This window comes from Rhinopithecus roxellana, chromosome 14 (assembly GCF_007565055.1).
Source record: "Rhinopithecus roxellana isolate Shanxi Qingling chromosome 14, ASM756505v1, whole genome shotgun sequence".
Lineage (NCBI taxonomy): Eukaryota > Metazoa > Chordata > Mammalia > Primates > Cercopithecidae > Rhinopithecus > Rhinopithecus roxellana.
In genome coordinates this window covers 76,464,572-76,608,750 of record NC_044562.1, presented here as the reverse complement: position 1 = coordinate 76,608,750, position 144,179 = coordinate 76,464,572, and the positions used below count along the sequence as shown (strand labels likewise).

Here is a 144,179-nt window from a genome sequence, read left to right as displayed (position 1 = left end):
AATTACCTTTACTGCCATGTTAGGCAAAAACATCTGATGAGACGTGTTATTCTGTGTAAAAACTGAGAGTGGTCCCAAACATGGACCAATAGTTAAATCATTTATTTCTTAATAAAATACCCTTTGCCTGGTCCACAAAGTAATTAACTTGTAAATCTGATGAGTACATGAAAATCTCAGCAAGCTCATCTGTGATCCACTCTCCATCCATCTTCCAGCCAGTCCCTCAGTTGCCTGAGGAGAGTCTCAGCCCCAGCTCAGACCCCTCAGGTCCCTTCTCACCTCTTCTTCTCTAATTGACCTGCCCTCCTCTCCTCCTTCCTCCTACTTCCTCCTCATTCTCAGATTTGAGAGGCGGGAGGTGATGGGAGACATATTAAGGCTTGTTAGAGGGTGACGGGTCCTGGTCTTTTTCCTTTGTTTGTTCCTGGATCAGGAGACGGTGATCTGCTACAAAGGGCAGGGGACTGTTCATGGATTACATGAGCACAATCATTTCCTATTATTTTCTTTACCATCTCACTTTCACATCTAACGTACTCATATGCACAACTATTTTAAAATAATAACCATTTACTTATTGACTTTGTAAATAATACCTGCTTGTTGAAATAAAATAAACCCAAGTACAGAAAATTATAAAGACAAAAAACACCTGAAATCCTGTCATCCAGAGACAGCTACGTTCATATTTTGGCAGCCATCTTTCCTGATATTTCTATACACAATCCATGTGCTTTAACATTCTTCAAATCAACCTTGGCTAGAGAAAACAAAGGGTAGGGGTTACTGATTTAGGACCCATATGTCCATGTGTCTTGCCTTATTGCTAACAAGCCACTTAGAACTTTTCCAGAAATTTGAATTGCCCCTTTTAGATTCCCCACAATTAATTTTGTTCCTGTTTTCCCCTCTTTCCTGAGACACGTCCTCCAGAGGCACCTGGGTCACGGTCAGAAAACACATCAGAGCTGGTTTCTTTCTCTTGTTTCTTTCACGTTGTGCTTCAGGGACTCCAAGGCCACCTTCTCTTTCTCCTTTAGAGCAGTGTTTTTGTTTTTCAGCCAAGACATTTTCCAACTTGGAGGTCATTTGTGGGAAGCTTAAAGGGAAAAAAGGGTCAGTTTCGTGTTTGTGGAAGCATTTGAACACCTGATATTTTTCTTGGGAGCCTTTAGCATATTGTGGAAATTCTGGATACCTGTGGTATGCAAGAGAATGCTGTGTCTTCACCTCTATAAATATGTAAAATAAAGATTTGAAAGCCAGGAAGTGACTTTGACTGAATTGTCTTCCCCTGTTTTTGTTTGTTTGTTTGTTTGTTTGTTTGTTTGGTTTGGTTTGGTTTTTTAGATGGAGTCTCACTCTATCGCCCAGGCTGGAATGCAGTGGCATGATCTTGGCTCACTGCAAGCTCCACCTCCTGGGTTCACACTATTCTCCTACCTCAGCCTCCCGAGTAGCTGGGACTACAGGCGACCGCCACCATGCCTGGCTAATTTTTTGTATTTTCAGTAGAGACAGGTTTCACCACGTTAGCCAGGATGGTCTCGATCTCCTGACCTCGTGATCCACCCCTCTCGGCCTCCCAAAGTGCTGGGATTACAGGCATGAGCCATGGTGCCCAGCCTGCTGTCTTCCCCTATTTTTAAACTATGAAAACCAAAATCATTAAAAATATCAATGGTTCTTAAATGTTAGGATAAGTGATATTCATGAGAGGGTAGAGGGTGGTTTTTTGCTTTTTGTTTTTTGTTTTTTTGAGATAGTCTCACTCTGTCACCCAGGCTGGAGTGCAGTGATGTGATCTCAACTCACTGCAACCTCCACCTCCCAGGTTCAAGGGATTCTCCTGCCTCAGCCTCCTGAGTAGCCAGGACTACAGGTTTGTGCCACCACGCCTGGCTAATTCTTGTATTTTTAGTAGAGATGGAGTTTCACTGTGTTGTCCAGGCTGGTCTCCAACTCCTGACCTCAGGTTAGCTGCCCACCTCAACTTCCCAAAGTGCTGGGATTGCAATCTTGAGCCACTGTGCCCAGCCAGAGGGGATTATTCAATAAGCACATTCTTAGACCTGAACCCTAGAAACCCAATCAAGTAGTCTGTGGTGGGCCCCAGAATCTGCATCTTTAACAAGCACACCAGGGAATTTTGAGGAAGTGGCCATCTTTTGTGGCCTTGAATTATGTCCCCTAGTAAGATATGCTGAAGTCCTAAGCCCCAGTACCACTGAATGAGACCTTATTTGGAAAAAGGGTCTTTGCAGATGCAATCTAGTTAAAATTAGGTTATATTGGATTGGGGGGGGCTCTAAATTAAATGACTGGTATTCATATAAAAAGAAAGAGATTTGAAGACAAACACACATATAAAAAGGCCATGTGAAGATGTACTTATAGATTGGAGTTATGCTGCCACAAGCCAAGGAACATCAAAGACTGCCAGCAACCTCTAGGTGCTAACAGAGGTAAGGAGGGATTCTTCTCTAGAACCTTCAGAGGGAGCCTGTCCCTCCTGACACCTTGACTTCAGACTTCTAGCCTCTAGAACTGTGAGAGAATAAATTTCTGTTATTTTATTATTTTATTTTATTTATTTTTGAGATGGAGTCTCACTCTGTTGCCTAGGCTAGAGTGCAGTGGCACGATCTCAGCTCACTGCAACCTCCGCCTCCCGGATTCAAGTGATTCTCCTGCCTCAACTTCCCGAATAGCTGGGATTACAGGCGTGTGCCACCATGCCTGGCTAATTTTGTATTTTTAGTGGAGATGGGGTTTCACCATGTTGGCCAGGCCAGTCTTGAACTCCTGATCTCAGGTGATCCGCCTGCCTCAACTTCCCAAAGTGTTGGGATTACAGGCATGAGCCACCACACATGGCCAAATTTCTATTATTTTAAACGATGCCAGTTTGTTATGGCAGCCCTAGGGGACTAATACGCCCTCAGTCCTCACTTTCAGAAACACTGCTATCCATAGCAAAAACATGTGAAATGGATTTCAATAGAATGTGCTTGATGGCTGATACTGAGATGGGAGAGTTCCTGTCACCCCTTCGTAGGACTTGTGACAGGGGTGTGGTTTGTTTACTTGGCTGCTCAAACCCCTTGCAGAAATGGGAGCACACAGGTGAGAGACTGCAGGAGCTGGGGCGAGTGCCTTGGGCAGCGGCAGGAACAAACCCTGTACCGGCCTGTGGCAGTGTCTAGGGGTTGCTCGTGACCTGTGGAGCCCCAGAGGGCATGTTTTAGATTTTGCCGTCTGTGGACAGCTTAAGTGTTAAAGAGCTCAGTGAAGAGTCAGTGTGACTGCCTTTTTGGGTTCCTGTACCCAGTTCATCCCGAATTCTTGTTGGTGTCCAGGAAGAATCAGGTCACACAAACAGATTGAAGGGTGGTGTATGCAGAGGATTTTATTGAGTGATGGAAGTGGATCTCAGTGGGATGGGAGCTGGAAAGGGGATGGAGAGGGAAGATAATCTTCCCCTGAAGTTTAGCCATCCCCAGCTGAACCCCTCTCCAACCGTCCCTGGCCAAACTCCTTTCTGACCATAGTCTCTGGTGTTCAACTGCTTCTTCTCTTGACATTCAAATGCTTCTTCTCTTCACTCTTTCTATGCTGCTCTGCTTCTCTGCCATTGGAGCTCAGGGTTTTTATGGCTACAGGGTGGGGGGCGTGGTGGGCCACAGTGGTTTTGGAAAAGGCAACATTTGGACAGGAAAACAGGAATGCATGGTTTCATTTAGGGATGTTCTTCTATTCAGTATTTCCCTGCCTCCTGTCCATATCAATACTATGGTATTTTTTTTTCTTTTTCTTTTTTTGAGAGTCTGTCTATCACCCAGGCTGGAGTGCAGTGGTGCAATCTTGGTTCACTGCAACCTCTACCTCCCAGATTCAAACAATTCTCCCGCCTCAGCTTCCCAAGTGGGATTACAGGTGTGCACCACCATGTCTGGCTAATTTTTTGTATTTTCAGTAGAGACAGGGTTTCACTATGTTGGCCAGGCTGGCCTCGAACTCCTGACCTCAAGTGATCTGTCTGCCTTGGCCTCCCAAAATGCTGAGATTACAGGTGTGAGCCACCACACCTGGCCAATATTAGGGTATATTCAATTAATTGGGATGCAGAACCTTACCCATGGGGGACTTAGTTTTCATGACAAACGCCTGATTATGGTAATGATTGAGAAAGGCCCACTCCTGTTCTAAAACATTTGAAAAGTACTTGTATTAGTTTTCCCGTTGTTGCTGTACCAGATCACTGCAAATTTAGTGACTTGAAACAACCCAAATTTATTTTCTGACAGTTTTGGAAGGAGTCCAAAATGGGTCTCTCTTGGCTAAAATCAAAGTGCTTGTAGGGCTGTGTTCCCACTGCAGGCTGTAAAGGAAACTCTTTTCTGGTCTTTTTCAGGTTCTGGAGCCCACTAGCATTCCTTGGCTTGGGGTCTCCTTCCATCTTTAAAGCCAGATTGATGGCTTTAAATGGCTGGTTGAGTCTTTCTCGTATCACATTCCTCTGACACTGACACTTCTGCCTCCCTCTTCCACATATAAAGACCCTATGACTACATTGGGCTCACCTGGATAATCCAGGGTACTCTCTCTATTTCAAGGTCAGCTGATTAGCAACCTTAATTCCATTTGCAATTTTACCTCTTTTTTCTATAATCTGGGGATAGGGGCATAGGGCATATTCTATCTACCATAGTAACCAATCTTTGCACTCATTCAAAATTGTCATTTTCCACTTTAAAAAATCTTTACAGTAATTATTCTCCAGGAGAGGTAGAACAATGGTATAATGACCATTTCTGTTTTCCAAGTGAGGCAAGAGAGGTAGTAAGAGGTGATAATAAACCCACATCACTGAAGTAATTTGTATATTTATTCAACAAATATCTATAAATAACAGCAATGTTACAATGAGGACCCAGATGCATGACTCTGCCAAGTCCCCTCTCCACCATCTGACTTGGGTCTGCTCTTCTCAAGAAATGAATAAAAGTCATGTCCAGGGCAATTGATAGAGCTATTTAAGTATGTATTGTCCCACAGTTGTAGGAGATTCTAAAGAATAAAAACCTAATTCTCCTCTCTTCCAGCCTCCTGCAAGAGCCAAACTCTTAAATTCTTGGATCCAGGATTTTTTTGCCCAGCCCTTACACACCATCACTCTCACTCCCCAACCCTCCATCACTCTCTTCTTTAGGGAGGGAGGTTAAGAGCTTCCCTATTGTAGAGGCTACTCCAGTTTTTGCCCTTGAAGGGGGTAAACTAAAGCTGCTTCCTGGAAGCGATGGTGAGAGTGGCCCAAATGTGAGTTAAAGACATACAGATAGTAACTGAACACATGAAAGGACATTCAAAATTGCTAGCCAGCACCAAGCATAGTGGCTTATGTCTGTAATCCCAGCATTTTGAGAGGCTGAGGCAGGAGGATTGCTTGAGTCCAGGAGTTCAAGACCAGCCTGGGCAACATAGAGAGACCCCATTTCTTTAAAAAAAAAGCTGAGCATAGTAGCATACACCTGTAGTCCAAGTTACTTGGGAGGTTGAGGTGAGAGGAGCACTTGAGCCTGGGAGCTCAAGGCTGCAGTGAGCTGTAATCATGCCACTGCACTCCAGCCTGGGCAACAGAGTGAGACCCTGTTTCAAAATTAAAAATTGCTGGCCATTTGGGAAACTCAAATTAAAACCATAACGACATACCATTATACACGTAGTAGAATGACCAAAATAAAAACATCAGCAGTACCGAATGCTCAGCAGTACTAAATGCTAGCAAGGATGCAAAGAAACTGGATTGCTCGTACATTGCTGGCGGGAATGTTAAATGATACAGCCACTGTGGAACTATGTGTGGCAATTTCTTAAAAAGTTCTATATATATTTACCAAATGATCCAGCAGTTACATTCCTGAGCATTTATCCCAGAGAAATGAAAACATATTCACACAAAAACTTGCATACACATATTTATTTGTAATAACCTCAAACTGGAAACAACCTAAATGTCCTTCAACAGGTGAATGGTTAAACTGTGGTACATCCATACAATGGAGTACTACTCAGAAAGAAAAAGGAATGAACTGTTGTTACATACGACAGCTTAAATGACTCTCAAAGGCATTCTGTGGAGTGAAAAAAGCCAATTTTGGCTGGGTGTGGTGGCTCATGCCTGTAATCCCAGTGCTTTGGGAGGCCAAGGTGGGAGGATCAGATCACTTCAGGCCAGGAGTTTGAAACCAGCCTGGGCAACATACAATACCTTGTCTCATCTTTGTTTTTTTTTTTTTTTTTTTGAGATGGAGGCTTGCTCTGTCACCCAGGCTGAAGTGCAGTGGTGAGATCTCGGCTCACTGCAAGCTCTGCCTCCAGGGTTCACACTAGTCTCCTGCCTCAGCCTCCCGGGTAGCTGGCACAAGAGGCGCCTGCCACCACACCCGGCTAATTTTTTGTATTTTTAGTAGAGACAGGGTTTCACTGTATTAGCCAGGGTGGTCTCGATCTCCTGACCTTGGGATCCACTGCCTCGGCCTCCCAAAGTGCTAGGATTACAGGCATGAGCCACCGTGCCCAGCACAAATAAATTTTCTTTAGAAAGAAAGAAAAAAGCCAATTTCAAAATGCTGCATGCTCTATGATCCCATTTATATAACCTACTTGAAATGGCCACATTATAGAGATGAAGAGCAGATCAGTGATTGTCAAACACTAGGGAAGGAGGAGGGGAGTGTGTGAGTATAATAGGGTAGAGGAAGTGACAGAACAGTTCTTTGTCTTAATTGTGATGTGGGCTACATAATTCTATAGCTATGATAAAATATAGAATTATATACAAAGACATAAAAACAGAGTGAAAAACTGGTGAAATCTGCGTAAGGCCTGTGATCGAGTTAATTGTATTGTGCCAGTGTCACATGGTGCTGAGGATGTACTACTGTACAGTTACATAAGATGCTATCACTGGGTGAAGCTAGGTGGTGGGGATGGAGAACTCCCTACTTTAATATTTCAAAAAACAAAAGCAAAACAGACAGTGGGCTGAATTTGGCCCAGGCATAGTTGATGACCCATTCTTTGGAGAAAAGAACTTTGTTCTCTCATTTCTATTTCAAAAACATCCCCAAAGACTCTGATTGTCCTGGCTTGGGTCATGTGCTTCTCCTCTGTGTATGTCACCATAGACAAAAAAGCAAGGCCATGTCATTACATATTAGAACTCATCAAGGGTGGAGGAGGAGTTGCTCTCCCAAATAAAGAAAGGGGGCCGGGCATGGTGGCTCACACCTGTAATCCCAGCATTTTGGGAGGCCAAGGTGGGTGGATCACAAGGTCAGGAGTTTGAGACCAGCCTGGCCAACATGGTGAAACCCCGTCTCTACTAAAAAAATACAAAAATTAGCCAGGCATGGTGGCGTGCACCTGTAATCCCAGCTACTCAGGAGGCTGAGGCAGGAGAATTGCTTGAACCCGGGAGGCAGAGGTTGCAATGAGCCAAGATCGTGCCACTGCACTCCACCTGGGTGACAGAGCAGGACTCCATCTCAAAAAAAAAAGGGGGTGCAGTGCAGACAAAACCATATCTGTCCACTATAGTAGTGGGTGTCTTAAAACTCTCAAAGTTAGGAAGCACAAATGGGCCTCATGCAGAACTAGAACCAGGAACTCAAAAACTAGCAGGAGCTCCTTTCCTGATGGAGTCATTTTGTCTCTTTTGACTCTACCCTTCTCTGTGTACCTGCTTCATTCTTTGCTCATTCTGCAGTATAGCTTTCTAGGCCTTTCTGTGGGGGCTCAATTTTGTGGGGTGGTTGCTCTGCAGCTTCTGTGCTTATGTTTTCCCTACTAAAATGCTTACAATATCATTATGCTCACATTTTATATTGTGCTGAAGAATATTAAGATAGTAGTCTTTTGACTTACTATTAAAATTTTGTATTACGAATTACAGGCAATTTTTGTCTTTATGATGCTATATTCCTTTCCTAGCCTAATAAGCTATGTGTATTATTTTAAAAGGCCCAGAGATGAGGGATCAAAATGGCTGCCTAGATACAGGTAGTGTGTGCCTCCTCCTCAGGGAGGAACCTAAATAGTAAGTAGATAGATTTCAAACAGATCATCCAGCAAAGAGTGCTGGGATTCACCAGAGAAGAGATGGGAAACACCAGAAGTAAGGAGAGGGTTCAAGGCAGCTTGCCTGGCCAGGGACTGCCTGTGAGCCAGGAATCTTCTATACATTGGTAAACAGACTAAGAGTGAAACCCCAGGGCTCAGCTTTTACAAGCTTGGCTATAAGAGAAACCCTCAACTCATTAGCTAGTGCCTTGGGTCTGACATACGGAGCTGCCTGAAGATTGCACAGAGATATTGCTCCAGAATGGGAACCCACACAGAATCTCACAGGCACCCAAGCTTAGAGCAGCCTCAGCCAGGCACCATACTGAGAGCCTACATACTGAGGATCTACAGACATGGCTGTTGCCACTGCTCCAGGGAGCAAGACAGGAGACTGGGCACTCACACACACCCCTAGGAGGGTCCCTACCACCCTGCAGTGGGCTGCTGTTGAGACTGAGACATGAGCGGACCACACTTCCCACAGCTGCCTGCCCAAGCTGCTTGCCTGGGAGGGACCCCACCCTCTCTGGTCCCAGGCTCAAGGTGCCATTTTGAGTTTAATGCTGGGTTGCACCCGGCCCTCAGGCTGAGTTTGAGTTCACTCAGCTGCTGCCATGATAGACTTTGGATGTTTGTCCTCTAACTATCATGTTGAAATGTGATTTCCAATGTTGAAGGTGGATCCTGGTGGGAGGTTTTAGAGTCATGGGGGTGGATCCCTCATAAATGGCTTGGTGTCATCCTCTTGGTGATGAGTGAGTTCTTAATCTGTGAGTTCAATCGAGAACTAGTTGTTTAAAGAACCTGGCACCTTTCCCCTCCTTCCCTTGCTCCCTGTCTTGCCATGTGACACCCTGGCTCCCCTTCACCTTCCGCATGATTGTAAGCTTCCTGAGGCTCTTATCAGATGTAGATGCTGGCACTACGCTTCGTGTATAGCCTGCAGAACCGTGGGCCAAATGAACCCCTCCCCTCCCCTCCCCTCCCCTCCCCTCCCCTCCCCTCCCCTTCCCTTCCCTTCCCTTCCCTTCCCTTCCCTTCCCTTCCCTTCTTTTCCCTTCTCTTCTCTTTTCTCTTGTTTTGAGACAGAATCTCCCTCTGTTGCCCAAACTGGAGTGCAGTGGCATGTGATCTCAGTTCAATGCAACCTCTGCCTCCCAGGTTCAAGCTATTCTCATGTCTCAGCCTCCCAAATAGCTGGGATTACAGGCACACACCACCACACATGGCTAATTTTTGTATTTTTAGTAGAGACAGGGTTTCACCATGTTGGCCAGGCTGATCTCAAGCTCCTGACTTCAAGTGATCCACCCACCTCAGCCTCCCAAAGTGCCGGGATTACAGGTGTGAACTACCATGCCTGGCCAAACCTCTTTTCTTTATACATTACCCAGCCTCAGGTACTTCCTTATGGCAACACAAAATGGGTTAACACAAGCCACCACCCAGGCAAGGAAAGCCAGAGAAACCAAGCCCTCCTATGTACATCTAAGATAACACCTACTACCCTGCAATGAGCTGCTGTGGAACTGAGATAGCACTCCCTACAGTGTCCTGCCCATGCTGTTTGCCTGGGAGATACTCTACCCTTTCTGGTCACAGGCCCAACGTACCATTTGGAGGGTTTAATGCTGGTCTGCATCCCCCTCTCAGGCCAAATTCAAGTTTACATGGCTGCAGTTGCTGCCTGGCCAAGGAAGGACGAGGAAACCAGGCTGTCCTACATACACCTAGGACAAAATCCACTGCCCTGCTGCTGTGAGACTAACACTCAAGCAGACCACATTCCCCACAGCTTCTTGCTCATGCTGCTCACCTGAGAAGGTCCTTGCTCTCTCTGATCACAAGCCCACAGCTAGCACCATTTTCAGAGCTTCCCCACTGGGTTGTGCCCCATCCTCGGGTCAAGTTTGAGGTGACACAGCTGTAGCCACCACTAAGCCAGGGGAGGGGCAGAGGAGACTATGCTCTCCCAAGCACACTTAGGACAATACCTACCACACTGGTATGGGTGGCTGTAGGGCTGAGACTAGCCTGCTCAACACATTAAGCTACCAGGAACACCAGCACAGACAACCCACAGGGTGGTGAAACCACAGGTGGGACCTTGTGGGTTACAGTACTACCATCACCCACACCACACCAGCTGCCTGAGAATCCACCCACTACCCAGCCCACCTCTCCTACTACTAGCTTCTAAGCAAGCCAACTAGAGGTTGGCCCAAAAATCAGCCCTCCAGGGCTAACATCAGAGCCAGTGTAAGCTGCTCTAGTGTCTAAAAACAGCCACATTCACCCCATTGCTGCTAATACCAGGGCCTGAAGACTGGTTCAGTTGGTGTCCAAGTTCCCAGCAAAACTATCACAACTTCAACTAGTAAGTGTGCCCTAAGCCACTGAGGGAATCACGTATACCAGTGGCCCTTTGCACTGCTGAAGAAGTTGTACAAAGATTATACTATTTCAGGCGCCCAAAATAAAAGTCAAAGTATCCTACTCAGCCAACAACAAACATACTACTCAGGAAAAAATTTCCCTACAAAAGTAATGTCAAGAAATTGAAACAAGCAATTGCTACACCCATATAGACAGATATCAATGGTGGTAGAGCTCTATAAAGAGAACTATAAAACACTGATGAAAGAAATAGTAGATGACACCCAACAAGTGGAAAGACATCTCATGCTCATGGATTGGAAGAACAAATATTGTTAAAATGACCATACTGCCCAAAGCAGTCTGCAGATTTAATGTAATCCCTATCAAACTACCAATGTCATTTTTCACAGAATGAGAAAAAACACTTCCAAAATTCATATGGAACTAAAAAGGAGCCCAGATAGCTAAAGCAATCCTAGGCAAACAGAACAAAGCTGGAGGCCTCACATTACCTGACTTCAAATTATACTATGAGGCGGCCGGGCACGGTGGCTCACGCCTGTAATCCCTGCACTTTGGGAGGCTGAGGCGGCGGATCATGAGGTCAAGAAATCGAGACCATCCTGGCCAACATGGTGAAACTCCGTCTCTACTAAAAATACAAAAGTTAGCTGGATGTGGTGGCACGCGTCTGTAGTCCCAGCTACTCAGGAGGCTGAGGCAGGAGAATAGCTTGAACGCGGGAGGCAGAGGTTGCAGTGAGCCAAGATTGTGCCGCTGCACTCCAGCCTGGTGACAGAGCGAGACTTCATCTCAAAAAAAAAAAAAAAAAAAAAAAAACAAGAAAACAAAAAAATGCTATAGTAACCAAAACAGCATGGTACTGTTATAAAAATAGACATATAGCTCAATAGAACAGAATAGAGAACCCATAAATAAAGCCACATGCCTATAACCAATTGATCTTTGACAAAAATGACAAAAATAGACAATAGGGAAGGGAAACTCTATTCAGTAAATGGTGCTGGAAAATTTGGATAGCTGTATGCAGAAGAATGAAACCTACACATCTCGTCACGGACAAAAATTGAATCAAGATGGATTAAAGTCCTAAACATAAGACCGGAAGCTATAAAAATCCTAGAAGAAAACCTGGGAAAAACTCTTCTGGACGTTGGCCTAGGCAAGGAATTTATGACCAAGTTCTCAAAAGCAATTGTAACAAAAACAAAAATAGGCAAATGGGACTTAAACTAAAAAACTTTTGCACAGCAAAAGAAACAATCCACAGAGTAAACAAGCAACCTACAAAATGGGAAAAAACTATTTGCAAACTGTGCATCTGACAAAGGGTTAATATCCGGAATCTACAAGGAAGTCAAATAGCTCAACAAGCAAAAAATAACCCCACTGAAACGTGGGCAGACTGGGCGCGGTGGCTCACGCCTGTAATCCTAGCACTTTGGGAGGCTGAGGCAGGCAGATCACCTGAGGTCAGGAGTTCGAGACCAGCCTGGCCAACATGGTGAAACCCCACCTCTACTAAAAATATGAAAATTAGCCGTGTGTGGTGGTGTGTGCCTATAATCCCAGCTACCCGGGAGGCTGAGGCAGGAGAATCGCTGGAAACCAGGGTTGGATGTTGCAGTGAGTTGAGATTGTGCTACTGTACTACAGCCTGGATGACAGAGTGAGACTCCGACTCAAAAATAAATTAATTAAATTAAAAAAAAAAAAAAGAAAGAAACATGGGCAAACAACCTGAGCAACTTGGTGAGACCTCATCTCTACAAATAGTAAAAAATTATCCGGGTGTGGTAGCATGCACCTGTGGTCCCACCTACTCGGGAGGCTGAGGTGAGAGAGGTTGAGGCTACAGTGAGCCATGTTCATGCCACTGTACTCCAGCCTGGGTGACAGAGTGAGACCCTGTCTCAAAAAAAAAAAAAAAAAAAAAAAAGTGGGCAAAGAACATGAACAGACATTTTTCAAAAGAAGACATACGGGCAGCCAAAAATCTTGTGAAAAAATGCTCAACGTCACTAATCATCAGAAAAATGCAAACTGAAACCACAATGAGATACCATCTTACACTAGTCACAACAGCTGTCACTAAAAAGTCAAAAAACAACAGATGTTGGCAAGAATGTGGAGAAAAAGGAACACTTTTATACTGCTGGTGGGAATGTAAATTAGTAAAACCTTAATGGAAAATAGTGTGGAGATTTCTCCAAGAATTAAAAATAGAACTACCATTCAATCCAGCAATCCCACTACTGGGTATTTACCCAAAAGGAAAGAAATCTTTATATTAATATCAAAAAGATACCTGCACTTGTATGTTTATCACAGCACTATTCACAATAGCAAAGACATGTGATATATTTGGAATGTTTGTTCCCACCCAAATCTCATGTTGAATTGTAGTCCCCAGTACTGGAGGTGTGGCCTGGTAGGAGGTGTTTGGCTCATGGGGGTGGATTTCTGATGGCTTGCCACTGTCTTTGCAATAATGAGTGAGTTCTCATGAGATCTGGTCATTTAAAAATGTGTGGCACCTCCCCCTGCACTCGCTTCTGCTCCTGCTCTTGCCAAGTGATATGCCTGCTCCTGCTTCACCTTCTGCCATGAGTAAAAGCTTCCCGAGGCCTCCCTTGAAGCAGATGCCCGAACTATGCTTCATGTACAGCCTGCAGAACTGTGAGCTAATTAAATGTATTTTCTTATAAATTACTCAGTCTCAGGTATTTCTTTATAACAATGCAAGAATGGAAATACAATGTGGAATCGACCTAAGCGTCCATCAATGGAGAATTGGATAAAGAAAATGTATTGTATTTGCAGACACACACACACACACACACACACACACACACACACACACACAGACACCATGGAATACTACCCAGCCATAAAAAAGAATGAAGCTCGACCACCAAATGATGGTAAAATATAAAATAATTTTTAAGAAATGAAATCATGTCTTTTGCAGCAATATGGAAGGGACTGAGGCTATTATCCTAAGTGAAATAACTCAGAAAGTCAAATGCTGCATGTTCTCACTTATAAATGGGAGCTGAACAATGAGTACACATGGACATACAGAGTGGAATAATTGATATTGGAGACTCCAAAAGGTGGGAGATTGGGAGGGGATAAGAGTTGAAAAATCACCTGTTGGGTGCAATCTTCTCTATCTGGGTAATGGGTACATTGAAAGCCAACACTTCACCATGACACAATAGATGCATGTGAGACATCTGCACTTGTACTCCCTAAATACTTGAAGATAAACACACACATGCACACACACAAAACAGCCCAAGGGATCGGTGTAGTAGCTTTCTTTAAATGAAGAGGGATTGGAGGAAGGGCATAACATAGAGGTCAGAATGTAAAACATCAGTCTGTTTTAAGTCTTTAGGGCTTAAAAAACTATTTCTAGGAAAAAAGGCCCAGTAACATATAAAATTTTGGAATAGATTAAAAACAAAACATTGTCTCTAGTGAGAGTGTACATATATCATTTTAGTTAAAATGCTTAGTAAATGAAGAACATTTGTTTTTAAAACCCAGAGACTGACAAGTATCTCTTAGTATCTGACCAAAATCTCTGGAAGGATCCTTTGAGCTAGTTATTGCTCTTTAATTCAGTAATGATCTGTGACAACTGGTGGGGTCAGATAATAAAGACACCGCCACAGGGCCCCATCCTGTGAGATTCTGCAGTTCTTGGAGATGGGGGCCATGTGCTGAGCAGATACCTACCAAATGTGTCTATTATGCTACAAGAGACTAACGGTACTGACCAACTGTGCTCCAGAAAACTGACTACCTATCAGAAGCCATGCCTCCACTTCCATGGAGTAGAATTGCACTGGGAATCAGTTACTTTGGACTGTGTCTCAAAGGACTATATTTCCCAGCCCTTGCAACTAAGTGAAGCCATATGATTCATGTTCATCAATGGAACATGGGCGGAAATGATGTGCCCCACTCCAGGTCTGGCTGTCCCTACCACCTCCCCAGTCCCTGCTTCATGTATACGTCTCCATGCCTGTTCCCTTTCTTCTAGCTGGAGGCAGAGGACTCCGGAGGCCTAGAGAGGGGTGGGCAACCTGTTTATTTAAAGAGCTGGATAGTAAATATTTTAGGCTTTGTGGGCAACTCTCGCAACTACTCAATTCTCTAATTGTAGTACAAATGCAGTCATAGGCAATGCAACAAATGGGTGCAGCTGTGTGGCAATAAAACTTTATTTCCATAAACAGGCAGTGGGGGGCTGGATTTGGTTCATGGAGGGCCCAAGTTTAGTGTCACCTGTGTTGTGTGATCTTGACTATAGCATGTAATCTCTCTGAGCCTCAGTTTCCTTACCTGTGAAAGGAATAAATCTGACTTAATCTCAAAATTCTCTAATAACTCCATGACTCTGCAATTTCAGCTCATCAACTGTTATTTATACTCAACTTCTAGCTCGAGTGTAAGCTATTTACTTGAGTGTAAATAATAGCTGATGAGCTGAAATTGTAGAATCAGCTACAGGATGGTGTGTGTGTGCATTTTAAAATACTGATGACTTCCAAGCATCTCGTGAAAGAGAAAATTAGCTCAAAAATATATAGCAATTAACCTTTATTTCCAAATTTGAGGAAAAGTAGAGGAGAAAATTATTGAGGGAAGAAAAAGAGCATGAGGTATTTCTACAGTTTATAGAACTTAACAGATTAAATACAGAAAGCAAGTTAGTGAATGAGTTCCAAGTATACATTCCATTGACGCAGACCACAGGGTGCTGCAGCTTGATCACAGCCATCACACAAGAGGGAAATTGAAAGTCTTTCTTTGGGAACTTCACAGCATCATTTATTAAATAAGCACCCTGGGAGCTAAAGAATTGTTTAGCTCAACAGCAGCAAGACACATTGAGAAAAGAGGGACGATGACATGAGTCCTTCCAACAACTGAGCGGTTTGCTCAGTGAAGGGAAGTTAATGTGTTAAAAAAGAAATATCAGCTATGAAAGTAGCAATAATAATCAAAATCTATATTTGTTTTTAGCTACTTTCAAGAAGCCCTAAGGACATTAACTCTCTCAACCCCACATTGATGGGAGAGTCGCAAATTCTATGATTATTCTTGTTTGACAGATGAAAAACCTGTAAAAGTACATATTAATGTCACATTTATAAATATTCAAGTTTCAATATACCCAGGATAACTTCAAGAAACAATATTTTACTGAATGGCAGCTATTTCACACCAAAACCACTAGTGGTAACTATTGCTGTATGAGTAATAATATTGGAACAATAAAATTCATGTTCCAAACAATTTTTAGTGTAAAAATGTACCATACAATATTTGGTACATACTTACACCAAAAAATTACTCATTGTTTACCTGAAATTCAAACTTAACTGGGTGTCCTGTATTTTTCTTTGCTAAATCTAAATGTTGAAGCCAGAAGGAACCTTGCAAATCATAGTTCAATTCCTTAATTCTAAAGACAAAGTAGGACCTGGAGACATAATCTCAAGGGAAATTTTCCTTAATGGTGACTGGAAATACCTTAGACTCTCTAAACTGTGGGTTTCTTTTCTAGTTCATCTAAGTCCTTCAGAGGAAGGCAGTCTAAAGATAGAAAGACAGGTATGACATTAAGCCTCTGGATCCAGCAGTGCCTGAAGCAATTCTCAAACTTTTCAGTAACATGAGCCAATAAATGTCCTTAATCACTTGAGATGGTTTGAATGGTATTTCTATCCTTTTAAACTAACCTTGAGAGTCCACACTAATATTGCAAGGACTTCCACATTTCACATTTTCTTTTTTTTTCACTTAGAGATAGGATCTCACTCTGTTGCTCAGGCTGGAGTATAGTGGTGTGATTATGGTTCACTGCAGCCTCAACGACCTGGGCTCAAGCAATGCTCCCACTTGAGCCTCCAAAGAAGCTGGGACTACATGTGCATGCCACTATGCCTGGCTAATTTTTAAAGTTTTTGTAGAGATGGCATCTCATCATTTTGTCCATTCTGGTCTCAAACCTGGCCTAAAGCAATCCTCCTGCCTTGGCCTGCCAAAGTGCTAGGATTACAGGTGTGGGCTACTGTGCTCTGCCTACTACCACATTTTCTTATTAATCATCATAGTGCCATTCACACAGAAGTTCAACAAATACTTTTCAAATAAATCATAACCTTGGTTTAGGTTATTGCTTTCATTTTACCATCCAAACATTTTCCTTAAGCATACAGTGTTGTTGTTGTGGGGTTTTTGTTTGTTGTTTGTTTGTTTGAGAAAAGGTCACACTCCATCATCCAGATTGGAGTGCAGTGTTGTAATTATAGCTCACTACAACCTCGAACTCCCAGGCTTAAGCAATTCTCCTCCTGCTTCAGCCTCCTGAGTAGCTGGGATTACGGGCATGCACTACTGTGCCCAGCTAATTTTTTTTTATTTTTTTGTAGCGAGGTGGGGGTCTCACTGTCTTGTCCAGGCTAGTCTTGAACTACTGGTCTCAAGTGATCCTCCCACCTTGGCTTTCCAAAGTGTTAGGATTACAGGCATGAGCCTCTGCACCCAGCCTTGTTGCTGCTTTTTAAAAAGAAAGTCTGAATTTCTTTGCCTGGGCACACACACAAAAAAGATATTATTAAAAGAAATATAAACATGTAGAATAATGAAAACCAGAGGTCAAATTGTATATCTGTATTGCTTTCTGGAGAATAGCTTTGTTGACTTACAGGAAAAACATTGAGGCCAAATTAACATAAGTAGAGGGTGTATTTGGGTCAAGTTTGAGGACTGCAACCAAGGAACACAGATTCAAGTTGCCTGAATATATGCTCCAATTAGCAGAAGTTACAAGTGGGTTTTAAAGGAAAAGAGAAGAGGCAAGTTTGTAAGTTGTTTATCAAGAATTTACACTAAAGTAACCTAAGGTATTGATTGGCTAAACATTGTTCTTTCTTTTCTCATTTCCCCCTTTTGATCAAAATTTTTCTCTTCTGAAAGCATTGATGATCAAAATTTTAGATGTTTGTCTCATGTCATTGGGAAGGCTCATTCCCAGGTAATCTCATTCCATGTCTGAGGGAAAGAGGACAGGTACTATGGCTTAAGAAATTTAGTGATGGCCAGGCACTGTGGCTCATACCTATAATCCCAGCACTTTGGGAGGCCGAGGTGGGATGATCACTTGAGCTCAGGAGTTCAAGATTAGCTTGGGCAACATAGCAAGACCCCCATCTCTACATAAAAATATAAAATAAAAAAAATTTAAAACTTTAAACTTAAGAATTTAGAGAGGTCTCAAGGCTGAATTGACTGGCAACGCAAAGGGACAGAGTAACAAGATCTAGGCCATCCACCTTCAGGGGAGCCACAGCATGTTGGATCACTTCTTTCTTGATGTTACACATCTAGGAATACAAAGCATAATCAATTTAAGGACCAAAAATATTGAGATGGGATTCTCCCCCTGACCTTGACCCTCTTCATGAACAGAAACTGGAGTGGCTCATTTCACTCAGCCTGCAGTCCATGGATGGCTAAGTGTAACACCTCAGTGAAGGGTCAGGGTGACATCCTCCTGCACCTGCCCTTTTTGACACCTGAGTTCTCATTCGGTGTCCAGGAAGATGATGGTCACATGAACTATTTGAAGGATAGTGTATCTGGAAGATTTATTGGACAATAAAGTGGCTCTCAGTGGGATGGGGAATTTGAAAGGGGATGGCGTGGGAAGAAGGTGATCTTTCCCTGAAGCTGCACTGTCTGAAGTTAGTGGCATCTATTTGTAGTTTCTGACACTCAGCTGCATGGGTCCCTGAAGCTCAGTCACATGTATCTCCAACTTTCAGCAGCTTTTGTCCCCAACCACTTGTATCAGCCACTTGTGTTGCTCTGCCGGCTGAAGTCTTTTTACGGGCACTGGATAGGGGAATAGCAGGCCAAAAATGCAATCACTCGGGCAGAAAAATGGGGTCAGCTGTTTTTACTTAGGGCTGAGGGTTCAGGCTTGAGGGTGGTGGTTAGCTGGGAGCCCAGCTGTTCTGTATCAATATGATGCAAATAAGGACAATTTTTTTTTTTTTTTTTGAGAAGGAGTCTCACTCTGTCACCCAGGCTGGAGTGCAGTGGCCAGATCTCAGCTCACTGCAAACTCCGCCTCCCGGGTTTACGCCATTCTCCTGCCTCAGCCTCCCGAGTAGCTGGGACTACAGGCGCCCGCCACCTCGCCCGGCTAGTTTTTTGTATTTTTTTAGTAGAGACGGGGTTTCACCGTGTTAGCCAGGATAGTCTCGATCTCCTGACCTCGTGATCCGCCCGCCTCGGCCTCCCAAAGTGCTGGGATTACAGGCTTGAGCCACCGCGCCCGGCCAGGACAATTATTAACAAAACAAGTTGAAATCCAGATCTGAAAGGTGTTTTTATTTCTTAAGGTAACCAATCAAGTAAATCATGTAAGGGGTTTGTCTTTCTAATGTCTTGTAGCCATTTAGTCTTTTGGGTAATTCTTTCTAACTGAATTTCTACTTTTCATCCTGGTCTGTAGAACAAGGTGACTAGCTGCAGGTCAGCTCCAGTTGGAGATCTTCTCCAGTGATGGACTGATGTCTGCTCAGGTGGGGCTAACTTTTTAAAATGAGAAACGTGAATTCATGAGTAGATGGCCTTGAGTTTGGCTGCACAAGGATTGGTTAACAATACTTGATATAGTCCCTTTATTTGATGTCATTTCCAGTAAACAAAATCTCCAGGTTGTAGGCCAGGATCTTTGATGTCTTCCTCTCCCAGGAGCTCAATGTTAAAAGAATCCTTAACTAATTTAGAAACTTTAACCAGAAGCTTATAAGGCCTTGGCAAAAATGAGGAACATCACATTTAAGGAGAGCTGGTTTATAGGCTCCTTCATCCAGGTGCATGGGTCTTGCAATTATTATTTCAAATGGAGAAAGTTGCTGTTTTCCAAACAGGGTAGAGTGTAAGTTAAGAAAACGGAAGAGGCTGGGCATGATGACTCATGCCTGTAATTCTAGCACTTTGGGAGGCCTAGGCAGGTAGATTGCTTGAGCTCTGCTGTTCAAGACCAGCCTGGGCAATGTGGTGAAATCCTGTCTCTACAAAAAATTAGCTGGGTGTGATGATGTGTGCCTGTATTCCTGGCTACTTGGAGGGCTGAGGTGGGAGGATCGCTTGAGCCCAGGAGGTTGAGGCTGCAGTGAGCTGAGATTGCACCTCTGCAATCTAGCCTGGGTGATGGGTGACGAGGTGAGATCCTGTCTCAAAATAAATAAATAAATAAAATAAAATAAAAAAGAAAAGAAAATGCAAGAGCCTTAGGCCAGGGAAGGGTAAATGTTTCTTTAAACTTTTCCAACTGATTTTTTATTATCTCATTTGTGCATTACACCATTCTGGAAGACTGAGGGTGGTTTGCACAATGGAAACGATGATCCATCCAATCTCAATCAACTTTGACCATACAAGATAATCATCAGCAGCAGCAGTGGCAGCAGCAGCAGCAGCAGCACTTTGGTAGGCTGAGGCAGGCAGATCATTTGAGTTCAGGAGTTCCAGACCAGCCAGGCCCACATGGCGAAATGCTGTCTCTACTAAAAATCCAAAAATTGGCCAGGCGTGGTGGCACGTGCCTGTAATCCCAGCTATTTAGGAGGCTGAGGCACAAGAATTGCTTGAACCTGGGAGGTAGAGGTTGCAGTGAGCTGAGATAGTGCCACTGTACTCCAGCCTGGGCAATAGAGTGAGATTCCATCTCAAAAAAAAAAAAAAAAGTTTCAGAGCAGGAACAAAAGGAAGTAAAATATACTTGGAAGAGGGCCAAGTGGGAGATGAGAGATCCAAGTGCCCCATCTGGCCCTTGACTTGGGGTTTTATACATTGGCATGGTTGGAGGGTTTTCATTTCTTCTCCCTCAATTCTTCCCTTGGAGCAGGCTGTCCACATGCAGGGTGGCCGGCCAGCACTTGGGAGGGGCTGCTTGTGCAATGTGTTTGTTAAAGTTGTGTGCATGCTCATTTGAGACATTTTTCCCTTAACTGTCAAGTGTTCTAGAAGAAGATCATATACCAGTTAAACTCCACCATTTGCCTCTTAATGCCCATGCTTGAGCCCACCCAACTCCTGAGATCTTATTGGGAAGCCGCTAATCACCAGCTTCAGGTGTTTTCTATTTATTGGGAGGCTGGCCTTCCATGGTGCCAGCTGCAAACAATTATTATTTTTTGAGAAACAGTTTAACAACCCCCTGACCATCACCTGATGGTTGCTTGATGTTCCTGGGCTTGGGGAGAAGCTTTTCTGCCCTGCTCATGTCTGCCTAACTGCCTGCTCTACTACTCTACTCTAACCAGTTTTCAAAAGCTGTTCTCCCTGCTGTAGACTATCAATCTTGTGATTACCCGTTCCATTGCCCTAAACAATTGTCAGTTAGGCAACCCTAAGTTTGCATTGGCAAAGACACAACTCAGCTGAAACAAGGTAGAAAATTTATATCTCAAAGGCACAGAATTTAGATATGAACACCATTATTTGCTGAGACAAAGAAGAGAATAGATAGATGCCCAGTTTAAGATTGCTAGGAAAATTATCTTAAATAGGTAAGGTATGTTACATAAACTTTAAGCCAATGTATTCCCTATGATAAAAGTGTCCAATGGTTTAGGTACAAACAGATACCTTTACAAACGGAAATTTCCTTAATAGATATAAATTTCTTTTACAAAGAGTTTCAAAATAGCTAAATATCAGAAAGTTATATTTTGGAGACTGATTTAGTTAGAATGGTGGCCTTATTCATTTAGCATCTTTCTTAATTCCATTACTGACTTCAGGGTGGAGCCCTTTAGTGTAAAGCGTAAAGGAAGTATTTGCAGTTTTCAGGGCCTAATATGTAAATATGTGAAAAGCGGGCACAACCAGAAGGCAGAACATCTAGATCTTTCAGAATCAAGGATCCCATTTTTATACCAAATTCCGGGTCACCCAAAAGAGGGAAACACCATGCAACAGGGCTGCAAATATTCCGCAGTGCTCCTCACTATAAAAACATTCCCCCAAGGCCAGTGGTGACAAACACCAATCAGCCCACTCTGTGATCACCCATTCCCCATGGGATTCTCATCCCTTGGCGGCAAGTGTTTCCACAGTCTCCATGTATTCAGATCACACCTTTACTATCTGATCGTGCAAAGAAACAAGGAGTTCCCTACCAGTGACTTGCCAGCCATCACACCCATCAAAGTTAAGTTCTCTCTCACTGTACAAAGTAATCTTTTGTACCCCCAAAGCCAAAGAGATTAGGAAATTCAATACAATTAAGAGCAGAGCTTTACATATGAGAGGCACCTGCCCATGCCCTCTTGCGACTACATAAAGGAGAGAGAGGACCCCAAGAGGAGGCGTGTGTGTGGGTGGGTGGGACACCTTTTTCTGTATTCCTCAAGGGGTATCCAGGGTGCTAGAAGTCTCCCCTAGATTTATTTTTTATGTTATTTATTTATTTATTTTTTAAGACAGAGTCTCACTCTGTTGCCCCAGGCTGGAGTGCAGTGGCATGAACTTGGCTCACTGCAACCTCCACCTCCTGGGTTCAAGCAATTCTCCTGCCTTAGCATCCTGAGTAGCTGGGATTAGAGGCACGTGCCACACCCCCAGCTAATTTTTTTTTCTTTTTTAGTAGAGAGGGGTTTTACCATGTTGGTCAGGCTGGTCCCCTAGATTTTTTCATGTAGCTTTAAAAGTGGCAAAAGTGAAGAGGAGCAGAAGTAGAAGGAAATAGAAGAGTAAGTCTAGAGTAGCCAATTTGGGAGGTTTTAAGCTTTCTAAAAGGCTGATGCAGTTTTACATTTGTCTCAGTAGAATCGTGTCAACTAGGAAAGCAAGAAACAGAGGGACCAAACTTATTTTACGAAGGGTTTCAGTTGACTGAGAAAACTTCTCAGAAACAGGACCTCAAAGAGAAAAAGCAGAGAGACATTTTTTCCAAAAAAAAATTATAGCCTAAATATCAGCTTTTAATTAAATTGACTTCTGACCATATAACTTAAAAAGAAAAAAAAAATTCAAACCTTTTATCAGATTTCAGCCAGCACAAACAGAGTAGTTCTCCTTCAATTTGTCTGGTTCTAAAACCAGCCTTTTCCAATTGTGCACATACATGACTTATTCTAGGCGTTTCAAAGGACCCTCATTTCAGCCATTGCTGCTTATGACCATCCTGGGTCATGTGGGTCCGTTTTCCTAGATATTACAAGAGGACACCCTGTAAGTGTTGTACATAAAAACCAGCTGGTGTTTCTAAAGGAGGCTGTCCCTTAAAAGAGCACTACAATTTTGAACCTTGAATTCCCATAATTTAGGAACTTTTCAAAAGTGACCAAGGCCAGAAATGTATTTTGCTTTGAGAAATGTGCTTCTTATGAGTGTCACTCCTCAGGGTGTCACCCAAAAGTCAGGAATTTCTCTGTTATGTGTCCCAGACTGCCTCTAACTGCCAGGTGGCAGTAGGGTGCTCAAGGTATTGGGGTAACCAATTCCTTAATTTTTACCTTTCCTGATGAGTTAGATTCCCTAAAATGTTCTTCTGGTGAAAAATGCCCGATGAGGCTGCTTCTCATCCTAGACGATAGTCCTGACACCTCTATAAAATCTCTAGTCACATAGAATACCTGAATGGGCCAGAGGGAGCAGCTGCCTCTTCTCTTGGAGGCGAGAAAACTCATGCTATGCACCTTTCAGATTGAAACTAACAGGAATTGGTCACAAGTGAAAATCAAGTCTAAATTACAAGGAATGGATAGCAGCTGCAATTTTATTTTATTTTTCTTTATTTATTAATTGATTGAGATGGGCTTCCACTCTGGACCCTAGGCTAGAGTGTAGAATTACCATCATAGCTCACTGTTGCCTTGAATTCCAGGGCTTAGGCAGTCCTCTTGCCTCAGCATCCCAAGGAGCTGGGACTGCAGCTACACGCTATTGCATCTGGCTAATTTTTAAATTTTTCGCAGAGATGCCACTGCACCCAGCCAATAGCTGCAATTTTTAAAGCATGCTATGTAATTTTAGGCCAAAACAAGTGTAACTATTGGTACCAGACTGCCCATACCATAACCTGAACTTCTTGCCCTGAGGCAGAGGCAGAGAAGGCAGTTCTCTGCAGAGCTCTTTACCCAAATCTCCCATCCAGACACAGAGACCAAAGCTCTCTTAGAGGAAAGAGAGGGTTTGACTTTTTCTTATTTTTTAGACAGTGATGGCAGTGGCAGCCTGTCTGGAGCAGCTGCTGTGAAGATGCTGGCTGTAGTGGGGGAAGTACGGCCAGGGCCATGTGCTCCATGGAGCCAGCAGGAGCTAGGAACAGGCAGGAGCCCTGCCTGCTTCCAAGTTGGCAGGGCGGGAACCCTGTGCTCCCTGAGTATAGCTGCAGCTGCCCAGCTACAGCTCCAGACCCAGGCATCCCTGAGCTCTTGGGTGCCCAGGAAGTGCCCCCTGACCCCACAGGCTCAGAAGTGCCTGCTGTCACTCCCTGGCCTCTCCCTGTACTCAGTGCCCACTCTGTTGCAGAAGCAAAGTTGTGGCCAAAGCCAGATGCTGTTGTGACCCAGCCAGGTGTGTGTGCACTTGGGGTGGTGCTGACATGCTGCCCTGGCCCCCTTTGGACTTTGGGCACTGACGAGTGCAGGAGGCAGGTGGCGGGGAGTGCTGAGGGCATCTCAGTGTGGGCCTGCAGATGCCCCTTAGCATGAACAGCCTGGGTGCCATGGATGGAATGTTGATGGTGGGAGGTAGACAGGTTCCTGGGTGGAAAAGAGCAGGTCCCTACCCACCTTCAAGCCAGGGATGGCCTGAAACCTGGGGGCTGGGCTACTGTTTCCAGGTGGAGTCCACACCTGGAAAAAGAACTCGGTGCTTTTTCCGAGCCCATCCATGACCACCCATGGGCCAATTAGCATGCATTTCCTCCCTTCTAAGCCCATAAAAACCCTGGACTCAGACAGATGTAAGGACGACCTGCCTGTGAATAGGAGCTACCCACTCTGGGTCTTCTCTCTCCTGACAGCTGGACACTTATTGGGACAACCTGCCTGCAGAAAGGAGCTACTCACTTTGGGTCCCCTGAGAGCTGTTCTGTTGCTCAATGAAACTCCTCTCTGCTTTGCTTGCCCTGCAGTGGTCTGTGTATCTCATTCTTCCTGTATGTGGGACAAGGATTCAGGAACTGCCGAATGGCAGGACTGAAAGAGCTGTAACACAAACAGGGCTGAAACACGTGCCCCACCTCCCTGCTTGCCACACTGTGGGTAACGAGAAGGGGAAAAGAGCTGTGGCCCTTCAGGGAGCCCAGACCTAGGGGATCCCCAAGCCAGAGCTGTGACACCCTCTTTGGGGCTCAATGGTTCCTGGCATCTCCGAGCTTCCAGGTACCACCACATTCCACTCATCCAGATGTGGATGCCTGCAGCAGAAGCTGTGTGTGGTACATCTTGACCAGTCACAGCCTCACATGGAGCCGGCACCTGTGCCAGAGCCTGGAGCTGCCTGCCCTGTTGCAGCAGCCAGCGTCTCTGGCTGTGCACAGTGATCTCACCTCGTGTTCGCTCACCTACACACCCCTTGCCACTCTGCCTGGCTTGCCTTTGGCAGGTGTGGGATCCAGGCCGGTAGTGCAAGCCGAGCACAGCCTGCCAGGCTGAGTGGGCAGAATGAGCCCAGTGGGTGCAAGCAACACTCAGGCAGAACATACTGCCAGCCACAGAGGTTTCTGGCTCGTGAAGCAACACCCCAGGGATTCCATGACAACAGGAATCTCACTCACTTGCCCAGGCTAGAGTGCGATGATGTGATCATAGCTCACGGTAGCCTCAAACGCCTGGGCTCAAGCAATCCTCTGGCCTCAGCCTCCTGAGTAGCTGGGATTACAGGTACATGCCACCATGCCTGGCTAATTTTTGTATTTTTAGTAGAAACAGAGTTTCACCATGTTGCCCAGGCTGGTCTGGAACTCCTGACCTCCAGTGACCCACCCGCCTTGGCCTCCCAAATTCCTTGGATTACAGACCTGAGCCACTGCACCTGGCCACAAGTTGGTTTTTAAAGGAAAAAAAGAAGAGGCAGTTTCTAAGTTGTTTACCAAGAATTTACATTAAGATAACATAAGCTGTTGATTGGCTTGTTCCTTGCATTACATTGTTCCTTGTATCCCGAATTCTAAAAACATGAAGATAATGAGTGAGGCAGCTAGTGAGGAAACTACAGAGAAGAAAAGAAAGAATAAAATTCAAAGAATTGCCCCTGGGCATGTTGGGCAGCAGGACTATTACTGAAGTTCTATCGTCGTGTCTCTCTGGTCCTGTTAAATGTTGCATTCCACCGATAGCTCAAAGTGTCCTGACCTATTTTTCTTTTCTCAGTTTAAACATAGATGTAGCCAAATTGAATAATTCTATACTTCCAGACTACATCCATTCTTCTTCTTCTCCATTTAGTCTCAGTCTCTCAGAATAAGAAATGAAGAAGGGCTGGTGTGGTGGCTCATGCCTATAATCCCAGCACTTTGGGGGACCAAGGCAGGAGGATCACTTGAGGCCATGAGTTCAAGGGCAGTCTGGGCAACACAGTGAGACCCAATCTCTACAAAATTAAAAATTAGCTGGCTGTGGTAGTTCACGAGGCTGAAGTGGGAGAATTGCTTGAGCCCAGGAGTTCCAGGCTGCAGTGAGCTATGATTGCATCACTGCATGGCAGCCTCTGTGAAAGAGTAAGACTGTGTCTTTAAAAAAAAAAATGGCGGCTGGGAGGGAATACAGGGATGTAGACATCCATAGTAACTTTAGAAATCAAAAAGATATTTTAGCATGAATATATTTCTAAATAATACATTTCTAAAACTAAAATCCCCCTTTTTAAATATAATTTATTGTTTCATTCTCGGGACAAAACCCTCAACTTTACAGATGTGTTGTTTTAGCATATTTACTTATTCACACCCAGATGTGAGAATTTAGCCCCTATACATCAAAAGCCATTTGAATAGCTGGATTGGTGTCTTCCTCTTTCTCTTTCTCTTAATTCTCCAAGACAGTTACATTTCTGAATGCAGATTCTGCAGGCCTCATTCTGGTAGCAGCCCTTCTGGAGCTGAGCTTCTTGAACATTTGAGAGTCAGTCTCCAAGACAGTTTATATTCAGCTTCATATGAATATTGAGGAGTACCAGAATATGCCAACCTAAAATATGCCTATTTGGTATTTGGCTTATTTTGAGCTAAAGGCCACTGAGAACCAGAAGACTAGGAAATTACATTTAGAAAGTCAATTTACATTTAGAAATGGTGCTTCCCTCTGTACCAGGAGGAAGAGGATCCTTAACAATGCCTGTCAATGGAGAAGGCACTTCCATCTGCATAACACACCAACAACCCCTGTTTACCATACTTTTCCTGGTCACGTACCCCTAACTTGCCTCCCCCATGCAGAAGCCTAAAACTCTTCTTTCCTTGTTTAAGCCTAAGATGATAGAAAGTCAACTTCTAACCACATAATGGAGTTGATCAATTCTGAGTATGCCCATATGTAAGCACCAGTCATATGCTAATAAACGTCTGTTTATTTTTTTCTTGTTAATCTGTCTTTGGCCAGCCTAATTTATATGGCACCAGCTGGAGAACTTAAGATGAGTGAAACAGGAGTTTTTTTCCTCCTCTACAATATCTATTTCTGAATTGGAAATGGACCCACATATACACTTAAACACAGTCTTCTAAACCATCTGACATTCAAAGGTGATATTGTCACCTACCAACCCCCACATCCAGTAAACTCATTGCTTTAGATTGACTTCCAGATCATTTCACTGTGAAAGAAAAATAAAAACTAGGGACTCCCAATTCATTATGCCAAAAGGGAAAAGTTAAGCTTGAAAGGTGAGTCACAAAAAACAGCAACAAAAAAACTGCCTTTCCTTTTGCTCCTAAACTGAAAGGTACAGATAAAAGGCCACATGTCTCCACAGGGGACCTCCCATCCCAACCCTGACAATGAAAATTAACAGCTTATCTCCATGGGTGCAGGACAAGAGTAAAGCAGGCGATGTAGAAGAAAAAACACATTTTCTTCCTTTCCTTAAGTATGAGCAGCTTCCCCCTTGAATCCCTCCTCACTTGTGCAATTGTACCCTGCTCTGCAAGTTTTTATGAGTTTATAGGTTCCTGTTTTCTGTAACTAGTGTCTGTAAGTCTCTGTTTTTCATCTGAGTAGCACCATGGAGGTCATGAGACATGCTTGAGCAATCTTAGATTGCAGCCATCTGGGCGCCATAGCTGAGGACATGAGATAAGATTGTGCAGGCAACTTGAGCAAGCCTAGATAACAGCCACCTGGCCCACATAGCAAGAGTCACATGAAAGCCTGAGTTATGAGCCTGTCCCTGTTTGATAAACTGCCTTTGTTCTGCTTCTGTAAACCTGCTTTTGCGCCACTGCATTTCGCACCACAGATGCATGTATAAAAGTCAAGCCCTGTCTTTGTTCAGGGCTCAGACTTTTGGATGTGAATCTGCTGAGCCAGTGCACCTAAATAAAATCCTCCTATTCCACCTATTGGTCTCTCCAGTTTCTTGGTTCCCACAACAAGAGGATATTAGAAATCGTCTCCCCCTACCTCAGACAAATGCATATTTCACTGCTTTGTGTACTCTATGTTTACTTTTTCTTTTTTTTTTTTTTTTCTGAGACAAAGTCTCACTCTGTTGCCAAGGCCAGAGTGATTTTTGTATGTCGATTTTGTGACCTGCAATTTTACTGAATTTGTTTATCAGTTTTAATGTTTTTTTTTTTTTGGTGAAACCTTTAGGTTTTTCCAAATATAAGCTTATATCATCTGCAAACAAGGATAATTTGACTTCTTCCTTTTCAGTTGGATGTTCTTTTCTTTCTCTTGTCTGATTGCTGTAGCGAGGACTTCCATTACTATGTTGAATAACAGTGGTGACAGTGGGCATCTTTGTTGTGTCCCAGATCTTACAGGAAAGACTTTCAGCTTTTCCCCATTCAGTATGATACTAGCTGTGGACCTATCATATATGGCTTTTTTGTGTTGTGATGTGTTCCTTCTATACTGAATTTTTTGAGGGTTTTTATCATGAAGAAATGTTGAATTTGATCAAATGCTTTTTCAGCATCAAATGAAATGATTATATGGTTTTTGTCCTTCTTTCTGGAGACATGATTTATCACATTGATTGATTATATACGTTAACATCCTTGCATCCCTGGGCTAAATCCCACTTGGTCATGATGAATGATGTTTTTAATATGCTGTTGAATTTGGTTTGCTGGTATTTTGTTGAGGATTTTTGAATCAATATTCATGAGGGATATTGGCTTGCAGTTTTTTTTTTTTTTTTTTTTTTAAGGTGTCTTTGTCTGGTTTTGGTGTCAGAATAATGCTGGCCTCATAGAATGAGTCTGGAAATGTTTTCTCCTCTTCCTCTATTTTTTGGAGTAGTTTGAGTAGGACTCAATTCTCTAAATTTCTCACAATAATCAGCAGTGAAAACATGGGGTCCTGGACTTTATTATGACTTCATTATCATTACTCATTACTGGTCTGTTCAGGCGTTGAATTTCTTCATGGTTCAATCTTGGTAGGTTGCATGTGTCTACAAGTTTATCCAGTTCTTCTAGGTTTTCCAATTTACTGGCATACAGTTACTCTAAGTAGCCTCCGTTGATCCTTTGAATTTCTGCAGTATCAGTTGTAATGTCTCCTTTTCATTTCCGATTTTATTTATTTCTGTCTTCCCTCTTTTTTTTTTTAGTTAATCTGGCTAAAGATTTGTCAAATTTATCTTTTCAAAAAAAAAACAACTTTTCATTTCACTGATCTTCTGTATTATTTATTGTTTCAATTTCATTTATTTCTGCTCTGCTCTTTATTATTTCTTTCCTTCTACCCATTTTGGGTTTTGTTACTCTTGCATTTTGAGCTCTTTAAGATGCATCATTAGGGTGTTTATTTGAAGTTTTTGTATTGTTTTGATGTTGCCACTTGCTACTATAAGCTTTGCTCTCAGTACTGCTTTTGCTGTATCCCATAGGTTTTGGTGTGTTGTGTTTCCATTATCATTTGCTTCAAGAAATTTTAAAATTTTCTTAATTTCTTCATTGACTCACTGGTCATTCAAGAGTATAGCGTTTATTTTTCATGTGTTTGAATACTTGCCATAATTTCTTTTGTTATTGATTTCCAGTTTTATTCCATTGTGGTCAGAGAAGATGCTTGATATTATTTCAATTATTTGAATGTTTTAAGACTTGTTTTGTAGTCTAAGATATGATCTATTCTTGAGAATGATCTATGTACTGAGGAAAAGAGTGTACATTCTGCAGCTACTGGATGAAATATTCTGTAATATCTGTTAGGTCCATTTGCTCTGTAGTGCAGATTAAGTCCAATGTTTCTTTGTTGATCTTCTGTCTGGCAGATTTGTCCAGTGCTGAAAGTGGGATGTTGTGGTCTCCAGCTCTTAGTGTTTGGGGTCTCCCTCTCTCTCTTTTGCTCTAAAAATATTTGTTTTCTATATCTCGGTACTCCAGTGTTGGGTACATATATACGCACAGTTGTTATATCCTCTTGCAGAATCAATCCCTTTATCATTATATAAAGGCTTTCTTTGCCTGTTTTTATAGTTTCTGTCTTGAAGTCTATTTTGTCTGACACAAATATAGCTACTCCTGCTCTTTTTTGGTTTCCATTGGCATGGAGTATCTTTTCCATTCCTTTATTTTCAGTCTATACCTGGCTTTGTTGCTGTTGTTGTTGTTTGTTTATTTATTTTTGAGATAGGATCTTGCTCTGCCGAAGCTAGAGTACAGTGTCATGATCTCAGCTCACTGCAGCCTCCACCTCCTGGGTTCAAACAATCCTTCCACTTCAGCCTCCTGAATAACTGAAACTACAGGCACGCATCACTATGCCTGGCTAATTTTTGTATTTTTAGTGGAGATGGGGTTTCACCATGTTGCCCAGGCTGGTCATAAACTTACATCCAATGTTATTGGTAGGTAAGAACTTACTCCTGTCATTTTGTTATTTGTTTCTGGTTATTTTGTGGATTTCTCTTCCTCCTTTCCTACCTTCTCTGGTGATATGTTTTAATTTTTTGGTTTTTATTTTTTGTGTGTCTGTTGTATATTTTTTTTATTTGAGGGTACCATGAAACTTACAAATAATGTCTAATAACCTGTTATTTAAACTGATGACAACTTAACACTGATTGCATAAACAAATTAACAAACAAGTAAAGAGAAAACTAATTAAAACTCTACACTTTAACTTCATCCCTCTGCTTTTTAAGTTTTGGTTGTTTCTATTTATGTCTTATTATTCTATGTCTAGAAAAGTTATTGTAGTTATTATATCTGATAATTCCATTTTTTAGTCTTGCTATTCAAAATATGAGTCGTTTACCCCTACAATTACAGTGTTATAATAGTCTGTGTTTTTCTGTGTGCTTACTATTATCAGTGAGTTTTGTATCTTCAGATGATTTCTTATTGCTCATTAACATCCTTTTCTTTCAGATTAAAGAACTCCCTTTAGCATTTTTTGTAGGATAGGTCTGGTGTTGATGAAATCCCTCAGCTTTTGTTTGTCTGAGAATGTCTTTATTGTTGATGATATAAAGAATAGTGTATCCTTCAAGCATGATTTTGAGGGATATTTTTGCTGAATATACTATTCTAGGACAAAAACTTTTTCATTCAGCACTTTAAATACGTCATGCCACTCTCTCCTGGCTTGTAAAGTTTCCACTGTGAAGTCTGCTGCCAGATGTATTACAGCTCCTTTGTATGGGTTTTGTTTTGTTTTGTTGTTGTTTTTGAGACAGGGTCTCGCTCTATCACCCAGGCTGCAGTGTAGTAGTGCAATCTCGGCTCATTGCAACCTCCACCTTCTGGGTTCAAGTGAGTTTCCTGCCTCCACCTCTCAAGTAGCTGGAATTACAGGCATGTGCCACCACGGCTAGCTAACTTTTGTATTTTTAGTAGACACCGGGTTTTATCATGTTGGCCAGGCTGATCTCAAACTCCTGACCTCAAATGATCTGCCTGCCACAGCCTCCCAAAGTGCTGGGATTACAGGTGTGAGCCACCATGCCCAGCCACCTTTGTACGTTATTTGTTTGTTTCTTTTCTATTGCTACTTTTAGGATCCTTTCTTTATCCTTGACCTTTGGGAGTTTCATTATTAAATGTCTTGAGGTAGCCTTATTTGGGTTAAATCTGCTTGATGTTCTATAACTTTCTTGTACTTGAATATTGATATGTTTCTCTAAGTTTGGGAAGGTCTCTGTTATCGTTCCTTTGGATAAACTTTCTACCCTGATCTCTCTTTCTCTCTCTGCCTCCTCTTTAAGGCCAAATAACTCTTAGGTTTGCCCATTTCAGGCTATTTTCTCTATCTTGTAGGTGTGCTTCGTTCTTTTTTTTTATTCCTTTTTCCTTTTTCTCCTCTGATTCTGTATTTTCAAATAGCCTGTCTTCAAGTTCACTAATTCTTTCTTCTGCATGATCAGTTCTGCTGTTAAGAGATTCTGATCCTTTCTTTAAAATGTCAGTTATACTTTTCAGCTCCAGAATTTCTGCTCAATTCTTTTAAATTATTTAGATCTCTTTGTAAAATTTATCTGATAGGATTCTGAATTTCTTCTCTGTGTTATCTTGAATTTTGTTGAGCTTCCTCAAAATAGCTATTTTGAATTCTCTGTCTGAAAGGTCACAAATTTCTGTTCCTCTGGGACTGGTCACTGGTGCCTTATTTAGTTTGCTTGGTGAGGTCATGTTTTCCCATATGGTCTTGATGCTTGTGTATATTTGTCAGTGTCTGGGCATTAAAAAGTTAGGTATTTATTGTAGTCTTTGCAGTCTGGGTTTGTTTGTACCTGTCCTTATTGGGAAGGCTTCCAAGTATTCTAAGGGACCTGTGTATTGTGATCTAACTCTTTGGTCACTGTAGGCGTATCTCCATTAGGAAGCACCCCAAGCCCAGTAATATTGTGGCTCTTGCAGATCCATAGAGGTACTACCTTGGTGGTCATGGATAAGATCCAGAAGAATTTTCTAAAATCCCAGGCAGAGACTCTTGTTCTCTTCTCTTACTTTCCCCCAAACAGAGTCTCTCTCTGTTTGCTGAGCTGTCTGGAGCCAGGGCAGGGATGACATAAGCACCCCTGGGGGCCACCACCACTGGGACTGTGCTGAGTCAGACCTGAAATCAGCACAACCCCGAGTCTCACCCAAGGCCCTCAGAGACTACTGCCTGACTACCACTGCTGATTATTCAGGCTCTTTAGTCAGCATGTGATGAATCTTGCCAGGATGGGGTCCTTCCCTTAAAGGCAGCAGGTTCCCTTCTGGCCCATGGTGTGTATAAATGTCGTCTGGAAACTAGGGCCTGGAATAGGGACCTCAGGACTCTTCCTGATGTCCTGTCCTACTGTGGCTAAGCTGGTATCCATGTTGCAAGACAAAGTCCTCTTTACCCTCCCCTTCCTCTCCTCAAGCAGAACAAAAGATGTCTCCTGGAGCTGAGAGCTTTCCTATCTGGGGTTGGTGAAGGGGTGGCACAAACACTCCCTTGGTTGCCCCAGCTGGTGTCTCACCAGGTCACATGCATCCCAAGTCCACTAGCTCTGAATCCAGGACTTGCCCAGGAATTGCAGTCCTCATGCCTAGACTGCCTTTCAAGTTTATTTAGAACCCCAGAGCTCTTTAGCCCACAGTGGCGAGGCTTGCTGTAATCCCAGCACTGTGGGATGCCAAGGCGGGCAGATTACCTGTCAGGAATTTGAGACTAACCTGGCCAACGTGGTAAAACCCAGACTTTACTAAAAATACAAAATTAGCTGGGCATAGTGGTGCACACCTGTATCACAGCTACTCGGGAGGCTGAGGCAGGAATATTGCTTGAACTCAGGAGGCGGAGGTTGCAGTGAGTCTAGATCGCGCCATTTTGCAGCAATAAGGAATGCTAGCCAAGATCAAAGCTAACATGATTGAGTCCACACTGAAAGTGGGAAGGAAGCTGTGTTTTTTTATGTCATTGTAGTATATCCCTGCTTCCTTGGTGTCATTATGTAACTACTCTGCCCCTGAGTATCTTGTTATATGAGGTAGTAATTGCCCTTAGTGTTTAAAACAGTGGACTTGAGGTTTTCTGTTACTTGTGGCCCAGAGTATCCTAATTGATACTCAAGGAGAGAGAATTGGATTGACTCGGCTTGATTTAATTTTCATTCATCATCAGTGGAAGGGAGACATGGTTATATGTTGCAGACAAATTCCCTTGGGGCCTACTTCTACACGTTGGGAATATTCTTAGAAAAGAAGGAATTTGGAGGAGTCAAGCTACTTCCTAAGAAGTGACTACTTAGGAAGTGTAGAAATTCATTGTAGAAATTCAACCATGAGAACCTGAGAAATAAATAATAAAGGAAGAGTGAGACAGCCTTAAAATTCCTCAGACACAACCAACGTATAGCACTATTAATACTTTGTGCACATCCCACCATAATTCTTTACTATATACAATATAGACACATGTAAAGTTATTTAGCAAGTTTGAAGAAACTTTTCAGATCATTGAAATCTGACACATATGTCTATGGAACTCCGGTAGTAATGCACTATGGCACAAGGCTTTGTCTTTGGGTCCTCTCAAGTCCTTTGGGTGGTCTCCCAGGCTTTCTTTGCCATTACCTACCTCCCTGATGCTACGACCTTGCTTGCATTCTGGCATCACGTAGACCACTCCTCCTGGACTTTACTCTGCACTTCAAAGTTGATTCCTTTCTTTTCCATGACCCCAATTACATTTCTATTCCTTCTATGCCCTGCTCATCTCTGGGTTTCAAAAAGGAAGGAATATAACCAACTCATTCTCACCAAGACGTCAGTAGCATATTTTTTCTTACCATGTTAATCCTTCAATAGATGTCGCTTAGGTTTGCTGGGCTGGGTGCGGTGGCTCACGTCTGTAATCCCAGCACTTTGGGAGGCTGAGGCAGGTGGATCACCTGAGATCGGGAGTTCCAGACCAGCCTGACCAACATGGAGAAACCCTGTCTCTACTAAAATTACAAAATTAGCTGGGCGTGGTGGAGCATACCTGTAATCCCAGCTACTCAGGAGGCTGAGGCAGGAGAATCGCTTGAAACCAGGAGGCGGAGGTTGTGGTGAGCCAAGATCGGGCCATTGTGCTCCAACCTGGGCAACAAGAGTGAAACTCTGTCTTAAAAAAAAAAAAAAAAAAAAGGTTTGCTGGATGAGGCAAAGCCTTAAACTGACAAACTAAATATCTAATGGGTTTTGTCTGCCAAGAGGCCTGAGGCAGAACAGATCAGAGAGAGCAGGAGGGTGTGGTGGCAAGGAGCCAGCTGGTATCCACCTGAGGGTTTCCATTTGTGCTGGCTTTTCCTGGGACGAGAGGGTCTGCAGATTGAAAAGTTGCCCTGCATCCTTTTCACTTAAGATTGATGGCCCTTTAAGTTAGCTCCTAAAATTTTATGTCAGGCTCAGCTTCTAGGCTAAACTCAGCAGGTCAGCCCATAAAACTTTCTGCCTTCAAAGTAAAAGCACTTCTAGAAAGAAGCATTTGCCATTTTCCTTGGCAGAGGGAAGAGAAGTCATGAAGACCTTCCCTAAGAGAATTTCAGACACCTAATGGGGACTGTGGACATACTTTAAGCTAAGATTTGGGACCATCTCCAACATCCCCAAATCATACCACATGTCAGCCTCTTATAATGGATCATGTAATCCCACCTTAGGTAATATTAGATTTTTAAAGTTTCCTATCACCAGTTTATAACAAAACTTCATGAATGGAAACACACACAAAGTTAATGGAGTTGACATGATGATGGTCTGTTCTCCCTTTTCTTTACTTCTTTTTTCAGGCTAGGACTGATCTTGGACAAAACTATCCCTTCCCTTTTCTAGGGCCAGATTTCTAGGCACCCAAATTTCTGTTTTCTCATCCTCCCTGTGTATTCTCCAGTCTGGGATTACTGTGCCCAACCTCCTGGGCTCCCTTCTTTCCCTGCCACACCATTCCTCCAGTTTAGCTGGCTCCAACTTTCATCTTCTCTAGGTCCAAGGCTTCAACTAATATGGTTAACTAACCAGTGTTACAGCGTGACAGTGGAAGAAGACTATGGGTTCTCCCAGGTAATCAGTGTTCTGTATCTAGAGACATTTAGAGGCAAGATACCAGGGAAATGTTTACTCTGCATTAGAGAATATAGACTGGTGATGTTACTAAGTGCATTATTTTTAGCAGAGAAGTTAAGCAGGTGGTAACTGGATTTTAAAAACACCAAAATGTATTCCTAAATTAGCTCTGTCCGGACATCTCTTCTTTCTCTTCTCTGTCTCTCTGTCCATCACTCTACTTCCTCTTTTCTAACTTCCTCTTTCTCCTGGCATTTTGTTCCTTTTTTCTCAGGTTATTAAGATTTAACATCAATACTTCCCAGATTTAGAGTAATGTGATAAATACAACCAAAAGCCTCAGTTGCCCCATTTATAAAATCAGAATTATTTTAGTTCTAAGAGTATAGCTAAGATAGTCTTAGTTTCCTCCATCTGAAATATTTTATAAACTACATGTACTATAACATGTACATATTAGTGAATTAAATTTAAAAAATAAAATGAACTCCATGTGCCCATGTTTGCCCCTTGTTTGCCTCTCCCTAGTCCCAACCTTACTCTCAGATAACCATTATCCTGAAATTGCTTATGATTCTCTTGTTTTCATGTTATTGTTTTTACCATATATTATTATAACCCTAAATAATAAATGGTTCATTTGTGCATGTTTTTAGACTTTATATGATATCCTTTGTTTTTAGACTTTATTTAATATACTTTGTAAATACCTTGGCAACTGGCTTTTCTTCTCAATACTATGTTTATAAGATTCAGCTCTTGGCCAGGCATATAATCCAAGCATTTTGGGAGGCCTACGCATGAGGATCACTTGAGGCCAAGAGTTCGAGACCATCCTGGGCAATATAGTGAGACCCTATCTCTACAAAAAATAATTTTTAAGTATTAGCCAGGCATACTGGTGCATGCCTGTAGTTCTAGCTACTCTGGAGGCTGAGGTGGGAGGATTCCTTGAGCCTGGGAGGTCAAAGCTGCAGTAAGCCATCATTGCACCACTATACGGCAGCCTGGGCAACAGAGCAAGCCTCTATCTCAAACCCCAGTCAAAATGGTTTATATAAAAAAGACAGGCAATAACCAATGCTGTCAAGGATGTGGAGAAAAGAAAACTCTCTTGCACTGTTGCTGGGAATGTAAATTAGTACAACTATTATGGAGAACAGTTTGAAGGTTCCTAAAAAAATTAAAAATTGAACTACCATATGATCCAGCAGTTCCACTGCTGGGTATATACCCAAAAGAAAGGAAATGAGTATATCAAAGAGATATCTGCACTCCAATGTTTGTTGCAGTACTGTTTACAATAGCTAAGATTTGGAATCAACCTAAGTGTCCATCAACAGATGAATGGATAAAGAAAATGTGGTACATATACACAAAGGAGTAGTAGTCAGTAATTAAAAAAAGAAAAAAAGATCCTGTCATTTGCAACAACGTGGATGGAATTGGAGATCATTATGTTGAATGGAATAAGCCAGGCAGGGAAAGACAAACTTCACATGTTCTTACTTATTTGTGGGATCTAAAAATCAAAACAATTGAACTCATGGACATAGATATTAGAAGAATGGCTACGAAAATAATTAGAAAGAATGAATCAGGTTGGGTACAGTGGCTCATGCCTGTAATCCTAGCACTTTAGGAGGCCAAGGAAGGCAGATCACTTGAAGTCAGGAGTTTGAGACCAGCCTGGCCAGCATGGTGGAACTGCATCTCTACTAAAAATATAAAAATTAACCAGGCATGTTGGTGAATGCCTGTAATCCCAGCTACTTGGGTGGCTGAGGCAGGAGAATCTCTTGAACCTGGGAAGTAGAGATTGCAGCGAGCTGAGATTGTGTCACTGCACTCCAACCTGGGTGACAGAGCAAGACAGGAAAGAAAGAGAGAAAGAGAGAGTGAGAGAGAGAAAGAGAGAGTGAGAGACAGAAAGAGAGAGGGAGAGAGAGAAAGAGAGAGTGAGAGACAGAAAGAGAGAGGGAGAGAGAGAAGGAAGGAAGGGAAGGGAAGGAAGGAAGGAAGGAAGGAAGGAAGGAAGGAAGGAAGGAAGGAAGGAAGGAAGGAAGAAAGGAAGAAAAAATAAAAAGAGTAAGACCTGCTATTTGATAGCACATTAATTTAATAGCATATTTTAAAATAACTGTAAAGAGTGTAATTGGATTGTTTGTAGCTCAAAGGATTAATGCTTGAGGAGATGGACACCGCATTCTCCATAATGTGCTTATTTCACATTGCATGCCTGTGTCAAACATCTCATGTACCCTATAAATATATACACCTACTATGTGCCCACAATAATTAAAAATTTAAAAAAGACTGCATTTAAAAAAATTCATCTCTATCTGAGTAGCTGTAGTTCATTTATATTGTTCCATGGGAATCTACAGCATAAACACCATTTCGTATCCATCCTTTTGTTGGGGGACATTTGGGTTGGAAACTCAATACATTCATTATATATGTTATGAATATATATGTTTTTGTGAAGATATAAATGGATTTCTATTGGTTATACATACGGGGAGTAGAGTCACAGAGTATGCCCACATTTACCTTTATTACATAATGGCAAACTGTTTTCCAAAGTAGCTGTATCCATTTATATTCCCATCAGTGTTATATGAACATTCCAGTTGCTTCACTGTCTTGCTAGCATTTGATATTTTCCAACTTTTAAGTATGTGCCAATATGGTGGATGTAAATGGCATCTCCTCATTATCTTAATTTGTATTTCCCTGATTACTAATAAGGTTAAGCATCTTTTCATGTTTATTGGTCATTCCTATTTCCTGTCTGTGAAATGTTTGTTCATGCTTTCTGCTCATTTTTCTATCAGACTGTTTTTCCTTTTTGTATTGATTTGTAAAATTTTCATAAATTCTAGATGCCAGTGATTTGTTGGTTATGTGTGTTGCAAATATCTTCTTCCAGATTATGACTTGTCTTTTCATTTTCTCAATGGTGGTCTTTTGATGATCAGTTCTTAATTTTAATGTAGTAAAATTCATCATACTTTCTCAGTTAGAGCTTTGTGTATCTTATTTAAGAAAACTAAGGTCATAAAATATTTTCTCATAACTTATTCTAAAAATTTAGCTTTTCACGTTTGCATCTTTAATTTTAACTGGAATTGAAATTTGGCGTGCAGTAAAAAAGAATGAGATCACGTCTTTTGCAGGAACAAGGATGGAGCTGGAGGCCATTATTCTTAGCAAACTAATGCAGGAACAGAAAACCAAATACCGCATGTTTCCATTTATAAGTGAGAGCTAAATGATGAGAACTCATGAACACAAAGAAGGGAACAATAGACACGGGGGCCTACTTGAGGGTGGAGGGTGGGAGAAGGGAGAGCAGCAGAAAAAAATAACTGTTGGGTACTGGGCTTAATACCTGGGTGATGAAATAATCTGTACAACAAACCCCCATAACACAAGCTTCCCCATAAAACAAACCTTCACATGTGCCCCCAACTTACAATAAAAGTTAAAAAAAAAAAAAAAAAGAAAGAAATTTGGGGTATGGTGTGAGGTAGGAGTCCAATTTCACTTTTTTTTTTTTCCTATATGGATATCCACTTTTCCAGTAGTATTGCTTGTTTAGACCCTTCTTTCCTAAATGATCTGCAATACCAGATGTGTGACAGAGCAAGCTTTCACATATGTGTGTCTATTTCTGGGCTCTCCATTCTGTCTACCTCTATGCCAGTGATTACTGTGGCTTTCTATTGAGTTTTGATATTTGGGTAGAGCAGGTCTCCTATTCTTCAAGAGTGTCTTGGCTATTCTTGACCTTTGCTGTTGTATATGTAATTTTAAAGTCAGTTTACCAGTTCTGTGACAAGCTCTGTTAAGATTTTAATTGAAGTTACATGGACTCTTTAGATCAATTTGGAGAATATTCACACTCTTATACTGATTCTCTCTTCCTATGATTATCATACTTCTTTTATTTAGGTCTTAATATCTTTCTATTGAGTTTTATAATTTTGTCTATAATGATCTTACATGCATATTGTTAGGTTAATTCTTAGGTACATTACGTTTTTTGTTCTTCTTACTTTTTTTTTTTTTTTTTTTTTTTTGCCTTGTCGCCCAGGCTGGAGTGCAATGGTGCGATCTTGGCTCACTGCAACCTCCGCCTCCTGGGTTAGAGTGATTCTCCTGCCTCAGCCTCCCAAGTAGCTGGGATTACAGGTGCATGCCACCACACCTGGCTAATTTTTGTATTTTTAGCAGAGTCGGGGTTTCACCATGTTGGCCAGGTTGGTCTCTATATCCTGACCTCATGATCTACCCATCTTGGCCTCCCAAAGCCCTGGGATTATAGGCATGAGCCACCACGCCTGGCCCTAAATTATATTTTAAAATCTTTGCTACTGGTATTTAGAAATAAAATTTAGTATTTATATATATCTTGTATAAAACAACCTTGATAACCTCTTATTAATTCTGATAATTTGACTGTAACTTACTACTTTTCCTAATCTTATTGTACAACCTAGATCCTCCAATAAAATGTTCAACCAAAATAACACCATTTATTTGTCCTTAGTTTACAGAAAATGCTAGTATTCCAATATTGAATATATTGTTTGCTATGTATTAAGGAAGTTTCCTCCTATGCCTAGTTTGCTAAGAGGGTTGTTTAAATTATAAACAAATACGCTGAATTTTATAGAATATTTTTCCCATCTTTCAATATGATATGATTTTTCCTTTACTTTGTTAATCTAATTTTTGTAAACATTTTATAAATTTGAATATTCTGACCTATGAACATAATGTATTTCTGCATCTATTTAAGTCATTTTTAAAATTTGTGCCAATTTATGGGGTACATAAGAAATTTTTTATATGTATATAATGCGTAGTGACCAAGTCGGAATATTAGGGTGTCCATCACATGAGTACAATACTTTTTTGTAAGTATAGTCATCCTACTCTGCTATCAAACATTGCATGCATTTATGCCTTCTATTTTACTGTATGTTTGTACCCGTTAGCCCACTTCTCTTCATCCTCCTCACCTACCCCACTCACTCTTCCTAGTCTCTGTTATCTATTTATACACTCTCTGCCTCCATGTGTTCAAATATTTTAGCTTCTACATAAAAGTCAGAACATGTGACACTTGTCTTAAAGAGAATTATTTTAGCATTTTACATTTAATGTTTATATAATTGCTAGGTATCTTTTATAAGGTTAAAAAGTTCCTGTCTATTCCTGGTTTGCTAAGGTTTAAAATCATGAAACCTTAATGGATACCAAACCCTTTTTCTACATTGATCAAAATAGTCATATGTATTTTCTCCTTTATTTTGTTAATATGATAACCATAAAAAGATTTTCTGATGTTAAACTAACTGCTTTCCTGAAATAAAACTAACCTTATCATGGCTTATTATATTTTTAATACATTGCTGGGTTCAGGCTGCCAAATTTTTGTTTGTTTAGATGGGGTCTCATTCTGTTGCCCAGGCTGTAGTGCAGTGGCATCATTATAGCTCACTGCAGCCTCGAACTCCTGGGCTCAAGAGATCCTCCCACCTTGGTCTCCCACTACAGCCTGCACCACTACACCCGGATTGGGTTGCCTATACTTTATCTGTGATTTGTACACCTATATTCATGAGAAAAACTGCTCTGTAAATTTTCCTTCTGCTACTGCCCTTGTTTGCTTTTGGTATTAAGGCCATGCTAGCTTCATAAAATGAGTTAAGTCATTTTCTTAATCTGTTTATTCTCTAGAAGAGTTTAAGACGGAAAATCTCTGCTCCTTGAATGTTCGTCTGTCTGTGGTTTTCATTCGATTCCCCTCCTCCCCTCTCCCCAGTCTTCCTTTCTCCCATCTCTTCCTCTCCCTGTTGCTCTCTTTGTTCCTTCCTGCTATATTCACTTTCTTTTTCCTTTCCTATACCACCAGTAAGACGACCTTTGATTTAAAAGCATTACAAAATTGACCTGAAGCCCAGGCATCAGGATTTTTATTTTAATCAATGTTTTTAACATTCCCAGATATAACATTTGTGTGTGTGTTTGATGCAACCAATTTCTACTGCCTGGCTGTGAAAAAAGAAATCTGGCAGTCGTCTGAAATAATAGTGATTGCTAAATGAGAATTTCAATTATCTGTTTGTAATTACCTATTTTGAAATATTTTTGAAATGAATTCAGTCCCATTCATGATGTGGTACTTCCAGATTTCTCTGCCTTGTGACACTCAACAACGAAGGGAAACAATTCCGGGATGTAAAGAATACATCAAAAATTTAAGAGAACAAGAGCCTTTTCACAAATAAGCTATGCTGATTTTCCAGGTTTTTCTATAAACCTTCAATTCTATGCTTTATGTTTCATAGATATCCTCCCTCTCCTTTCAAATAGCACAAATGCGATTTTCTTGATGGGGCATTATTTCTGGATGGTAAAGATTACTTTAATTCTCTGTAAGAAAAACCTGGGATGCTTCCCCCCTTTACTTAGTTGAAATGTAAATATTTTAAAACCTTCCATATCAATATGGAAGTTTTCTCCCAGTGACTTAGTGGCTAAATACCAAATGCTCTTTACAAAATGCAAATCGCTTATTCAAAATACAATTAAATTATAGCATACATAGTTTTAAGTAATTATAGTCATATAATGTGTGTAATTTGGATTTCTTTGGGTAAAAATCTATAAATGCTGCTACATTCAAACCAAGAAATAGTTCTTTTTGGAAATACACTATAGCAAAAATACCATTTTCAGGTAAGATGTAAAGTAAGTAGGGTAGATCTTTCTGAAGGAATACCAGTTAAGCCTTCCTCTTCAGGAATTCTGTGGGGGTCCTGTCAGTTAATTCGGTCATTTTACAATGAGAACAGATACCAACCTCGGAGTCTAGATTAATTCTATGGGTGTGAATAATGATTGTTAAGATTACTAGTGTCCATTTTTTTATCACTTCTTTTGAGCAGTACCCCCTCACCAAAAACAAAAACAAAAACAAAAAAACAAAAAACTTAATTGACTTGAAATATCCTAAAAGAATGGTTTCTGAGTTTTCATAGGTCTAACCAGAAATCCCATTAAACTCAATCTTTCGTGGACACTGTGATAAGTTACCTAGATGTCTGTCAGGAATAAGGACTTTGTGTTAGTTTCCTAGGGCTGTCACAAAAATTACCACAAACTGAATGGCCTGAAACAACATGGGCTTATTTTTTCAAAGCCATGAAGGCCAAAAGTGTGACATCAATGTGTAGGCAGGGCCATGCTCTCTCTGAAGGCTTTAGAGGAGAATCCTCTATGTTTCTTCTAGCTTCTCATGGCTCCAGGCATTTCTTGGCTTGTGGTTGTCTCTGCCTCTGTCTTCACATGGCTTTTTCCTCTGTGTCTCTGGGTTGTCTCCTCTTCTATCTCTTAAAGGGACACTTGTCATTGGATTTAGGGACCCCCCCAGGTAATCCAGGATGATCTCATCTCGGGGTCCTTATTTACATCTACAAAGATCCTTTTTCGAAAATGAAGTCACATTCACAGGTTTTGGGGGTTACGATGGGGACATATATTTTGGGGGGCCACCATTCAATCCATTGCAGACTTATTCCCTGGGCTCCTGGGAGAGCTGCCCAAAGGAAGTCTCAGCTGTTAGCCTTCTTTGGGGATTGCCTCAGCTGAAAGAAGCTGCCTTGTCCACTGGTCAGGGTTCCTTCTAGGGGGAGCTCATAGCCAACACTGGTCAAAATGGGTACAAAGGCCAGCTTGGAGCTATACTTCAGAACTACTCCAGTTCCAGAGCTCACACTATGGTGAGCTGAGGCCTTCATTAGGACTGCACCAGGCTCAACTTCTCCTTGGCCTTCGTCCTCCCCTTCTTTGTCTCCCTGGTCCTCCTGGTCAGTGTCTTCTGACTCAGCTTCACAGGGAACCCAGCTTGAAACACTTAGATGAAAAGCATTCATTCATTCATTCATTCATTCATTCACTCCTTTATTCATTCACTCATTCATTTTATTTCATTCAATAAACATTTGTTGAGTACCTACTGTGTGCCATGTGCTTTCTTTCACAAGTATGGCACAGTGATCATATTTGAATCTTTTGTAAATCAGGATCTTCTAGTGCCTCAAACTAACCATCCTGAGCCTCATTTGTTAGTTGTAGATCTTAAAGGTTTAAGACAGGAACTCACAATTTATCCTAGAAGTTATCTTTTGTTTTGAAAAAATCCCAACCTAACATAAGCTTTTTTCTGCAGTGATATGCAGTTTTTCCCCCAATAAAGGTGCCTACAAAATATATCACTTGAGTGGTCTGATCTGTCAGGATCTGCCTAGGTTCTGGATTTTCTGTGTTGTTTAAGGTCTATCTTTTAACCTTATTAAAATGGGTAAGTGGAGAAGAAATGATAGACTTCCAGTGTTAGAAGCACCACAGGATTTCAGAAGGTTAAAGCACTGCCAGAACCAAGGAATTATCCAGCCAGCCCAAATTCCTTGTACGACAAATGGGAAAACTGGGAGTTCATCCCATAGCTGCCTTCATCATGTAGAGTATGGGACTTCTATCTGGTTGTTGTATATATGGGGCTGGGGGGTGTCTTTCCATTTCATTTGTAAATTCCTTTTGAGCAAGATCTGAATCTCATATTTTTCTGCCCTGCTCAGTGTGTAGAAAAATAAGAAGTAAGATTTTGAATAAATAATTGATTGATTGAGCTCTCTTCATCTAGCGAAACTGCTCCAATCATGTAGGTAGTCAAGGGTCTTAATTTTTTATATGTAGACCTCCAGAGGAAATAATGTCCCTCATCACTTGAATCCTAGGCTTAACAATAATCACTGTCAAGGAGATCCTCCTAAAAAATAACCCAGCTTTACAGAATAGCCCCAAAATGTCATAAATATGCACATAATTTGTACTAGCCCTTTTCTTTGTAAGTAGTTCGCAGATAATAAACCAGGTTAGAAATAAAATCAGTACTTTTTTTAATTCGAAATGTTTAAATAGCTACTTAACCATTATTTTTGCTCCACCTCATTCCATAAAGGATTCAAGGTCACTTACAATAAGACACACATTTCAATATTTTAAAAAATAAACATGATGTGAGAAAACTGAAGTAGAAAATAAGATAAAGCACAGCGTAATGTTAATATCCAAAGTTCATAAACTGCTAGTGGGAGGCCTGGAATCTGGCTCTGAGCATTCCAATTAATTGATAATAACTACTTTTATAGAAGGCAATAGAGTGGTCCAAGTTCCTAGTCATCAGAGTCTACTTCATCCGAGATAACAAATCTAAGTCAAACACAGTAATCCTACCTCTTGTTAGTAAGTGTTTTAAGAATCTATACATGACTGAATTCTGATAAAACAGACACAGGAGAAAGTCTGTGGGGGAGGAGAGATTTCCAGGAAGTCTCCTTATTCTTAAATGAAAGAGAAGAAAGGTTTGGTTCCTTTCTTTCGCTGGATGGTGTTGTGGTTGGATATCATGCTTGGAACTGACAAGTGTTTTGCTATCAGCCTGAGAATGAAGCCAAGACATAGAGGAGGGAAAAGCCAATAGAATCCCTGCCAAGAGAAACTGATGCCCTGACAAGGTGCCCTGGAGCCACATGACCTCCGCATCTCTGGTTTTGTGAGTTATAACATTTTCTTTAAGACAATGTGAGTTGAGATTTTCTGTTACGTGCAGCCAAATGCATCCAAAATGATATAAAAGTAGCATTTAAGAACAAGGGTTTGAAATAGACCTGCTTCTGCCATCTAACTTGTACTATGTAAACTTGAGAAATAATTGAAATCTTTAAACATGAGTCCTTTTGTCCATAAATCAGGGTAGATAATGGCTACTGTACAGGGTGGATATAAACATGTAATGGAGAAAAAAGCATGTAAAGTGTTTAGAGAAACTAATGCATAGTAAGTGCTTGATAAAGAGATGATTTTAACACTGAGGGGAAATACAGATAATCAATACACAATTGTCTGGCTCTTTGAAATGACAATGGAGCTTTCTGAGGCTGTAATTCAGGCTCTTAACCTGTCTTTAGTGACCATGGAAGACAACAGACCACTTCTTGCTGTAAAATAAGCCATTACACTGGGTGCGGTGGCTCACACCTGTAATTCCAGCACTTTGGGAGGCCAAGGAAGGTTGATCACCTGAGGTCAGGAGTTTGAGACTGGCCTGGCCAATATGGTGAAACCCTGTCTCTACTAAAAATACAAAAATTAGCCGGGCATGGTGGTAAGCGCCTGTAGTCCCAGCTACTTGGGAGGCTGAGGCAAGAGAATTGCTTGCATCCGGGAGGCAGAGGTTGCAGTGAGCCAAGATTGTACTATTGTACTCTAGCCTGGGTGACAAAGCAAGACTCCATCTCAAAAAAAAAAAAACAAAAAAAAAGAATAATATACTGTATTTAATTCTACTTAGAATAATATACTGTATAACATTTCTGGCACTATGGAACAATTTATTCCTTTTGTACTTGTAATTTTTAAAAAATTATGCAAATCAAAAATACAGAAGCAAAACGAAAATAAAAATCAGAAATAAACCACCCCTCAGAGATAACCACTCAGTATTTTGGTGAGTACTTTTCCTGAACACACACACACACACACACACACGTATATTCATATATATAGGATCATTATCTATAAACACTTATGTAAACCGGGGTGTTTTTTTTTTTACATAGCATAACATTGCAAGTACCTTTCCATATCAACAAATACATTTCTGCAATTATATTTTTGCAACATCATTTATAATCTCTACATAGTACTCTATTATATAGAATCTGTATGTTCTATATTATAAGTAATATGCACAACCAAATCATTAGTGTGGGATCCTAAGGCTTTTCTAAGTTTTTGTTGTTATAATTAAAAGCACTATGATAATTGTAGCCAAATTCCTTTTAAACCTTCTTATTAAACTCTTAAATTCCTTAGTGTAATTTCTGAAACATGGACTTGCTGGTTAAAAGTATTTGTACAAAAGGCATATAGCGTGGTATAATAGACACTGGAGACTCAGAAGGAAGGTCCATGGGAGGTGGGTGAGGGATAAAAAAAACTACATATTAGATACAATGCACACTAAAATCTCAGCCTTCACCATTATACAATTCATTCATGTAACCAAAAATCACTTGTAACCCCAAAGCTACTGAAATAAATATATATATATAATTTTAAAAATAAATACTTAAAAAACAAACTATTTGTCCAATGTTCTTTTAAATATATATTGCAAATTTCAAAAGGTACATTTAAATATTTTTATAAATAATGTTTCTACTTACAGAAAATTATATTGGCCTTTTAAATAATTATACCAAAATTTCCAGTTTATTTCTCTATACCTAACAGCATCATAACAAGGTTATTACATTATGATGGTGATGAACTTACTATTCTGAAATTGTAGGTTTTATTTTTACTCAAAGTTAAAATTCTTCCATTATTTACTAGCTTCACGCTTTCTTGAATTTCTTCCATACTTGGAATACCAATAATTGGGTTTTATAGTCCAACCTTTTGGTCTCTTAATACAGGTAAATCTCTTTTGTAGTGCTATTCATCTTTTGATTAACTTGATCATATTGCATAGAACAGTAAGCTGCCACTATTTAAGTGAATTCAATGAAGGCAATGCTAGGCCTTTTTGATTTGCAAATTTACTTGAAAAGCCATGTCCATATAGCAGTTAAATGCTCAGTCTTTTGATATTAGCACAGCATGAAAAGCAACAGATTTTATATTTTGGTGGCATACATTTACTTTAGAAACACACATACACATATATATGCATTTCCTACCATGATATGCTTTGCTTATAGACATGAAATAAAAAATTTAACTACCAAGCCAAATATTTGAAAATGTGTTTTGTTATTGCTTCTTATCTGTATAAACGACCGTAGTTGCTTCCTTTTCTGCTGTCTCAACCTTAGCAAACAAGAGTACAATTTAGCACTTTTCCTTGATGATTAACTGTCTAAAGGCCAAGAAAATGTTGATGGTTAGGCAAGGGAGAGAGTATTTCTACTTTGTATTTTAGCCTATATTCACAGCATAAACTACTTCATTCACACGAAACTGAGAAAAAGCTAGAAAAATATTACCATTTTAGGGACAACTGTTATGACATGCATGAGTCTCCCTAAGTAAATCTAATGTAAATAAACAAGATGCATTAAAAGATAATACACTAATTCAATCTACTTGATGCACTGTGAACATGAGATTTGGCAGTTCATTTTTATGGGAAAATCTGATATTTAGAAATATAACAGATTGCACACTGGTATTATGACTCTAATCATCTGAATGAAACAATGAGCTAATTATCTACAATGACTCACTGTTATACTTTCAACACCTTTAGGGATCAATTTCACCCAAAAGTGAACCAAGCCAGTACCACATGGTCTGCTCTCAAGCAGTGACCTCTCTGATTCAAATGCAAAATGCTATTGCAGATGAAATTCACTGGTACAAAATGTTCAATAGAAAGATTACATTTCCAGTGGGGCAGAAAGATATTTGCCAGCATCTCATTAAGGCTTCGATACGAAGTCTTGGATTTCAATCAGCATTGAGACAGAATGACAATAATCCAGTAGCAAGAATGTAGCTAGGGCTTTGTTTCTGTAAGCATTATGCATTTTTCCCATCTACAATAAAATCTTGAAAAAAATTCCAAGAGAATAGATATGGAAAGAAATAACCTTGTAGTCATTTTAGTGTCAGCCACAGAAAGCGTTCTGTGAAGCCTCTACGGCCTGATAACTTTGCCTCTCACTCAGGGAGGAGAAGGTGACATCATTTACATTTAGCCCAACACGTGAAAAAGGCTGAAATTCTCTGCACTGTAAATGTGGCATCAATTCTTCCACCTCTGCAGCCCCACCTCCCATCATTAATATAGTCCAGCCATTTTATCACCAGCATTTTCTTTTTCCCCTAGAAGTAATTTACTGACTTAATGGAAATGTGAGAGATTTGCTTTAACAGATTTTACGAATTTAAGCAAAAGGTCCTGCTGAAGATTTCTCTGTGGAGAGAGGTTATTCTTTGGCCAGGAGACATTTGTAATAGTTCAGTAATCAAAAAAGATTTGCCTTGGACTTGCTAATTTGCTCAATCTCTTAAGTAACAAAAGGGTCTAAACTCTGCCTCTCAATTTAAAGTGAGCCCCATAAAAGCTTCCAGCTTAGCAAGAAATCTAAGAATCCACAATGTGAGCTTTTAACCCCATTTCAATTTGTGCAAGTGTAATATCATTAGGGACCGATTTCTACTACAAGGTAGTTGTGGCTTTTCAGGGAATTTAGTTCTTCATCTGAGAGGTGGCGAGGTAGTGGAACACACAGAAGAGGACAAAGTACTGCAGAAATAAAGTTTGTTTTTCCTGAAGGATCAGAATCCGGGAATATTGCAAATTCATGAGAAAGCCTCATTCCTATGAAACTTTTGGTTAAATACTGCCAAGTAAGAATTGGCAAAATCTGGATTGGACTTTGATTAGGGGCTGAAAAATTCAACTATACTCTTCTTAATTTTCATGGTTGAATCTGAAAAGGATACAATTAGGCAGAACTGTGTCACTGTCTCCACAGCTGTGTCCCCAGTATCTAGAACAGTGCCAGGCACTAGGATACTCAATAAATATTGTCTGAATGAATAAACTGCAATAGAACAGAGTCATCCTCATTGTTTAGTCATGGAAAGAAACAGTTGCTTTGCCTTGGGTTGTATCAGTAGCCAGCCATTCTTTGACTGACTTTTTGGGGCTGGTTGCTGCGGCTCCTTCTGCATCCAGACACCTTTTTCTGGAATCAGCTAATCCAACTGTGCAACTTAATGGGAAAATGTATAATGAGTAATGGGGCCTCTTCACTGGGAAAACAAATAGAAGAAAAATAACCTGTGAATTTATCATCTTGCCCCAAACCTTGGTACATTAAAAGAAATCTACACAATTGAGAGTCATATTTGCTGGAATTCCTGAAACAGTTTTGATTTTAAGTATCTTGCCTCCCTGTCCCTTAAGTCATTGGCTGACCATGTGCTCATCACAGACTGGAAGGTAGGGAGAGCAAAAAACTAAGAGAGCAGGAAGGAGGTAAAGGCTCTACCCAAGCTTAATTTGAACTAAATTATCTCCTTTAGATATGTCATTCTGTTAATTATTAAAAACTCCATCACGTATGGAAAGCCTCCTACAGATAAGCTAAAAAGGTAATACCAGGAGCGGCAGGACTAAATATGGTTGCCTCATAAAGTATATATGAAAAATCGGTAGCTAAGAAAATACAACACATTTTGTAAACTTGGAATAGTTCAGTCTGACAGAAATATAAGCAAGAATGTTCCCTTTTCAGTATTATCTTTGCCTCTGGTAATATTCTTCCTAAACACTTTGCCACTTCTAGTACAGTTTTTCCTGATCATTTTGTACAGGCACTGTCTGAGGACTTTACCTGGCCTGTCTCATTACGGCTAGTCATGTTTATTAATTGGCTAAGTCATACTGAAGTCTTTCAACTTCTGGAACCAAAGAACAACAGCAATAAAATCACTTTGGTTAGAATAAAAGTTTCTGGAAACTGCTACTTGCCAGAGGCAGAAAAAAGAAAGAAAGAAAAGAAACAACACTTGCAAAAACACTTGCAGGGATTTTGCCCTTGTAAATAATCCCTGCTTTTTTATTTTCAAAATAAATACAGGTAAATTTTTGTCTTAATTGTAATTTTTGCCAAAATAACATACATATGTCATTCACACAGTCAAATAGTAATAGAAGGGTCCCGTCCTGAACCTCCCCAGTAATAATATCTGTACTTTTAGTTGTTTCTTCCAATATTTTGATTTTTTTTTTCTGACTTCTTACTATGGTAGATGAGAATTTGATTATTACCCTCATATAGCCTCACCTTCCTCACCCCCGGTATATCTTCTTTCTCTTTTCATCCTCTTATGTAGTTTTGACATAATTTTCATTCAGCCAATATTCAATGTTTATATTATTATCATTTTGTTAATATTATTCAGAGCTAAACTACATAGTATACTATAAATACAGTTTCTTGATGGTATAATTTCCTCGTTTTTTATTTGATTAATTCACTATGAGTCATCATTAAACTCTCTAAAAGACATATAAATATCCTTCTAATACATTTGGACATTTCAAGTAATCTAGGAGTTTCATTATAATCATTTTAGCCATGTCTCTACTGCATTCTCAGGCTCATATCTGGCCTGTATCCAGGCCTGCTGTATGCTAAGAACTCCATTCCCCCCGGCCTAGATAATTCTTTCCAGGTCCCATGTCTTCTTCCTTGGCATACTCTCTTATTTTGTTGAGCAGTGTTGTTAAATTTTCTTTATATATATATTCATATATATATTACAAATTTGTTGTAATATTAAAAAATGTTCTTTTGGGTTTTTTAAGCTACATATTTTTCTGTGTTGAATTTTAATGCAACTTGCATACTACCTGAAGTCAAAGATCACCAGAGCTTTTCAGACTGTCCTTTAAGAACTCTTATTCTATTAGCTTAAGAAATAACCAAAAACACATAGTTAGAACTATTCTTGTTGCTATGAGAAATACAGATAAAAATATGAGACATATATGAAGCTTACAGCATGTAAGATGCTGCTGCTGATGATGACTAGTGGGGTCAATGAAATCACCAGGGTCCCTAAATATGGGAGGGGGAGGCAGAAGTCAGAGTGTCAGAGCGATGCAATGTGAAAAAGACGCTGGCAATTGCTGACTTTGAAGACGGAAGAAACGCGGACCTTCTCTAAAATATGGGAAAGGTAAGAAAACAGACTTTCTCTGGCAGCCTCCAGGAAGAAATACAGCCCTGTCAGTACCTTGATTTTGGCCTAGTAAGGCTCATTTTAGACATCTGAACTACAAAACTGTAAGATAATGTTTGTATTGTTTAAAGCAACCAAGTGTGTGGTGATCTGTTACAGCAACAATAAGAAACTAATACATGGAGATAAGATGAATACATACACAATATTAGCAGTTTCAATGAATAAGATTATGTAATTATTATATGCTTAAACTGTGTTGTTTGGATCAAAAATTTAAAAGGCAATAGCGGAGAAAGGAAAAGGTAGTAGCTAACATGCATTGAACATGTGCAACATACCAGGCACTACAAGACACCTTAAATTTGACATTTCATTGGGTCAATTCCAGTGCTCCAGTAATTGAATAGGAAAGATGGAAAATAGAGAAAGTTATTTGCCTTTGCATAAGAGGCTTATATACTCATCAGGTATGAATTTAAATGAAATTTGGGTTGTGATGCTCTATGTTTCTATTGTTTTGTCAAAGATTCCATTTAAAATAGCAATCATTTTAAAGAGTACAACTTAAGTCCTTCCTTCCTTCCTTCCTTCCTTCCTTCCTTCCTTCCTTCCTTCCTTCCTTCCTTCCTTCCTTCCTTCCTTCCTTCCTTCGACAGACTGTAGCCTTAATCTCCCGGGCTGATCCTCCTACCTCGAACTCCAGAGTGGCTAGGACTACATGCGTGTGCCTCCATGCCCGGCTAATTTTTGTATTTTTTTGTGGAGCCATGTTGCCCAGGCTGATCTTGAACTTCTGGGTTGAAGCAATCTGCCTTGCCTTGGCCTCCCAAAGTGCTGGGAGTGAACCACCATGCCCAACCAGCCTATGTATTTTTTCTTAAGCAATGGACTTCCAACTTTTGAGTTGAATACAAATGACTTAACTCTACCCATTGCTAGTAACCATCAAACACACAGAGATGCATAGACACACACACCTGCACTGAATCAGCCAACCTACTGAAGCGCTAGGGAGAAGTTTGTGTTCTGAGAGAATCTGGCACAAGGTATATTAACCTGGTTGAGTTTTAAGTGTGTGAAAAAATATTTGTTCAAATTTCTTGATACTGGCTTGTCCTTTAAAGCCACTGATATATGCCACCTAAAACCTATAGCTAAACAAGAACAGAATAATTGTTCAAGCATCATAAATTAATCTGTTTGTTAACAGTTTTATTTCCTCTCATCAACTGGAGCTTGGTCTTGGAAATCTGGAAATCAGTGATCTATTTGGGCACAAAACCTACAACAAAAGAGCAGGATTGTTCTTCGATTCCTCCCAACTTGACAAAAGGAATCCTTCCTACGAAGACCAGATGCTTTCAAAGTCAACTTGGTTAAATCCTCCTAAAACAACCTCAGGGCCAATACAAAAAGAACACCAATGCTCACCTGCATATCCTTTTTACATGCAACAAATATATCTTTCTGTATGTGTGCTTTTCTTGGCAATAAGTGTTTCCATTTGTTTGCCTGAGGTCTTTGCAAGTCTTTTCTCTGAGAATCTGAACTGTTATTTTTAGTGATTTAGAATTCCAAGGCAAACATGCCAAGAATTGATGACAAGGGCCTGATTATTTATTTTTCGGCGGTTAATTATTTGTCGCATTTGTATTTAGAAATAACAGAAGGTTCTTCCCTTCCCTCTGCAGAAAGTTGCAATAATGTTTTCACCTCAGGCTTCAATCGCCAGGGCTATGGGGGTATTTTCAGTGTTGGGAACGTCACTAATGTCGAGAATATTTATTTATTTATTTACTTGTTCATTTATTTTTGAGACAGCATCTTACTCTGTCATCCAGGATGGAGTGCAGTGGCATGATCACAGCTCATGGTAGCCTTAGCTTCCCGGGCTCAAGCCATCTTCCCACCTCAGCCTCCTGAGTAGCTGGGACTACAGGCACACACCACCATGCCCAGCTAATTTTTAAATATATTTTGGTAAAGATGGAATTTCGCCATCCCAGGTTGGTCTGGAACTCCTGTGCTCAAGCAATCCACCCACCTCTGCCTCCTAATGTGCTAGGATCATAAGTATGAGCCACTGTGCCCAGCCTGAGAATATGGGAATTTTTAAAGAGAGGGTTACATGTTTTTAAAAATATCATTAAACAACAACCTTATGTAATCAAGCTTTTCCTTGACTGGTCCCTCACTGGTTGTAAGTTATTGTGGTTTATAGAAAGTAACTAGAGATAAAAAGGTGGATGAATCTTCTGTCCAATCTGCCTTGTCTCATTTGCGATTTGAAGTGAAACACCATGCATTTACAATGCAAACTTTTATTCTTTACCTATTCCCAGATGTGAAAAAAGAAACTGCACCAAAATCCTAGGAGACAGAAGAAAGAAATCAGAAGATGGAGATCAGGAAATGTATGTTGAAGGATCAGGGCAAGGAGGAAAGAAAAGCGTTCTGAAAGACCTCTATTCATTCCATTAGGTAAGTTGCTTAAGCAAGTCAGGAAGCAAGGGGCTTGACAGACTCTAAGATTTTTGTCTTATAATGTTTTAAAATTTTTAACTTAACAGCCGAGTTACATATTCGATCAGTTAATGACAATCATATAGAGCATATATGATTTCAAGTTCTTAAAATGGAAAAGAGGGAATTTTGCATAAGGAAGTGTTTTTGGTTAAGATAATCAGGACTTGAGTAATATCCTCCTGCATTCTCAAGATAATAAAATCTGCCTTCTGGTTTTGGACTCAGTGTTTTGTTTATACCCTAGATCATGTCTCCAGAGATGTCTGAAGAAAATAAATTGTTGATTTTTAAAAATCACTACACTTTCTGAAGTGAACTGAGTGAATGGCAATAACTTTTTTTTTTTTTTTAAGACAGGGTCTCACTCTATTGCCCAGGCTGGAGTGCAGTGATGTGATCCCAGCTCACTGCAATCTCTGCCTCCTGGGTTCAAGAGATTCTCCTGCCTCAGCCTCTTGAGTAGCTGGGACTACAGGCGCCCTCGACCATGCCCAGGTAATTTTTGTATTTTTAGTAGAGACAGGGTTTCACCATGTTGGCCAAGCTGGTCTCGAACTCCTGAACTCTGGTGATCTGCCTGCCTTGGCCTCCTAAAGTGCTGGGATTACAGGCGTGAGTCACCACACCCAGCCGATAATGCTTTAAAATAGTTTTTAAGAAAAAGGAAATTTTTAAGAAAAAGAAATTTTTCCTGATCAAATTCTGAACTGAGAAAGCAGTGTAACTACATTATTTTAAATTAGCATTTCACAATGAGGTAAGCACAAAAAGCAAGGATTTTATTTTGTTTTCCTAAATCCAGCAGATTTTATTCTGTTCAATGGAATACTACAGAAGACACAAAGGAACTAACATTTACAGAGCACCTTTTGTGTGATTTAGAGTGCCTCCTATGTTGGGGGCATTGTGTGGTGATTTGCAGTAAAAATAACCCTCGATATATTCCTAAAAAGTAGATACTAGTATGCTTATTTTTCAGATAAGAAAACTGAAGTTCAGAGAGGTGAACCAATTTGTCTGCGATCATATAATGTGTAATTGAAAGGACCAAAAAATTTTTTAATTCCAGATGTATTTTTGCCAAAGCATGTGATCATTCCACCTCCCCACTCTGTTCTCAGGGAGTTAACTATCTAGTAAGGTATATGACAAATTCTCAAAAACATATAACAAAAGCTGAATGTTATAAATGTCTTTAGAGATACATAAACATATCTTGGTCTTCAAAGGAGAGAGATTTCATTGGGTTGGAAGTGGAAAGCCCAAGGCTTACCCTTCTGTGTAGGACGTGGTTTGGAATTTCTTGGCACAGCAGAGTAGATACCACCACACTAGAACGGCCCTGGAGTCCTGCTGACCAGTGGAGACCCATCTGATCAGGACACACGAGACAGTTGAGTCTGGCTGAGAAAAGAATAGGCCCAGCACATTTCCTGCTTCTATCATGGGTACCTGCTAGCTTGGACTCTTGCCTAGCTCACCCACTTGCACCCATCTTATCCACTTGCCACCTTTTCACTAACCCCAACCACTTTAGTTTCTTTCTCAGTTCCTCAAGTAATCCAAGCTCTCTCTCCACCTCCACTCCCACTTCAGGGCTTCTGCACATTCCTGTAATCCCAATGTCCTCCAACACTGCCGTGTACTCCAATTCCTCCCCCTACCCCCCATATTCATCAGGATTTTTGATGGAATCACCAGAAACTGACTCGGGCTGATTTAAGCCTAAAAGAAACGTATTGGAGTGCATTGAGTGGCTCACAGAATTTCCAGGAGGGCTAGAATATCAGGTTTGGAGAACAGGAAGAAACAAAGCAAGCCTGGACAAACAGAGCTTCAGGCAAGATCACACCTGAACCCAGTCTAAGAGGCCCCTGTTGCTTTTGCCTCTGTCGGTAAAGCTGTCATAGATAAAGGAATCCTGGAGTGGTTGCTCCAGAAACTGGAGGTTGCTACCACAGTCACTGCCACCAAAACCATTTCTCTGCTGTGCTTCTGAGTAGCACTAGTTCTTGATTCACTGACTTGGGCAGGTGACTCTGATCCAAGCCTGGCTCAAGTGCTCATACCCTAACTGCTAGGAAGGCTAAGAAAGTGAGTAAATGGGCTTTGGAGAAGCCCGCCTCCTACCAAGACCCACATAGTGGAAGTCCTCACACACAAGAAAAGAATTCAGATGCTAGGCAGCCAAAAAATTTCACTCCTCTATTATTTCCTTGCTTGCCTTTTCAAGACTGACCTCTTTACAGAGGTCTTTGTTGAACTGACACCTCAAAGAGGGCTTCCCTCAACCACCTTATCTTAAAAGATCTTCAGTCTGTTATTATCTGCACCTGGTTTGTTCCTTTGCAGCACTTATCACAGTCGATAATTATAGTCCCCAGGGCAAATGAACCCTCCTTGGATTATCCTAATTTGCATGTATTATCTATTTTAGCCTACTGGCTCTGCTTTAGTCAGTGAAAGTAAACTAGTATATGAATTTCTATGTTCAATTGTTTCCATCTTCAAATTGTATTCATAGAAAATTTCTTTGTTTCTAAACCCATTTAATAAATGGTGAACTAAATTATTTTGCTGCTCAGAACTCTTATGTGTCCCATACCCTAAATTAGTCATGGAACCCTACTGCTTCTCCTTATAAATATTCCTCAGATCTATTCCCAACTCTCTCATTGTCTTCTTTCATCTCATCGTTTCTCATTTAAATTATTAATTGGTCTCCCTACCCCTGCTCCAGATTCCCCACTCATCCATCTTCTATACAACTACCAAAAATATGTATTTTTAATTTTTAACTTTTACTTTTTAATTTTGTAGATACATAGTAGGTATATATATTTATGGGGTACACAAGATATTTTGATACAGGCATGCAAGGTATAATCATTATATCAGGGTAAATGGTAACCTCAACATTTATCCGTTGTGTTATAAACAATCCAATTATACTCTTTTGGTCATTTTTAAATGTACAATTAAATTATTTTTCACTATAGTCATGCTGCTGTGCTATCAAATGCTAGTACTTTTCACTCTTTTTAACTATTTTTTTAATACCCATTAATCATTCCCACGTCTCCCCTACCCTCCCACCACCCTTCCTAGCCTCCAGTAATAATCCTATTCTCTATCTCCATTAGTTCAATTGTTTTGATTTTTAGATCCCACAAATAAGCAAGAACATGTGATGTTTGTCTTTCTGTGCCTGGGTTATTTCACGTAACATAATGATCTCCAGTTCCATCCATGTTGTTGCAAATGATAGGATCTCATTCTTTTTTATGGCTGAATTGTACCTCATGGAGTATAAGTACCACATTTTTATCCATTCATCTGTTGATGGACCCTTAGGTTGATTCCAAATCTTAGCTTTTGTGAATAGTGCTACAGTAAATGTGAGAGTACACATACACAAACATTCCTATACATGAATAACAGACAAGCAGAGAGCCAAATCATGAATGAAATCCCATCACAATTGCCACAAAGAGAATAAAATACGTAGGAATACAGATAACAAGGGAAGTGAAGGACCTCTTCAAGGAGAACTACAAACCACTGCTCAAGGAAATCAGAGAGAACACAAACAGATGGAAAAACAATCCATGTAGATGCTAATATCCAGATTCTAATATCCAGAATCTACAAGGAACAAACGTGCACATCCTGCACATATAACCCGGAACTTTAAAATAAAATACAATAATTAAATTTTGGTCTTTATGCCCAAATTGTGTCATTGATCATTAGTGCTCAACACTATAGTTGAATACAACAGTTCAACGGTTAACATTTGTTATTTTATATTATCATATGTATTATACTTGGGATGCCCTATAACCTGTCAACAGAACAAAGAAATAAATCCATATGAATCAAATTTTTAAAAATACCACTTTCTCTTGGCTTTTTTGTTTTGTTTTGTTTCGGAGACAGGTTTTGCTCTGTGGCCCAGGCTAGAGTGCAGTGGCACAATCTTGGCTCACTGTAACCTCCGCCTCCCAGGTTCAAATGATTCTCCTGCCTCAGCCTCCCAAGTAGCTGGGACTACAGGCGCACACCACCACATTCAGCTAATTTGTTGTACTTTTTAGTAGAGACAGGGTTTTGCCATGTTGGCCAGGTTGGTCTCAAACTCCTGACCTCAAGTGATCCACCCAACTCAGCCTCCCAAAGTGCTGGGATTACAGGCATGAATCACTGTGCCTAGCCACTCTTGGATTTTCTTCTACCTACTTTTCTCCATTACCTTTTTATATTCACTTCTTCTCACCTATTCCTTGAGTGCTGGTGTTCTCCAGGATTCCAAAGAGTTATCTTCTCCTCTTTTTATATACATAAATCCAAATCACTGTTATTCATATCTATCTCCAACTATTATTTATCCATATGTATATGACTCTCAAATCTACATTTCCAGCCCAACATCTCTCTTGAACTCCAGATCCATATATGCACCTTCCTACTGTATATTCCCAACTTAACGTTCACTAGCAACTAAAGTCAAACATTTCTCAAACCAAGTCACTATTTTTCCTTTCCTTGTATATTCTCTAATGGCATCCGGTAAGCCAAGATATTGTCTTCTATTGGAGAAGCACTTCCTCTCTCCTCATCTTAGTTTTTTTTGTAGTGGGATCTCTCCAGAGTACCATCCTTGCCCTCTCTCCATCCCCTCCCTTACTCCTCCCTGCAGGAGGAGGAGAGAATTATCTGATTGGTGAATTTGGGAGAAAAAATCCTTGGTACATGCAGCTTCCTACTTTCTCTCTACTTTATTCTTTCTTTGGCATCTGTGCACCTAAAGAAAGCACACATACATTGCTGTCTGTTCTCTGCTATGAGTTTCATACAAGCAGACCCTCCAAGGGGACCTGCCTGAGTTATTTGTCCCTGCCTCTGTCTCTCTGTCTCTGTCTCTTTCTCTCTCTCAAATAGTTCTAAATTTGGCTAGAGAAAAAGCAGTGTTACATATCTACCCCATCAAATACATTGTCTTTAAATAATTCTTAAGTCCTTTATCTCACTCTACTTCCTTATGTCTAATCAGTTCACAATAAAGGACAGTGTTGGGTCATTGCTCAGGGAGCCCAATTAAAGGATTCTAATTATTATTAGAATTAATTAGAAACATGGTGCAAATTACCTCAGGGTTTCACATGCAACTTCTTATATGAGTGGCAAAATGTACATTGGTCTTATTCCTGGAAAATATTTCCTTGAATAGTAACAAACAACACACACACACACAAACTCCTTACAGGCATTGTTCCAATCCCCATTGAGTGTTTTGTGACATGCAGCTACCTTGAGATGAGCTATTATTTGCCTGAAGCCAGTAGCTCCAGTCAGCTTAAATTGATTTATTTTTATTTTTATTTTTTTTGAGACGGAGTCTCGCTCTGTCACCCAGGTTGGAGTGCAGTGGCGCGATCTCGGCTCACTGCAAGCTCCGCCTCCCGGATTCACACCATTCTCCTGCCTCAGCCTCCGGAGTAGCTGGGATTACAGGCGCCCGCCACCTCGCCTGGCTAGTTTTTTGTATTTTTTTTAGTAGAGACAGGGTTTCACCGTGTTAGCCAGGATGGTCTCGATCTCCTGACCTCGTGATCCGCCCATCTCAACCTCCCAAAGTGCTGGGATTACAGGCTTGAGCCACCGCGCCCGGCCCAGTCAGCTTAAATTGAAAACTTAAGAATGCATGGTTGTCTACCAGGAACAAGTGCTTACCATTACCACCTGTAACATGTCATCAATTACCTTCCCTTTGCCCCTCCAGATGCACTTTCACCCTTCTCCACCCTGATTTCGGCCTCAGGAGGCTGACCTGGGTGAATGGTCTCCTGTGCCTACTGGCTTCCAGTAGGGTTTGGCCAATGGGAAGCCCCAGGAGATCAGAGTGACGTCAGGGTCACTTATTCCCTCGGTTTCCTCCCTGTGAGATCACCTGAGCTGCCTGGGTTCAAGACACCTCATCCTGTACAATGTTCTTGGGTCGGGTTTCTGTTACTCTCTCTCCCTTTCTTCAGGTCTTGGGGGTGTTGATGCCCGCACAGCTGTGGGCTCTGTGCTGGTTCCCGCAGTATCACTTGTGGTTATCTCACACCCTCTCATACCTGAGAGTACTAGTATTTTTCTATGAGTTCTATGAGTGTTTGGAACGTCAATATTTATTTATTTATTTATTTATTTATTTGATATGAGGTCTCACTATGTTGCCCAGGCTGGTCTTGAACTTGTGAGCTCAAGTGATACTCTCGCCTTGGCCTCCCAAAGTGCTAGGATTACAGGTATAAGCCACCACACCCGGCCCCTCAAAAATAATTTATAAGTAGCATCTTTATTAATTCAAATGTTTTGCTATAGAACTGCTTGAAAACAATATATTGAACATCACTCCTAGTTTTCCTTGTTTACTTTGTTACAATGAGAAAAGCAAGATTACAGTTTGTGATGTCTTAACTATTAGAATCTAAATCTGTAAGGTCCAAAGTAACAAATACCATTACAATTACATAGTTATTCAACCAAAATTAATGACTGTTTCTTGTATACCCACCATGGGCTAGATACTATTCTTAAGGCTGGGGAAACAGTGGTGGGCAAGCAAGATGAGGCATTTGCCTTCCTGCAATTTACTGTCCTAATCTAGGTACCTTGGTAATCTAGCATATACCCGAGAACAGTCAAATATTAACACATGGCACAAACACTGTTCTTTTGAAACTGTGAAATTATTCAGAGAAAAATATCTTAAGCAATAAATCAAAATGGTAAGGGAGCTGTTAATGACACACAGATAGCATCCAGAGATAGCTATGTGATGACCTTTCTGGCCGCAAAGTCCCAGAAGCTGGAAGCTGGGACCACCCAACTCCCATCTGCTCCTGCATTCCTATTCCAGCCTCTGAGCTTAATTTGGCTCCCAGGCCAGGGAAATGTAAGGACTACGGGATCCAGAGCTTTGTGGCTCTGCATTAATAGAAGTGTTTACTGCTGGCCCAGTTGTGACCTTTTATCTTACTTGTAGCAAGTGACCATTTAGGCCATATTTCACCACGTCCTGCTTGCCATCCCAGTTCCAGGAATATATTCCCCATCTTATGTCTCTAACCCTGGCATTCGCTCATTACTGCTTCCTTTCCCCACTAATGTATTAGTTATCTGAGTTTGGGACTATCTTGCCTGAATTTCCTCACTGCCAGTCCCGTGGCTGGATTCTCACTTCCTGTGTTCACAGTTCTCTCAGGAAGACCATCTGCCTAGATCTGATGCTAGATTCATGCTTGCTACAGCCTGCCCACTCACACCACAAATGTCTTCCTGTTGCCTCCAGAAAATATGTAGGAGATGGAATCAACAAATGTGGGGGATATGAAATCTGAAATAGGATGATTTTGAAGATTGTGGCTTGGTTGACTGATGGTTTCATCAGTGAGGTTGGAAACAGGGGAGGAGGAACAGGCTTGTTAGGAAAGGTGACAACTCAGTTTTAGACATGTAGAATTTGAGGAGCCTGCAGGATCTCCAGGAGATATCCAGTGGAGAGTTGGATGCACGGCTTGGGAACTCAGGAAATGGTGTTACATTTGTGCGAATATTTCTCTGTGCGCGTGTGCACACACACACACATTCAAGCATATCCACAAACAACATTTTAAAAACTAAAATTCTGGCTGGGTGCGGTGGCTCAAGCCTGTAATCCCAGCACTTTGGGAGGCCGAGGTGGGCGGATCACGAGGTCAAGAGATCGAGACCTAACATGGTGAAACCCCATCTCGACTAAAAATACGAAAAAAAAAAATTAGCCGGGTGTGGTGGCGGGCGCCAGTAGTCCCAGCTACTCAGGAGGCTGACGCAGGAGAACGGCTTGAACCCGGGAGGCGGAGCTTACAATGAGCAGAGATCCCGCCACTGCACTCCAGCCTGGGTGACACAGCGAGACTCCATCTCAAAAACAAAACAAAACAAAACAACCCTAAAATTCTGCAAGTGATCAAGATTTCTATATTTCCATACTTACGTATAGCTGGAAAGATCACGGAGCAAACCACAGCTCTTTTCTCATTATGCAAATCTGTGCATGTTGTTAATCAACAGCTCTCCATAATTAGAAGCTCATTTCAACATTAATGTTGAAAGTCTTAACCACTCTTAAATTTATCTAAAGTCAGTAAGGTCAAATGTTGAATAAATATTTATTCAATGAGGAGTATTACAGGTCAATGCTTCTAGCCTGAAAATTAATCAATCTGGGTCTGGTTTGGGCTTTACATAGGGTTTGTGGTTGTTTAAATACATTCTACCTGCCAATTAGCAATTTTTATTTTACATTCCCACATTCAAAAGATGATATATTGAATAGTCAAGAGGAATTAAAAATATAATACAATATTTTATTCTACCATAAGAAACTAAATCAGTACAAGAAATTCTGGTGAAGAAAGAGTATCCCCCTACCACATTTTGGGGGTATATGCTCCTTTAACGGGGCACTCATAATTCCCATTATAGTTAATGGGAGCTGTGTGTGTGTGTGTTATCAAGAGCACAGGCTCACCATCTCTATCAGACAATGATTCCTTTTGTGTTGATCTCCTAGCTGTGTTTTCATTCTGCCTTTTAAAACCATTACACCTAACGGAGTTTTTTTTAGTGCATTATCAGTAACTTTAAGAAGCCATCATTATCTTCTCTCTCTTAACCACATAATAGGGGGTAGGAAAGTGAGAGTGCAGTATATACACCATGCTGAGTAGAAGGAACTTGCCTTGAATTTGTGAGCCCCTCAGCCTATTTTCTGTAATGCTCAGTGGTGAATCACTCTTAAGTGCTCCATCATTCACTAGGATATGTGCTTCATGCCAAAGGTTACCAGATTACAAAAGTATTCTAGGCTCAGAAGGGACTCATAATTCACCATCACCTTATTTTGACACTAAGAGAGAAAATATGTGCATCAAGACAAGTAGAGGTAATAATGAAAAAAAAACCTATATTAAGTTAACAATGCAGCAAACACTGCAAAGGGAAAAATACTGACTAGAACAATAATAAGGATAATAGAAAAGTAATGCTGTTAAATTATCAGAGACTTGCTGGTCAGCTCGTGAACACTCCCCTGAGTGAAGATAGTTTCTTAAAGAGCTTCTCTTAGACATGAGAGGAAATGGGAAAGTCAAGGTAGTTTCCAAAGTTGGAAGAAAATATTTTCTTATGCCAATGTTTCTAAAAGCGTCAAATACATTTCCCGAAGGTGAAGTGGAAATATTTACAACAAAATTAAAAACACAAGTGACTCAGAAAGAGCTGTTAACATGCGAAGAACGAACAATCTTAAGATTCCACAGGCAAGCTGGTAGAAACCTTGTGAAGTTAACCAAAGTGAAATCTTAGAGGGCCTCTGATCAAAATGTGGAAAAAATAATAACGATCCAATATTTATGAAAAGGTCCTGGAAATATGTTCTTTGCACGGTAAGAAGGTCACAAGAATGTGTGCATTAAATTTTACATGTCATTTTAGCAAAGTTATAAACCAATCAAGTGACATTTACACAAGAACACTGAAAGTGTAATTACCAGAAAGTTTCATGCATTGCTGTGGGGCCACAACTTCTTTTCACAACATAATTTCATTAAAAACTTGTATGATGAGGATGTATATAACAAGGTTGTCAACAAATGGCTATAGATGCTCTAGCTGATTACTTGGGACGTACTAGAGTTCCTGGAATATTTTGAGATGCCTGAACTGCTGGGTGGCAGAATACATTTTTAACCCCTTCAAATTCCTTCCTCTTCCAATTTGGTGTTTGCTACATCTTTTTGATGTTTTATACATTTGTTTAAGTCCCACGGTTTAATAGCTACTTTTTTCTTAATTATTTTTTGAATGTAACATACATACAATAAAAAGGACCCATGTTGAGGGTAGAGGTCAATGAATGTTTTACAGATATGTAAACGTGTGTAACCCCCACCAGATGAAGAAATGAAACATTCCCAGCACCACAGAAGCCTCCCCATGACCCTTGCCATCAATACCCCTATACCTCAATAGCCACCATTCTGACATTTCATTAGTTTTACCTGCTTTTGCATTCTATATAAATGAAATCCTGCATTATGTCAATATATTAATTGTATTAAAATTTTGCAAACATTGCCATATTGAACTCAAATGTAAATCCAGATATGAATTTGTTCAACAAATTCATCTGTATATATTTCTACCCTCTCCTACAAACCATTATAAGAATTTTTAAAATGCAAATTCTCCCTTTCGAAAACACCCTGCAGCACATATGCTTATTAGGATTCCTCCCCAGCCCTTCCAACTTAAAAAGTAGGAAGACATAGTGGTTTGAACTATGTAATGTCCAGGGCACAGTCTTATTCTTTTTTTTTTTTTTTTTTTTTTTTGAGACGGAGTCTCGCTCTGTCGCCGGGGCTGCAGTGCAGTGGCCGGATCTCAGCTCATTGCAAGCTCCGCCTCCCGGGTTCACGCCATTCTCCTGCCTCAGCCTCCTGAGTAGCTGGGACTACAGGCGCCCGCCACCTCGCCCGGCTAGTTTTTTGTATTTTTTAGTAGAGACGGGGTTTCACCATGTTAGCCAGGATGGTCTGGATCTCCTGACCTCGTGATCCGCCCGTCTCGGCCTCCCAAAGTGCTGGGATTACAGGCTTGAGCCACCGCGCCCGGCCGGTACAGTCTTTCTAATCAGTGCTGATAATGGGTTTCTTCAAAAAAGTGTTAAAAATAAAACAACAAAAACATGGGGGATTTTTAGTTACATATTTTATATCTTAAAACATTTTTTAAAATTTTATTTATTTATTTAAGCAACAGGATGTCACTCTGTCACCCAGACTGGAGTGCAATGGTGTGATTATAGCTCACTGCAGCCTCAAATGCCTGGATTCAAGCAATCCTCCTGCCCTCAGCCTCCCAAGTCACTGGGCCTACAGGTGAGTGCCATCATACCTAATTTTTAAATTTTTTATAGAAATGGGGTTTTGCCATCTTGCCCAATCTGGTCTCAAACTCCTGCGCTCAAGTGATCCTTCCACTTGGCCTCCCAAAGTGCTGGGATTACAGGCAAGAGCCACTGTACCCACCTAAAAGCTATATTATCCAGGCAGCATATTTAGTGGTTTTCAGTGGGAAGGGGTATCGTCTGTTTTACTGCTGTAGAAGTCTCACATAATCTTAACATCTCTCCACTCCATCTGCTTTTCTTAATTCTCACTGATGATGCAATAGTTCATGCATTTATAAATGCTGGCTCTACCCAAAAGTCTTCCAGTTGCATTCCCTGCTTCCAGTCTCTACCTTACCTCTTCTCTCCACCTCTCATCCGTCTAGGCAAGCTGTATCAATAAGGGTCTCAACAAGAAACAGAATTCACAAGATAGTTCATATGAAAATACTTTAATGAAAGGACGAGTTACAGAGGGGTGAGCAGGTAGTAAGGGAACAAACAAGAGATGATGAGGCACTCAGAGACTAGCTACAGAGGAGGTGTTCAAGAGATAAAAGGAGAACATAAAATCACCAGAGAGCCTGGGGAAAACTAGAGCCATGGAGAAAGAGCCATCTGGCAGGTACTACAGTCATGAAGGAATGAAGCTGTTGCCGGACATGTGACACTCAAAGTAGGAAGGAGCAAGGAAGAGATGCCCCAATTTCCCTTTCTACCCACCTTCTGATATCCTTGCCTTGGCCTCTTTATGTCCAATTACAAGGCAGTCCTTAAAGAAACTGAGGTCAACCCTCAGAGGCATAGAGCTTAGCAGAGAAGGGCAGGAAATGAATCTGGGGGGCAAAGAAAATAACCAGCATGTTAGTCTTTCTCCAGACTACTTTGAAAGGTCAGCTACCTAAAATGCAAACCTTTTCATACCATGCACCTGCTTAAAATCTATCAGTGGATTTACATAATCTGTAGGACTAAATCTAAACTGGGATGTGCGACTTTGCCCCTGCTTATGGCTTCATTCCTCAGTTCCTGTCTTAGCCTATGGCCATTGTGAATTATTTCCAGATTCACCAGCATTCTATGCTCTCAGACCTCTGTCCTTTGTCCATATTCTTTTCTCTTCTCAAGGCACCTTTCTGAATCTTCTCCGCTTGGCTAACTTCTTCTACTCAGCCTCTGAGAATCAAAGACTTAGCTCTAGAATCACCTCCTTCCAGAATTTTCCTGAAAAGTTTTTCCAGGTGTTTCTATGACTTCCTTACCTAATCCCATCATTATAGAGATGCTCCTTGAGTTATGTCCTGATAAACCCATTTTAAGTCGAAAATATATGTTGAAAATGCATTTTACTCTAATAAGCCCACCGTAATGAGAAAAAAAAATCATAAGTTAAACTATCAGTCAGGAACCATCCATAATTAGTTGAGTGAGTGTCCTGTCTTTCTCCCTTGAGAAGAAGGATGTGCAGTTTTTTTCTTTTTTTTTTGAGGCGGGGTCTTGCTCTGTCTCCCAGGCTGGGATGCAATTGTGCAATCTCAGCTCACTGTAACTTCCGCCTCCTAGGCGCAAGCCATCCTCCTGCCTCAGCCTCGTGAGTAGCTGGGACTACAGGCACACGCCACACACCCTGCTAATTTTTCTATTTTTTGTACAGACGGGGTTTCACCATGTTGCCTAGGTTGGTCTCTAACTCCTGAACTCAGGTGATCTGCCTGCCTCAGCCTCCCAAAGTGTGGGATTACATGTGTGAGCCACCGCGCCTGGTCCATTTTAGCTCTTAATACAGCACCCATCACCATTCCTGGCACATGGTAGGCAATCAATAATATATTTTTTTCAAATTAATAAATGAAAACTAAATATTAGGAAAGAAGTAAGAAAATAACATAGCTATAAAGCTCTTTGAATGTTAGGTTATTGGGAAAAGCTGTGGAAAGCCAAGGATTTTCTTTCTCAAATTCATTTTTAGAATTTTTTTTCTACACAAAAGGCCACAGATAATACAGAGAAAGGTAAGAAAAAGACCACAAACCCAAGGACTTGGAATTTGAATCATAAAGGTTCATTCTAGACTTGGGCAATATCTAGAACTTCTAGAACAATCAGTTTTCTATAACATAGGAAAGATATTGCCTTGATGTTAGTTAAAGCTAACTCCTGCCAAATAATGCTTTAAATTATTTAAACTTTAAAAAGGTGTATCAACGCATACATTGCTGGTAAATTCATGTTCCAGTAACTTTAGTTTTCTTTGTATGTTAAAAATCTAACTGTGGAAAACATTCTAGCTTGGTTGGAGAGTCTAATAGTACAAAATGCTTTATTTCCTAAAATTCTTTGAGAGAAAACCAAAATGCTACCACACTGCAACAAAATACTGAAGAATTATTTGCTATGTCGGTTGACATATTTTTATTTAGATTTTGTCTAAGGCGCCACATGAAGCCTCTATAAGACATTTTTTCCCTAAAACTTACATACGTATGTACATATATATATGTTTTACATCCTAAAAAGTCTACTTCGTGTCTTCACCAAATGTGCAGCAGTGTGATTCACAGGTTCACCACTGGAAAATAGCCCTTCTTAAAATTCCGCCAATGTTGGGTCAAAGATCTTACACTACAGCACATACTACACTGTGAGCACGGATCAACAGACCAGAATATAGAGAAGCTTCTCGACGGAAGAAGGCCTTGGAGTTGGAAACCTAAAGGAGGGGATACACTACATGTCCCAGCACACCTTGCAACGCCCAGCGACCGCAATTCCCAGAATGCACTGCTCGTCGCACGCAGATTTTCCTTGTTGCCGGGGCTTGTAGTTCTTCCCGGTCGTGTCAGTTTGTAAGGCAAGGGCGGTAGTTGGATTCCTGGCCCGAGGATATTAGGCGTAGTTTTCCAGTTTTTGGCAAAGCGGAAATACTTAAGGCCCCTGGGTTTGCTGGGTTCTTTGTTTTATCTACCGGCTTCTGCTTTACGACAGGTAAGTCACGGAGGAGCTATCATTCCTCGTAGCAGGGCCCCACCTTTTATTTCTGGGAGCGACCTCGTTCTGGTGAGTGTATTTGTCCCTAAGCTCTCGCCGTAGCAGCCGCCGCCCATCCCTCTTTGTGTGCTTTGGAAAGCTGCGGAGCTGGTGGTGGCTACAGTTGGTTTTGGGGGCTTAGGCGAGAGACGTTACCGGGAAGTTGCAGACGGGAGGATTCTTCGTCATCCAGTCACCTGGCAGGTGGGTTGACTGTTGTTCCCTCAAGGCCTCCCCGCCTGTGTTCCACGTCGCAATTCGAAGGGCGGCTTGGCAGTTCCTGCTGACAGCCCCGCCCGGCCCGGCTTTGGGGAGGAAAGGCGGGGAGACCCGGGTGCGGTGACTCCGGGCGGCGCGGCGAGAGGAGTCCACTCTTTTCCCTTCTCGACCCTCCAGAGGCGGCCTAGGGAGCCTTGAGGCTTGTCCGGCGCCCACTGGCTTCTCCTGGACTCCCTGTCCTGGACCGCGCCCTCCTGGCGGTGACCCCAGGGGAGAAAGTGATTCCTTTTCGCCTTGCCCCATTTTACAAATTAAGGCCATATCTACTTGCCTTGATAGTGTCTCCCCACACCGTAAGTGTGATGGAAAGTCCCCGAACACGGAGGTTCTAGCACAAAACTCTAGAGTCTCTCTTCTCTTGAGTTTTAAGAACGTGAACATGTCAGTCATGGAGGAAGACTCTGGCTTCTGTAAGGATGAGAGGATTGGTCAGCTATAATTCAGCTGGTCAAGATTTTGTTGTTGGGCTTTAACTAAAAATGCGCTTGTTTTAATATCAGTTAGTGTTGGTATATCTATTTTACAGTTGACGTTGAACAAAGCATAATATGCCTAGCATAGCATACAGTTAGGTATGGAAGTTCTCTTCACCAGCCGTTTGGATGGAGCTGTTTAGAGGTGTAGAAAGGGTGGAATAAGAAACACTGTCTCTTGTTTTTAGTTTGTTCAAACAAATATTGTGTATATATTTCAGGGTCTGCCATGTCAACTTTTCATCCTTTTCGTATGCTTGAAAATTGTCAGTTCGCTTGCCAGTCTTAATGGAGTTTAGTAGCTGAAATTTTCTTTATCCATTTGTTAGTGGGTGAATTTCTCCTCTTGACTGACTTACCTTTATTCAGATTTAACAATTGTGCTTTTTAAGAGATTTCCCCTAACCTCTGAGAATACAAAACTGTCAGAGGTTATTCTCCTCGTTTTCTTGATCTAAAGCATTTAATACTTCACTTGTACAGAGACATTGAAAGAGATTGATCATTAGGCAATAAGTCAATCCTGTGGAAAAGGTAACGAGTTCCTGGCTCCTGCCTTATGCTCAGCTGCTAGGCTACTTTAAGAAAAAAAATCCTAATTCATTGTTTCTTCCTAAAACTCAAGCTGAAGTAGTGTTTAGGCAATTGGTTTTTGAAGCTCAGTTTGTAATTCTGTCTACCGTATCTATTATTGATTAGCCATTGTCAATTGTAATGTTAAGATCCTTCTGCCGGCTGTTGTGAAGACGACAAAAATAACTAAAAAACAGTCCCTGATTTCAAGTACGTTACAATCTAATAGGGAACATTTCAGGTATGTCCACAAATAATTGTACTAAAAGTGCCATCACAAGATATAGGTAAGGTGTTGTTGTGGAGAAATACAAAGTCATTTGATTTGATAGCTAATGATGGTAACTCCGGCATTTTGCTTGTCTTTAGTATTACTACAGCACTTTTAGAACTTACAGAAATTTTCAGTTTGACTTCCTATTGTTTTTTATCAAGTTTCTGTGAATGCAGTAGAATTGGTAATAGTTTTGATCCCTGTCATATAGCTTAAGAGCTTCTAACTGCCAAACGTTGTCCTCTGTTTTAAGAGCCAGTTTTGACCTTTATCTTGGGTATCTACTATATTGTCATCAAAAAGTTTGAGACATTGTGTATGCAAACATTAAAGTGCTTACTATGGGCTAGCTACTATGCTCTGCTCTAGGTAATGTTATATATATTTGTTTATACATTTTTTAAGTCTTAGTAATAATATATATGCTTCCTTTATTTTATTTTTTAAAAGTTTATTTTTTAGAGACACTCTGCTGCCTAAGCTGGAGTGCTTTGGCATGATCACGGCTCACTGCAGCCTGGACTTCCTGGGCTCCAGCAATCCTTCCAAGTAGTTGGGACTACAGGCACATGCCACTATGCCCCCCTAATTTTTCATTTTTCTTGCCTTTTTTTTTTTTTTTCTGTAGAGATGGGGTCTTGCTGTGTTGCCCAGGCTGGTCTCAAACTCATGGCCTGAAAGCAGTCCTCCCACTTTAGCCTCCCAAAGTAAGCTACTGCCCAGCCCCATTATTTTAAAAGTAAGATTTTTGTGCTCTTTTGAGATAGCATTGAACTATATGGCCTTTTGGGACAGTTCTCTTCTTGGAACACTAGTTTTTTCAACTGTACTGCTTTTACTAATGTAACGATTACATGTTTCTAAGGTCACAAACATGTCAGACAAAAGTGAATTAAAGGCTGAGTTGGAACGTAAGAAGCAGCGACTGGCCCAAATCAGAGAGGAAAAGAAGAGAAAAGAAGAAGAAAGGAAAAAAAAAGAAGTATGTTTCATTTTTTTCTTAAATAAACAACATAAAGTAATTGTGTTTTATTTCACATATTTATATATTTACATATAGATTGGTGCAAAAGTAATTGTGCTTAAAAGTAATGGCAAAAACTGCAGTTATTTTTGCACAAACCTAGTAATTTCAGGATACTTAAAAATCTAGCAGTTCTGACTGCAGACATAGCACTATAAGTGAATCTTGAAAGAAGCAAGATATGTGAAAATGACAAAACTGATAAAATATGATTTTTAAAAACAATTTCATATAGATTGATGCATTTCTGAAATTTGATTTATAAAAGTTCAGTTTACATATTTAGTCTTCTGGGAATATATTTATTATAAAGTAAGGTGCATCTGTATTTTTTTTTTGTTTCGGGGTTTTTTTTTTTTTTTTTGAGACAGTGTCTCACTGTGTCACTCAGACTGGAGTGCAGTGGTGTGATCACAACTCACTGCAGCCTCAATCTCCCCTGACTCAGGTAATCCTTCCACTTCAGCCTCTGGAGTAGCTGGGACTACAGGCACATGTCACTATGCTAGGCTGATTTTTGTATTTTTTGTAGAGACAGGGTTTTGCCATGTTACCCAGGCTGGTCTCCAACCGCTGAGCTCAAACAGTCCTCCTGCCTCAGCCTCCCAAAGTGTTAGGATTACAGGCGTGAGCCACCACACTCAGCCAAGAGGTCTATATTATAATAGCTCATAAATATGGTATATATATATCATAACTTAGTTTGGACTTTGAATTTATCTGAATATTTTGCTAGTCTGAACTGCTAATTTGTAAGAATGGATAATATTAATGGCAAATAAAATATACATAATAGATGATTTAATTGACCAAGGGATTTGTTCTTATCTCTTATGAGTTAGTCACTGAAATATTTTTACCGAGTAGTAGGTATGATGGTACCATAAAGGTGGACCAGGTACTTCTTTTGATTTTTTGTATCAGAAATACGCATCATGTTATATACAGCAAATGTACATTGACCCTGAGCTGGAGACATTTTACTTGTTCCTGCATTGAAATACACTTTTATCCCTGTGGAAACTCTTTAAACATATCTGTGTACTTTTACTGCAGACATGTTTTAAATAGCTAGTGTAAGGTACTTTTTCCTGTGTGTCTCTAGGACCAAGTTTTTATATATGGTAGCGTAAATAATAGCCAAGACTGCCAGAACTATCTCTTGGGGACTAAGAAAAATAAGTAGTAGAAAAGTTGAAGGTACAATTTATGTGCAGCTTTACTATGATGCTGTAAAGGCCTGTAATTGTAGAATTTGCTAGATTATTCTGCACCTTTCTGTGATACATTATAAGAGGGTTGGATCTTTACATTAGCTATTAGATTAAAAGCTGACTGGTAGAAGCATGATTCAGGTTGGCAGAGCTATTCCAAAAAAATGTTTATAGCCCTAAACATTTCTGTGCTGAGAGCAGATTTCATTTTTGTTTTCTAAAGATGGCCATAACTGGCAAAAGTGGCTTCTAAGGCATATCTATTGCATGATTTATACCTAATTTAAAGTTTATAAATCTATTGAGTCACACAGACCAATGGTAAAAAACAAAGTTTATAAAAATGTTATAAGAGATAACACAATGGTATTAAACTGTGAGTCTATTAATATATTTTTATCAACAGTGAAGCATCAGCTTGATACTACAACCTGTTTCGTTATTTTGATTAATTTTTCTGATGACTTTTAAGTCAAAATGGTATAGAATGTTATGGCTAACGAAATTCACTCCAGACAATATCTGAGTAATAGTTGTCTAGTTGGCATAGGGATTTGAGATTTACATAAAAAAAACTTTTCCTTGGAAAGCTTACTTGAGATGTCTTGGATGATCTGAGAGTATTGAGGTTTATTTAGTTTAACCAGAAGATTGTGCTAAAACTATAAATGGCTGAGATAAAAGCTGGCAAAAATTTTCATAACAAAATGTTTTGTGCTATGCAAAAGTAAGTTTAATTTTACAAAACCCAATCCCAAATAAAATGAAGACATTATACAGAAGTCTGTGATACTGTTTTTCAACAAATATTGTCATTTACTTATAATTTATTACCTCTTAAATAATTACACTTTAATTTTTTCATTGTATGTGATATTGTGTCTAACCTTTTGTGCCACTTGGGGAAAATTGTCTATTATTCCTGACCATAGACAGCAATTTCATACTGTAGATAATTTGAAGTTGACTGTACTTCTTGAGTGTATCTGTTAAGAGAATTTTTGTGGAAACTCCTTGATTACATATAAAATAGAGCAGTTTAGTACATATCATTTGGAGGTTATTTACTAGAACTCTGTTGAGAATGATTTTCATTTAATGACTATAAAAAAAACTTAACCTGTACTCAAAACTAAGTTCATGCCTTAAAAGTGTACGGTGTTAGCATATTTTTTAAAACATTTTTGCAAATAAATGTTTCATACTGTATGTAAACGTAAGTTTTTAACCTAAAAATTTTAGACTGATCAGAAGAAGGAAGCTGTTGCTCCTGTGCAAGAAGAATCAGATCTTGAAAAAAAAAGAAGAGAAGCTGAAGCATTGCTTCAAAGCATGGGGCTAACTCCAGAATCCCCCATTGGTAAGGTTAAGAATATATCCATTTATAAGAGATAGGCATAGATTCTGTTCAGCTCAGACATAGCTGAGTGGGTTGACTTGATATATTTTACATATTTTCCTTGTGTCTCTAAAATTATTAATCTTATAATTTATTTGGAATTGTCTTTTTTCCAGATATGCCAGTACATGGTTTTTTTATTTGTTCAAAAGAGCTGCAAGAGTAATTATTAACATATACTGAACTACCAATTGACTTCTCTTATTAAATCAGTAATTTATTTCAACAAACATTTGTTAAGCAAGTTTTGTGTGCCATACTGTGTTAAGCTCAAAGATAACTGGGATTCCTGATCTGAACTCTATATTCCTTTCTGGAGATTAGAGAGAGATACAATCAAAATTACATTGTTAGTATGCAAAATATATTAATATTCAAAGGTACAGGATTGGAAGGATAAGCTTATAGCCTTCTGCTGTCAATGCTAATAAGGGAGATAATTTTGGTAGCTTATTTTGGCAGTGATTTGACTTAATCTTACTATTTTTCTGGGTTATTAATTTTGATAACTGTACTAGACTAAAAAAGCTGAAATAGTAGAGGTACACAGGACAATCTAGTTACATATCAGGAATAAATGCTTACTTAAAATGATTCTGTGCTGGGTGCTGTTAATAGTATTTTAGTTTAACATGGCCTTTATCCTTTAGAGACCTAACATTTTAGTGCTAGTTTGTGGGCTAATTTTATCTAGTCCAGGGGACAAATACTGGAGATTGTAAATGCTCTATGCTTGTTGTGAAACTACAACATAACTGTCCTTAGAGCTGATATTTCTAAAAGGTTTCAAGGTGAAAAGGCTGGCTACTCTTACTGGTCAGCTTAATTATTTCTTTCAGCTCCTTTTCTTTTCTTGTAGAATTTGAAGACTGAAGTATATTAATTTTATGTATTTATTCAATAAGCTTATGTTGAATATGGAATTTTAAAAGTAAATGAATCAGAACACTTTTTTCTTGTAACTAAACCAAGTTGCTTGTTAGCCTTTGTTTGAGTTACCTTTTTTTCTGTGCATTGGCTTTAGTTTTTCTCCTATAGGATTTTTTTTTCTTTTATGTTCTTCTTAAGACGTTAGTTTCACTGAACTCACTTGTTCATATTTCTTTTTTTCTTTCCTTTTTTTTTTTTTTTTTTTGAGACTGAGTCCCACTCTCTCTCCCGGGCTGGAGTGCAGTGGCACAATCTCAGCTCACTGTAACCGCTTCCTCCTGAGTTCAAGCAGTTCTTCTGCCTCAGCCTCCTGAGTAGCTGGGACTATAGGCTTACGCCACCATGCCTGGCTAATTTTTGTACTTTTAGTAGAGACAGGATTTCACCATATTGGCCAGGCTGGTCTCAAACTCCTGGCCTCATGATCTGCCCACCCCCAAAGTGTTCATATTTCCTAATTTATGGCTGGGTTAGTTCTTTGTGTTGCTATGAAGGAATACTGAGGTTGGTTAACTTATAAAGAAAAGAGGTGGCCGGGTGGGGTGGCTCACGCCTGTAATCCCAGCACTTTGGGAGGCTGACGTGGGCAGATCACCTGAGGTCGGGAGTTTGAGACTAGCCTGAGCAACACGGAGAAACCCCATCTCTACTAAAAATACAAAATTAGCCGGGCTTGGTGGCGCATGCCTATAATCCCAACTACTCGGGAGGCTGAGGCAGGAGAATTGCTTGAACCCGGGAGGCAGAGGTTGTGGTAAGCAGAGATCTGGCCATTGTACTCCAGCTTGGGCAACAGGAGTGAAACACTGTCTCAAAACAAAAGAAAAGAGGATTAATTGGCTCATGGTTCTGCAAGCTTTATAGGAAGCATGGTGCTGACTTATTCTGGTGAGGCCTCAGGAAGCTTCCAATCATGGCAGAAGGCAAAGGGGTGTCAGCATGTCTCATGCAGTGAGCAAGAGCAGGAAGTGGGGGAAGGTGCCACACAGTTTTAAACAAAACCATGAGGGGTCCGCCCCCATGACCCAAACAACTCCCAGTAGACCCTGCTTCCAACACTGGGGATTATATCTCAACAAGAGATTTGGAGGGGATGTCCAAACTGTATCAATGGTCCAGCTCCATCATTAATTCTTGAAAGACCATTCTTTAGGGTTTGTGTATGTGTCCCTCATTTCTCATATCTAATTCCATTCTCATTCCCACTAATGCATTAAGTGCCCGCTTTTGCAGTTTTTTTTGTTTGTTTTTCGTTTTTTGTTTTGTTTTTTGAGATGGAGTCTTGCCCTGTCGCCCAGACTGGAGCGCAATGGCATGATCTCAGTTCACTGCAACCTTCACCTCCCGGGTTCAAGCGATTCTCCTGCCTCAGCCTCCCAAGTAGCTGGGATTACAGGCGCATGCCACCACACCTGGCTGATTTTTTGTGTCTTTAGTATAGACGGGCTTTCACCATGTTGGCCAGGCTGGTCTCGAATTCCTGACCTCGTGATCCGCCCTCTTCGGCCTCCCAATATGCTTGGATTACAGGCGTTAGTCACCATGCCCGGCCCACTTTTGAATTTTTAACATACATCCTTCAGATTATCCTCTGTTTTTTGAGATTTCACATATCTGTGTATACACACTTTATATACATAAATGGCATAGTGCTGTATGTCTTTTGTTTATTCCATGTTGCTATATACAAATTTAGTTATTTATTTCTAATATACTCTATCCTATTATGTACCACATTTTACTTATCCATTCCCCCAGTGCTATGCACTCAGTTTCCTTTTGTCTCTTTACTTTACCATCATAAACAACACTGCAAAAAATATATATTTTTTCCCTTGAGGACTGTGGAATACTTTCTCTGGGGTGTATGCCCAAGAATTGACTTGCTGTGTTATTGTATATAAGACTTAGCTTAATTAGGTTCTGCATATCACTCTCCAGAATGGCTACAAAGTTTACCCTCCCACTACCAGTGCCTGAAAAAGTAACTGCTTTACCATATTCACGTCATGACCGGATGTTATCCAGCTTTCTAATTTTTGCTAACTTGATGAATATAAAGTGGTACATCGAAATGTTTTAATATACATTTATCTGATTACAGTGAGGTTGACCACCTCTTTATATATCTTTTAACCATTCAAGTTTTCCCTTCTGTGAATTGTATATTCATATCCTTCTCCCCATTTACTACGATTGAGGTTCTTTATCTTCTGATTTGTAGGCATTCTTTGTGTATTTTGTATATTTTAGGGAGGACTTTTGTCTGTTTTAGTCTTTTAAAAAACCCTTCTCCTAATCTGTTACCTGTTAACTGTTTATAGTATTCCTCATTGAACAGAATCCTTTATTTTGATATGGTCAAATCCTTCATTTTGATATGGTCAAATCTAGCAATTATAGGCTAAGTATTCCTAATTCAAAAATTCAGCATTCAGAATGCCCCAAAATCTGAAACATTTTAAGTACCAACATGACACTCAAAAGAAATACTGATTAGAGAATTTCAGATTTCAGATATTTAAGTTAGGATACTGAACTGCTAGGTATAAGGCAAATATTGCAAAATCCAAAATAATCTATCACCTTTGGTCCCAAGCGTTTTGGATAAGGGATACTCAACCTGTATGATCCTTTTTTGTGTGCTTTTGGTCTTTTTAAAAAGAAATCCTTTCCTATGTTGTGGATGCAAATATATTTTTCTGTGTTTTTCATATTAATTTTATAGTTGTACCCTTCACATGTAGATATTTGGGTTATATTTTTTTAAATATGAGGTAGGGATCCAACCTAATTTTTCTCTGTATAGTTAGCTAATTTTCTCAATGCCATTTATTAGTCTATCTTTCCCGCCCCACTGAAGTCTGATGCCAACTTTGTCATACAGTAAATTCCCATATATTTATGGGCATTTCTGGGCTCTATTTTCACTATGAATCTATTTGTTTGATTCTACACAACCCAGTTTTAATTACTGTAACTTTGTGTTATATTCTAATATCTGGTATAGAAAATCACCCCCTGTGTTCCTTTTACAGAATAGTCCTAGGTTCACAAACATTTTTCTTCCCCTCAAGAAATTTGGTTTGTTTCCCTCTAGAGTGTTGCTGTACCATACATACATTGCATTGCTATATGTTTTTATTTTTTGAATTTTTATTACTATTTTTTGAGACAAGGTCTTGCTCTGTCACCTAGGCTGGAATGCAATGGTGCAACCATGTCTTGCTATAGCCTCAACCTCCCAGGCTCAAGCGATCCTCTCACCTCAGTCTCCTAAGTAGCTGGGACCATAGGTGCACACCACCATGCCCAACTAATTTTTTTTTTTTTTTGTAGAGATGGGGTCTCACTGTGCTGCCAGGGCTGGCCTTGAACTCCTGGGCTCAAGCGATCATTCTGCCTTGGCCTCCCAAGGTGCTGGGATTACAGGCATGAGCCACTATACCCTTCCTAATTTTAAAAAATCTAGAATATTCTCCATACACATACTACTTTTTGCCTCATGATATCTACTTGTTGAAGAGGGTGGGCCAATTGGTTTGTAGACTGTCTCCCCTCCTGGGTTTGTCTGATGGCATTCTCACATTTAGCTTTTATCCCTTATATTTCCTTTGAACTGGAAGTTAGATTAAAAAGCTTGATTTTGATCTAATTCGAACTGTGCGTGGTGGTTCACACCTGTCATCCCATTGCTTTGGGAGGCTGAGGTGGGTGGATCGCTTAAGCCCAGGAGTTCAAGACCAGCGTGGGCAATATGGCAAGACCCTGTCTCTACAAAAAAAAAAAAAATTAGCCAGGCGTGATAGCAGGCACCTATAGTCCCAGCTACTGTGGAGGTTGAGGTGGGAGGATCAATTGAGTTTGCAAGGTTGAGGTGCTGTCCGTGATCGCACTACTCAACTCCAGCCTGGGAGACACAGCAAGACCCTATCTCAAAAAAAAGAAAAGAAAATAAGCTTGATTCACTTTAGGCTGAACTTTTTTGGCAAGAAAATCTCATAAGTGATGTTGTGTCCTTCATATTGTATCACATCAGTAGCACATCTCTCTGGCTATTGAGCGATGCTAAGCTTGATTATTGGGTTACAATTGTGATAAGCTGATCTCACCATCATAATTACCCCCTTGTGACTAATAGGTAATATCTGAGGGTGATACTTGGGCACTATGTGACTATTCATTTCTTTATCAGCCTTTTATCTGATGGTATTAATACTCATTGACGATCCTCATCTAAGTTATTGAATTAGGAGTTGCAACATTGTTTTTGTAATTCTGCCATTCTTTCTGCATTTATTGGCTAAAGCTCTTCTGTAAAGGGGAGCGATTCCTCAATAACTAGGGCTTTTTGGTTACCCTAAATGGTAGAAAAGCAAGAGACATGTTTACTTTTTTGCTTTAGTTACTAATAGTCACCTCCAGGCATGGCAGATGAGTTTCGCATGTATTTTATCTTTTTTATTTATTTTTTTGAGACAGAGTTTCACTTTGTCACCCATGCTGGAGTGCAGTGGTGTGGTTTTGGCTCCCTGCAACCTCCGCCTCCCAGGCTTAAGCAATTCTCCCACCTCAACCACCCGAGTAGCTGGGACTACAGGAACGTGCTGCCACCACATCCAGCTAATTTTTGTATTTTTAGTAGAAACAGGGTCTCACAGGCTAGGCGCGGTGGCTCACGCCTGTAATCCCAGCCCTTTGGGAGGCCGAGGCAGGTGGATCACGAGGTCAAGAGATCGAGACCATCCTGGCTAATGGTGAAACCCGTCTCTACTAAAACTATAAAAAATTAGCTGGGCATGGTGGCGGGCACCTGTAGTCCCAGCTACTCAGGAGGCTGAGGCAGAAGAATGGTGTGAACCCGGGAGGCGGAGCTTGCAGCGAGCAGAGATGGCACCACTGCACTCCAGCCTGAGCCACAGAGCGAGACTCCGTCTCGAGAAAAAAAAGAAAAAAGTTTAGCTAATACTTTATTGAGGGTTTTTTGTATATGTACTAATGAATGTAATTTGCCTTTGATTTTCTTGTACTGTCCATGTTCATTTTTCGTCATGGTTATGGTTTTAAAATAAATTGGTCAGTTTTTGCTTTTGCTATTTTGTAGAATAATTTATAAAAGATGCCTGTTTCTTAAAAACTCGATAGATTTCCATTGTAGAACTGCCTTGGATTATGACTTTTTTCTGCAGAGAGTAGAGAGCAGGGGTTATTCATTTGGAGTGTGTGTGTGTGTGTGTGTGTGTGTGTGTGTGTGTGCAGCGGCGGGTGGGGGTGCAGTTTAGAGACAGGGTCTCAGTCTGTGGCCCAGACTGGAGTGCAGTGGTGTGATCTCAACTCACTGTAGCTTCAAACTCGTGGGCTCAAGTCCTTCTCCTGCCTAACCTCCTAAGTAGCTGCGACTACAGGCAGGTATCACCATGCCTGGCTAGTTTTAAAAAAATTTTTTGTAGAGATGGGGTCTCGCTATGTTACCCAGGCTGGTTTCAAACTCCTGGCCTCAAGTGATCCTCCTGCCTTGGCCTCCCTAACTGCTCAAGTTTTTTAAATAGTTATAGTCTCTTCAGATTTTCTATTTCTTCTTATATCTGTTTTTTCTCCCCAAAATAACAATAAACATTTATTATCTCTCATAGTTTCTGCTGGTCAAGAATTTGGTAGCAGCTTAGCTAGGTAGTTCTGGCCTAGGTTTTCTCATTGGGTCAAAGTCAATATTTCAGTTAGAGCTTTAGTGATCTCAAGTCTTGACGGAGGCTCGAGAACTTGCTTTCATGGTGGTTCATTCACATGGCTGGCAAGTTGGTGTTGGTTGCTAGTGGGACAGCTGAGTTCCCATCCTTGTGGGCCACTCCACAGATCTACTGGAGTATCCTTGTAGCATGTTAGCTGGGTTCTCCCAGAGTGAACAGTCCAAGAGAAAAAGAGAGTCAGAAGAAAACTGTCCTTTTTATGACTCAGATTTGGAAGTCACAAAGCATCACCTTTGCCACATTCTGTCCATTAGAAGAGAAACACTAAGTCCAGCCCACATTCACAGAGAATTTACCCATAAATCAAAGTCACAAATTTTTGAGGGATTTTCTGAGAAATTTCAACATTTTAAAAAATTGTAGCCTTATAGGTGATGAAAGGCATTTTCATAGAGTTTTAAGCAGGGTAGTGTCTTAGATGGGTCATTAAACCAAACTACTGTAGAGACTAAAGACTGACTTGTTTAATCGTAGCTATAACCAGCTTTCAATTATCCTACTTTGTTTGTTTTTTTGAGACGGAGTCTTGCTCTGTCACCCAGGCTGAAGTGCAGTGGTGTGATCTTGGCTCACTGCAAGCTCCGCCTCCTGGGTTCACGCCATTCTCCTGCCTCAGCCACCCAAGTAGCTGGGACTACAGGTGCCCGCCACCACGCCTGGCTAATTTTTTGTATTTTTAGTAGAGATGGGGTTTCACTGTGTTAGCCAGGATGGTCTCGATCTCCTGACCGCTTACCTCGACCTCTCAAAGTGCTGGGATTATAGGCGTGAGCCACCGTGCCTAGCCAATTATCCTAGTTTTATAGCCTCTCTTAGGTGACTCTGATTTTTGAGAGTTGACTCTTAGAAAAGTTGGTTAAGATAAAAAATATGTCTTGATAAACCATTTGTAGCCAATAACAAACTGATTTTATCTTAATTGATTAGAACTCAAAAAAAAAGGTTTTTGCTGGGAGTAAATATTGTAGTATTAGTATTTTATTTTTATATTTATCTTGAATGGGCGTGTTTAGACTATAAACTTTAGGAGATATCATTCCCATGCTATTTTTCTTTTTTTTGGAGACGGAGTCTTGCTCTGTCTCCCAGGCTGGAGTGCAATGGTGCAATCTCCGTCTCCCAGGTTCAAATGATTCCCCTGCCTCAGCCACCTGAGTAGCTGGGATTACAGGCATCTTCCACCAAGCCCAGCTAATTTTTGTATTTTAGGTAGAGACGGGGTTTCACCATGTTGGCCAGGCTAGTCTCGAACTCCTGACCTCAAGTGATCTGCCCACCTGGTCCTCCCAAAGTGCTGGGATTACAGGCGTGAACCACTTCGCCCAGCCCCTTGTTTCTTTATGCCAACTTTTTTTTTTTTTGTTTATGAGTGTAGATATGAGAGAGAAAGGGAGAAGGAAGAAAGATATCACTAAACCTCATACTGTTAGTTTAATGTTATTACTAAATTAAGCCATGGAGAGATAATTTAGTAAGTAGCTACTTTTTAAAATAAAAATGTCCTTAGTGAACATGATTGGCTATAGAAAGGTTTTGAAGAACATTTTATATGTGATTTAAACTTAGTTGAATATATTTGGATTAGTTGCAGGACAGTGGGGAAGGTAGCATATTTTATTTCCAGTCATTTTATAAGTAGATTATTAATAAAATTTATTTTTTTGCAGAATGTATTTTCTGGCATAATTTTCAACCAAGGTTTTTCTCAGTGGGGCGGAATAGTATCTTCCTCTTGATTAAATATTAGCTTATCTATTGTGAACTATTTAACTTCAGAGTTTTTAGCTGTCAGTAATTAAGAGAGGAGACTCAATTCTGGTGAGGATACAACATTGTAGGGAGCAGTAAATAAATATGCTTTGAAAAACAATCCAAATGTCATTGCTTTAATTTATTTAGCTTATGATATCGATTTGAACTTTTCAATAATGTGAAGGCATGTGAGATTGTGTTTATCAAAGCAGCTTGAGCTGATTAACAATCGAATTACCAGTTTCCTCAAATAGCTATAAACAGAGTGTTGACTGTTCCTTCCCAGAAAAGGTTAACACTGTGTTTAGATTTAAGAGTTTAAGTTTCCAAGTTAGATCTACAGACATCTTTCCCTTTCTTTGAGGTTCTTATTTCTAAACGATTTTTCCCTTTCTTGTTGGCAGATTTACCATTATAATGGAATCTGTGAAGGGTTAAAGGCTTTCTGAAGATCTCATTACCTTTAGAAAATTAGGCTAAGTGCATGTCATAGTCCTTAAAACATATGCCTACAAGTCCAGTACTTATTTATAATTTGGCCTGAAAAATACAGGATACAGATGAAGGCAATGGCTTTCAAACCTTTTTTGACGGTAAACTACAGTAAAAAATCTATTTTGTATCATGACTCAGGATGGATACTTGTTGTTCTTTTGAATGTAGAATGTACTCCTTGAGTATTTATTAAATATTTTTAAATCATAGTAGTATAAAAACACTGGGTTAATTTTTTAAAAAATCAATCTCTTGTTTTCCTAAAGTGGATTTTTTTTTCCTACTAAAAAGAATTTGTTTAAAGAAAAAAGAGATACAGTTAATCAAACCTCTCATAACTTTTCTTTGCTGGTAGTTTTTTTTTTTTTTTTAACAGAGTCTCACTCTGTTGTTCAGGCTGGAGTACAGTAGCACAAACTACAGCTTCTGCCTCCAGGCTCAAGCAATCCTTTCACCTCAGCCTCCCGAGTAGCTTCGACTACCATAGCCACCTAATTTTTTTATTTTTGTAGAGATGGGGACTCACCATGTTGTGCAGGCTGGTATTAAACTCCTGGCTTTAAGCGATCCTCCTGCCTTGACCTTCCAAGATGCTGGGATTACAGACATCAGTCACCATCCCTTCCTACTGGTAGATTCTTAATTCCCTGGTGACTTGACTACTTTTTGTTAGAGATTCTTGAGAGCAAGCGGAATATATTACTTATATTTTTACCTCTGGTACCAGCACAGGCTAGACACCTAAATTTTTGTTCCATTATTTCTAGGTCATGTATGTCTTACCACCTGGTAAGGGCAAATTAAAGCCATTCTGCTTTAGGACAACAACTAAATGGTATTTTAATTTAGTTTAATTATTTTTTGAGACAGGGCCTCACTCTGTTACCCGGGCTAGAATACAGTGGTGCAGTCATGGCTCACTGTAGCCTTGACCTCCTGGGCTCAAGCAGTCCTCTCGCCTCAGCCTACTGAGTAGCTGGGACTACAGCCATGCGCCACCATGCCCAGCTAATTTTTTGTAGAGACAGAGTCTTGTTATGCTGGCCAGGCTTGTTTCGAATTTCTGGGATCAAGGAATCCTTTTGCCTCAGTCCCCCAAAGTGCTGAGATTATAGGCATGACACACCACACCCGGGCTAAAATTTTATTTTCACTTATTAATTTCTTTTTTTTTTTTTTAATGTAATGCTCTGAATCACATTGAAAAGGAAAATGAAATGAAACACTTAAGAGAGATTAGTAGAGGATATTTAAACCTCATTATGAAGAGAAGGAGCAAGGGGAAGGGATAAATTAATATTTCAGAGAGTTAAGATTTAAAGTAACATCTTTCAGAAGGTCAAAAAAAAAAAGAGTAAGGTATGAAAAATAGATAGTTATTTAAATTTTAATAATCCACGCTAAGAACACTTGTGTCCAGAAGGGGGCATTATTGTAACGTGGGCTATGTTTGAGTACTGAGTATCATTGATGAGCTTAGAAGAGACTTCACAACTTTGGGTTACATGCATCCCAAAAGCTCACTCCTTGCATTTCACTGTCTTCTACCAACACTCCCAATCCCTACATTCACCTTCCTTGGCTGTCTAGCTTTTCCAGGTCTTTCTTCCTGATAAAAACCCCTTCTTGCCAGAGGCTTTCTTCTACTTGAAAAATAATTCAGCTATATGCCATCCTTTGCCCTTGAGACTTCTGTGTAGTTCTGAGTGGTTGACCCAGACTTAATGCTAATTCTAAATCTAGGTGCATTCCCAGGTCCTTTGTGGTCTAAAAATATTCTAGTTGTTTCTTCACAGGCCAAAATCCAGCAGTGTTAATTTTATATCCTTGGAAGGCCAAGGTCTAAGCTGACAGGAAAGGCTTTCTTGATTGGCTTTTTGTCCTGGAGAGTTAAAGAGGTACAGAGGTACAGTCTTTTTCACATTACTTACATGGTCAGTGACTGCCATGGTTTAGCTGTTTTTTTTTTTCTTCTGCAATGGTTGTCAAAGAAAACAGGTGTCTGTGCTCGAAACTTCTAAGAAGCTGAAATTCATTAACATACTCACCTATGTTTATATTAATTCCTTTATTTTATATTAATTCCTTTATTTTATACCATTTAAAGCCTGTTTTAGGCTGTTTTATATACAGAACTGTGGAGTAAAGGTAATCTGATTGAATCACTGTTCTTACTAAGCAGATCATATCTCAGATACTTGTCAAAAATTATTAATGGTTTATGTTATTTTCAAGGCTGATCAGACTTAAAAACCATGCTTAAAAATGAGTTCCAGAAGCAAGTCTTTTCTTACGTTTGAGAACCTATGAGTTGATTAGTGTTTCTGTTTTGTTTTTGCCTCCTGAATGCATGCATTCATTTGTTCTCAGGGGTTTATTGAAGTCTGGGAATATAGTGGTATTTGCCTTATTGTGTAATTATAGTATTCTTTGATTTTTCTAGACTAATTGGGTTAAAATGTAGCAGTCACCAAATAACACTATCATTCCCCTTTTTAAAAATTAATTTTCCTCCTTTTATAATGATAGTAATTTTTTTCTAGGATTGTCCCTTCTGTGGTATACATTATTTATTATTGCAAGATGTAGCTGTGGCTCAGATAATAGCTAAGAGTCCTTTATAGAGTCTTTTCCATCATTTGGCTTGAAACTATCTTTTGGTAGAAAGAAGATAGTTCTGGGATGGAGATATTTATATAATTACAAATTTGAAGTCACTGATTTATTTTGCCTTTGTTTGGCTAAGAAACTGTGATAATATGGTAGCATCACCCTTTGGATTTATTTTTTATTTCTGAAACTTTGATTTCAGAACTGGCTATGTTAATGTGTATATTTATGTCTGTATAATTAGTATTTAACCTGTTTCTGTGAAGAATTTTGATTAACATTTTTAAAAAATGTAGTCTTTAACCAAGTGAAATACTGTTGAACTTGTTCAGTGGAGTCATTGATACTTGAAATGATCAGAAAGAAGGAGAAGCATGTTAAACTGAAAAAGAATTCTCTAGTTCATCACAAATAGATTGATGGGAATTTTACTAATTTTCCTTCAACCCCTCTGATATGTACACTTGGAAAAATTGTTTTTCTGAGTATGAAATTAAGTATGTAATTTAAAGCGTACAAAATTTCTTCTTTAAAAATCTTGAAAACATTGTGGTGCCTCACTATAATTTAATAAACATTTATTTGTGTTTACAGCACAGTAGGCAAACAACTGTTAAGTATTACTCTATTCCTATATCAGTTGGGACTTAGACTAGGGGAAGCCTCACAGTGAAAGATGGACAAAAAGATGAGGAAATGTAACCTAAGGTAAATTAAGGGACATTAATATTCTTCTACTTTAGATAAAAATCATTTTTAGCTACTTTGAATTACACATACAGCACCTAGCACAGTATCATCTACATGTAAACTATAGGAAGCTATCTGGTCTTATAGTTTTTTCTGACAGATGTAATCACAATATTAGAAACATTATGTTTTTATAGTCCTTTGAAATTTAAGCAGTTAGTCACTGTATCTTAGGAAAGAAATATTCTAGTTGTGATTTTTTTCTTCTAATCTTATTGGTGTCAATTAGAATTTGCCATTGAAAAAATTAGGATTATCAGTTTTATACCTATGTTTACGATGCAAGTCATCATAATATATTATACATTTCGTTACATTACCAAACCCACTGTTTTTACTGCAGCATGTATAAACATTTAGACCTAATTTTAAGGTGCAATGGATGTGACTATCCTAAAAAACACAGACTTTTAATTAAATACTTATTTCTTTAGTTTACTTATTTCTATAACTAGGAACTTGCCTTCTTTTCAGTAGACTATTAAAAGAAGGGCTTTCAGCTCAACATAAACTGTATTAGTCACTTAATATCATACACTGAAAAATTATTTTGAAAAGATACTTGGGATTGGGGACATTTATGGTAATATTTAACCAGAAGATGGCAGTGATGATCCTCCTATACTCCCTGCAACGGTAATCAAAAGTTTTACAAATGTCATAGCATGAAATGTGCACGTTCAGCTGTTGTTATATAATGTTAAAAGTTGAGGATCTAGGGGAAAGCACTTGCTGTTTATTTTATATACTATGAAAAATGTGTATTTTTCTATAAGAAGGGATTAAGAATATTTTGGGTGTCTGTATCTTTGTCTGTACACTTCAGTTTTTTCTGAATACTGGGGTAAGGAAGTTCCCATAAGTCTTGCCTTGTTTATTTGCATGCGTCACTTTATGTTATGCATAATGTCTAGAAGGCATGCTGTTTTATGGCCTGTTTGCATTTTTCACCCAAATTGCTGGAAACTAATGAACGTTTTAAAGGAGCCATTCCTTTAGCTGCAGTCATTTCTCTAAACTGACATCTTTTTGGGGGGGTTGGGAGGACTGAAATCATTTTAAACATTACTTTTTGAAGAAAAAAATAATTAGGCAAAAGTTAATATTTTAAAATAAATCTTGAGAAACCAGAGATTAAATAACTTAATGAAACATATTTCAGAGTTGAATTTTGGCAGCAATTGTAAATAGTATTTATAATCTGGTGATATTAAAAGTGAAAAGTTACAAAGGGGAGAAGGAATGCTCTCCTTTGAAAATTAGTGGCCACATTTGGTGGTGAATGAGATGAAGATGCATCCTTCCATAATTTTGCCTTTTTAAAAAAATTATAAAGCTCAAATGCATTTTGCCAGAAAAATTGCATGAATCTTCAGCATGTGTTGTTAACTTTTTGTCTTTTCCCCTTTCTTTTCTGCTGTTCATTTTCATTCATATATTTTTGATTTTTGGTTTGCCATTGTTTTTTTCTTTTTTGTTAATTACTTCATGTTAAATTATTTTTGAAACGTCATAAGCTGAGCAACCTCTCCGTGTAGTAACAGCGGATACCTGTCTATTTCACTATTTAGTCCCTCCTCCTATGTCTCCATCCTCCAAATCTGTGAGCACTCCAAGTGAAGCTGGAAGCCAAGACTCTGGAGATGGCGCCGTGGGATCTAGGTACAGTAATTTTCCTTTTAATATTTTAATGATAGAATGCATTCAATGCCCAAATACTGTTGATACTTTAAAGGGCCTCTAAATAATTGTGTCAAGTTAGTTCTAACATTTTAAAATCTAAAATGGTATAGAAATTCTCTGTTGGACATTGGGAGAAAAAAACTTTTTTTTTGTTAATAATATTTTGACCGTCACACTTAATTAGTACTAGTCAACCGGTTTTATGCTAATTATTTTATATTAAAAATAGTGATATTAATGGATTTAGATTTTTCTGTTTAAACAAACTTTTTGTTGGTTATCATGTGAATGTTTTAGGTGTAAATAGGGTAAAACCTCTCTCTTGTGCTTGATTTCCCATTCAGTAATTGAAAATGTAAACAATTCTGTTAAACAGCTCAATTCTGTTCTATTAAGTCATTAGTTCTGCTAATTAAGATAGTGAATAATAATGCATAAAATGTCAAGAGTAAGGAGTAACTGCTAAGGACAACATTAAGAATGTTTACTGTCAAGTATTCCTGAACTTGCATCTTCCTTGTAAAATTACATTTCGTGTTTGTTTTAGGATCCCGCATACATGTTGGGTCTTGCTTTTCAAAAGTTCAGTAAGATTTCAGCTTTCGCGGGGCGCGGTGGCTCAAGCCTGTAATCCCAGCACTTTGGGAGGCCGAGACGGGTGGATCACGAGGTCAGGAGATTGAGACCATCCTGGCTAACACGGTGAAACCCCGTCTCTACTAAAAATACAAAAAACTAGCCGGGCGAGGTGGCGGGTGCCTGTAGTCCCAGCTACTTCGGAGGCTGAGGCAGGAGAATGGCGTAAACCTGGGAGGCAGAGCTTGCAGTGAGCTGAGATCCGGCCACTGCACTCCAGCCCGGGCGACAGAGCAAGACTCCGTCTCAAAAAAAAAAAAAAAAAAAAAAAAAAAGAGATTTCAGCTTTCTTTCAAAGATCATATTGGGAAAAGTATCACTACTTATTCTTCTTTGTCACACGCATACACACACACACACACAAAATAGTATTTAATGGTATTGTACTTTTTGACTTCTGAAATGAAATTAAACATAGGTAGTCAAAATCCACAGCTGATTAAGAATGCTTATTTTGGGCCAGGAAGTTAGATGTCCTCACCAAGAAAATCTCTAACACACCTTTTAATAAGACATAAACTGTTAGAAGTTTTATCCTTTTTTTGTCTAGTCCCTCTAGTTGAAGTTGCAAACCAGTAATAAATATCTAAAAGACAGGGCAAGAAAAAAGAAGCAAGGTGACTAGATGATCTGTAAACTCAATACGCAGTCAGCTCTTGAATAATCAGGTTATCATTAATGATTAAAAGGCACGTAAAGCTTGCCAGCTTGAATTTGAGAAGTGCTTTCCAAATAGAACCAAAATTGCAAATCTAAGCTATACTCTCTTTGGAGGTAAATGACATAACTCTTTCATTGAAGAAAAATCAAAATTTTCTTTGTAGAAATAATGTTATTAGCTTATAATATAGTATGTGTTACAGAATAAGGACAATTTGTCTAATGTAAATTCACTTTTATAGGTTAAATTTTTTTTCATATTTTGTACTTCTGTATTTTTATACAAATATGTCATTATTCCTTTATTTTTTATTTTTTTTTTGCAGACAGGGTCTCTGTCACCCAGGCTGGAGTGCAGTGGCGCAGTCTTGGCTCACTGCAACCTGTGCCTCCTGGGCTCAAACGATCCTCCCACATCAGCCTCCCGAGTAGCTGGGACTACAGGCACGCGCCACCATGCCTGGCTAATTTTTGTGTTTTTTGCAGAGACAGGATTTTGCCATGTTGCCCAGGCTGGACTCGAATTCCCAGACTCAAGTGATCCACCCACCTTGGCCTCCCAAAGTGCTGGGGTTATTGGCATGAGCCACTGCACCCAGCCACTGTTCCTTTAGATAATTAATAATCAACTGGCATTTTTAAGTGAAGGGTTTTTTTTTTCCCTTCTACAACATTACCATAGTAAAAATATTTCCCAATATAAAAAATTGTTATATTTATTAAATGTCTTTATTTGATATTATTATTTTATGTAGATACTATACCGTGTACATTATGACACGTTGTTCCTGATTTTGAATAGTAGATTATTTTAATTCGGTGTCAGCAAGGTTGCTTTCAAAAGTACTTTGACACCTACTTAAGTTTTTTAAATTAATGTGAATTAAAACATGTCCCCATGAGTTTTATGGACAAGCCAGAGATTATTAGAGACCTTTTAGAATATTGTAAATTAACAGAGGGAGTAATGCTGGTAAGAAAAATATTTATTCGTCTATAGAGCAAATACTAAGTTACCAACTTTATTAAATACTATGGCTTACCACAGAAGATAAAACATTCATGGTCCTTGCTTTCATAGAATTTACATTGTAGTGATTACATCATGAATTTAAAGATACTGTTGGCTTTATTGAAAAGCCGTAAGGGTAGTGTGCTAACCTATGTTTAATGTGAAGCGTAGTTTTTTTTTAAATGATAAATTGTAAAACACAAAAACAAATAGTTAATATTTTTTAAAGTATTTGTTCTTGTTAGATAATGAATAGAAAATTTGTTTCTTGTGAGTTTAACAGAGAGAAAAAATCCTCTTTTTGAATGAGGTGACCTTACATTTCTTTTTTTTTTTTTCTTTGAGATGGCATTTCCTTCTTGTTGCCCAGGCTGGAGTGCAGTGGCAAGATCTTGGCTCACTGCAACCTCCACCTCCGGGTTCAAGCGATTCTCCTGCCTCAGCCTCCCAAGTAACTGGGATTACAGGCATGCACCACTGTGCCCAACTAATTTTGTATTTTTAGTAAAGACAGGGTTTCGCTATGTTGGCTAGGCTGGTCTTGAACTCCTGACCTCAGGTGATCCACCCATCTCAGCCTCTCAAAGTGCTGGGGTTGCAGGCTTGAGCCACGGTACCCAGCCACATCTTTTTAACCTTAATATGTACATTGTCTACTTTGAGAGCACAGACTCACTTGGAAACATTAATTTTCAAGAGGGCTGAGTATATTCTTTTTTATGTATACATACACGCACACACAATAATAGAAAATGATGAATTCTACTAAATCATATCCAGCTTTCATAGAGGCAGTTATAATTGTGATGGTGATATTGGCAGTGAAATAATGCATTTCTCAATATGTGACATTTAAAAAGAGTGCCCAGGTCTGAGAATGAAACCTAAGGAACTTATATTGAGCAAACACAATGTTAATGTAAGAATAAAGACAGTTAGAAGAAATATAATAGGAAAATGCATGAAGAAATGTGAGATACGTATATGCACGTGTACATGTAGTTTCAGTTGGCCAAGATGGTCTAAGATTAGTACACTCAGGGAGTAGGAATAGATAAGACATTATAAAATATGCTATTTAAACATGTTTGAATCACTCTGAGTGCCAAGAATTTCTGTTGGGACTGGTGGTAATTTATGAATAGATATAAAAGGCCATGAGAAATGATCTCTCTCTAACTTTGCAGATTAGGAAGCTGCATTACATTTGTTATCTCAAAAATTTAGGAACAATTATTCAATGGGGTAATCCAGGCCTCTTGTTCCTTTTTTCCTTTCTTTTTTTTTTTTTTTTTTTTTTTTTTGAGTTGGAGTCTTGCTCTGTTGTCCAGGCTAGGGTGCAATGCCGTGATTTCACCTCGCTTCAATCTCTGCCTTCTGGGTTCAAGCAATTCTCCTGCCTCAGTCTCCCCTGTAGCTGGAATTACAGGTGTGTGTCACCATACCACACCAGCTACTTTCTGATTTTTAGTAGAGATCGGGTTTCACCACGTTGGCCAGGCTGGTCTCGAACTCCTGACCTCAAGTCATCTGCCCACCTCGGCCTCCCAAAGTGCCAGGATTACCAGTGTGAACCATCGCGCCTGGCCCATTTTTCCGTTTTTGATCAGTGTACTTCTCAAGCTTTGTACTTGCAATTGTACTTTATATGCCTGAAGATGCCCCTAATAAATGTAATCATGTACATGTATATCCAGTGTGTTTTCAGTACTGGCTGTATTTTGAGGTACAATCTTACTTGATTTTAGACTAACATGACATCCTCAACAAGGAATTTTATGTCATTGGTAACAGAGCTCTTACTTACATAATGTAAAGGCTGTTGACAGAACATTCCTTGGAGACCATCTCATAGAACTTTCGATTTAACAAAGCCTAAGCTTGTTGCTATTCATGGCTTAGTACAAAGTAGATCTTCACTGTGGCTGCTTCTTACATTGCATACACATAACCTTGTTTAAATTCCAAGATCTATCTTTATATGTTTTAAAATGAAGGATTTCTCTAGATTGATTATTATTTTTCTTGATAAATTATATAGGCAGGTAGAGAAACTATTTGTTGTATTAAAACATTGCAGCAACTAAAACTAGTTGTACATTATAACGTCTTACGTAAGTGAAAAATATATTTGACAAAAATGGTAATACTAAATGTATTGTGCTTAACTTTTTTTAGTGGGGACTGTGAACGTTATACAGTACCATACATAATTATCTTATATATTGCTGACCTATATAAATGTCAGTATGATAAAGTACCTTTTGTTCTATTAGTAACTAAGTTTGGCTCTGTAAGTTACTTAGCCAGCAGGCGTTGCTAAAACTTATCACTGAATATTTAGGATTGATATTTGAACATAAAATATTTTTCCAGGGAAAAATCTATTTTTTCCTAGAGACAGAAAACTTTAGTTGTTTTCTTTAAGCAGATGATATGTAAGCCCAAGGCAGGGCTTAACCCTAGATTATAGAAGGGTCACATTTTGGAAACTTCAGCTATTTTATATCCCAGTGGGATAGTCTTTGGTTTTATTACCAAAAGGCTTATGTGTTGACTCATTTCCTTTACCAGTATGACAATTTCCTGCACACATTTAATGCTTTGGGGAAGATTAAAATGTTAACTAAGAGGTTTAAATGTGTTTGCTTTCATTGGGAATCTTAAAATTTCAACCATTTTATAGGCTAGCTTGTTATCCATAAATAATTACTTGGGTTGTGTGACTTTAGTTGTTCTAAAGCAGATCTATTATTATACAATATTAGTTTCCCATAATCTGCACATAATGTCTTTTAGCTATTCTGGATTGTGTGCTTGTATCTTTAACAATAGGAAGCCTATTGCATGTACTAGATGGTTGAGTGACCTGGTGGATTTTTTGTTTTGTTTTTTGATTTTTTTTTCAATACTAACCAGAACATGTGTTTTTAAATTGTGAATAGTACTTTAGCTTTAGCTATTCATAGAATGTATTTGCTTGACTAACTTATGGCCTTCTTTGCTAATGCTTCATGGTTGTCCTACAACCATTTAGGACGCTGCATTGGGATACAGATCCATCAGTTCTTCAGCTTCACTCAGATTCCGATTTGGGGTATTGAATAGATTTTTTACCTTCCCTGTTTTATAATGAATTTGATTCTTTGTGAAACTGTCCTAATTTTATTTTGCTTAAGTTTATAATATTGTGTCATGTAGTAAGGACAAGAGTTACATTTTACTGTGACACCTCATTTATCCAGTATCTTTAGTGAAAGGATATTCTATGTGATGTTCTAGGTACCCTAAGTCCATTTAAGTGTCCAAACTTTTAAAATTATTTCTGTATTTTTAATACAAGTTTTCCAGGATGTATTGAAAAACTTCTCAGACTTTTTCTAATATTCTACATGTAATTGAACCTTTTCAGGGTTACTTGATATGAATATTAATTTATTTTTCTGTATTAAAATTCACTGATGATTTCTAAGGTTTTGAGAGTAACGGAGATACTGGTCCTTACACTGTTCATTCATTACTATTTATTCATGAATCTAGAATAAAACTTCATGAATCTAGAATAAATAAATGAGTGAATGAATGGATGAATAGATTATTCATAGAATGTATGGATGAATATTCTTGATATAATTGTCATTGAGCCCCTATGTTAAATAAAGATTCTTTTCTTTCTTCTGTTTATATTTGGTTTTTTTTTTTTTGCATATTTTCTTAGCGAAACATTAGAAAACTGATGCTTTATAGTTTCTGTATTTATGTCTTTGTTTTTTAGAGTTTTAAAACTTGTTCTTTTAGAAGTTAATGCTGTAAGCTGTATGTATGGTTTTTTTCAATTTTGTTGACATAGAGATAAGATTATTCATCCATTCATTCATTCAATTATTCTAGATTCTAATTTAAATTATAAATGTTTGCTGCTGCCATTTTGCCTGACTCAGATAGCCCTTTTCCCCTGATAATTTACAGCTTCTAAAACATATGAATATACCTTTTGAAATTGTGTCTAAAGTAAGGTAAATTAGCCTTGATTTGAGGCATATAAGAAAAATATGAGTTTCTTGTACATGAACTGGAAGCCCTCTGTATTGGCCACGCTGAGGCTTCCCCCCCTGCCTCCCATTGCTTCCTTATTTTCAGTAAAAGTAGCTTTTGGATAAGTGAGGTATTACTTCCCTACCCACCTCCTCCTATAAAATCTTGGAATATTTTGCTTGTTTAATATTACAGTTTTTGTCTGTTAGACTCTATATGCATTCAAGTTGGTAATTTGTTCCTAATATTGTAGGCTTGACGATATTTTTCCAGCTATGTGAGTGATTAACTTTTTATATAATTTGCATCTTAAAAATCAGAATATAAAGTTTCTTACTTCAAATTTTATTCTTAGACTTCTAGATTACTTCAGGTTACTTAAATCGTCCACTTAGTTCTTTGACTATACTTTTTTCCCTTTTGTTTTTATTTCTAAACTAGAAAAGACATTAAAAAATTGTTACGGCCCACATTTTGGAACATTAATTTTTTAAATGTACTAATTTTATTTATACTTTATAATACTTTATTATGCTTTATTAGATTGTATAGGACTTGGATTTAGTTACTAAACAGAACTGAAGAGAATATTTACATAAGAAAAAAGTTAGATTACCAGTGATAGCCTGCCTTATATTCTGAAAGTTGCAGCAGTGTCTTTATTGTGTATCCTTTTAAGGCAGCTTCATCACTGAGAACTTTTTTGGGAGTTTGGAAGCATACTTTATTTGGTTTCCAATTTAAACATCTAATAAAACCAATAAAAGATCTTCCAGATAGGTAATAAAATATATTTTTCCTTTGGTTCATTTTCCTCAGCCACAGCTCTCTTTCATTGTCAAAAAAGAATGTATTCCCTGTATTTAACTTAAACAGAAGTGACTTTAGTAGATTTACGGTATTCAAAAGATCTGTTGCTCTAGTCTAAGTAGAATATCTGGACCTTAGTTTGTCCATATATGAATCAAGGACAGTATTGATCATGCAGAGATTAGAGATTTAAAAGTTTTAAATATTTCATTTTAAAGTCCAAATTGATAGTGTAATTCTCAATTTCTGCCAAATATAAGTAGAAAAAAAGCTTTCAGTAGAAACCTGTTTTTCAGTCGTAAAGCTGAATTCTCCTAGTGGCGAGATCAACTAAATGTAGTCTGAGTGATATCCATGTCTGATTCTGTAAAAAAAAAATCCAGAAAGAACCATATTCCAGCTGAAACCAGTTCTTACAACAACCTTATTCAGTGGTCCACTCTGAAGTTCCTATTCTCTTACTTCATTATTGCCCACACATTTGTTCTAAATAATGAAATTACTTGCCTTTTTAAAATGAAAAATAAAAACACTGAATGATTCAGAATTCAGAAATATCTTTCGCTTTTGCTACCTTCTCATTCTTTTGCTAAAATAAAGCCAATTGTTAATCTAAAATTTCTTGAATAAAATGGATTGAAATTACAATGTTGGGTGCAAATGACTGTTTAATTCTTAATTTTTGAAAATAACATGGTTTGATGTAGTTAAAATGTATTATTTGTATTTACTCAATTTAGACGAGGACCTATTAAACTTGGAATGGCTAAAATCACTCAAGTCGACTTTCCTCCTCGAGAAATTGTCACATATACAAAGGAAACTCAGACTCCAGTTATGGCTCAACCCAAAGAAGGTGAGTATCTATCCTTAGTATAATTGTCATTGAGCACCTATGTTAAATACATAGATTCTTTTTTTCTTCCTTTGATTTTGTTTTATTTCTTTTTTGCTTTTGTATGTTGGCATATTTTCTTAGGGAAATATGAGAAAACTAATGCTTTACAGTTTCTGTATTTATGTCTTCATTTTTTGGAGTTTTAAAACTTACTAGAAGTTAACGTTGTAAGCTGTATGTATGGTTTCTTAATTTTTTTGACATAAATTTAAGTCTTTCAGCCCTTAATATATACTGCTTTTAGAAGCCAAAAAGCTTAAGAATGTTCTATTTCTGTCATTGAGCATAATTCTTCCCCAAAAGGGAGTGGGTCCCATAGTAAACAAAGTCATGTAAATTATTTCTGAATAGCACACTGTACCCTGATGTTATTCATACTAATGAACAAATCTAGACTTAATTCTTAAACTTTTTCTTTTATGATATAGTGGCTCTATTATGTTGACTAGTTAGTAGCCTGTAATTTGTGTATAATATGGGGAAGTATGCACAGACCTATTGAATGTGGAGACCCTTTGGTTCTTAAACCAGAAAGCATTGCAAATAGCTAATGATTCAAGCATAAAGTACTATGATCTCATTTCCCAGTAAGGCTAATGAATTTATATCATACAAAAAAAAAAAAAAGATCTATGTGAGATCCCTAATACACTTCACAGTGTCTTATCTGAAGCTTTTGGGGCCACATATGTATTAGAATTCTGAATTTTTCTGATTATATAAAAGTAATAAAACATATGTATCATGTGTTAACACTGCAGTAGTATTTTGGGCATTAATATTTTGGCAGCAAAGCATGTGAACATAGTGAGAGAAGTAATGATTATAAATAGCTTTATCTCTGGTCATGTCAGAGTTTACCATCAAATGAGTTATGGATTTTAGAGCTGTTAACAATTTTGGAATAGAAATGTTATCAAATGTTTGAATTAATGTATTTTTAAATTTTTAATTAAATTACCATGTTTCTCCATTAAGGAAAAACAAAAGTTATATTCATTGCAGAAAGTCAGAAAACACAGGTAAGCAGAAGCGAGGAGAAATCCTTGAAATCCCTGTCTACTGCCAAAGAAAATCTTTAAAATTTCATATTTGCATATACCTAAAAAAAAAATTAAGATTGTGGCCGGGCGCGGTGGCTCAAGCCTGTAATCCCAGCACTTTGGGAGGCCGAGACGGGCGGATCACAAGGTCAGGAGATCGAGACCATCCTGGCTAACCCGGTGAAACCCCGTCTCTACTAAAAAATATAAAAAACTAGCCGGGCGAGGTGGCGGTCACTTGTAGTCCCAGCTGCTCGGGAGGCTGAGGCAGGAGAATGGCGTAAACCCGGGAGGCGGAGCTTGCAGTGAGCTGAGATCCGGCCACTGCACTCCAGCCTGGGTGACAGAGCGAGACTCCGTCTCAAAAAAAAAAAAAAAAAAAAAAATTAGGATTGTGGCCGGGCGTGGTAGCTCACACCTGTACTAGCACTTTGGGAGGCCAAGGCAGGTGGATTGCTTGAGATCAGGAGTTCAAGACCAGCCTGACCAACATGGTGAAATCTTGTCTCTACTAAAAATACAAATATTAGCCGGGTGTGGTGGTGGGCGCCTGTAATCCCAACTACTCAGGAGGCTGAAGCAGGAGAATTGCTTGAACCCAGGAGGCAGAGGTTACAGTGAGCCAAGATTGTGCCACTGCACTCCAGCCTGGGCGACAGAGCGAGACTCCGTTTCAAAAAAAAAAAAAAGAAAAGGGTTGTAGCTATTTACTCAATAGTAGATTTAAGTAGATTTACTTAATAGTAGATCATCACAGACGCTTTTAACTATTCTCCTTTTGCTGTCCTCTGAGGATGGAAATGAAATACATTAAACTTTTCCTTTCACTCTTCTCAAAAGGGGACGACAACATTATGATACATATAATTACACTTTCAAAATTTTGAGGAAATCGGTATAACATTTTTGTTCAAGTTTTTTGTTTGTTTGTTTTTTTGAGACGGAGTCTTGCTCTGACACCCAGGCTGGAGTGCAGTGGCACCATCTTGGCTCAGTTCTCCCACCTCCACTTCCTGAGTAGCTGGGATTACAGGTGCCTGCCACCATGCCTGGTTAATTTTTTGTATTTTTAGTAGAGATGGGGTTTCACCATGTTGGCCAGGCTGGTCTCGAACTCTTGACCTCAGGGGATCCACCCACCTTGGCCTACCTAAGTGCTGGGATTACAGGCGTGAGCTACCGTGCCCGGCCATGTCCAAGTACTTTTTTACTTGGCCATGTAAATTTTCTGTGTATTCATTTTTTTTCATTCCTGCTGCTCCATTGGTTGGTAAGATAGCTTTTGTAGATGCAGGGTCCTCATCCTAACCGAAGAAAAACACTGATGATAAACTTGAGACATAAGCAACTTTTTTAAAAAAGAAAGGAAAGAAAGTGTGGAGCTGTCAGTATGAGAATACTAATACTGCAGGATTCTGTAATTTCTAGAAAATACTATTTTGTTAACTAGTATATTAATTTGGTGAGTATTATGTCTGCCATTTAGGATCTACTTTAGTAGATACGTTAACTCAGAAAGTGAGCAGAATAGCCAAAACGAAGGCACCGTGACTCATTTAAAAAAATAAATTTAGGCCTTTTTCTTCATCTGATAATTTGGAGATTGTATTTTTAGTTACACTATTACACTTACAGTACAGTGTATTTTGGATTGTTTCAAATATAAAGTATTCTGAAACTGTTTTGAGTAACGCCTAATATATCTATAGTTATATCCAGTTTAAGTGAAGCCTTTTTTTTTTTTGGACAGAGTCTCACTTTGTCACACAGGCTTGAGTGCAGTGGTGCCATCTCAGCTCACTGCAACCTCCACCTCCTGGGTTCAAGTGATTCTCCCTCCTCAGCCTCCTGAGTAGCAGTGACTACAGGCGTGCACCACCACTCCCAGCTAATTTTTGTATTTTTGGTAGAGATGGGGGTCTCACCGTGTTGGCCAGGCTGGTCTCAAACTCCTAGCCTTAAGTGATCCTCCCAAAGTGCTGGGATTACAGGCATGAGCTGCCGCATCCAGCCAAGACTTTCATTTTTTAAAAATATTTTTTCTAATTACTATAGTGGTATATCATAGAGAATTTAGAAGTACGGAAAGGATATAGAGAGGAAATGTCTTTGATACTGCTGTGTACCACCCATTGTTAATGTTTTGGTTCCAATGAATATGTCTCCAAACTTCTTATTTAACTTGGTGACTAAAAATTATAACACCAAGAAGTGCCTACCACATATCAGGCATAGTATGAGACACTTTACATCATCAGTAATGCTGTCACCAAAGCCCTGAAAGTTAGGTATTGGTTTTGTTTACACACCAAGCAGCTGAAACTGAAAGAGTTAGTTTATCGAGCATCACATAGCTAGTAGCTGTGATTGTAAACCAAATATGACTGATTCTAAGGTGTACTTTCTCTCACAACTGAAGTAGCAACTCCTCTTTTTCTATAGTAACCTGTATTAAGTAGTTTAGTTTATATTATCTAGCGCTGATTCTACACGTTTATAGATTATTTGCTGTATATAGAGGCACTAGCTTTTCCTTTCTTTGGATTTGTCATCCTTTTAGTTACAGATTGAGGTATATAAGTGAAGGGGAAGAAAAAAATGCGTCCTGATACGATGGAGCTATCCTTACCCTTTGGAAACATTTATAAAAATGAGATATTTGGGCAGTATCCTTTGGGGAAAAAATGAGATAATTTCTTTTATCTATCATTATAGTTATTTTCATGTCTGGACCTCTTACATTGTTTCTTTTCCCAAATTTTATAAGTTTTAGAAAGAAGGAAAGAGAAAAATCTTGAAATTAAGGTTTTATAATGGAAACACTGTGTGCTTAACTGTTCTTTTGCTTACCCATCACTTTAATATATTGGTTCTCAAACTTTGCCTGGTTGGTTCCCATTTAAGAATGATGTAGGCCGGGCGCGGTGGCTCAAGCCTGTAATCCCAGCACTTTGGGAGGCCGAGACGGGCAGATCACGAGGTCAAGAGATCGAGACCATCCTGGCTAACACGGTGAAACCCCGTCTCTACTAAAAAATAGAAAAAACTAGCTGGGCGAGGTGGCGGGCGCCTGTAGTCCCAGCTACTCGGAGGCTGAGGCAGGAGAATGGCGTAAACCCGGGAGGCGGAGCTTGCAGTGAGCTGAGATCCGGCCACTGCACTCCAGCCCGGGCGACAGAGCGAGACTCCGTCTCAAACGAACAAAAAAAAAGAATGATGCAATGAATTCCAAAACTCACCGTAAAACAAAATTGGTGAAATCACAATTGGAGTATAACAGACAGCAAACTGAACTTCGGTAGGCAGTAAAATCCATGCAGAAGTAATGTGACTTACCAAATTGAAGGTAAAAATTGGTCATAGACTTAACTCTTACCTTTCTTTTGTATTCTTTTTTTAAATAAAAATGGCCAAGCCTATTCCTTTAAAAAGCAGTTTTTATTCTGCCTTGTTTTTCTTTTTCCCCCTTCTGGCCACCTTCTTGCTTTCAAGTTTACTCTGTAAGTTGGTAGTACTGTTTCTGAACTGCGGTGCTTTGCTGTCTTAAAGCACCTACTGTGAATGAAATTGACTAGTACCACGTGACTTCGGTCAATTTTCTTCTCGGCAGGTGAAAGCTTCTCTTGGCAAGAACGTGGTGCCCACAGATATACTCCTGAAAAAGTTACTTTCTTTACCTTTTAAAAGTTTTACCTCTTTTGAAAAATGGCATTATTTTTTCTTATTCACTTCTTCTGTATGGATTTTTTTTTATTTTGCTATTTTTTGAAAGATTATTAAAGGAAAAAGAAATCCTGATGGTTACCTAATCTAATCAGATTGTTTATCTCTGAGGAAACTGAGGTTTAAGGGGATTAATTGGTGAGCCTGAGTCCACCGTCTGAGAGAATATCAGGCATACATCCAGAAACTGGCACTTGATTTCTAGTGAAGTGCCATTTCTCTTATTCCATTTCACTTTCTTATCTGTGAAGGAGTTTATAATTACTGTTGGTATTGGCTTAGCAGCCAGATATGTTTTCTTCAATACCCGTTGATTAGCCTCATAGTGTGTAGAAAGTTATTATATGTGAATATCTTGTAATCACTTATTGCATGATCTTAACATTTGGAATTCACTCCCAGAAGACCAAATTTGTATGCCTTCTGGTTAATACATCGTCCTTATCTAAAATGGATTTTTCTGTAGTCCCAGCACTTTGGGAGGTCGAGGTGGGGCAGATCACCAGAGGTCAGAAGTTTGAGACCAGCTTGGCCAACATGGTGAAACCCCATCTCTACTGAAAATACAAAAATTAGCCAAGTGTGGTGGCACACACGTGTAATCCCAGCTACTTGGGAGGCCGAGGCAGGAGAATGGCTTGAACCCTGGAGGCAGAGGTTGCATTGAGCCAAGATTGTGCCATTGCACTCAAGCCTGGGTGACAGAGTGAGACTCTATTTCAAATAAATAATTAATTAAAATGGATTTTTAAAAGATTCTGGAATGAATAACACAGTTAATAAATTAGTTTTAACCCTCAGAGGACCTATGAGAATATAAATATAATTGAAAATTGAAGCATTTGTTCTTAATCTTGATTGAAAGACTTTAACCAGCATATCTGAAACCCTGGCCTCAGAAAAATGTAATATTTGATGAGATCACAGATAACATGACCTGTGTAAGGATGCTAATACTGCCAAAATGAAACCCAAATTTTATATAAAAAGGACTGTGATTGGTCAAGGTGGTGTGCGCCTGTAGTTCTAGGCACTCAGGAGGCTGAGACAGGAGGATCACTAGAGCCCAGGAGTTTGAGGCCAGCCAAGGCACATAGCAAGACCCCATCTCTTAAACAAAACAAAAAGGCTACGGAGAGACAAATTTTGTGTTAAAGGAAGTGGTATAATTAAACTATTAGTGCTTTCTTATTTCCCCCCTCAAGCTAGCGTTATATCTATATTGAAATCATTTCTGATTAAAAAGTCAACTGTGTATTTTTCCCTTGTTGAAAAGCCAAAGAAAGCCAAGTGACCTTGCGTCTTATTCTAGATGGTGTAAATAAAGAAAAGGAATGGATTCCATTGATACATTCATGAAGCTTTGTCCCAGTGAAGATTTTCTTTAATACACATTTGATTTTAAAGAGTAAGGTATAAGAAGATGAAATGATGGACAAATGGATTGAAATAGAGTGATTCGAAATGAAATTCACCCAGAAAAGAAGGGATTTTTTGAAAATATTAAAGGAAAATCATTCCTATGTAATCTTTAAACTAATGATTAAAGCATTTTCCTCTAATATTTTCATAGATGTTTGTGAAGTTATTCATAAGTTGAATTTTTATAAGTCAAATCATATTTTTATATGCAGCAAATGTCCTGACTTTTAGAATTCAGTGTCAGCTTTCTTTATACCAGGAATAATCAGACTACCTTATAAGTTAGGAATTTTTCATAGGATATTAAATTATCTTAAAATGGGTTGCACCGGTATAATAAAACTACATTAGTAAATTGATGGACAACAAACATATTTCCTAAAGAACAGTGCACTAATGATGGGATTTGTTTTTCACTTCCTATTGAGATTTAATCATTAAAAGTGATAGATTCATAAGTAGTAATGTTTGTTCAGTAAGGATTTTCTAAGATACTGTATTACCTTTTAAATGTCTTGTAATATTTTAAAATAATTCAAAGTATGCTTTGTGGCATACTCTTAGCTTATCTTAAAGGTATCTTGAATGTAAAATATATCTTAAATGTACCATGAGGTACAGATGAGAAAACTTGCTCTGAAGGCTCCTTCCTTCAGTTTGACAAAAGCCACCCATTTCACAGATGATTTAACTTTGATTAACCTACTCCATTGTAACAGGTTATTCCAACAACTGGAATTTCATTCTTTGGTGTTATTTCTAGGTACAGCTTAATTTACAAAACAGCTTTTCTTTCTGTCTCACCAAAATACATCACAATTTTGATGTTAACTCAGTAAAAATTCAATGGTTCATTAAACCTAGTTTTAGCATTCATTGACAAGAGATTTGTCATTTTAAAAGTAACTCCTACTTTTATGCACTCTTTACTGCTCAGTTTATAACCTTAGATTCCTTGTCAGAGAAAGCATGGAGTTAACCACTTAGCATATTGTAATGAATATTCATCAATAAATTGATGTGACATGGCAGCCCCATTTTTCAGTCTTCCTGCTCTGTTATAGTCTTCTCCAGTTTTAAATATAGCTCATCATGTAATAAGGACTAGCTTAGAAAATCTTTAGAACTGTAATTTTATATTTTTGGCCATGTTAATAGTCCTTTGGTAGCTATCATATTAGCTTATAACAAGAAAAGCGTATTTGTTTCAGAAGAACATTCTTTAATCTGATGTTATAAATGTTAAGCATTTTTGCCAAATATTTAGTAAATTTGATAATTAAGATCAACCTTACAGCAAAAAGATTACATTTTACAGTTTTTAAGAACACGTTGTTTTTATGTTCCTTGAAATTTAATCATTTTTATGAAGCTTAAGTACCAATGATAGTTTTAAAATCTGGTTTTAATCCATGTAGAAAGGGAGGGTATGTACTTTAATTCTAAAATAAAACCCTGGGAGCATGTGTTTAAATAGTTATACTCATCATTGAGCTACAACTGAAATAATTTATGTGGACAAACAGGCATGGCACATGCTGTATAGTACACAGATATAGATCACTGTCTGACATATTTCATCTACATTTTAAATTTTAAAAGGAAAAGAGTGTCTATAAACAAGATCTTTTCTGTTAAATATGTAAATTATGAGGTCACTTAGCACTAAAGTACTGACCATATGCATTATGACAGGAATTTGACATCTGTCATTGGAAATGGTACTTAGAGGCCGTATAATACAACAAAGTTGAAGGAGGAGAATAAGATGTGGGTAGGAGGCTGTAATTTATAATTCACAGTGCTCAAGAATGACCCGTCCTGGGTGATTCAAAATTCCTATCTTTGATTTTAGGATTTACATACAGTGAACCCTACAAATAAACAAACTTGATTAGGGTAACTAGTAGCGTTAGCAGAAAGTGGAGAATATATGTATATTCTTACAGTGAATTTTTAGTTGAAGTAGATGTCCTATTATTCTAAAAGACAACTTGTAAGTTAAATGTAATAAAATTATTTTATTACATTACACCTGCAGGTGACTTTATGGAAGAATTTCATTCTAATGCTTGAGTAATATAGTATAGAATTGCTACCAGTTATACTATTTTCAGATTAATAATTCATTGCATATGAGAATTCATCTGAAAAGGAGTAGTGTCTTTCTGTTTCTCTATGTGATTATTTTGCCCCAAAAAGCTTTTCATTTTTTTAAGTAGCACAAAAGCTGTAATTGGCATGCTTTGTAAGGAAGTGTCAGTGTGCAAGAGAGTGGCGATCACTAAGAATTCTTTTACGTGTTCTTTCCCCTTTGCACCACCGCCTCCTCAGCAGGGTCACTGAGATCACTAGCTTTTCTTGAAATGGCCATTTTCACTGGCAGGTGCATTATACCCTGTATTTTCAGATTGTTTTTCCATTCTGAATGTTTGGCAGGTTGATTGCTCTGGCTGCATTGACGGAGAAAGGGCTGACAAATGTGGTTGGGCTGGCTGAAAAGACAGTGATTACTGTTTTCCTTTGTGGCTGATTGAGGCCCTTGAAAGGAAAAATTTTAACCTTCACCATTTGGTTCAAAAGTATGAGCATATATTGAAATCACTCGTGCCATTTATCCTAGTTCTGTAAACTTGTCAGAACGTAAAAATCGCTCAATTTCAAGTAATGTAGGATTGGCATACGTCATTATCATTTTGATTAAGTTGGAGGTTGTATCATTGTGTGCATTATACAGTGTCATTTAAAGCTTTCTTTCCACAGGTACAGTTATATTTTTATTGCCTATACTATAGAGTTAGAAAGATTTTCATAGCTCTCTAAACCTAACACTATGTGTGTGGTTTGGCAGCTGGTGTGGCCTACAAGCTGCATTTTGTTTGCAGGGTAAAGGCTTGTCTTTAGGCCTCCTGGAGTGCTGGTAATTGCACAGGCCTGCCATTGGGGAGAGACACAGGATTGGAAGCAGTGAAGCGGAAGAATGTTATGCCATCCCATTGCCACCTTGTAGCAGAAAGACACAATCCCAGCAGTGCCATCTGGTTGTTGCTATCTAGTCAGCTGGCCTGGCTGCTGGGACCATGACTTGGCAGCTGGTTCCCATTCTTGACCATTCTTTTGTGTACGTCGTATGTATGTGTGTTTTAGATAATTTTGAACATGAGTCAGGGAAATGACTATAACAATTGAAGTTCCCTTATTGAATAGGCTCTCATTACTTGAGCTGCACTCTGCTGCAGATGCCTGCTGCCTTTCCCTTATAGACAAATAATTCATGTGTTTAGGCAATAAAAATAAACATTTTCTTCATAAAAACCCATCTCAGTGTGTAGCAAAAGAAAAGGTAGGCAGGGTTATGTGTTCTATAACATTTTAAAATAAATGATTTTAAATTACTTCCTGGTTTGGGATGTAAGAGATTTAGTAATTTTTTAGAAGTCTCATAAACATTGTATATTATCCTAATGTATACTTTTATTCAAATTAAGAAAACATTATTTTAAGTGCTTATTGCCACATCATGTAACAATAGATGATGAGACTTGCATTTAAAATGACAGAATAGAAAATGTGGTCTTATAGCTATTATCTTCAAAATCTGCCTCTCAAATAGCAACCTGAGAGTTAATGTAAGCCGTCTTTATGCCATATGAAGACCCATTAGACACTGATGGTTTCAGATCACAAGTAAGCAGCCAGCTCTGTAGGCTATTTTAGACATTTGATTTTCCTCATTCTACAGCATTAATGTGTCAGCATGCTATATAAAACTATGCAGGAGTTGCATGTTGTTCTGTCTAGAATGATAAATGCTTGCAAGCTTTTAGAGACTTCATGAGGAATTCATTCTAGTTGCTTATATATCTTATTTCAGTTTATGTAGCTACAGAATTTAGGGTGGCTGTTGCTGAGGTACCACATAGGTATGTATAAAAACCAAGAGGTTCCACTTAATTATTTGATTATGTTGATAAAAATCCCTATTATTTGTACTTGTTCTGTCCTGTCCGTGGTTTAGTTTTACTTTTATCTTGGGAGTTGTGATACCTTCTGAAATACTGTCTCAAAAGTTACCAGCTGTTTTCATTAAAATAATTTATTATATCCTTCTTTTTTTTTTTTTTTCAGATGAAGAGGAAGATGATGATGTAGTGGCTCCTAAACCACCTATTGAACCTGAAGAAGAAAAAACTTTAAAGAAAGATGAGGAAAATGATAGTAAAGGTATCTTAAAGAATTAAACTTTAAAAAATTTTGTTGATTTCTGTTAAGATTCCTTTTATTATGTATTAAAGTAGTATGAAATGCTGTAAATCAAATAAGTGAATCTGATTGAAAAAGAATGTGTAACATTCATTGATCCATACTGTGATAGTGAGTTGATGTGATTTGCCTGACCTAAATCATACTTCAAAAAATTATTTATTTTCCAGCTCCCCCTCATGAGCTGACTGAAGAAGAAAAGCAACAAATTTTGCACTCTGAGGAATTTTTAAGTTTCTTTGACCATTCTACAAGAATTGTAGAAAGAGCTCTTTCTGAGCAGATTAACATCTTCTTTGACTACAGTGGGAGAGATTTAGAAGACAAAGAAGGGTAATGTTGAATTGCTAAGATCTTTAGCTTCAATAATGTTAAATTACTTTAAGATTAAGAGTGATAAAAATTATAACACCATCTTTTGTGGGGGTTGGTCTTTTTTTGTAGAGAGATTCAAGCAGGTGCTAAACTGTCATTAAATCGACAATTTTTTGACGAACGTTGGTCGAAGCATCGGGTTGTTAGTTGTTTGGATTGGTCATCTCAGGTAAAATACAACAAAATGGCTGCTCTTAACTCATTTTTAAAATTATAATTAGCAGGTCATTTTATTTTAATTATGGGAATTTTGTGTAATAAATCAATATGATTTAAAATTAATTGGATGATGGCTCTAATGTTAACATACTCATCTTATGTACTTTGGAAGAAAGATTAGAAGCATTGTTTATATTTAAAATTCAGGACTTGATGCTATAGGCGAGTTTTACTAATTTCAGTTGCTCACCAAATCCTTTGTGTAAAATTTGGACACATATTTTAATTAAATGTTTTAACATTAAAACATTTAAAATAATTAACTGTTCTAATTTAAAATTGTACTAATGTCCTAGTGAGCATAACGCTAGAGATGTCTCTCTTGATGAAATGTTAGGTTTTTGTATTTTCAGAATAATAATCTGATAAAGACAAATAACTAGGAATATAAAACAGTTATTATTATAATGCATAGCATTTCTTTTCCTCTTGATTCTTCTGAGCAGTATCCGGAGTTACTTGTAGCTTCCTATAATAACAATGAAGATGCCCCTCATGAGCCTGATGGTGTGGCCCTTGTATGGAATATGAAATATAAAAAAACTACCCCAGAGTATGTGTTTCACTGCCAGGTATGGTGGTCTTTTAACAGTCTTCCTCAAGTTTAAGAATTCATTGATGAATTAAGACAAGTGCCTTTTTTCTTTTCTTGTCAACATAATGATTTCATTGGATTGGCATTTTACTAAACCACTCCATATTTGCAAACAGATGTTAACAGAAAACTGAAGACTTCTCAGTTCAACATGATCTGCCTTTTGTAGCTTTTCTGACATCTCTTATAATGTTTAATCACACCTAAAGTCCTTTGCAGTTGTGATTTTCTTTTATGGTGATTGACTGTATAAAAGGAATCTTTTATAAAATGTCTTTCCTACAGGGAGTTTCTCAGGAACTTATTTGTGAATATACAATTAGATGGTTGGCCCACTGAATTACTTATACATGGCCTGAGGAATTGGAACTAAATGGTTTTAAGTAGAAACACATGGTTGAAGTAGAAAACAGATGCAGATTTTTAAAGTAGATTTAGTAGAAGGTTAGAATTTGGAAGCCTTTTCTGGTGGCATAAAATATTTTAATAATGTCATAATCTTGAGTAAACACTTACTTGAATCAAACTAGCATGTACTCTACTGTTAGATTCCTGTCTCAGAGGCTAATGCAGGGCTAGTTATCTTTTTAAGACTATAGTTAAATAACTTTTTGCTTTCTTTGATAAATTGGTTAAATCTACTTATGTAAATAGCCATTACATTGGACTTTTAAAGCAAAAAATATCTTAAAGATACATTTTTATATTTCTGAAACAGTGAAAACTTTTAATTAATTTAGTTAGTTGTTTTTTATAACCTCTAATACCATACAATGAAGAAAGAAATATTTCGGAAATAGATTGGTTTTTAGAACTTGTCAGGCTTTTTTTATTTGAATCTCAAGTATGAAAATCTTACTTATTTGCAGTCAGCTGTGATGTCTGCCACATTTGCAAAATTTCATCCAAATCTTGTTGTTGGTGGTACATATTCAGGCCAAATTGTGCTTTGGGATAACCGTAGCAATAAAAGAACTCCAGTGCAAAGAACTCCACTGTCAGCAGCTGCACACACAGTAAGTAAATAAGGTTATTGCCATTAGGCTTCTGTGCTCCTTCACCCTTAGCTATAATACTTAGTGTAGTGGCCATCAGCGTCATCTCAGAATGTGCTTCCTTTGGTGTATGAATTCCTCACCATTTAGCAACCAAGAATGAAGGCCGTTTTTCTTTCTTTCTTTTTTTTTTTTTTTTTTTTGGAGATTTATTGGAAACTCATCTCTCTTCTGTGACAACCTTCTGTTAATAGCAAACTTCACATTAAGAATACCCACAAGTTATGAGACTTGATAATAAACAGAATGCTTATAATTAGACTAAAAATTTTGTTTTGCTTTTTGGTAAAATAATCCCTGAAAACTTTTTTTTTTAAATATCTCTAGCACCCTGTATATTGTGTGAATGTTGTTGGAACACAAAATGCTCACAATCTGATTAGCATCTCTACTGATGGAAAAATTTGTTCATGGAGTCTGGACATGCTTTCCCATCCACAGGTGGGTTATACTTGGGAAACTGAAATTTTGAGGTAAATGTTACGTTTTACGTGTATGTATACCTCAACTTATGTTTCTCATAAACTGTTTTATAGTAGTGTTACAACAGTTTATAAGCTGAAGCATGTTTAATATAGTTTTTTATGTATATATTTTACTTTGAAACCTGCTTCATTTAATTGAGGTAGATTTATGTAAATAATACGGTAAAAGAATTGTTTACAATCAAAGACTAGAAGTTTTTCTACAGAAATTTAAAATTGCAAGTTTACAAACTAATTTTCTCAGGTTTTTCTGTGTAGGATAGCATGGAGTTGGTTCATAAACAGTCAAAAGCAGTAGCTGTGACATCTATGTCCTTCCCTGTTGGAGATGTCAACAACTTTGTTGTTGGGAGTGAAGAAGGTTCTGTGTACACAGCATGCCGTCATGGCAGGTAAACCTAAACTGGAATTTGCAATAATTTAAAATTCTTCCTTTAATCCTGTTGAAACAAATTGCCTTATTTAAGTAGAAATCTGTCATAGATCTGCTTGTTATTTGTGACAGATTTTTTGTGTTCAGGCACATAAAATTAAAACTTAATACCTTTTTGTATAAAAGATAATTTGGGATTCATGATGTGTTCTAGATTTTGTGGGTTGTGGTTTTGTGTGTGTGCATGTACTCACATAAGTTAGTGATAGGCAGGAACATTCAGTAGTTACAAATACAGTATACACATGCCAATATTGACCTATAGACTTATAAATGACATTTTCAGCTGTTTCCCATTTTGGTGTATTTGAACTTTCAGCATTAGTTCAGTCTCCTGATAATTGTACTGTAATGTCATACATATTTTAAACTGAGTAATATTTCTCCTTCCATTCTGTCTGTTTTGAAATTGTCTAGCTGTACCTTATTGCTTCCTTAAAAAAAAAATTGCCCAGATTTCATCTCAAATATAGATCACCTTCACTTCAAAGCTTTTGATTTAAAAGTAGCCCCGATTGTCTCTCTTAAATGTAGCGTATCTTTGTTTCTATTACACCATTTCAGATACTGGACTTTTGAGGTCTGTTGTCAACAGCATGATGCTTACAGTTCCAAAGGCACTTATTGCTTTAGTAGTGTTACTAAATGTGAATGGAATAACACTCAACAAAGTTAATTGTGATAAGTTATGAGCACAGAGTTAAGTCTGTCAAAATTAAGTCAAGGCCTGATATATAAACCTATAATAAAAAGTGTGTGTAGTTGGTCTACTTATAGGAGACTTCGCTAACATTTTCACTTTTATGAAATTAGCAAAGCTGGAATCAGTGAGATGTTTGAAGGGCATCAAGGACCAATCACTGGCATCCATTGTCATGCAGCTGTTGGAGCAGTAGACTTCTCACATCTTTTTGTCACTTCATCATTTGACTGGACAGTAAAGCTTTGGACAACTAAGGTATCTAAAATATAGATGTCTGCTATTTGCTCAGGTTTCTGACACAAGGTGGTGAGCTGATACTACACAGGAATGATGAAAACCTTTTAAATCACAATTGTTTACTAATAGATGAAACCTGCTAAGAAGTTACACAGAGCATGAGTGAACTACTAGATGTTGTAGTTTTTATAAAAGTATGCTAACAAGTATGGTGACCCTACACAGAATCAAAGACCAGTCTTCCCACCACTTCAGTCTTTTTGAATACAGAACTGTTTACCCTGAACTGCATTGGGGAAAAAGCCCTGAGTATCTCGCATAGCACCTCATATAGTTGTCATTCAGCTCAGCACAAAAGCTATGCATTTGCCCTTTGGAGAGTTTTTAACAGCTTATTCATAACTACAGTGGTTCACAGAGTTGATGGGAAATAGGGAAAAGAGAGAGAAACCGATTTATAATTAAGTCGTATATAATATGGCTGTATGTAGTAAACTGGAATCCTTAGGAAAGCATTGTGTAACAGCATGGATGCATACATTTTTTGTTATCCTATGATAAGCCATTTAAATCATTTATTTTGGTTTTAATAAACTTCAATATTTAAAAAACCCATTTATGTGATAAAATGATTCCTGATCCTCCAGCAATTCCAGATAAATGTGACATTGTCTTACCTGTTAAAAAGTCTCAAGACAAATCCAAGTAGGCAACATTATCTCCTGTGATAGACTTGTAGTTTCATTTAATCTCATTTTATAATGAAAGTGCCTTAACTTTGCTGTCTAGTTTTTCTGTGGTATTACATTATTGTTGGGAAAATGCATACTCAGCATCAGATTCTATTTAAATTAAATTCTAAGGTTTTTTTTTCTGTTTCCATCTGCCTTATCCTAAATATTGACTTTTTAAATAATCCATCATGAGACAAAGTTTAGAGGTCTTTGGTTCTTCAGTTTCTGTGAGAAAACCTAATGTAAGAGATGTTCTTCACTATTTTAGTGAACTCCTAATTATTTATCAAGTGTTGGCCTTAGAAGTCTGGGATGAACTCATTATTCATTCTTATCCTTTCTTGATGCCTCCTTTCTGTCTAATAATGAAATGGGTTAGAAAACTTTGCCTCTAAAAGCTTGCCTTTTAAAATTGAGCATTTTCGGGTTTGTCATTAGCAGATATAAAAATAGCGTTTACCTTAACTCTAATAAAGGAGACAGAGAGATGCTTAACACAGTGTCCAGCAAATAGGCACTTACCAATGTTTAGTTTCTCTTTTACCTCTTAATGGGGATCAGACAGAACCTGAATACATTTAATAAGTCGTCTCTTTCCTTTCTTGGGTTGTTCTTGAATTTTTGTTCTTTTAATGAAATTTATACAGTGGGAAAAGGTAGAAGAACAAGCAAAGAAACGCATAATCTAGCTAGCACAGGTTGAGCATTCCTAATCTGTAATGCTCCAGAATTCAAAACTCTTTGAACGCAGACATGACACTCAAAGGAAACATTGATTGGAGCATTTTGGATTTTGGATTTTTGGATTAGAGGTGTATAACCATAAGTATAACACAAAAACAGCAGGTCATCAAATAGTGTATTTTGTCATAAAATTGACAAGAAAAAACACTGGCCGGGTTCAGTGGCTCACTCCTGTAATCCCAGCACTTTGGGAGGCCGAGACAGAAGGATTACTTGAGCCCAGGAGTTCAAGACCAGTCTGGGTAACACAAGGAGACCCTACGTTTACAAAATATTTAAAAATTAGCCATGCATGGTGGTGCGCACCTGTGGTCCTAGTTACTTAGGAGACTGAGGTGGAAGGATTGTTCGACTGGCGTGTCTAAATTGTCCCAGTCTGAATGAGTGTGGGTGTGTCTGAGTGTGCCCTGTGATAGAATAGCATCCTGTCCCTGGTGGGTTCCTGTCTTGTGCTCTGACCAGCTGTGACCTTGAACTGCAAAAAGCAGGTTGGAAAATGAATGAATGAATGAATACAAATTGTCGTAAAATAAAAATTTGTGAGATACATAATAATCATATAAAGGCACGACAGTTAAAGGATGCAGTGTGAAACTGCTCAGCGAACCTGCTGCCTTTGTCATTGTTGTACAACTGCCTGGCGATAGGGTGTGCTCCTTACAATTTTTACTTTGCAAAACATTTATTCCTTGATTTAACCTACTACCTCTACTACCACCATCATTCACTGGTTCACCAAAAATTGGGTTAATAATTATCTTGTTTTTATTAATCTTTCTGAAATGTGACCATGTAATCCCAGCACTTTGGGAGGCCGAGGCGGGTGGATCACCTGAGGTCGGGAGTTTGAAAACTAGCCTGGCCAACATGGTGAAACCACATCTCTACTGAAAATACAAAAATGAGCTGGGCGTGGTAGTGGGCACCTGTAATCCCAGCTACTCGGGAGGCTGAGGCAGGAGAATCACTTGAACCCAGGAGGAGGAAGTTGCAGTGAGCCGAGATCGCACCATTGCACTCCAGCCTGGGTGATGAGCAAAACTCCACCTGAAAAAGTAATGATAATCTTTCTGGATTGTATGTATAGCTCACATTTTATTTCAGTGTTTAATATTTGAAGTGTTTAGGGTCACTATTTAGAAATTTGGTGATTTTTTGTGACCAGATAAATGCCATAAGGACTTAACTCTTGTTTATATCAATTAGCCTGTGGTAAAACTGGTTTTGTTTTATGTTGTTTTGCTTAACATCACAGTTTCCAAGAACCTATAAATGATGTTAAGTGAGGAATTCCTGTATTCTAAAATCTGAAAAAGTCCAAAATCTCAAATGCTTCTGGTTCCAAGTATTTCAGATAAACCTATAAAACCAAAGCAAGATGCAGAATTGGTGAGATGAAGCCAACTATTTCTCCAAAGGCTTCATACAGCCATGTAAGTTGCTGGATTTTTAGATGCGCTTTCATCTTAGTAGTCCCATGTATAGTCACAGGAGACACATTTTTGTTAGATTGTTGGCCAACTTCCTTTTCAGTAATTGAAAGTGATCTTTTTTTTTAAACTTTCATTTTACATTCAAGGGTACATGTAAAGGATGTGTGGATTTGTCATACAGATTATTGTGTCACCCAGGTATTAAGCCTGGTATCCAGTAGTTATTTTCCTTCAGCCTCTCCCTCCTCACCCTCACCCTCCGATAGGCCCCAGTGTGAGTTGTTCTCCTCTGTGTGTCTGTGTGTATGTTCGTTGTTTAGCTCCCATTTATAAGTGAGAACATGTGGTATTTGGTTTTCTGTTCCTGCATTGGTTTGCTAAGGATAATGGCCTTGAGCTTCATCAGTGTCCCCACATAGGACATGATCTCATTCCTTTTTAGGACTGCATAGTATTCTGCGGTGTATATGTACCACATTTTCTTTATCCCATCTACCATTAATTGGCATTTAGGTTGATTCCATGTCTTTGCTAGTGTCTCTATGATAGAGTGATCGATATTCTTTTGGGTATATACTCAGTAATGGGATTGCTAGGTCAAAAGGTATTTCTGTCTCTAGGTTTTTGAGGAATCACCACACTGTCTTGCATAATGGTTGAACTAATTTATACTCCCACCAACAGTATAAAAACATTCCTTTTTCTCCACAACCCTGCCAGCTTTTTTTTTTTTTTCTTTTTAATAATAGCCATTCTGACTGGTGTGAGATGATTTGCATTTCTCTTTTTTTTTTTTTTTTTGAGACGGAGTCTCGCTCTGTGGCCCGGGCTGGAGTGCAGTGGCCAGATCTCAGCTCACTGCAAGCTCCGCCTCCCGGGTTCATGCCATTCTCCTGCCTCAGCCTCCCGAGTAGCTGGGACTACAGGCGCCCGCCACCTCGCCCGGCTGGTTTTTTGTATTTTTAGTAGAGACGGGGGTTTCACCATGTTAGCCAGGATGGTCTCGATCTCCTGACCTCGTGATCCACCCGCCTCGGCCTCCGAAAGTGCTGGGATTACAGGCTTGAGCCACCGCGCCCGGCCTTTGATTTGCATTTCTCTAATGATAGTGATGTTGAGCTTTTTTTGATATGATTGTTGGCCACTTGTATGTCTTCTTTTGAGAAATATCTGTTCATGTCCTTTGCCCTCTTTCTAATGGGGTCGTTTTCTTGTAAATTTGTTTAAGTTCCTTATAGATGCTGGATATTAGACCTTGGTCAGATGCATAGGTTGCAGAATTTTTCTCCCATTCTGTAAATTGTCTGTTTACTTGATAGTTTTTTTGTTTTTCAGGGTTTTTTTTTTGTTTTTGTTTTTTGCTGTGTAGAAGCTCTTTAATTAGATCCCATTTGTCAATTTTTGCTTTTGTTGCAATTGCTTTGGCCATCTTCATCATGAAATTTTTGCCCAGGGCTATATACTGAATGGTATTGTCTAGGTTTTCTTCCAGGTTTTTTGTAGTTTGGGGCTTTACATTTAAGCCTTTAGTCCATCTTGAGTTAATTTTTGTATAAGATGTAAGGAAGTGGTCCAGTTTCAGTTTTCTGCATATGGCTAGTCAGTTCTCTCAGCACCATTATTAAACAGGGAATCCATTCCCCATTGCTTGTTTCTTGTCAGGTTTGTCAACGATGATGATTGTAGATGTGCGGTCTTATTTCTGGGTTCCCTATTCTGTTCTCAGTCTGTGTGTGAAAGAATCTTTTATCTATTTCTTACTATCTCAGGGTGTCAGTTTGCCAGCATCCTTTGGCTTTAAATTTGAGGCTTCCATCCTTATATACATTAACAATAGGATTTGAAAATAAAGAGTTCATCTTGACTAATCAAGAATAATTTATCTTGTGATAGCAGACTGATTGATACTTGCTTTTGTGGTACTATGCAGCTAGTTGAGGGGCGGTTGATATTTTTAGTCTTGTATTTTAATGTGTTTCAACATAGAAGTGCCTTCTGAATGAGAATGATGATAAGTGGGCATATCTCTTTCTTTGCTAATTAGGCTAGGCATTGCTTCCTTCCTTGAGCCTTATATAGAAGACTCATTTATTCATTCAATTGTGATACATGCCTCTCACCCTGCCCCCAATGTCCCTCCGATGTTAGTGTACAAAGGATGGGCCACCGTAGAACACGGTGTTTTTACAAATGCCCAAGGACCCTCTGAAACTTTATCAGAAGAATCACCCTTTATTCTAACTTTCTGCACACAAGTAGTTCTACTCTGTGAAGGATAGAGAAGGAACAGTCTGTTGATGAATTCTTTTATATTTAGCCATACCGTGGCTCCAGTGTCAATTTACACTTCCTGGTTAATTGTGTTGCTGGTATTTATTTCTGCCCTGCTGAAAAACTGATAGAGCCTCTATGCTGTAATAATGACTGATGGGCAATGTTAATTAATAATGAGATAAAGAGTAATAAGCAGTGTTTTTAAATAATCTCTCTTTAAAAACATTGTTCCAATTTCATTTTAAACCAAAGTCTTCACACTCGTGAATTTAACAGACTTTAAATGTTTTGCTTCTCTGCCTCTACTTTTTAAGTGCTGTCTGACTCTAGGAGTTGAGTCCTCATAAACTGGAAGGCTGAATCGTGGGATATTGCTGTACCTTTGTGTCCTTAAGATCTGGCTCTGCCCTGATAGCAAAACAAGATTTCTTCCTTTTCTCTCTTTCTATGAGTCCTCTAAAAATCCCTGGGAATCTCAATTTGGCACAGCCTCAAATTTAGTTTCAAGTCATCTACAGCTAGCCACTAATCTTTGCCTAGCCAGAGATTTATAATTCAGTCACAGAGTTCTGGTTCATCAACTTGTTTTCATTACTTTATTGAACTCAACTATTTTTAATACAGGCTGAGCCCCCTAATCTGAAAATTCAAAGTCTGAAATGCTCCAAAATTCAAAACTTTTTGACCAGTAATGTGACACTCAAAGGAAATGTTCATTGAAGCATTTCACATTTCAGATTAGGAATGCTCAACCGTAAGTTTAATGCAGGTATTCAAAAATCCAAAAACATTTGAAATCTGAAACACTTCTGGTTCCAAGCATTTCTGGTAATGGATATTCAACCTGTGTAGAAGACAAACAGAAATAGATTATTTTCCATATATGGAAGTTTAAACCAATAAGACGGTGCTTCTAATATATTTAAAAGACTCTGTTACCATCTCAAAATACCAAATTTTAAATTCACAACAGAAGCACTTTGGCAGGTCTGAAAAATGCTTGGGAGAATAAGGAGTGAAAGCTTCTGCAGGGTAACAAGGATTCTGGAAGAGTTTGATTATGGGTAAACCTGGTAGATTCGCTTAATGTTCTACCACATTTAACTATACTTGTTACAGATTACTGTTAAAACATAAGAATTATTTACTTGGGGACAAGATGGATTTTGAGCTGTGTGCACAAATGCTTATCAGAACCGTATTTACCATAAAGTGACGAAGTTAAGATTGTTAATGTGGTAATTTCCTGGAAGGGGGAGTTTTCACACTTTTGTAGTCCATACACATCTTGAAATTATTCACACTTTCTGATAAGTCTTAGAACCCCTCCTTATTTTAATAGCTTACTTAGTTAACTCTCAGAGGGCACCAGCATTTAAACAGGGTTAAAAGTTCCTACTAGTCCTTAGAATAACAACTCTGCATAGACAAGTTAAAATGAAAAAATGCTTTGAAGTTGGGTGTTCTTAGGGAAGGCTACCTATTCATGTGGACCCAGGCCTGCACAGCAGCATTTGCCTCAGTAAGTTGCTGCTGGCCAATGTCCAGCCTCTCCTTTGCATATTCAGAAACTCAATTTAATCAGTACACTAGAGTTGATTAGACAGGGAGTGCTAACTGGAGCTAACAGGCTCCTAAGACACTGGTACATTGGAGAATGTCAATTTATTAATTTACAATGAAAAACATAACTGCCAGAAGGCCCAGATACTCCTGTGAGCCTGACCAGCTCATTGTTTCCCTGTAGACAATCCACATGGGAAGCCAAATTATAATCAGAAGATTGCTTGGTGAGTAAGGAGTTGGAACAAAAGGAATTTTATAATTTGAATGTTTAATGGCACCAAGCTAAGATAGCCTGATTCATTCTAGCCTTGCCATGGGGTAGTAATTCTCAAAATCCATTGGTTGAGACTCCTTTCTCCTGGACGATGCTTGAATGGATGCTGTCTTCGTTTTCCTTGTAAGACTGTTTCTTTGTATTTCTATTTTACTAGACACATTCGGTTTCAGAAAGTTAATACATTCAGTCAAGTTATATAGAAAGGTATTTCTGACCTTGGAATTCATTTCTTTTGAAAGAAAATCCATTTATTGCTCTTCTGATCCAAATTGATGACATATTTATTTCCCAGTTCTCTAGGAAGCATCTCACTATTATCTTCATGTGTGCACTGTAGGGTATGTCTTTGTTATTAATCTAGGACTCCCCACTTACCCCAGCTTTGAAAAGTAATCTATATTCTTTTCCCGAAGCTGCCATAACAAATCACCACAAACTGGGTGGCTTAAAACGACAGAAATTTATTCTTTCACATTTCTGGAGGCTAGAAGTCCAAAATCAGGGTGTCGACAGGCTAGCTACTTTTGGAGATTCTGAAGGAGAATCTGTTTCTTGTCTCTCCTGGCTTCTGATGATTGCCAGCAGTCCTTGCTGTTCATTGACTTGCAGCTACCATCACTCCAGCCTTTGCCTCTGATCAGATGGCATTTTACCTGTTTGTCTCTGTGTCCGAATTTTCTCTTTTTTTAAGAATACCAATCATGCTAGATTTAGGACCTACCCTAATTCAATATGACCTCATCTTAACTTGATTACATCTGCAAAGGCCCTATTTCCAAATAAGGTCACATTTACAGATATCAGGTAGATACAAATTTTAGGAAGACACTATTCAACTCAGCGTACAACCTTAAAGAGCTTAGGAAAAATATGGCTTGACTCGTGACTGTACTCTGTTGCCCAGGCTGGAGTGCAGTGGGGTGATCTCAGTTCATTGCAACCTCCACCTCCCAGGTTCAAGCGATTATCATGCCTCAACCTCCCAGACAGCTGGGATTATAGGCATGTGCCACCATGCCCATTTAGTTTTTGCATTTTTAGTAGAGACAGGGTTTTGCCATCCTTGGCCAGGCTGGTCTCGAACTCCTGGCCTCAAGCAATCTGCCTGCCTCGGGCTCCCAAAGTGGTTGGGTTATAGTGTGAACCACCACGCCCAGCCCTGTTTTTCTTTTTATTGTAATCTTTTACCCAGTTACAATGCATCCTGTTTTTGTCTCTGGCTGCGTATTAGTCCACTGAGTAGATGAATTTTTTTTTAACTTTTAGGTTCAGGGGTATGTTTGCAGGTTTGTTACATAGGTAAAATCATGTCACGGGGGTTTGTTGTACAAATTATTCCATCACCCAGGTACTCAGCCTAGTAACCACTTCCTGATACATTTAGCAATCTTCTTTTATATTATAAATACAAGTAAGTTTTAATCTAATTTGCCTGTAGCTTTTTTCATATTTTGTGTCATATAAAAATGGAATCATACAGTATAAAATACTCAGCCAGGCGCAGTGGCTAATGACTGTAATTCCAGCACTTTGGGAGGCCAGGGCGGGCGGATCACCTGAGGTCAGGAGTTCGAGACCAGCCTGGCCAACGTGGTGAAACCCCGTCTCTACTAAAACTACAAAAATTACCTGGGCATGGTGGAAGGCGCCTGTAATCCCAGCTACTCGGGAGGCTGAGGCAGAACAACCGCTAGAAACCGGGAGGTGGAGGTTGCAGTGAGCTGAGATCGCACCATTGCACTCCAGCCTGAGAGACAAGAACGAAACTCCACCTCAAAAAAAAGAAAAATACTCATTTGTGTCTGACTTCTTTTACTTAACATTATATTTGTGAGATTCATTCATATTTTTTAGTATAGTTGTAGATTATTTATTCTCTCTGCTGTATACTATTCCATTGTGTAAATATACCACAATTTATCCTTTCTACTGCTGATGGTATTTGCATTAATTTCAGTTTGGAACCATTACAAATAGTGTTGTTGTGAGCATAATTGTGGATGTCTTTTGATGGCCATAAGTACTCATTTCTGTTGGGTATATACCTAGAGTGGAATTACTTGGTCTTTGGTGGAAGACATAACATTGCCTAAAAATAAGCTGTTTTGAAGTACGCTATCACCTCAGGAGTCAGCGGCCTTAGCACAGTGGTTCTTAATCATTGGTGTGCATCAGAATCTGATGAAGTGCATCTGGAGTTGAGCCCTGCATCTGTATTTTTCAAAAGCTCTGCAGATGATTTTGCACATCCTAGGTTGAAAACCACCTTCTGAGCCGGGCACGGTGACTCACGCCTGTAATCCCAGCACTTTGGGAGGCCGAGGCAGGTGGATCACCTGAGGTCAGGAGTTTGAGACCAGCCTGGACAACATGGTGAAACCCCATCTCTACTAAAAATACAAAATTAGCCATGTGTGGTGGTGCGCGCCTGTAATCCCAGCTCCTCGAGAGACTGAGGCAGGAGAATCACTTGAACCTGGGAGGCGGAGGTTGCAGTGAGCCAAGATCATACATACCATTGCACTCCAGCCTGGGTGACAAGAGTCAAACTCCATCTCAAAAAAAAAAAAAGAAAACCACCTTCTCAGAGTGAGACTTCGTTTGGTAGTGTTATCAGGGAGAGTGACAGACAGTGATCGTAAAAGAAAAAGGCTTTTAATTTTTGTGTTTAGCTTAGTTTTAAGTTTTATTAAAATTTTGGTTTTTAAATTAAAAACAAACATTTTTGGCTATTAAAATGATCATGCTGTTGACATTTACTATATCTCAAAAATTTTAATTCACTATTTAAAAACATTATGGAAAATCGCAGATACAAAAGGAGAGGGAATAATACAATAAAACCATTATTGTTCCCAGCTTCCACAGTTAACACATGACCAATCTTGTCTATACTTATCTCTGCATTATTTAAAATCAAACCTATACATACCATTTCAACTATAAACATTCAGTATGTATCGCTAAAAAATAAAACCTCTTAAAAAAATACTACCATATCATTATTAAACCCCCCCCACAATGAACATTGGCTCCTTATTTTCATCAAATGGCCTATCAGTGTTCAATTTTTTTTTTTTCTTTTTACTATGTATTTGAAGAGGATCCCAAGGAAGGCCATCCATTTGCGATTGACATATCTTTTTTTTTTTTTTTTTTGAGATGGAATCTCACTCTATTGCCCAGGCTGGAGCGCAGTGGCGCAATCTCGGCTCACTGCAACCTCTGTCTCCCAGGTTCAAGTGATTCTTATGCCTCAGCTCCCCGAGTAGCTGGGATTACAGGCGCCCACCACCATGCCCAGCTAATATATATATATATATATATATATATATTTTTTTTTTTTTTTTTTTTTTTTTGAGACGGAGTCTCGCTCTGTCACCCGGGCTGGAGTGCAGTGGCCGGATCTCAGCTCACTGCAAGCTCCGCCTCCCGGGTTTACGCCATTCTCCTGCCTCAGCCTCCCGAGTAACTGGGACTACAGGCGCCCGCCACCTCGCCCGGCTAGTTTTTTTGTATTTTTTTTAGTAGAGACGGGGTTTCACCGTGTTAGCCAGGATGGTCTCAATCTCCTGACCTCATGATCCGCCCGTCTCGGCCTCCCAAAGTGCTGGGATTACAGGCTTGAGCCACCGCGCCCAGCCATTTTTATAATTTTTGTAGAGACGGTTTCACCATGTTGTCCAGGCTGGTCTCAAACTCCTGGCCTCAAGTGATCTGCCTGCCTCGGCCCTCCTCGGCTCTCCTCGGCCTCCCAAAGTCCTGGGATTACAGGCATGAGCCACCAAGCCCGGCCACAATTGACATTATCTTCTAAGTTCCTCTTTAAAGTAGGGTTTGCATCCCTCTTTTTTTTTCTTGCTGTTTTATTCTTGAGGAAGAAACCAGGCTGGTCTCTGTTGAGTTGGTGCTGTAGGGTTTCTTAGTCTCAATTTTGCATTCCTGTGATGTCATTCATATTAATGTGTGTGGTTGCAGATTGTTTATGTTTCCATAATGAGACGTTTACCCTCATAAATGACTTGGTTATCCACCAGACATTATGTTAATGTCTCTTCAGTCTTTTTGGTCATCTGAAGCTCATTCTATAGTATATGATGCAGAAGGTGCCCACAGGTGCATTATTCCCATATTCCACGAAAGTATATGATTATGAAGGTTAGTTTGATTGTTTATAAAATCCATGACTTACATTTTCTTTCTTTGCATACCTTAGTTACTCTATGGACTTCTGGAAAAAAGCATTGCTGTCACAAAGTCTGATGACAATCTGATTTTCTTTTCCCTACTTGCAGTTTGGTCTTTAAAAACCTGGGTGATCAAATGATTTTTTCCCTTTTCTTTAAAGGGTCAGTGTTCCTAGATACGCAGGATACCTTTTCAATATGTAGTTTCAAGCTGTCTTATTTTAGGAGAGTTCTTTTGAGTTGTTTTTGGTATTTGTTCTGTATTACTGCTTTGGTTTTCTTCTTCAGGACCTGCCATTGTAGATGTACCTTTGCTGATCTTCTTTATCACTTTTTCTAAATCACCTTATCTCTTCTTTTAAAATTAGTGTCTTTTTAAATAACAGTTTTATTGAGCAAAATCCTTACACCATGAAATTCACCCTTTTAAAGTATACAATTCAGTGGTTCTTAGTATATTCACAGAGGCATGCATTATTGCCAGTATCTAATTTTAGAACATTTTCAAATTTTAGAAAGAAACGTTATACCCATTAGCAGTCGCTCCACATTCTCCCCTATCCCCCACAGCTCCTGGAAACCACTAATCAGTCTGCTTTCTGTCTCTTTGGATCTGCCTGTTATGGACAGTTCATGGCCATTTCATGGAATCATTCAACTGTGTACTGGCTTCTCTCACTTTGCATAATGTTTTCAAGGGTCATCCCTTCATGTTGATATTTCTTGTATAGGTGTATTGTTCCTTTTATAGCTGAATGATACCCCATTGTATAAATATACCACTTTTTGTTTATCCATTCGTCAGATGAACAATTCAGTTGCTTCTACTTTTTGGCTATTGTGAATAATGTTGCTGTGAATGTGCAAGTTTTTATTTCTCTCGGATATATCCCTAGGAGTGGGATTGTTGGGTCACATGGTAACTAATTAGTACTTTGAGGAACTGCCAAACTAATTTTCAAGTGGCGGCACCATTTTACATTCCCCAGCAAGGTATGAAGGTTCTGATTTCCCATATCCTCACCAACGTTTGTTACTTTTTTATTCTAGCTATCCTAGTGGTATGAAGTGATACCTCATTGTGGTTTTGATTTGCATTCCTCTCACGACTAATGGTGTTGAGCATCTTTTCATGTATTAATACTTATTGGCTGTTGTAAGCACTGTGGACACAGTGATGTATCAGATACATGGTTTTGCAAATATTTTCTCCCATTTTGTAGGTTCTCTTTTCACTTTCTTGATGATATCATTTGAAGCCCAAAAGTATTTAATTTTGATATAGCTCAGTTTACCTACTTTTTCTTTTGTCATTGTGCTTTTGGCTTCTTAACTGAGAAATCATTGCTGAGTTCAAGGTCACAAAGATTTACTTGTATGCTTCCTTTAAGAGTTTCATAGTTTTGGCCAGGCGCAGTGGCTCATGCTTATAATCCTAGCACTTTGGGAGGCCGAGGTGAGTGGATCACCTGAGGTAAGGAGTTCAAGACCAGCCTGGCCAACATGGTGAAACCCCTTCTCTACTAAAAATACAAAAATTAGCTGAGCATGGTGGTGCATGCCTGTAATCCCAGCTACTTGGGAGGCTAAGGCAGGAGAATCACTTGAACCCAGGAGGCAGAGGTTGCAGTGAGCTGAGATCGCACCACTGCACTCCAGCCTGGGTGACAGAGCGAGACTCTGTCTCAAAAAAACCAAAAAAAAGTTTCATGGTTTTACTTTCCATTTAGATCTTTGATACATTTGAGTTAATTTTTCTGTATGACTTAAGGAAGGAGGGATCCAGTTTGTTTTATTTTTTTTAGTTTTTTTTAGACAAAGTCTCACTCCCATCGCCTAGGCTGTAGTGCAGTGGCGTGATCTCAGCTCACTGCAGCCTCGACATCCTGAGCTCAAGCCATCCACCCATCTCAGCCCCCCAAGTAGCTGAGACTATAGGTGCATGCCACCATGCTCAGCTAATTTTTGTATTTTTCATGGAGATGGGGTTTTGCCATGTTGCCAAGCTAGTCTCAAACTCCTGAGCTCATGTGATTCACCCGCCTTGGCTTCTCAAAGTGCTGGGATTACAGGCATGAGCCATGGCGCCTGGGCCAGCTTTATTCTTTTGCATATGTATATCTAGTCTTCCCAGCACCATTTATTGAAAAGACTATTCCTTTCCCATATAATTTTCTTGACACCACAATGAGTTTTATGGAATCTGACTGAGATCCTTTTCTTTGCTATTGTCTGGTAGTGAAATGAATTTTTCTGTACTTTTAGGAGGGAGGGAATGGGCAAGGATAGCTTTCTTAGCTCATTTTCTAGGTTAAAGCTCTCTCCTCTCTGGCTTTTGCAAAGTGAAAATACATGTATATTGTGCTTTCTGACATGTGCCTTTTCTGCTTCTCTCCACCACTTCTATCTGAACTTTTTGCTTTGTCTCTTTTGTCCGGCATTCTACAACTCAGATTCTACTCCCAGCAGTTTCTCTTCTGTGAGACTTTGTCTTGGAAAGGAACTTTGATTTGTTAATTTTGAGAGTTTATAGCACCCAGACTGTACCATGAGACCTTACTTATACTGCACTGTAGTCTGCTTGCGTTTACAGTTGACCCTTGAATAATGCAGGGGTTAGGGGTGCCAGCGCCCATCCCAGCAGTTCAAAATCCACATATAACTTCTGACTTCCAATAAACTTAACTACTAATAGCCTACTGCTGATCAGAAACTTCACTGACAACATAAACTGTTAACACAGTTTTTATGTTATATGAATTATATACTGTCATCTTAAGGGCAAGCTAAAGAAATGAAGATGTTAAGAAAATCATAAAGAAGAGAAAATATATTTACTATGCATTAAGTGGATGTGGATCATCATAAAGGTCTTCATCCTTATCATCTTCACAGTTGAGTAGGCTGAGGAGGAAAAGAAAGAGGAAGGGTTGGTTGTGCTGTCCCGGGGTGGCAGCGGCAGAAGAAAATATGAGTATAAGTGGATCTGTGCAGTTCAAACCTGTATGGTTCAAGGGTCAAATGTATTTATAAACGGAATTGTGCCAAACTGTCTCCTAGTTTTTGCTGCTGTTCTCAGATTGGCCCACCACACTGTCCAGTGAGCATCTGCTATGACTGTGAGGTTCTGTTCTCCACCTGTCAGAAGTTCTTGTGCCTTCCTTCATCTTCTTCCCACACAGATACTGATACCATGCAAGTCTTGTAGTTGTCAGAGGTTTGTTTCCACCTGATTTTATCTGGAAGTTTGTTTCCTGATTCTGCTGTAGATGTTGTCTGTGAATCTTTGCTCTTCCTGCCCTCATTGCTTTATCTGAGTTTATGGGGAGATCTAGAGGAGATTTAAAAAGTACACTGCTATTGCTGTTATCTTCCCAGAATCTTCTCATTGACAGATGCTTTTGAAGCATGTTCTATTTCTTTTTTTAAGCAGTATGGCATCTACAAGTTAAAAAGAAAATGCAATCAATAGTTGATTCTTAGTTTATAATACCAGGTAATTCTGTAGTGAAACAAATTATAGCAACTTTTTCTAGGCTGAGTTAAATATCATAAAATGTTATACTTGTTGAATGTATGTCTTTTTTTTAACAGTGATAAGTAGTTTAATGATTTGTATGTCATATATGGACTATGCTAAAAATCAACTTTTCTCCTTCAGAATAACAAGCCTTTGTATTCATTTGAAGATAATGCAGACTATGTTTATGATGTTATGTGGTCACCTACCCACCCAGCCCTGTTTGCCTGTGTGGATGGCATGGGGAGATTGGATTTGTGGAATCTCAATAATGACACAGAGGTGAGCAGGAAGATAACAAAAATTGCATTGAAAAATAGAAAATTGGATATTTATTGAATAATTTGCGAAATTCCTTTTATTCCAAAGAATGTAAAAGGGCTCTGTGATTGTAGCTTCATCACAAAGAACTCAAATAAGCTTTGTACCCTAAATAATAAACAGCATGCTGTGAAGAACTAAAGGGAGAAATAATGTTGACAGGAGCACTGGGGCATTTCCTTTTACTTCTGAAAAGCACTATCATGTCTCTAATGTCCTGGCAAAGTCTCATTCATAAGATAACTGGGATATTTTTCATTCATAGGCTAGCAAGCAGATAGTTTCAGACTGTTGAAGTATGTTAACCTTAATTCTGAATTTCTAAATTATCTCTTAGCCTTGATAGCATTGTATAATCATCCATAAACATTAATCTTAGCCTGATTTGTTTGAAGGAAGGAAAAATGTATTTTGATTTTTGATGAGTTTTTTTCCATGAAGGATTGAAAACAGAGTATTACTATAAAATGAATATAGAAACTGTCAAATTTCCTAATTGCTGTACTAAAATCACTTATTAGCAATTAAATTTAATTGCAACTCTTATTTATTTTTAGTCACATGTATTTTTACCAGCTTAGAGAAGCTTAAAATGTTCTTAGAATTCTTTTATATTGCTATTGGTAATAGAATTAATATTAGTATTTCTATCAATAACAATTATTGAGAGAGAGTCAACTCAGATCTCCCACATCTCTTCCTAGTTACCTAGAATGGTACCAATTTTGTTTTCTTTATTTGGATTTCAGTCTTAGAGGTTTGAGATTACAATTAAATGTGGATTGAAATGTAGTATTTCTTTATAACAATTTTGGTATTCTGTGTATGGGGTTAAATTATTTGGGGATGACTAATACAAAGGATTTTTTTGTAAAATTTCAAAAATTAAAAAAAAATTTATCATACTTTTAGTCTGAATCAAACACTGAATGTTTGCTCCATGTGTAGCAAATAAAACTCTTCTTCCTTAGCAAAGAAGAGGCACAGTCAGATTCCAGGGAGCTGGTGCCATTGTTTTGGTGCCATCATCCTGGCTCTATCCCACTAGCTCATGGAACAGGAGGCTTTAGACAGACTCATACTGCACCTTCAGTATGAACTGTTTCTAGGAACAATGAGTCAAATACAGGTTTCAGCTAATAGAGATACACGCTACACAAGTGATTCCTGTCCTCTACAATCGAACCATAATCTGTTTATGAGGGCTTTTGAAGTGTTTTATTTTTAAATGGGTTTTGGCCATGTGTTTTCAAATAGCTTGACTTCTTAAAGACATTAAAACAACAAAAAGGGACTCTTTATTCAAGAGAAGACCTTTCAAAATAATGTGTCTAATCTTCTGAGAATTTTTTATACAAGGACTTATTTTCGCAAACCATTTTCAAGGATTGACTATAATGTCATTCATAATATATCACTGAAGAAGAAAAAAGTTGGGGAAATTCTCTATCTATTTTCATCTTTGTTTTTAAAAATGTAGCCAGATTGAGAGAAGAATTACTGTTTTACATGTTTATAGAAATCTTGATGAAACTTTTAACACTGTCCTTTATTTTAAATGACTTTAGGTACCAACTGCCAGCATTTCTGTGGAGGGTAATCCTGCTCTTAATCGTGTGAGATGGACCCATTCTGGCAGAGAGATTGCTGTGGGTGATTCTGAAGGACAGATTGTTATATACGATGTGGGAGAGGTATGGGACTCCCTGCCTATAATTTTGACACTTCTATTTAGTTGCGTTGTAGTAAAGGCATCTTTGTGGCTAACCCTAGGCTTTGAGGTTTATGAGTTGTATAAACTGTATGGTTGTAAAGATAAAATTTACTTTCTACCACAGAAGCAACTCTTGAAATATTTTCTTTCTAAACTGAATGGTCTTTCTCCCATGCAACAGATTTTGAGGGTAATATAATAAAGACATTGAAAGTACCTTGTTTCTTGATGCATGCATTGCTGGTAATTAGAAATTCTTTGGGGAGAAGTTTGGAGTTATAGGTGGACTTTGGGGTTTTCTTGATATTGAAATAAGATTTATTTTTCTGTATTCATTAATTTGAGCCAAGTAGTAGAAACCAAAAGTAATATCTGCTACTACAATTGAAGAACTGAATTTTTAATTTTAATTAATTTTAATGTAAATAATCACATGTGGCCAGTAGCTACCCTACTGGATAGTGTAGATTTAGAAGCAGGCACAGCCATTTGCCACGGTGAGTGGTTTGTGCCCCTAACATGACAGTGTCAGACTCCTATGATATTATAATGGCAGTTATCGAAAATATTTGTTATTGGGGCCGGGCGCCGTGGTTCACACCTATAATCCCAGCACTTTGGGAGGCTGAGGCGGATGGATCACCTGAGGTCAGGAGTTCGAGACCAGCCTGGCCAACATGGTAAAACCCCCCCGTCTCTACTTTAAATACAAAAATTAGCCAGGCGTGGTGGCACATGCCTGTAATCCCAGCTACTCGGGAGGCTGAGGCAGGAGAATCACTTGAACCTGGGAGGCAGAGGTTACAGTGAGCCGAGATCGTGCCACTGCACTCCAGCCTGGGCAACAGAGTTGAGACTCTGTCTCAAAAAAAAAATTTTTTTTATATATATATGTGTGTGTGTGTGTGTCTATACATATATATATATATATATGTGTGTGTAGCTGCCTCTATGAAGTAAAGCATCACAAGCCTCTTTTGCCACCGGTGCAACACTAAAGCAGTGAATAGTAGCATAGCTTTTGATGAAGGAGTTAGGGTATCAAGAAAGATTACCTTATGTTCCAAACAAAAATACTTACAAGAAACCAGCCCCCTTATGAAACCATGCTTCAAACATTGTTTCTTACGGAAAAAAACTCAGTTATTTACTGTATGCAAGAATACAGTAAAAACAATTTTAAGGAATTCCTCTCCAGCAGAATCCATGAGATGGTACATAGGAGTTATATTTACAAAGCATCATTGTCATTCTCTCTTGGATTGGTGGTGATAATAGCCAAGTCATTTCTGAGGCTGTCACAACACACTTCACAAACACCGTCTTTTGTTTTGAAATGTTGTAAATCATTGTTATAGTCCCCATAATTATGGAAAGGCCATTCAGGTCAATTATTACTTTTTAACAGAAAAATTATTTGAACACAAACTGAATAATAGTGGGTAAAATGATCTTTTATTTCATTGTATATAAAACATTGTCTTTCTTTTAATAGCAGATTGCTGTTCCCCGCAATGATGAATGGGCACGGTTTGGCCGAACACTTGCAGAAATAAATGCAAACCGAGCTGATGCAGAGGAGGAAGCAGCTACCCGAATACCTGCTTAGTTCCTGAAAAGGGGAGTGTAACTAGTGGATTTGGGAAAGGTTCTTAAGTAGATCCCGAGACTGTTTGCATGCTTCTATCTAAATGATAATTATAAGGAAATTTCATGGATTAAACCATGGGTTTAATGCAGTAAGGAAACTTACAATGTCCTTTTATATATAACATGCATCTCGTTTTGGATTTGTGTCATTTTTTAATATAGCTGATTGACTTCACAGAAAGCAGCTTTTTTGAATTCTAATACACAGGTGTATATTTGGTATTAGTTATTTTGAATTCTTTTCAACTTATAACACTGTATACAGTTATTTCTAAAGCACAGATGAAATAAGTTCTGCATATTTTTAAATGATCACAGTTCCCTGTTATACAGATAATGTTCTCACTACCCATAATATATAGGAACATTGTTTCTCCTTGGCCATAGTATGCATACACCTATCCATGTTCAATTCTGACATCCTTTGTTGTCTTTATAATTCATGTGGTAGTTAACTATAAATAAAAACAAATATGCGTTAACTTTTCAAATTTTCATTTTTACTCCTTACAACTTGAATTTTTCCATCTTTTATAAAATATATTTTTTCCATATCTTTCTTTAAGCTCCTGCTGTAAGCAGCCATCTCAAAGCTGTGTGCTCTAAATATACCATGTGGTATATACTATAGATCTCCCAGTGCATTGTGAATTGATGTCTAGATAATCTGTTGGTGAAAAAATTTCCCCTAGGTTAACTTTTGCTTTACTACTTTATATTCTTTCCATCTAAGACATATTTCCTTTAAAGGATAAATAGAAAGCTGCCTATAAGCACTGATTAAGAACTATGTATGTGACCTCACTGAGAGTAAAACCTTTGAGAGAAATTGATTTCATAATTTCAGTAGCCATAAAGGCAAAGTGCTCAGATGGACCATACTTTGGCATTAAAATCTGCATCTTGAGATCTGTTGCCACAGCATTGTCTACAAGTCAGAAAGGTAGGTGACAAATATCTAAGAATTAGTATTGAAATCAGTGAATTTCAGGAATAGAGGAAAGGACTATGATCAGATCTTGATTTTATCTACTTTAAATTGTCTATTTACTTGATCCCAACCTTTTGTACTTCTGAAGTGTAACTGTCTTTTATTCAACAGAACATGAACTAGGAAGAAAGATTAGAAATCAGAATTTGAACATTTTTCTTTTAATAATTGTAACAAAGATTTGTTGGGAGAGAAATTTCCAAATAATGAGTAGTGTATAGTGTAAGGAACAATTGACCTGGAATTATTGGCCCCAAACTCTCATTCTTACTGAAGCACCTAAGAGAAGTGTGATTTTAGCCAAGTCTGTGCCTCATTCTTTATATGTGGGAATTAAGTTTTGATTTAATGATTTCTGAATTTTCTCTCAGCTCTACTCAGTTATGGGATATCAATATATGAAACTGAATATAGAAAAGTAGGCAATTCTTTGCTTTTCTATATTCAGTTTCATAAATGGATACCCCATAATTGCCCATTATATACCAAAGACAACATCTCAAGTTATCTCATTGTAGCAGTGTCTGTGAGTCAAATCTTTAATTTTAGCAGAATCACACTGTCTTTATATAGAAATATTCATGTACTCACTACTCATGTAGTTACTGTATCTTTACCTTCGGTTTGTAAAAATGACTAAAAGTAGGGAAAACAGGTGTTAAAATATAATGGATAAGAAAAGGTTGGAAATCATATGTCAAATCAGATGTTCCTCAAACTCCAGGTGTTGTGTTTAGTTGTGAAAGAAAGAATAAAATTGTTTAAATGTTTTACTTTTTGGGAATGACTTCTCACCTTCTCCCCCAGAAAATGCGATGTATACCTTTGCCCATTCAACTTTAATCTGTATTTTTAGGAACACACAAATTTACTTTAAGGAATTACCTTTAAAGTTGACTATATAATAGCAAAAGAGAAAGTATTGAGACTGTCAGTGTGGATATAGAAGCTTGGATTAGGTTGATTAGAAGTGCATCACAGTTCTTTATACTTTTAGAACTAAAAGGCTTATAATTTTGAAAAATATCCAGTTACAGAAATTGTACCTTATCAGTTGTACTTTTTTTCTGAGTTTAAGAAAACAAGCTGTAGCTTTCTGGTTAATTTCTTAATTTTTGTTGTTTGGTTTTTGTCTTTTTGAATGGAACATTAAAGTTTATTACCTTTATGTTAAGGAATATCCAGCTTCACAGACAATTAACTTGCAATAAATCTCTGAAATAATTATTTTTTGGTATTTAAACCAAATATTCATTGGTAGAAGCTTTCTTCCTATTTACAGATCCAGTTCCCTATAAAGTTTAGAAAGTCTCTTTATATAAAATGTTGTTACAATAATGCTGAAATACTGCATCTCGAAGGAATGGATGACTTAAAATTTAGTGGGAGGAACTATAGGAAAGTAGTTTTAGGAATGATTGGTCCTTGTCTTTCAGTGTTGTTAGAATGTTTTAGTCTGTTCTGTACTAGTGTGGATAGACTGTAATATCCACCCCTTGAACCATACAGAAAGACTTGAATGGATGAGTGAAAATCTGTTGTGAAGCATATCATACTATTTTTCCTTATATTGAGTAGTGCATTATTTTTAAGTCAGAAATCCAGTAGGTTTTCTTTTTTCCCTAAAGCGCTGTCATAAATTTCAGTGGTCACCTGCCACTCACTAGGCAGTGCATTTTTAAATGTCTTTTCCACAACCCCAGTGTTTCAACATTGATATTCTAATAGTTTTCTAAATGAGAAGACTGTATAATTAAATGTATGCTAAAGAGAATGGAGCTCCAAGTGCAGCTCCAGATGCTGCTTATCTAGGGTGCTGGTGTCATGTCTCAGTCTTCAGGATAAGCTAAGGCTAAATAGCCAACAGCTTTGCTTCTTCTTGATGACTTAGTGATGGGGTTCCCATTGAGTTTTGTTTTTAATCCAAGCTACACAGCAACAAGAAAGGAGTTCTTGCTTTCCCGATACCATCTTGCTGATTGCTAGGCCAGCAGTCCCCAGCCTTTTTGGCACCAGGCATCAGTTTCAAGGAAGACAATTTTTCCACGGACCAGGGAGGTTGGGGAGGTGGTTTCGGGATCAAACTGTTCCACCTCAGATCACCATCAGGCATTATTAGATTCTCATAAGGAAGGAGCTCACACAACCTAGATCCCTAGGATGGGGAGCTCAGGTGGTATTGCTCACCCGCCTGCCCGCCTGCCACTCACCTCCTGTTACATGGCCTGCCATGGACCACTACTGGTTCTGGTTTGCAACCCAGGGGTTGGGGACCCCTTTGCTTGGCAACTTAAGGACCTTACAGGTTTGAGGAACAGTCACTCCTAACTTGGACCTTATCATTTACTAATTAAAAATTATCGATGCTGTGAAATTATTAGAGATCTGGCTTACAAATCTAGGGGCTCCTAATGCTGTCAAAGAATTAGAAATTGCCCCAAAGGCAATATTAAGAGAACAGCCATTTTCAGTATTTCTTTTGAAGGGGAAGATTACAATTAGGAACATTCTTTAACCAATTTTTTCAAAAGTTTTACAGCCCCCAAATGGTAGTAATTTGTTTGTACTGTATTACATTTTGTAAATCCTTTTCATAAATAGGAAACATGTTATGGAGTCCATCTTAAAGAAAAATCCTACACTGCTAACCAGAATACCAACTATAAGACTTGGAATTCCTCACACTGGAAGGCTTTTCACAATAGGCCAGTTCTCTCATTCCTTTTGTTGGACTTTAGGTATTTAGATTGTCTTTCTGCCTGCCATGTTCACAATTCCCAAACTTCTAAAAGTTCAAATGGATGGCAGGTATTTTAAGTGTTCAGTATGTAGCTTTTAGCCACTGATAGTTTCCACATAGCCAATCAGCAGACTTTTACAAACTTTTATAAAATTATGGTATTTTGTGTTGTTAGTTTCATAGCAGGAATCCCAGTTTTGGCTTCTTAATATTCCATTACCAGTTCCCAGTCAGGGGATGGAACAGCTTGCACTCAGGTAAGCTTTCTGAAAGGTCTGTTTCACTTTTTGAGGTCACTTATTCAGGTCTCTGGTAATGTATTATCCTGCCTCTCTTATAATGTACTTGATTTGGTCAGAAAGCTGTGGGGCAGTGATTGTATAGATGTAGAACACACCTGCGTTGGGCTGAACATGCAGAGACCTGACACTGTGACTCCTGAAATCAGGTATACCAGTGGTAAGACTTTGATAGCAAGTAATTTTATCTTTTGTGAATTTTTGTACTAGGTTTGTTTTTTTTTTTTTCTGAACAAGGTAATGGAAATGCATTGAAACAAAATTTCTTATATTTAAGAGTGGCTTGGTATATGAGAGAAAGAACACTAGGCACAAAAGACCCAAGTTCTATTCCTGATTTCCCCCATTTCTAATAATGTAATCTAGGACAAGGGTAAGTATTATCATCTTTTAAATGAGGAAAATATTTGCTTTCTGTGACAATTATGTGAGAAAATGTATATGTGAAGACCTTTGTAAATTATATTACAAAGTACTATACAAATAAGGGATTTTATTTTTCATTTTCTTTTTAAGAGTATAAGAATGGAGAGAGACCATCTGTGTACCCCTCTGTGCAATGTAACGAGCTCAGGATAAAGTGGGTTGGTGTTCAAGAAATTAATGTTTTAATTCTAGGAAATCATATAACTTAAACCCTCAGCAGAATCCTCAGGTGTTCAGGAGTAGCAGTGAACTGAGAAAAATACTAATTGCTTTTGATCAGTGATATTTTTTCTAGGAATGTTTTATTACATTCTGTGATAAAGTTACAGATTATGCTTAGTTGAAAAAAATGACCCATTCTGAATTTCTATCCTAGACTCAGCTGTTGCTCTTCTGTTAGTTATATACAGAACATCGACTATGGTATCTGGAGCCTGTGAAAAGGGGAAGTGGAACTCCTTTTTTGAATCAATGAGAGAACAAACTTGGTTCAAGACTACATAGTTACACAGTGGCAGAACCGGAATCAGTCACTTCTCTATAAATCTAGGAACAACAGCTATTCAGCTGTAACACTCTTTACATAGTACTTCTCCCTTCCCTAGGGTTAGTCCCCTTGGAAATAATGTGTGCTCATGTGAGAAGATGATCACTAAAAGGAAGACCTTTGTTCCTTAAGGAACTGTGTATTGGCTGTCGGGCTTACAGGACACCTTGAGATCAGTTCTGCAGAAATAGCTCTTACCTGCTTCTTATCTGGATTGGCAGGTAGGGATCTCTCTTACTGTATCCAAAATGTGATTTCCAGAAACAAGTCAAAACCTGATATAATAAATACCCACTGAGGAAGAAACGTGTTTAAATGACTAGCCCCTTATTAACGGGCCTCATTTCTAATAATGTTTGATATAGTCATGAATTTGTCAGTACATTAAGGGTTCTTAAATGGATTTGAAGGAAACTTCATTTTCTAGAGGTAAAAGAAATGATGAGCCTTATTTTTCCTCAAACTCAGGAGTTACTTAAGTAGTATTTGTGTCAAGAAAAAATGTTTATTTTGTGCTTAAAGTCCAATAAGGAATAATACAGTATGATGCAAAGAAGACTGCCCCCTGAGTTTCCTGCTCCTCATCTTAGACAAATTCTTCCTCTCTAGACCTTCCCCCTCTTTGCTGTAAAATGAGTGCTGCAGTATCAGCATTACCAGGGAATAACTGGAATAATACATTCATGTAGATCAGATGCCCCAAAATGCTAAATGAATGTTAAGAAGATGTGGTTTAATTGGAATTATGTCAACCGAGAGGAAATAATTGACTCCAAATATTAATATTTAGTTTGGAGATTAGCCTTTTCAAACATGGTAGTCTTGAAATTTATATTTCTAGTTCTAACAGCCTTGAATTTTAAGAGTCAACTTATGTTGAAACTCGGTTAACCATGTCTTTGGACAAATGTTTTCACCTGTCTAAGCCTATTCCTTCATCTACCACTTCTCAAAGAAGTTATGAGAATTATACCCGAATATATGTGAAAATGCATGCTAATCTATGAAGCACCATACAGGTATGAAGCACTGGTATTATGGAAGGTAATAAGTAAATAACCTTCAACACGTTCAGTATCTGATCTTCAGTAGCTCCTGTAAGCTTTGCAGGCTCTGTCTCCTGGCTGTTAGAGGTTAAAAACAGGCTCCTAGAAGTTCAGGTATCTCTGCTGACACAGCTGCTTTACCACACAAAGCCTTCCTGACCAGTTGGGATTCACTTATAATCTTTATCTTAGCTTTTTTATTCTGCTTCTGAAAGAGAGCGCTAAATCAGTATAAGTTAAAAAAAAAAAAAAAAAACAGTAGAGATGAGAGTAACATGAGAACCTACTCAAAGATCTTTTACCATTACTTTATACTTAGTGGAAATGTACAGCTGTTTCTAAAGTTACCATTTCCTCTGCCTTACAAAGAACTGGCCTGTGTACATTCTGACCATGTAGTAGTAATAACTGCTGCTATTTACTGAGCATTTATTAAATGATATATATATATACACACACACAGATGTGGGAAATATGATTGCTGATTTACAAAAGAGGAAACTGGTGTGTAGCCAGTTTGCATGATGTAAATGTTCCCACCATGGCCAATTGCAAACAACAAATGTAGTATCAATGAAAATGGAATTGGGAAGATACACATATAGTGGCCTCTCATTGGACTGGTACAAGCCAGGTCCAGCATATCCCTGGGACTAGGGGCATTAAGCGAGTCATAGTTTAGGAACTAAACACAAAGTCTTGATTTTAGAGTTGTGTACTTAACCAAGTTGCTGTACTTTTATGATAGTTTTCAGCTCAAATAGGCCTACATATAATACTACATATTTAAAAGACCACAAAGCAACTCTTTGTGAGAGAGAGGAACTAGGATTGCTCTTCTGGCTTCTAGGAAATTGATTCTAGAACTTTTTTTTAAAAGTACTTTAAGTTCTGGGGTACATGTGCAGAACGTGCAGGTTTGTTACATAGGTATACACGTGCCATGCTGGTTTGCTGTACCCATCAACCCATCATCTACATTAGATATTTCTCCTAATGCTATCCCTCCCCTAACGCCCCACCTCCAGACAGGCCCCAGTGTGTGATGTTCCCCTCCCTGCATCCATGTGTTCTCATTGTTCAGTTCCCACTTAGGAGTGAGAACATGCAGTGTTTGGTTTTCTGTTCTTGTGTTAGTTTGATGAGAATGATGGTTTCCAGCTTCATCCATGTCCCTGCAAAGGATATGAACTCATCCATCCATCCATCCATCCATCCATCCATCCATCCATCCATTTATTTATTTATTTATTTATTTATTTATTTATTTATTTATTTGGAGATGGAGTCTCTGTCACCCAGGCTGGAGTGCAGTGGCGCGATTTCAACTCACTGCAAGCTCCGCCTCCCAGGTTCACGCCATTCTCCTGCCTCAGCCTCCTGAGTAGCTGGGACTACAGACAACCGCCATCTCGCACGACTAATTTTTTTTGTATTTTTTAGTAGAGACGGGGTTTCACCATGTTAGCCAGGATGGTCTTGATCTCCTGACCTTGTGATCTGCCCGCTTCAGCCTCCCAAAGTGCTGGGATTACAGGCGTGAGCAACCACACCCGGACGAACTCATCCCTTTTTTACGGCTGCATAGTACTCCATGGTGTGTATGTGCCACACTTTCTATATCCAGTCTATCATTGATGGGCATTTGGGTTGGTTCCAAGTCTTTGCTATTGTGAATAGTGCCGCAGTAAACATACATGTGCATGTGTCTTTACGGTAGAATGATTTATAATCCTTTGGGTATATACCCAGTAATGGAATTGCTGGGTCAAGTGGTATTTCTGGTTCTAAATCCTTCAGGAATTGCCACACTGTCTTCCACAATGGTTGAACTAATTTACACTCCCACCAACAGTGTAAAAGCATTTCTGTTTCTTCGCATCCTCTCCAGCATCTGTTGTTTCCTGACTTTTTAATGATTGCCATTCTGACTGGTGCGAGATGGTATCTCATTGTGGTTTTGATTTGCATTTTCTCTAATGAGCAGTGATGAGCTTTTTTTCATGTTTGCTGGCCGCATCATTGTCTTCTTTTGAGAAGTGTCTGTTCATAACTTTGGCCCACTTTTTAATGGAGTTTGTTTGTTTCTTGTAAATTTGTTTAAGTTCTTTGTAGATTCTGGATATTAGCCCCTTGTCAGATGGATAGATTGCAAAAATTTTCTCCCATTCTGTAGGTTGTCTGTTCACTTTCATGATAGTTTCTTTTGCTGTGCAGAAGCTCTTGTAGTTTAATTAGATCCCATTTGTCAATTTTGGCTTTTGTTGCCATTGCTTTTGGTATTTCAGTCATGAAGTCTTTGCCCATGCCTCTGTCCAGAATGGTATAGCCTAGGTTTTCTTCTACGGTTTTTATGGTTTTAGGTCTTACATTTAAGTCTTTAATCCATCTTGAGTTAATTTTTGTATAAGGTGTAAGGAAGGCATCCAGTTTCAGTTTTCTGCATATGGTTAGCCAGTTTTCCCAACACCGTTTATGAAATAGGGAATCCTTCCCCCATTGCTTGTTTCTGTCACGTTTGTCAAAGATCAGATGATTGTAGATGTATTATTTCTGAAGCCTCTGATCTGTTCCATTGACATATATATATCTGTTTTGGTACCAGTGCCATGCCGTGTGGTTACTGTAGCCTTGTAGTATAGTTTGAAGTCAGGAGTGTGATGCCTCCAACTTTGTTCTTTTTGCTTACGATTGTCTTGGCTATGCGGGCTCTTTTTTGGTTCCATATAAAATTTAAAGTAGTTTTTTCTAATTCTGTGAAGAAAGTCAATGGTAGCTTGATGGGGATAGCATTGAATCTGTAAATTACTTTGGGCAGTATGGCCATTTTCATGATATTGATTCTTCCTATCCATGAGCATGGAATGTTTTTCCATTTGTTTGTGTCTTCTCTTATTTCCTTGAGCAGCGGTTTGTAGTTCTCTTTGAAGAGGTCTTTCACATCCCTTGTAAGTTGTATTCCTAGGTATTTAATTCTCTTTGTAGCAGTTGTGAATGGAAGTTCACTCATGATTTGGCTCTCTGTTTATTATTGGTTATAGAAATGGTTGTGATTTTTGCACACTGATTTTGTATCCTGAGACTTTGCTGGAGTTGCTTATCAGCTTAAGGAGATTTTGGGCTGAGATGATGGGGTTTTCTAAGTATACAATCATGTCATCTGCAAACAGAGACAATTTGACTTCCTGTTTTCCTAATCGAATACACTTTATTTCTTTCTCTTGCCTGATTGCTGTGGCCAGAACTTCCAACACTATGTTGAATAGGAGTGGTGAGAGAAGGCATCCTTGTCTTGTGCCAGTTTTCAAAGGGAATGCTTCCAGTTTTTGCCCAGTCAGTATGATACTGGCTGTGGGTTTGTCATAAATAGCTCTTATTCTTTTGAGATATACGTTCCATCAATACCTAGTTTATTGAGAGCTTTTAACATGAAGGATGTTGAATTTTGTCAAAGGCCTTTTCTGCATCTGTTGAGAAAATCATGTGTTTTTTGTCATGGGTTCTCTTTATGTGATGGATAACATTTATTGATTTGCGTATGTTGAACCAGCCTTTCATCCCAGGGATGAAGCCAACTTGATCGTGGTGGATAAGCTTTTTGATGTGCTGCTGGATTCGGTTTGCCAGTATTTTATTGAGGATTTTTGCATCGATGTTCATCAGGGATATTGGCCTGAAATTTTCTTTTTTGTTGTTGTGTGTCTGCCAGGTTTTGGTGTCAGGATGACGTGAGCCTCATAATATGAGTTAGGGAGGATTCCTTCTTTTTTATTGTTTGAAACAGTTTCAGAAGGAATGGTATCAGCTCCTCTTTGTACCTCTGGTAGAATTTGGCTGTGAATCCGTCTGGTCCTGGACTTATTTTGGTTGGTAGATTATTACTGCCTTCATTTCAGAACTTGTTATTGGTCTATTCAGGGATTCAACTTCTTCCTGGTGTAGACTTGGGAGGGTGTATGTGTCCAGGAATTTAGTCATTTCTTCTAGATTTTCTAGTTTATTTGCATAGAGGTATTCATAGTATTCTCTGATGGCAGTTTGTATTTCTGTGGGATCAGTGGTGATAGCCCCTTCTCTTATTGCATCTATTTGATTCTCCTCTCTTTTGTTTATTAGTCTTGCTAGTAGTCTATCTATTTTGTTGATCTTTTCAAAAAACCAGCTCCTGGATTCCTTGATTTTTTTGGAGGGTTTTTTGTGTCTCTGTCTCCTTCAGTTCTGCTCTGATCTTAGTTATTTCTTGTCTTCTGCCAGCTTTTGAATTTGTTTGCTCGTTTCTCTAGTTCTTTTAATTGTGATGTTAGAGTGTCGACTTTAGATCTTTCCTGCTTTCTTTTGTGGGCATTTAGTGCTATAAATTTCCCTCTACACACTGCTTTAAATGTGTCCCAGAGATTCTGGTACCTTGTGTCTGTTCTCATTTGTTTCCAGTAACTTATTTCTGCCTTCATTTCGTTATGTACCCAGTAGTCATTCAGGAGCAGGTTGTTCAGTTTCCATGTAGTTAAGTGGTTTTGAGTGAATTTCTTAATCCTGACTTCTAATTTGATTGCACGGTGGTCTGAGAAACTTATGATTTCCATTCTTGTGCATTTGCTGAGGAGTGTTTTACTTCCAGTGATATGGTCAGTTTTAGAATAAGTGTGATGTACTGAGAAGAATGTATATTGTTAATTTGGGGTGGAGAGTTCTGTAGATGTCTATTAGATCTGCTTGGTCCAGAGCCGAGTTCAAGTCCTGAATATCCTTGTTAATTTTCTGTCTCGTTGATCTGTCTGATATTGACAGTGGGGTGTTAAAGTCTCCCACTATTATTGTGTGGGAGTCTAAGTCACTTTGTAGGTTGCTAAGGACTTGCTTTATGAATCTGGGTGCTCCTGTATTGGGTGCATATATATTTAGGATAGTTAGCTCTTCTTGTTGCATTGATCCCTTTACCATTATGTAATACCCATCTTTGTCTCTTTTGATGATTGTTGGTTTAAAGTCTGTTTTATCAGAGACTAGGATTGCACCCCTGCTTTTTTTTACTTTCCATTTGCTTGGTAAATATTTCTGCATCCCTTTATTTTGAGCCTGTGTCTTTGCACTTGAGATGGGTCTCCTGAATACAGCACACTGATGGGTCTTGACTCTTTATCCAATTTGTCAGTCTGTGTCTTTTTTTTTTTTTTTTTTTTTTTTTTTTTTTTTTTTTTTTTTTTTTTTTTTGAGACAGAGTCTCCCCTCTGTCGCCTAGGATGGAGTCTAGTGGCACGATCTCGGCTCACCACAACCTCCGCCTCCCGGGTTCAAGCGATTTTCCCACCTCAGCCTCCTGAGTAGCTGGGATGACAGGCCTGTACCACCACGCCTGGCTAATTATTGTATTTTTAGTAGAGACAGGGTTTCACCATGTTGGTCAGGCTGGTCTCAAACTCCTGACCTCATGATCCACCTGCCTCGGCCTCCCAAAGTGCTGGGATTACAGGCGTGAGCCACCGTGCCCAGCCAGTCTGTGTCTTTTAATTGGGGCATTTAGCCTATTTACATTTAAGGTTAATATTGTGTATGAATTTGATCCTGTCATTATGATGCTAGCTGGTTATTTTGCCTGTTAGTTGATGTAGTTTCTTCATAGTGTCAATGGTCTTTACAATTTGGCATGTTTTTGCGGTGGCTGGTACCAGTTTTTCCTTTCCATGTTTAGTGCTTCCTTCAGGAGCTCTTGTAAGGCAGGCCTGGTGGTGACAAAATCTCTCAGCATTTGCTTGTCTGTAAAGGATTTTATTTCTCCTTCACTTATGAAGTTTAGTTTGGCTGGATATGAAATTCTGGGTTGAAAATTCTTTTTTTTAAGAATGTTGAATATTGGCCCCTTCTCTCTTCTGGCTTGTAGGGCTTCTACAGAGAGATCCGCTGTTAGTCTGATGGGCTTCCCTTCATGGGTAACCCATAGTTTCCCTCTGGCTGCCCTTAACATTTTTTCCTTCATTTCAACCTTGGTGAATCTGACGAGTATGTGCCTTGGGGTTGCTCTTCTTGAGGAGTATCTTTGTGGTGGTCTCTGTATTTCCTGAATTAAAATGTTGACCTGTCTTGCCAGGTTGGGGAAGTTCTCCTGGATAATATCCTGAAGAGTGTTTTCCAACTTGGTTCCATTCTCCTCGTCACTTTCAGGTACATCAATCAAACATAGATTTGATCTTTGCACATAGTCCCATATTTCTTGGAGGCTTTGTTCATTCCTTTTCATTCTTTTTTCACTAATCTTGTCTGCTTGCTTTATTTCATTAAGTTGATCTTCAATCGCTGACATCCTTTGCTGACATCCTTTCTTGCGCTTGATCGATTCGGCCATTGATACTTGCATATGCTTCACAAAATTCTCATGCTGTGTTTTTCAGCTCCATCATGTTATTTATGTTCTTCTTTAAACTGGTTATTCCAGTTAGCAGTTCATCTGACCTTTTTTCAAGGTTCTTAGTTTCCTTGCATTGGGTTAGAACATGCTTCTTTAGCTTGGAGGAGTTTGTTATTACCCACCTTCTGAAGCCTACTTCTGTCAATTTGTCAAACTCATTCTGCATCCAGTTTTGTTCCCTTGCTGGCGAGGAGTTGTGATCCTTTGGAGGAGAAGAGACATTCTGGTTTTTGGAATTTTCACTCTTTTTGCGCTGGTTTCTCCCCATCGTGGATTTATCTACCTTTGGTCTTTGATGTCGGTGACCTCGGATGGGGTCTCTGAGTGGATGTCCTTTTTGTTGATGTTGATGCTATTCCTTTTTGTTTGCTAGTTTTCCTTCTAATAGGCCCCTCTGCTGCAGGTCTGCTAGAGTTTCCTGGAGGTCCACTCCAGACCCTGTTTGCCTGGGTATCACGCAGGCTGCAGGACAGCAAAGATTGCTGCCTGTTCTTTCCTCTGGAAGTTTTGTCCCAGGGGGCAGCCGCCAGATGCCAGCCAGAGCTCTCCCATATGAGGTATCTGTCAGCTCCTACTGGTAGGTGTCTCCCAATCAGGAGACACTGGGGTCAGGGGCTCACTTGAGGAGGCAGTCTGACCCTTAGCAGAGCTCAGACGCTGTGCTGTGAGATCCACTGCTCTTTTCAGAGCCATCAGGCAGGGACGTTTAAGTCTGCCGAAGCTGCGTTCACAGCTGTCCCTTCACCTGGGGGAAGGTGACATCTGTCCCAGGGAGATGGTGGTTTTATCTCTAAGTCCCTGACTGGGGATGCTGCCTTTTTTTTTTTTTTTTTTTTCAGAGATGCCCTGCCCAGAGAGGAGGAATAGAGAGGGGCAGTCTGGCCACAGCAGCCTTGCTGAGCTGCAGTATGCTCTGCCCAGTTCCATCTTCCAGTTGGCTTTGTTTACACTGTGAGAGTAAAACTGTCCAGTCAAGCCTCAGCAATGGTGGACGCCTCTCCCCCCACCACGCTCGAGCATCCCAGGTCGAGCTCAGACTGCTGTGCTGGCAGCGAGAATTTCAAGCCAGTGAATCTTAGCTTGCTGGGCACTGTGGGGTTGGGACCCCCTGAGCCAGACCACTTGGCTCCCTGGCTTCAGCACCCTTTCCAGGGGAGTGAATGGTTCTGTCTCACTGGCATTCCAGCCACCACTGGAGTATGAAAAAAAAAAAAACTGTGGCTAGCTTGGTGTCTGCCCAAACAACCGCCGAGTTTTGTGCTTGAAACCCAGGGCCTTGGTGGTATAGGCACCGGAAGGAATCTCCTGGTCTGCAGGTTGTGAAGACCATGGAAAAAGTGCAGTATCTGGGCCCGGAGTGCACTCTTCCTCACAGTAGTCCCTAATGGCTTTCCTTGGCTAGGAGAGGGAGTTCCCAAACACCTTGCACTTCCTGGGTAAGGCAACGCCCCACCCTGCCTCATCTCGCCCTCTGTGGGCTGCACCCACTGTCCAACCAGTCCCATTGAGATGAACCAGGTACCTCAGCTGGAAATGCAGAAATCACCTGCCTTCTGCGTTGATCTCTCTGGGAGCTTCAGACTGGAGCTGTTCCTATTTGGCCATCTTGCCAGCAGTCGATTCTAGAACTTTTTACTCCTCTTCTTGTTAGCTCAAACTACTGGAAGAAACTAGTTAGATATGGAATATGTTTCCACTGGCTGAAAAAAATGGTAGTAGCTATAAGTGGCTTACCTACAACTCAGCAGGACTACTTTATGACATCACTGTTTGCAGGTATGCTGCCTGGACCCACTTAGGAATCACTCTTTCTCCTTCCTAGGCCCTCCCCTAAAATTTACAGGCCCTGAAGCAATAGGTAGGTCAAGATATTTCAGTGTTATAAATCAAGCTTAAAAGCTACTAAATTATATGCACAACATGCAAGTCCACCTTAGATTTTCATACTTCTCAGAATTCCATTCCCAAAGATGACAGCCAGCGGGGAGCCAGCCTGCAGCACATTGCCCTCCTTCTTTTCCACCAGCTCCTTCAATATTCTGAAGGGCTTCACAGGAACACTTGTGTATTCTTCAGCCTACATGCCTAAGTTTTTCCACAGCCTTGCTGCTGCCCCTTGGCCACCTTTTCGACCAGGGTAAGTTTGGGCAAAAGATAGGCCTTGTGAAAGCCCTGAAAGTTGAGCAGTTTAGGCAGGCAAATCAGGGTTCCAGGTACCTTGAACGTGGTCTAGAAGAGAATGAAGTGAGTTCCCGGTAGGCATAACCCATTGGCCCTGCAGACTTTTTGCCCCCTGGGAAAGAACACAGCTACAGGAGGGCCTCTAAAATGAGGCACCTGAGGGCAGTGCTGGACCTGTCTTTTCTCCTAAAGTCAACTGAGTCACTTTTTAAAAGATAATTCTGTTGTCCCTAATGTTATTTTTTCAATGCAAATAAAATTGTTTATCACTGAATACTATTTCATGACTCCTAAGAGTATTCACTACTAGAAATCGGTGTTTAGTATTAACAGATTCATCACAAAATGTGTGTTAGGAAGCAGGGAAAAGAGCTGATATTTTAATAAAACCTTGTAAATATGTTCTGCGAATTACTAGTTGCACAGCACATTTTGTAACTATAGGATCATCCCAGGAGTCACTTCAACAAGAGAATGAAAAGAGTTTTCTGTTTGCTTTAAGTGCTATTAGTGAGATTGGATCAAGATGGCAAACAGAAGTATCTGCTCTCCCTCTAAACTCTAAATTCCATAAAGTGCTATAATAAAACAGAAGAAAAATAAGAAATCTGCTATAGCACTGAAAGATGAGAGGGCTAGCAGTGGAATAGAAATTTGGAAGAATGCCAGAAACATCAAAAACTGGTAGGATCAGAGTTATTGGCAAACAAAATGATAGGGAATCATAATTCAAAACAGGCAAGACTACTATAAAAGGAGGCATGGGTTGGAACCCAGAGTCAACAGATGCAAAGAGCAGGAGGGTTCCCTGGAGTACCGGACAGGGTACATTAAGGAGCTGATTCAGAATAGCTATGCAAGTCCCATTCCCCAACCACAGACCGAGTGGTAGACAAAAGGAGTGTCTCTGGCCAGCCTATAACATAACTGAGTGATGCCACCGGAGCTGGGAAAGCAGGGCAATACTCCCAGACACTTGCTGACCCGCAAGAGGAGAACAGAAGCCCATACACTAGTTACCCCTTATCCATGGTTTGGCTCTCCCCAGTTTGTTACCCATGGTCAACACAGTCCTAATATATTAAATGGAAAGTTCCAGAAATAATTAATGAGTTTTAAGTTGCAGGTCATTCTGAGTAGTGGTATGAAATCTTGTACCGTCT

At 39.0% G+C, this 144,179-nt stretch overlaps 1 protein-coding gene across 4 annotated transcripts; it reads left to right on the top strand.

The window, feature by feature from the left end:
- The first annotated feature begins 67,895 nt into the window (after window positions 1–67,895).
- DYNC1I2 (dynein cytoplasmic 1 intermediate chain 2) lies at window positions 67,896–130,147 on the top strand. 4 transcript variants are annotated; one of them, XM_010377601.2, is made up of 16 exons: window positions 67,896–68,114; window positions 70,621–70,737; window positions 73,236–73,353; window positions 87,248–87,338; window positions 95,253–95,368; window positions 105,727–105,822; window positions 106,032–106,194; window positions 106,306–106,405; window positions 106,902–107,027; window positions 107,920–108,066; window positions 108,433–108,546; window positions 108,849–108,982; window positions 109,837–109,981; window positions 124,840–124,980; window positions 126,588–126,713; window positions 128,232–130,147. In XM_010377601.2, exons 2-16 carry the CDS (start codon window positions 70,630–70,632, stop codon window positions 128,340–128,342), a joined length of 1,836 nt encoding a protein of 611 aa, XP_010375903.1. In that variant the 5' UTR covers window positions 67,896–68,114; window positions 70,621–70,629; the 3' UTR covers window positions 128,343–130,147. The 4 variants fall into 4 exon arrangements, with proteins under 4 accessions (XP_010375903.1, XP_010375901.1, XP_010375902.1 ...); XM_010377599.2 differs by having other exon boundaries at window positions 128,229–128,874; XM_010377600.2 differs by lacking the exon at window positions 67,896–68,114 and adding an exon at window positions 68,164–68,360.
- The last annotated feature ends 14,032 nt before the right edge of the window (window positions 130,148–144,179 follow it).

What these genes read in the sequence shown, in the direction of transcription:
- DYNC1I2 (XM_010377598.2), top strand. Translation starts at nt 70,630, where the DNA reads ATGTCAGACAAAAGTGAATTAAAGGCTGAGTTGGAACGTAAGAAGCAG. An exon ending in ACATGCTTTCCCATCCACAG is followed by an intron (nt 108,547 to 108,848) that starts GTGGGTTATACT and finishes TTTTCTGTGTAG; the next exon opens with GATAGCATGGAGTTGGTTCA. An exon ending in TTATATACGATGTGGGAGAG is followed by an intron (nt 126,714 to 128,228) that starts GTATGGGACTCC and finishes TTCTTTTAATAG; the next exon opens with CAGATTGCTGTTCCCCGCAA.